A 144,179-nucleotide genomic window follows, 5' to 3' on the forward strand; every position below is an offset into this window, starting at 1 on the left:
ATCCCGAGGAGAACAATAGAAGAAGCGAGGCTGCACCTCAATAAACAAAAACCACCACCAAAAACCACGACCACTACCACGATGTGAACTTCTCACCTCAGATCTCAGTTGAATGGCGAGCAGCTTTTCGGGATTTCCTGACGTCACGCGGCGGGGGAGATGACATTACGTCACTAGCGAGTTTACCCCCTCCCACTGAATAAATTATGTTCATGATTTAGGCCCTGACATTGAGTCTTTGGGCGTGGCTGCTGAAGTGAACACAATGAACTCGCGACAGATTTAATGGTTAATGACATTTATGAAGCAGGCCCTTATTAATGGGAGTGATTGCGCGTGGCTTTGCCTAAATTATGATTTTACTGGTTACATGACGTCACTAGCGGGGTACACACCCCCTAGCGTCTCGCCACGATGACGTAACGTGGAGTGGTAAAGTGAGAGGGCGAGCAGGGTGAGGACTGGGATTCGATTTTGACTGCAGGAATTCACACAGGGTTATTATTAATATTATTATACAGGGTGGCCAAAAAGTGCGGACCCATAGGGTTTTTAGACAGGGTGGCCCAAATGTCAGGACACACAGGATTATTATGTAGGGTGGCACAACAGAAAACACACAGGATTATTATACAGGGTGGCCCAAAAGTCATTATGATACAGTTTGATCAAATCGTCATTGCACATAAGGTTATTATAAAGGACTAGCGGGATGTACCCGGCATTGCCCGGGCGAAAAAGACACACACATCGACTTAGACACACACAGACATCGACCCACACACACAAACACATCAACTTACACACACACATATGGAGTCAAACACACACGTCGACTCACACACACACATCGACTTACACACATGGATTCAAACACACGTCGACTCACACAGACACATCGACTTAGAGACACACACAGCCATCGACCTACACACACAAACACATCAATGCAACTCAATTTGTAGACTCCAGGATATTGAGTTGCATTTACAGTTGCATACAAATTGAGTTGCATTTGTGGTGATTGCTACATTGGAGAAACGAAACGTCATGTTGCTGATCGTGTCCGCGAGCACAAGTCAGATCTGAAACACGGCAGAACTGATTCTTCGGCCGTTGCCGATCATTGCTACAACTCGGTGGGCTCTCAATAAATTGTCTTTTCCGAGACCAAGGTTCTCTGCAAACCTCCTGGCTACCATCAAAGGTTTGTACACGAAGCCATACAAATATACAAACACAGACATCATTTCAACCGTGATGATGGGTACAAACTTAGTAATCATTGGAAAGATGTTATTAACCACGCAAAAAAGACTTAATTACACTTTTTTGGACCATCTTATCTGACAGGCACTATTTTACTTTACTTTACCGAGTGTTAACATCCCCAGTGTTTAACAGTAATCCCTTCATTGTTCAGCCAGCATTGGTATAAACATGCGCATTTTCTTTTCTTTTCTATCATGTGTATCAGGCCTCCCCCTCCCCCCTCTCTGTCCAATGCGTTGGCGTGTGCAGCAGTTTGTCGCTTGCGCACAATCGCTTCCACGCCGTCGCCCACCCTTTTGGCCCCGCCCCCCTCCCTCCCGATACGTTCCATTCATTGGCTACCACATTCTGATGAGCCCCCCCTCTCCTCCCCCCTCAACTCGCTTTTAAGGGATTACATCTTGAATCATTGCCTCACTTGATGCAGCTAATCTGGCTGTGACGGTCCCACCTGATGACGGAGACTTGTGTTGCCTCCGAAACGTCGTGATCTTTATTTTATTTTATTTTTATTAATTTTGATGTTTTACCTACGTGACTTTACCGAAAAAAACCTAAGAATATGAATCCTTGCAGTCAGGAAAGCTTCAAATCTAGAATTAACACGCTATTGAAGGTGACCGGCAGAATAGCCACTCCAAATCTAAAGCAGCCTGATTACAGCACAGTTAAAATGTCATGCTCTTGGCCTATCTTGTGCTAGCCTGGCGCATGCCTCTCCATTCAAACTTTTATGCCTACTTCTGCATTGGAGTTTTCCATCTCATAACACGATTTATAGGCATCATATCCAAGGAACACGATTCAACAATACGACTGTTTGACGGAATATTCTGAAGCCTCTGTTGGTATCCAGAAGCACCACAGCGGCCGTAGCTCACCCTCTTAAACTGGCTGCTGACCTATTCCCTCAAGGGCATGTGCAGTTGTTTTTGGTGTTGCGCTTGTAAAAAAAAAGAAATCCCAAACACGAGGATACGTGGCTTCACGTCCACGGAGGGCCTCAACTGCAGTTCAAGTGAAGCCCCTTGCGTGCACTCTGTCCTCAGTATCTGCAGGCGCCGCCTCTGATGTGCTTGGGAGAGGATGACCACTTTTACCTGACGGGGCTCGCAAGCTGGAACTCGCATTGTGAGACCCTGCCCACGGTGAGAGTCTTCTCCAGACTGGACGAGTTCCTTCACTTTATTGAAGAAACGATCTACTGAGCCAAACCTTGCTCGCGGACGTCTGCTGCGTTGATACTTCTCTCGCATCTCTGTCCATGAGTGCAATATTTGCAATGTGTATGCTTATAAATCTAAGATAGTGAATGTGATTCATGCGTAGTTTCTTTAGAGCCAATTTAATCAAGTTACCATATGTCTAAATTTACCAATGAATTCAGTTTTTCAGCAAACTGGAATGGTTGACAATTTTATACATTTGTAGTGGTGGTTATTCACGCGGACAACTTCTTTTTATCCTGTGTCACTTTATTCGAAGCCTTTTACACGGATGCTCCTCACATTCCACCACACGTATTCTTCTCGCAAACTCTCCCTCTCTTGCTCCCGTAGCCTGCTACTCAGCACTCTACTAGCCTGCAGAGGTCGCAATTGGGTACCCGATACCCGTACCCTACCCGATACCCGGCTACCCGTACCCGGCCGGGTATCGAGTAGAGTACGGGTACGGGTACCCGTACCCGGCCGGGTATCGGGTAGAGACCTTTGCTAGCCTGTCATGGACGCTGTCTCTCTGGCTTTGCTAGCCTGTCCTCCGCCAGCCTCTTACTGTACACTCTGCTGGCTTTTCACTCCACTAACCTCTTACTGAATCTCCTGCTAGCCTATTCTCCGCTAGCCTAACACACTCACTCTAAGGATTCCGCTAACCTTTCACTCCGCTAGCCTCTTACGACACCCACACCTCCAACCTCGCCCGTGCCCCCAGCGGGGGTTCAGCCAACACCGCTGTGGAGGACGAGGTGTGGAGGGCGAGGTCCCGGACTTCTCTTGTGTCGATTCTTCACTTCTTCATCTCCAAACAACTCCCCTCGTTGATTCACACATCCCCTTATATCCCCCTCCTCATTCAGTGCCCTCATGTGGCCCTCGCTAAGCCGGCGTTCTCCGGCGTCAGTTGCACATGCTCCCCCCCCCTTATCGCCTCTATCTCTCGCCTCCATGGCGCCTACCCATGTTTGCATTTGCAGCCAGCCAATCACTGCCTCTTTCCCTAATTGCTGGCGTCTCTCTGTCTGCTGTCTCCCAGGCCCCACGCTCGCACCCGCCCATCCTGACCTGACCTCACTGTTTGCAACCCCGTACATGAATGCAACTGGTGTTTGCAAACCCTGTGCGCGTTACACCACTGAACATCCATAATAATAAATAAATAAATTGTTGGGTTATATCGCATAAGTATAAGTGTGTCATTACCCCATCATCACCCGACAGCCAACTAGTAAGGTTTGTCACGTAAACAAAACGTGCAAATAAGTTACTATATCAACACACCAGAATGTTGGAGAGTAAACCCACTACAACATTTACAATTTGAGTACTGTGACGTTTCGCTAGTGATTACAACAAACAGCTTCATCAGGCAATTTGCCAGAATTGGCAAATAGTTTTTAGTTTCGCAATGACTAGGCCTAGTTGGGGCCTAGTCTTACATCTCTGGCCCGCCGGTAGGGTTACGACCACGCACAGTCCACTGATGGTCTCCCAGGGGAAGTTGCAGCCTCTTCCGGGGTGCCTCTGAGCCATAGGGAAAGCGTGCTGGAGCAAAACGCTCAAACCTCAAACAGCAACTCTATCGGCAAGATGGCCATAGCCCTGGCCAGGAGCCAGCATGATGAGAAGAAGGAGCCCTTCCTGTAAGCATTGACAAGTCTTCTTTACGAATCTGTAGGTTTCGGCGAACGCGCAAGAGGCTCCTCTATACCCCGGATTTGAAACCTGCAAGAGTTACCTGGCAGTAAAGTCACGTAGGTAAAAAAAAAAACATCGATCACGATGTTTCGATCGAAACACAAGCAATCGTCATCAGGTGCGATAACCACGGCAAGAAAAAACTGCTGCAGTAGGCGAGACAACTGCCGTGGCATGAGGTTATATATGCCTCAGTAGTAGGGGGGAGAGAGGAGGTAGGAGGAGAGAGGGGGCAGGGCGATTGCAAGCCGCGCCATCGCATTCGCAGCACCACGTCTGTTGACCACTCATTGATATGCTAATTTTTTCTCTAACCCTCCTCCCTCTCTCTGCCTCCGCCCCCCCCCTGTCTATTTAAGGCCACCACACAGAGACGATCACCCCTCTCTGTTACCTGTGTTGCTCTCGCTATGTATCTTGGTGATATCTGTCTGCTAATATGTCTGTCTATAGTTTTCTGGTTAGATTTTATGTCGCTATTTCATTATACCTGATGATGATTGCTTGTGTTGCAATCGAAACGTCGTATTCTATTATTTAATTTAATTTATTATTTTATCTTTAGACGTGACTTAACCGAAAGAAACAAATAATAATTCCTGCAGTCACGAAAGTTCTAAAATTAAGATTGAACCACTTCTACGGAGAAGTTTTAAGCTTATCTTTTTTCTCTCTCTCTGGCGACTTGTTTTCTCTGCCTGTGTCCTCTCTTTAGATTGTTCACACTTAAATTCTAACTTAGCAATCTTTGAAATACGTAATCAACCAGGCTATGCGTTAATTGTGTGTTGACCGACCCTCTGTGTTGTATTACATTACATTTCGATATTTTACTACGTTATTTAATTTTAGTGTGTCCTTCTCCTGATTTTCAGGCTTGCTTGCCGTGCCATCGCATTCGCAGCACCACGTCTGTTGACCACTCATTGATATGCTAATTTTTTCTCTAACCCTCCTCCCTCTCTCTGCCTCCGCCCCCCCCTCTGTCTATTTAAGGCCACCACACAGAGACGATCACCCCTCTCTGTTACCTGTGTTGCTCTCGCTATGTATCTTGGTGATATATGTCTGCTAATATGTCTGTCTATAGTTTTCTGGTTAGATTTTATGTCGCTATTTCATTATACCTGATGATGATTGCTTGTGTTGCAATCGAAACGTCGTATTCTATTATTTAATTTAATTTATTATTTTATCTTTAGACGTGACTTAACCGAAAGAAACAAATAATAATTCCTGCAGTCACGAAAGTTCTAAAATTAAGATTGAACCACTTCTACGGGGAAGTTTAAAGCTTATCTTTTTTCTCTCTCTCTGGCGACTTGTTTTCTCTGCCTGTGTCCTCTCTTTAGATTGTTCACACTTAAATTCTAACTTAGCAATCTTTGAAATACGTAATCAACCAGGCTATGCGTTAATTGTGTGTTGACCGACCCTCTGTGTTGTATTACATTACATTTCGATATTTTACTACGTTATTTAATTTTAGTGTGTCCTTCTCCTGATTTTCAGGCTTGCTTGCCGTGCCATCGCATTCGCAGCACCACGTCTGTTGACCACTCATTGATATGCTAATTTTTTCTCTAACCCTCCTCCCTCTCTCTGCCTCCGCCCCCCCCTCTGTCTATTTAAGGCCACCACACAGAGACGATCACCCCTCTCTGTTACCTGTGTTGCTCTCGCTATGTATCTTGGTGATATCTGTCTGCTAATATGTCTGTCTATAGTTTTCTGGTTAGATTTTATGTCGCTATTTCATTATACCTGATGATGATTGCTTGTGTTGCAATCGAAACGTCGTATTCTATTATTTAATTTAATTTATTATTTTATCTTTAGACGTGACTTAACCGAAAGAAACAAATAATAATTCCTGCAGTCACGAAAGTTCTAAAATTAAGATTGAACCACTTCTACGGGGAAGTTTTAAGCTTATCTTTTTTCTCTCTCTCTGGCGACTTGTTTTCTCTGCCTGTGTCCTCTCTTTAGATTGTTCACACTTAAATTCTAACTTAGCAATCTTTGAAATACGTAATCAACCAGGCTATGCGTTAATTGTGTGTTGACCGACCCTCTGTGTTGTATTACATTACATTTCGATATTTTACTACGTTATTTAATTTTAGTGTGTCCTTCTCCTGATTTTCAGGCTTGCTTGCCGTGCCATCGCATTCGCAGCACCACGTCTGTTGACCACTCATTGATATGCTAATTTTTTCTCTAACCCTCCTCCCTCTCTCTGCCTCCGCCCCCCCCTCTGTCTATTTAAGGCCACCACACAGAGACGATCACCCCTCTCTGTTACCTGTGTTGCTCTCGCTATGTATCTTGGTGATATCTGTCTGCTAATATGTCTGTCTATAGTTTTCTGGTTAGATTTTATGTCGCTATTTCATTATACCTGATGATGATTGCTTGTGTTGCAATCGAAACGTCGTATTCTATTATTTAATTTAATTTATTATTTTATCTTTCGACGTGACTTAACCGAAAGAAACAAATAATAAATATAAAGACACATAGAGAGTCGGAAATAACAGCTGACATAGGCAGGTAGGATTGAAACATCACAGTCAGTTAAAACTTTACTTCGTTAATAACGTCCTTCCAATGATTGCTCAGTTTGTACTCATCTTCTTGGTTGAAGTTGGGTCTGTGTTTATATATCTGGATGGCTTCAGGAACAAATCTTCGTCTTGGAAAAGTCAATTTTGCGTGAGCCCACAGCATTAAAACAATGATTATCAACGGCAGAGCTATTGATCCTACCGTATTTCAGATCTGCCTTGTGTTCACGAACGCGGTCCGAGACATGTCCTTTCATTTCCCCAATGTAACTACTGCCGCAGCCGCAACTCAGTTTGTAGACACCCGAGCATTGCATATCAGGAATCACATCCTTTACAGATGGGATCAAATCACGGATTTTGTTTGTGTTGAAACGAACCTGGATCTTGTGTTTGTTTAAGATTTTAGAAATATTTTTGGTAACCCCTGCTATGTATGGAAAAGTGATGGTATTGGTTGGATCCCTCAGATGGTTGTCTGCCCATGGTTGGGGAGACAGCTTTGCGGATTGTACGGTCAGAATATCCGTTCATCTTGAGGGCTTGGTGTACGTGCTCCAGCTCACTGGCTAGGTGATGTTGGTCAAAGATGCAACGGGTCCTATGGTGAGGTGTTTTGATGAGGGAATTCTCCTGGGCTGGATGGTGGTGGGAGTTAGACTTTAGATAGGCATCCGTGTGGGTGGCTTTCCTGTAGACAGTGTCCCAAATAGCCATCAGGTCTCTTCTCGAGCAAAACATCCAGGAATGGTAGCTTGCCATCTTTTTAAATCCTTTATAATAAGTTCGCTTGCTTGCTTGCGTGCTTGCTTGCTTGCTTGCGTGCTTGCTTGCTTGCTTACGACCGTGCAAACCTTTCGGTCGTTTTTTAACCCACTTCCCGTGATCCAATCGAGCTGACATTTTCCACACAGACTGGTTGTGCGAGACAATTAATGTTCGTGAAAAAAAATTCCCAAAATTTTACACTTTTAGGCAAACATTTTTTTATTTTACATATATTCAAACAGAACTCATTCATGGCTTTGGCTGAACGTCACAGTGTAAGAGCCCAGAGCGTAACCCCTCCACAGGCCGTGGCGGAGTAGCGCAGTTGGTAGCGCCCTCGCTTCCCATGCCAAAGGTCGCGGGATCGATCCCCGCGTCCTCCACAGGCGAATATATTTTTAAATCCTTTATATTAAGTTCGCTTGCTTGCTTAGGACCGTGCAAATCTTTCGCTCGTTTTTTAACCCACTTCCCGTGATCCAATCGAGCTGACATTTTCCACACAGACTCGTTGTGTGTGACATTTAATTTTCGTAAAAAAAATTCCAAAATTTTACACTGTTTAGGGAAAACAAATTAAATATTTAATTACCAATTGCTTAATGGTGGCAGACAATCATCTCACCCATAGGTGGCAGCCATCTCAAGCCAGAGGACGAGAGGACTCTAGCCGCCACGCATATAAAGGATTTTCGTGAAAAACTTTGTTTTTACGGGTTTACTTGTTCCACTTCCATGGGGAATTTGATCGATGGGTGTATGAAATTGGTGTGGTTGAGAAATTGGTTCAGTGCTGGCAGGCCATGTGACCAGATGACGAACGTGTCATCTACGTATCTCTTCCACAAGGAAGGACGTAGGGTGGATGTCTGGATGGCATCTGTCTCAAATTTCTCCATGACAAATTCGCTACCACTGGCGATAAGGGAGACCCCATTGTTTGTAGAATGTACCATTCCAGGTAAAGTAAGTGTTGGTAAGGCAGTGCCTTACCAAAGTTGGTACATCTGGATTCAGTCCCTGTTGGACCAAGTCTTTAATGATTGCAATGGTGTCAGGTACAGGTACCTTGGTGAACAGACAGACTACATAGAAACTGACAAGTAAATCATCTGGAGACAGTGAGATGTCCTTGATTAGAGAAACCAAGTGAGCTGAGTTAAGTACAGCTGAGGTGGTCTTGCCTTTGAAAGGAAGCAGGATCTGAGACATAAATTGGGCCAGTTTGTAGGTGGGTTAGTTAATGGTGGAGACGATAGGACAGAGCGGGGTACCTACTTTATGGATTTTTGGAAGGCCATATAATCTGGGTGGTCTAGCAGCCGAAGGTTTTAGAGAGCCCTGCTTGGTCGAATCGATTAGAGAAGTCGAATAAGTGATGATATTGTTGTTTTTATAGCTAGGCGGTTGGTGGGATTTCTGTTGATTTTGGTATAGCTGCCATCGTTAATACGGTCCTGAATTGTGTTGTTTTAAGTGGTTGTATCCATGATGACAGTGGCATTACCCCTTGTCGGCTGAGAGGAGGATGATGTCATCTCTGTTTTTTATTGAGAGAGTTCAAAACGCTCGTCCTTGCTGATGTTGTTAATGGGTTTCTTAGCGTTTTTGAGGATAGCAGCGATTTCAGATCTAGCAATGTCTGCTGGGATGTGTCCCAAGCATTTGAGGGCTACGTCGATCTGGGCAATGATATCATCCACTGGGATGTGTTTAGGGGCGACTGCGAAATCCAACCCTTTAGCTAGTACCGATTTTAGGCTGTCGGAAATTGGGATGGTACTATCATTGATGACAATCTTGTTAACATACTCTTTGGTTCTTTTGGTAAAGTCATATAACCTTGTTTTAACAGCTCTCTCGCTGGTTCAGCAGTTCCACTGCTGAATTATTTTTTCCGCCTGAGGACGACCGCTTGTGTTACGATTGAAACGTCGTGATTACTGCAGTCACAAAATCTTCAAATCAATCTTGTTAACATCTAACTTTTTAGCATGTGGCTCTGGCTTCTTTTTTGACAGGAGGTTGAATTTAGTAATAAAGTTAACTTTACATTTGGTTGACATTGAAGTAGCTGAAGAAACTGTCATGTTATCTACATGGTCCCAATCAGACCTGGACATTGTATCTGTTAATTTTAAGTGTGATTGTAAGACAATATTGTCTAAATTATCAAGTTTAAATCGGAGCAATCTTATTCTCTTTGAGAATAGAGCTAGGCTGGCCCTAAACAACATCCGTTTAGAGTTAGGAGAAGTGACAGCAGCATGTTAGGTACCAAGTAACGTCTCAACTCATTAGCACTCCCAACACACATACACATCTTCGGTCACAGCATCAAGTTCACCAACCACTTCAGCTACCTCGGTGTCATCCTAGATTCAACTTTATCCTTCGACCGTCAAACCAACCATATCATCAGCTCATGTAACTTTCACCTTGAAGGCTCTCAGACACATACGTCCACTCATCACTACTGAAATTGCCAACACATTTGCATGTTGTATACTCGGGTCTCGCCTTGACTATTGCAATTCCGTCCTAGTCCGGACCTCCGCTGGCAACCTAAAGAAACTTCAAAGACTACAAAACAACCTCGCACGCGTCGTCATTGCCCACACTCATCCCCGTCTCGACTCACTAGCTTGTCTCCGTGCTCTCAACTGGCTACCAATCGCCAGTAGGGTCACATACAGGACCGCCTGCCACTGCCACAATGCCTTCATATCCGCCTGCTCGCCGTACCTTTCTTCATTATTGACAACTTGCAGCTCAGCACACGGCAGATGCCTGTGCAGCGCGACTCATGACCTCCTCTTGATACCAAGATCCAGGATGGTCATGTCTGTGCGCCGCTTCTCGGTGGCAGCCCCAACAGTCTGGGACGATATCCCTCTGCACATTCACATGCATCACTTCAATCGCCTCCTTCAAGAGAGACTTAAAAACTCACATCTACAATCATGCTTTCGAGCGACTCTGAGCTTGGCTCCGTGCTTCTGAGTTGTGGCCACTACGTCTGCAAATTTGCGCGCGTTACAAATTGAACTATTATCATTATTATGTGAGTGTAAAGGCAATCGGTATTACCTTGGTGTCACGGCATCTCTTCAAAAATGCGAGAGACTCGATCAGGTGAGCCTCCTTGTATCGCAGTCTATTAAAATATCTAATATTTGTGTGGAAACCCTACCCATAGAGGCGGTTCAATCTTGATTTGAAGCTTTCGGTAAAGTCTGCTAGACCACCCAGATCTTATGGCCTTCCAAAGATCCACAAAGAAGGTACCCCACCCCGTCCTATCGTCTCCACCATTAACTCACCCACCTACAAACTGGCCAGATTTCTGTCTGAGACCCTGCTTCCTTTCACGGGCAAGACCATCTCAGCTGTACTTAACTCAGCTCACTTGGTTTCTCTAATCGAGGACATCTCACTTTCTCCAGATGATTTACTTGTCAGTTTCGATGTAGTCTCCCTGTTCACCAAGGTAACTGTACCTGACACCATTGCAATAATTGAAGACTTGGTCCAACAGGGACTGAATCCAGATGTACCAACGTTGGTAAGGCACTGCCTTACCAACACTTACTTCACTTGGACTGGTACATTCTACAAACAAAATGAGGGTACCCCAATGGGTTCTCCCTTATCGCCAAACATCCACCCTATGTCATTCCTTGTGGGAAAGATACGTAGATGACACGTTCGTCATCTGGCCACATGGCCTGCCATCACTGATCTAATTTCTCAACCACATCAATTCTATACACCCATCTATCAAATTCATCATAGAAGTGGAAAGGATGGCAAGCTACCATTCATGGATGTTTTGTTCGAGAAGCGACCTGATGGCTCATTGGGACACTCTGTCTACCGGAAAGCCACCGACACGGATGCCTATCTAATGCCTGAATCTCAACACCATTCAGCCCAGAAGAATTCTCTCATCAAAACACTACACCATAGAACCCGTTGCATCTCCGACCAGCGTCACCTAGCCAGTGAGCTGAAGCACTACACCAAACCCTCAGGATGAACGGATATTCTGACCGTACAATCCGCAAAGCTGTCTCCCCAGCCATGGGGAGACAACCATCTGAGGGATCCAATCAATACCATGACTTTGCCATACATAGCAGGGGTTACCAAAAATATTTCCAAAATCTTAAACAAACACAAGATCCAGGTTCATTTCAACACAGTACACAAAATCCGTGATTTGATCACATTTGTAAAGGATGTGATTCCTGATATGCAATGCCCGGGTGTCTACAAACTGAGTTGCGGCTGCGGCAGCAGTTACATTGGGGAAAGGAAACGTCATGTCTTGGACCGCGTTCGTGAACACAACGCATATCAGAAATATGGTAGGACCAATACCTCTGCCGTTGCTAATCATTGTTTTAACGCTGTGGGCTCACAAGAAATTGACTTTTCCAAGACGAAGATTTGTTCCTGAAGCCATTCAGATATATAAACACCGACACAACTTCAACCAAGAAGATGGGTACAAACTGAGAAATCATTGGAAGGACGTTATTAACCAGGTAAAGTCTTAACTGACTGTGATGTTTCCATCCTACCAGCCTATGTCAGCTGTTATTTCCAACTCTCTATGTGTCTTTCTCTCTCTCTGTGCATCTCTCTCCGATCTCTACTCCAATACTCCAGTGACCCAGGTGCTGCCGCGGGTTCCACTTCCCCCCCTCCTTCTCTCTCCCCCCACCTGCAGCCGATCTCTCAGATCTCCCCAAGTGCTGCCGCGGGGTCCACTTTCTGCCCCTCCCCCTCTCTCCCCCACCTCCTCTCTTCCCCCCTACTACCGAGGCCTATATAACCTCTTGCCACGGCAGATCTCTCGCCTACTTCAGCAGTTTTTTCTTGATGTGGTTGTCCCACCTGACCACGATTGCTTGTCTGTGATCTAAACGTCGTGATCTATTTTTTTTATACCGACGTGTCTTTACCGAAAGAACCAGAGAGTTTGGATTCCTGCAGTCACGAAAGCTTCAAATCAAGATTTTACTGGCAGTGTTCACCTTGGTCACTTCTGAGTCACTGCTTCTTCTGCAGAATGCCACCTCCTGCCATAACTGAAGGGGAGGTTATCACTGGCATCTTGGAAGTGGAACTTGGTCAATACATGCCCCACATTGACCTTTGGATCCTATACAGAAACAAAAGCCATATTCCATCTCAATTCCGTACGAGTATAGTTAAAGCCTGCATCCTGTCCATTTTTGAATATTGTGACCCCATCTACCGCATAGCTTCTGATTCAACCTTAAAACATCTTGTATGTATGTTGAACTCGCATTGTACGTAGCCACCCAGGCTAATCGGAGGTGCGGAGGAAGGACAATAAACTAAACAGAAAAATCAATTATCGCTCTATTATACCGTTCCACTCTCGGTTTTGCCCCTGATGCCCCCTCTACAACTCATTATTACTGCAACCTGCACATTTACTCACATCTGTGCCCCTGGATACCTGGGAGAGACCATAATTGGGCTGTCTTCATCCTAAAGTCTAAAGGACCAATAAGTCCCTGGAACGCCATCCTATAGTCTTGGAAGTGCCTCCTTATTACTACAACTAAAATTCCATTTTCTAAAATCTTGTTTTGGAAAACAAAGTACAGTTCACTCGATTATCCAATTTACGTATAATCAACAACACGCTTCCGTTTCCCTGCCATAGCACAGTTCAATCAATTAAAACTCACAAAGCAAATACTCGGTTACATTATTCAAAGTAAAGCACAACTGACGATTTTGATTGTTACTGCTTCGATTTAAAACGAATACGAACGACCGATCGACCGATCGGTGATGCGCGTGCTCAGTGATACCACTTTCCTACTCCCGCACACGAGACTGGGCGCACTAAGTGGATGACAACAGAGCCACGCCAATTAAAATCAATCAAATTCTGCCTACTTGTAAAGATATGCAACTATTATACCATACATAGAGGCGATCACGTGGATTTCGAATTAACCAGAGGCACATATTTGTTGGTTTTAAGCATGTGACTTGTATTATAAAAGCCTGGTGTTCCGTTTGTCCTTCAACTAAATTATAAGAGCCTTTCAGAAGGCCTGAATCAAAAAGTTATAGAAAATGGAACCTCCCCCCCAGATGTGGGGGTAAAAAGGTCGATCCAACAGGTTTCCAAAAATTGTCGACCCCCCCCCCCCCAAAAAGTCACTTCCCCCAAGCCCCCCGAAAATATTAATATTTTGGAGACATATATGCCTACAAACCCTACATACAATAGGTGCAATAGTATCTGCACATTTGGGGGGGGGGGGTGTAAGAAGAAGACATCAGTATATGTGTAGTGGGTTCAATTGAGTCGCACACTTCGACTTGGAGGCAGCGAATTTCTTCAGTTAAAACACACTAACAACCTCGGGTGGTGACCACCTGGGTAACTACACTAATTACATGTAACTGTTAACTACGGACCCGGGACCAACAGCATACTGCCCGAGTCCACGTGCTGGAAGACTCGTTGAACGGAGATTGTAGACGAAGGGTTTCTTTCCAGGGATGAACAACCACGATCCCTCTCGGGACTCCGCTTATATTCTCCCTCGGCGTGGCCGGCTCCGCCCTTGCCACGTCCCCCCTTTCCGAACCATCAGGAAGAACCTTGCTCCCAATCACGTGATCCTCCTAGCCCCCTCTTATGGGCCCCCCTGTCATCTCAACCGGTCACGTGTCCTCCCGGGTCAACCAGAGTGCCATGGCCTCACACGATTTTCCCCTTTGCTCGGCACACACACACCATGCCCTCTCGGGCCGGCACTGCACCTACAGCATGGCGATATCCAGCGATGTCACTACATACATGTAGTGGATCAAACTGAGTCACAGCCGTACTCTTTGGAGGCAACACATTTATTCACACCAACACAAAGGGGTGACTGCCCCTTTACCCGATCACAACCTGTGGTGGGAGTAGCTACAACGGACGGGACCCCGGCTTGGGTCCCGGTCCACGTTTTCGTGACTCTTCTTGGACGTAGAACATAGAACGTAGATCTTCAGATGACAACAGCAACGCTGAACCCCGGTCCCTCTGGGGACCCGGTTTATGTCCCCACTGGTCGTGGCTGGCTCCGCCCTTGGCCACGACCACCTTCTCGAACCCTCTAGCAGGATCTCACCCCAACACGTGACCACCCCTAGCCCCCACTTGGGGCCCCTGTGTAGATCTTACCTGTCACGTGTCAACCAGAGTACCATGGCCTGGAGTAACCCAATTCCATGGCTGACACTCTCACACCCCGTCCTGTAGGGGTCCGGCACTGGCACGCCACGCGTGGTGCCACTCAGCGCCACGACTCAGCGCTCACCGAGCCCCTCTAGGGCCGGTACTACACAGTGACATCCGCGATGTCACCACATCTGTATAACTGTTATTATACTCTTGGGGTTTTCGGTAAAGTCACGTAGGGAAAATAATAAAAATAAATAATAAAAATAATAGAAGAAATAATAGAAATAAAATAATAAATCACGACGTTTCGGAGGCAACACAAGCTTCCGCCTTCAGGTGGAACCGTCACAGCACAATTTCTGTATCAAGTAAAGAGAAATCCCAAGAGAAATTGGGATTTTAACCAAAACGTCGTGATTTAATATTGTATTTCTATTATTTCTGCTATTATTTTTATTATTTCTATTATTTATATATATATTTTTTCCCTACGTGACTTTACCGAAAAAACCTAAGAGTATAAATCCTTGCAGTCACGAAAGCTTCAAATCTAGAATTAACTGTTATTAATTTGGGCTTCGGGGAAAATCCATGAGTTATTAATTCACGTAAATCATCTCAAGACAAATATCCCCCATATAGCCTTGGGTAGGAGGCTTAGGGGAGGGAGAGTGGGGGAGGGGCGGGAGAGTGGGGGAGAGTGAAGTCGCGGTGTAAAGGGAGCGCGGGAGGAGAGTGGGGAGGGGAGTGGGGGGAGTGGGGGAGGGAGAACCACGGGGTTTCGCGAGGACCGCCTCGCCCGACGAAATCGCGATTCGTAAATGCTGGTGGCCCCGGCCACGTGACCCCCGGGCCCTGCCGCGATCACGTGGTGCGGCTCCAACTGCTTCTCTCGGGGTGAGAGCGGCGCCGATAGAACCTCTCTCCTGCTGCTGCTGCTGCTGCCGCGCCTGGAGATCGAACCTCCCCCCCCCCCTCCGTCACCGCCACCGTTGTCTCTGCACTCTACACACGCGCACAAAGACAAAGCCCACACGGGGCTGCTGGGGCAAAGTGCTGTTAGCGAGCGCCTATTAAGGCAACACGAGGGTTTGGGTGGCCAGCACCGCCACCCCCCTGCCCGGCCGCCTGTCTCTCTGTGTATTTGTTTTACACTGCCACCAGGGTTACACATTCAAGGCGTCAGTCGGCCCAGCGGGATGTCCAGGACCGGCTTGAATAATCGCTGAGCGGGGATCGAACTGGGGTCGCCAGGTTCGTGACTTTTACAACACATCATACATTCACATAACACCCATTCACTCATCACCCATCACACATTCACCCATCACGCATTCACACATCACACATTCACCCATCACATTCACACATCACGCATTCACGTAACACATTCACTCATTACGCATTCACTCAGCACATTCACACGTAACATGGTTTTCCCCATGGTCGTGTGGACTTTTTTACTCCACATTTGGAAACATGCGTCCAGATTATTTTGCTGCTAGAAATTTTCACGTGATGATAAGCAACTATGTTGCGCTATCATTAGTAATGGCCAGATCGCCTCTGACAACCAAGCTAATAGCTCAGTGGACCTTACCTGGTAATAAGATACCTACGTGACTTTACCGAAAGAACCAAAGCATATGGATCCCTGCAGTCACGAAAACTTCAAATCTAAGATAAACATAGTTTAGTTTTATTTGTTTATATTTTTTAAAATTACTTCGTTTATCTTTCCTATACTTTGCACGCCAATCGTGTTTTTGTAACGTTCTGACCCCGTGCCCCCACCGGACATATGTGAAAAATAGCTTTATAGCTCATTTAATTCCTCCTGTAGTATAAATACAGATTCTAATTCTGGTTACCAGCCCCTCGCACATACTCGCATACATATACAAACTCACACAACAACCGCCATTCACCATTAAATGGTGGTGACGTCACCACGGCTCTTGTGCCAGGTTATGTGCACGTTAAGGCCACGGGAAGTGTCGAACGCCTGTTGGCAGGAGGTCACGTCACGGGACAGACCCAGGTGGCATGGGTTAACTGACTGAGATGACTGGCCGACGCACCACCTGTGACCACCACTGTTCCAACTCGCTGTGTTTTGCCGCCCGGCGCTCCGCTCGTTGTTGTCAGCGTCGCTGCTCTGCCCTCCATTGTTGCTGGAGGGCGACTGCCTTCAACTGCCCAGTAGCGTCCTTCACGAACCTCCTCCACAGAGACCAATCTTGACACCGCGAGTAACAGTCATCGGCAAATCCACTCAGGTTCAAGTCCTCTTGTACCACATCATTCCATCTCTTCTCCAGCCTGTGCCATGTATTTAGCCCCCTCTATGTGGCTGAACAAAAGCTGTTTAGGCATGCAGTGGCTGGCATGCAGGCTACATGACCCAGCCAATGCAGCCTTGCCTGCCGGGGTAGCTCACCGATGGGACTTTGTCCAGAGCTTTCAAAGATTTCTGAGCTCACACAATCCAGCCTGGTTAACCCGAGGATGGATCGCAGGCAGGCCAGCCTGAATGTTTCAAACTGGCGGAAGATGTTTCATTACAGGGGGTTCACGTTATACAAGCAGAAAGAAAAGAGGGCATGACCGTGGCCGAGAAGACCCGGAGCTTCGTTTGGAGCGACCGACCAGGTAGCTTCCACACAGCGTTACGCAGCGGATGAAAAGATAATGCTGCTCGATTGATTCGGAGTGAGACCTCTGCTGTCATAAGCACACAGCCCAGGTATGGAAAAATTTCCACTCCACAACTGCCCCATCACCAATGGGGAGTTGAGGGGGTGGAGTGTTTGATGGCACAATACCCAGGCAGGTGCTTAGTTTTGGTGGGCCTGATGGTAAGGCCCCACCTTTTAGTAGCATGCTGCAGGTCTAGCAGCAGCGCCTCCAACTCCTATGATTGAGCAGCAATCACCAGCATACATAACATGGTTGACCAATAGGGAGCCATCCTTCGACCGCACCCGAGCATCGATAAGCCTCTCATTGTATCTGTACCAGATGGAGATTCCTTCGGTACAGCTATGGAAGGCTTGTCAAACTACATGGTCGAATTTTTTTTTTTATAATATGGGAGCCAGAGAATATTCCTGGCGCATCCCAAAGTGAACATGGAATGGTTCCGACTCCCGGCGACGTAGTTTTACCCGGGCCTGCCCACCATCATGAAGGTTCTTAAGGATTGTGAGCAGCGAGTCAGGGACTCCGAAGCACGAAGAACAACCCAGAGCTCAGGCCTACACACATATACACACTCGCACAAATACACATGCACACGTACACACATACAACTACACTCACAAAGATGTACACTCTCACACGTACACACAAAGATCCCCCGTATAGTCTTAACAGACTGTTTGGGAAAGTGCTGTTAGAGAGTTGCACCTACGAAGGCCGGCACAGCACACGAGGGGGTGGGTGGTCAACACCACGCCCTGCCGCCTTTGTCTCCTCAGTGATGATGTTTACACACCACACCAGGTCCTCATTTGAGGCTGAGTCGATCTAAAGGAGGGCCAGAACCGGTTCAGATAATCGTAACTGGTGTTGGTGGCCATAAGCGATAATCGAACTCGGGTCGCCGGGTTCGTAGCGCAGTGCGCTAACCGCTACGCCACCACTCCCCCTTATACATATACTCGTACACGTACACATACTCGCATACTTATACACTCGCATACTTACACACTCGCATACTTACACACTCGCATACTTACATACTCGCACACGTACACACACACATACCCACACGCACGTAGACAAACTAAAAAAATGTCCCTCTTGTTTTAGCCCACTAAGACTTGTGAAGGTCGTAGTCACCAAGGCTAGGCACTTACACCGTTCTTTCCCCTGTTTGCTGATGTTCTCTGCGAAAGGTGCTCGGTTAAGGCTGATAGGGCCTAGGGGAGAGACGTCATGCTGCGCGTGCCCCGTAGGGCTCCGGGTCTCTGCATCAAGGAGGAGGAGGAAGGGGCGGGGGGGAAGGAAGATTCGTTCCACTTGCAGTGGGGTGGGTCTGTCGAGAGAAGAGGGGGACACGGGTGAGAGCCCGAGAGCATGTGGCTTCGCGTCTCCCTGGGGGCCGCAGTGGCTCGGAGATGTTAACTACATCGCCTGCTATAGAGGAAGTTGTGGGTTCGATCTCAACCCTGACGCCTGCTGTATATTAGGAGCTTGAGAGTCTCTCTCCCCATGGTCATGTGGATTTTTCTCCGGGTCCTCCGGTTTTTCCCTCCACATTTAGAAACATGTATTTGGCTGCTATACATTTCCACATGATAAGTGACTTTGTTGAGCTATCATTTGGCCTGGTCATTTCTGAAAAAGAGCTACACAGCTCAGTAGGTATTGCCTGGTTAAATACAAATAGTATAGTTTTAGTATCCCAGTTTCTCCCTATGGTTTCTCTATTTTCCTGCTTCTCCATGTATTTGCCGTTTATCCGTGTATCCCCATGTCTCCCATGGGATCTCAGTCTCCCAGTCATGTCTTCCGGTGTCTCCACATATTTATTCGTTCCTCTCAGTGTCTTCCTGTATCTATGTATATTACTTTCTTCTTCTTGTCTCCTATCCAACCTGTATAGTCTCTCCCCAATATGCTGCACAGGCCACCGCTTCTGGTGATGGCAATGTCAAATCTTGAGTGCATTGTGGAGCTACAGGCCATTTCAGGAGATGATCCATGGTTTGTTTCTCCTGACGAGCACCATTGTTCAGTTGTGCGGAAGTCCAATGATTGCATGAGTTGCATCTGCCAAAAACCACTCAAAGTCCGTTTAGGCTCCACTATGCGAGCCATTTGGAATTCAAGCCAGATGCGAGCTCCTCACTGGGGATGATTCCTCACCGGCTCCCTTCAGCAGTTTTGTCACTTGATTTTTCACTTTTTTTTTGCCAGAGGGAAGTTTTAGCAGATTCCGGTGATGTGGTCAGTGATACAGTGGAGCACAAGAAGCTGTTTCTCAATGTCAGACGATGGTGTGCTGGCTGATGGCCACGTAGCGGACGACGGACGTCCCACTCTCTGATTTGCCGGTCGTGGTCATTTGCAACCGTCCTCCTGATTGTTAGGGGGTGCTATGCCAGATAGTGCATATAGGCAGGGAACGGGTGGCACTGAGGCACCCTGATATAATTCTGCACATGTCATTTAGGGCAGTGTCGACATGTTTACTGTGGGTTGAGTGTCCCCAGGTAGGGCATGTCTCCCCTTGTCTACTAGTGCCCCCCTGTGCCTTCCTTTACCTCCCAGTCTCTTCCTGTGTCACAGTATCTCACTATCTCATCATATTCGACAGTGCTTCTCCATGTGTCTCCCCAGTATCTCTCTGTATTTCCCTTCTCTCCCTCTCCCCATATCTCCCAGTCTCGTCCCATGTGTTGCAGCATCTCCCTTTACGTCTTGTTCGACAGTGTCTCTCTGCGCCTCCACGTATCTTGCCTTATCTCCTAATGCCTCTCGGTGTCTCCTCCATATCTCCCTTCATATCCCAGTGTGTCCGTTTATCGCACCAGTGTCTCCCCATGTCTCCCCAATGTCTCCAAAGTGCCTATATAGACCTCAGTGTCTCCATTGACCTCCCCGTGTCCTCGTGTGTCTGTTAGAGTTGGTGTCTCTGTGTCCGCGTGTCTCTCTGGAGCCAAGTGGTGCCGGGGCCCTGGCTGAGGTGGAGGTGGAGCCGGAGGCGGGTGGAGACGGTGACAACAACAATAACACCACAACAACAACCACACAACAACAACCACACCAATACAACCAACAAACAACACAACAACATAACAACACAACAACCACAACAACACAACAACCACACAACAACAACCACAACAAAACAACCATGCAACCTCAAAAACAACTACAGCCACACACAACACCACCACAACACAACAAACACAACACCACCACAGCAAAAAAAACCACACACCTTAACCCCACAACAAAAACACTACAACATAAATATCACAATAACTACCTCAACCACACCAACACAACACAACCACCACAACCAACCACCAAAACAACATAACAGTAATATTACTCACCCTTCAAACCCCTCACACGCAGTGATTTTTTTTTTCCGGGTCCTCTGGTCTCTTCCCTCACATGTGCAGTCACTCACTACCTGAACCAGTAACGCCTTCACACGTAAATAACTGCAGAGCTTGGTGTAGCGAGGGGGGGGGGTGGAATTTGGCGTTAGCTCCTCACCACCTGGCTGCTGTCTTGTCCGTGGTGTCCCCTCGCGCCTTTGAGTCATCCTCTGTCATTCGGGCCATTCAGAGGAGAGGATTATGAACAGTGATCTCCCTCAAGGCTCGGTACTAGCAATGTATGTATGTTGAACTTCTTTTGCACCGTACGAGGCCAATCGTGCTAATCGGAGGTGCGGGTAATGTCACAGTCATACTCTTATATAAGCGCACAACCTTATCTATCTGTGATGAACGTTGCACTTTCTGTCATTTTCATGCAGGGGGGGCTGCAAACCTACGCGCCCCCTGCATGAACGACGGAGGCGTAGGGACAGACTTTCGATTACGTTGGAATCGATCTGCAGACGGCGGTCTTCTCGCACGGCCAGCTCTATGTCGCCTTATCTCGATCCCGCAATCCCAAACAGGTGAAAGTCCGCATTGAACCGAACCCCCAGAAAGGCCATCTACTTAACGATGAGAGAAAATGCACATGAAATGTCGTTTTCAATTAAGTCTTCCAGATGTAAAATGATATAAGCTTTTAATGAAGAAATAAAATTATCTATTTCAAAACATAATACAATTCAAAGTTGTTTCATTGTAAAACTTAAAAACGGAGCATCGGGTGCTTGCGTGAATGCGTCGTTCGTGTGCAATTTTTTTCGTGACTTTCCTGGCCAAAGGCCATAAATGGTTGTGAGGGGCGCCGCGGCAACATTGACCCTGAAATTTGCTATATAATTTCAGCTGATTCCCCCCGTAATCCTCGGCACACTGCATCACCACCGCCTGCAGATTAATACAATTATAATGTCATTCGAATTTTATAATTTTTCTATCGGCTTTAATATATCTTGACTTAAAGCTTTCGTGACTGCAGGAATTAATATTATTTGGGTCTTTCGGTAAAGTCACGTAGATAGAACAATAAAATAATACAATTTCAACCGAGAAGATGGTACAAACTGAGCAATCATTGGAAGGACGTTATTAATCAGTTTAAGTCATAACTGGCTGTGATGTTTCCATCTTACCTTCCTATGTTAGCAGTTATTTTCGACTCTCTGATTTTACATTAACAGGTTCACACTAACAAAGCCGCCGTTTACATTGACATGCTAATCTCTCTCACTTTAACATCACTAGCACCGCCCACTTCGTTTATGACCCTTGGGCTACACCCATTTCAAACCTTTAAAACAGCCTGCCTCAGCATCTTTGCCCCTTTTTTTCACCTGATAACGATTGCTTGCATTGCGATCGAAATGTCGTGATAGTTTTATTATTTTTTATTCACTTTTTATTATTTTATTGTTCTTTGTACGTGACTTTACCTAAAGACCCAAAGAATAAGCTTTAATATAATTTAATAACAATATCAGTTTTATTTTCTTGAAAGCACCCCACATAGCAGAGAAGTTGCTGGCTGCCTTGCAATGTACACTGTGTGAAGTTTTTTTTATTACGGAGTTCCAGAGAGTATTACTGAGCGGAGAGAATCGTGGAGCTGCAGAGAGAGAATCGTGGAGCTGTAGAGAAAGAATCATGACACAGCAGAGCGAGAAAGAATCACGGTGCTGCAGATTATGGGACTCGCTTCCACAGGGTGATGGAGAAGGGAAGTAATAAAATAATAAAAATAAAACATAAAATAATTCTCACGACGTTCGGCCACAATGCAAGCAGGCGTCCTCAGGTGAAGAAACAGGTCTGTCGAGAAGGCAGCGTCTGAATGACACGCCCCAGGCTTGGAGAGTCTATTTAAGCTAGGTTGGAGCGGGAATGTGCGCCTTAACAGAATAATTTGCATATCAATAGGAATTTAGCATATTTATGGTAAATGCAGATATGGGATTAGTACTACTTGTGAAGTGCGTAGGAGGTGGGAAGGGGGTTTAAAGTCATTATGCCCGTGCATTATGTAGGATTAGCAGAATCAAAGGGAGGGGGTAGGAGTAGCATTAATAAAGTGAAGGAATGTTAATAGTATGTAGCTGCAGTAACTCAACCACCACGTAAACAACTAAAGTATAAACTACATAGTATCATCAGTATACTAAATATACTCTCCAATAAGCTGATCTACTAACAGTAAGTAATACATTATAATTCTATGTCGCAAAATTATAATATGCTTCCAGCTAAACTTTATTCTCTTACATCACACGGGTCTACCCCCTACTATATACTGCCATAGACAAACCCAACATTAAATTATATACTGTATTACTATACACCATTACACTATGTATTATTCTACCCACCCTACTGTATGTCACACTGCTGTATATTCACTATACAATTACGATACTATATATTACTTTATACATTGTATTAAACATTACAATTTTATACTATTCATTATTTAACAATCCGCTATACACTATACCATTGACCGTCGCGTGAATGATACTAAGAAGAAGCAACGAAATATGTCAATGGGAGAGTGGTGGTAGGAGGCTTGCAGCGGAGCAAAGAATCCATTCCCTGCGGAGAATACAAGATATGTAGTCAATGCCAGTGAGTGGACTGCGGTATGAAGGTCACCGTAAACGTGAACACAATCAGTTAAGATCCGAAATGGTTTATTACGTCCTTCCAATGATTGCTGAGCCAGAATCCATCTTCTTGGTTGAAATTGTCTCTGTGTTTGTATATGTGGATCGCCTCATGAACGAATCTCTCATGGTAGCCAGATGGCTTGCAGAGAACCTCTGTCTTGGAAAAGTCAATGTGAGCCCACTGAATTGTAACAGTGATCTGCCACGGCTGAGGTGTTTGTCCTACCGTGTTTCAAGTCTGCTTTATGTTCACGGATGCGGTCAGAGACATGTCGTTTGGTTTCTCCAATGTAACTGCTACCACAGAGGCAACTTAGTTTGTAGACGCCAGGGTACTGTGTGTCTGGAACCACATCTTTTACAGACGGGACCAGATCACGGATTTTATGTACTGTGTTGAATCGGACCTGGATCTTGTGTTTTATCAGGATTTTGGAGATCTTTTTTGTGACCCCAGCAATGTAGGGTAAGGTGATGGTTTTGAAAGGCTCCTCAACAGGATCCTTCTTGATGGTAGGAGTGATGGCTTTGTGGATTGTGTAGTCGGAGTAACCATTAGCCTTAAGAGCTTGGCGTACGTGTTTGAGTTCACTGGCAATGTGTTCCTGGTCGGATATGCATTGGGCTCTATGGTATAGAGTCTTAATGAGGGAATTCTTCTGGGATGGATGGTGGTGGAAATCCGGTTTTAGGTAAGCATCCGTATGGGTGGCTTTCCTGTAGACAGAGTGGCTCATTGAACCATCAGGTCTCCTTTTAATTAGGACATCCAAAAAGGGTAGATTGCCATCTTTTTCGACTTCCATGGTGAATCTGATGAAGGTTTAAATCGAAATTTAAGGGTGATGTAGATTACAGAATGCTTGGTCTCACCAGATCACCACGGATTATTGAAGTCGTGTATTGCTGCTGATGATTCTGCTGCCACTGACGATGTTGTTGCTGCACTGAATCACCAGCACTGATGCCACTGCCCCACTCTCTCCTCTCTCTGCTCCCGTTGGTCAGAGCTGAAGTTGCGACCATGCATTGAGTGCGGGAGAAGAAGTGGCAGGAGAGGGCTAGCGCGCAAACAGCATCAACGGCAGACGTCTCCCGCAGCGGCGTGTGGGACGTGTGGGGTGAATGTTAGGAAACATGCAATGAAGGCAGTGGTGCAAGGAAGTGGTGGTGATGGTGAAAAGGTAATCGGGCAACCACGAAAGGCTTTGCTGGTGAACCGGCAAAGGAAAGGTGAGTGTCATGATACCACTGCTACTACAAATACATAGCCACCAGTCAACATCACCCTCACTACCACTCACTCATAATAAAGGTTTTTGGATTAGATCGAGTTATTATAAATGTGTCGCAACCCTCCACCACCCGACACGGCAAATCAGTAAAAAATGTGTCACGTTAACAAAACGCCCACCAGTGTGTTTGAAGAGTGAATCCACAACATTTAGAATTTGAGTATGATGTTTTGCTGGTAATTACATCCAGCATCTTCGGGTGATTTGCCAGAATAGTAAAGCCATCCACCTGCTTCCGGTCTTAAATAGTGCAGGATGACGTCATCATTGTTGAACCCCGTCAGGTTTCGAGATCAGAGGCGGAGGTGGGGCGGTATTGCAATTATATCATAGATCAGTAATCGGCCAATTAGCATGTGACTCCTCTATAAGGAATTGCAATATGTATTGTGTATTACTTAATAATACGCTTCCAGACTCTTTGGTTCTTTCAACACTGCAGGGTTGGCCTCACCGGATGACGGTGTTGCGATCGAAATGTCGTGATCTTTTATTTCTACCTACGTGACTTTACCGAAAGAACCAAAGAGTATTGATTCCTGCAGTCACGAAAGCTTCAAATCAAGATTAATACGCTTCCAGGCTGCGCTAAGTCTGCAGCTGTCAGAGAGGTTAAAATTATTTCGATGGATTCTCTCATTAGTCTTGGCCAGTAATAATTAGTTATGCATAACACTTCAACGTTTTCAAAATAAATTGAGTGTCCTTGTTGGCAAGCATGTTCTGCCACTGCTGACAGTTGTATTTGAGATAATTTAATGTTCCTTTGGTGTTCTTTTAGTCTTACGCTAATGTTACGTCCCGTCTGTCCAATGTAGCATTTACCACAGCCACCACAGCGTTACTTAGTGGCAACCACTGAGGTGGGGGTATTATCCAACACCACCAACATCACACCCACCACAATCATCAACACCACAATCTCTATTACCACCATCACTATCACCAGGATCACAAACACGATCACTACGGCTGTCTATGTCTCCCTAGTGGCGATGTTTATACCATCGCCACTCGTCGACTAGGGGGGGGGCCCAGGACCGATTTAGATAATGGTCACTGATGTTGACCATGAGCAGGAATCGAACTCGGTTCGCCGAGTTCGTATCGTAGCATGCTCACCATTACACTACTCCCTACCCTCACTACCACCATCAATACCACCAACACCATCACCACCTTCATCACCAAAACCCCCCGTATCCCCTTAACAGGCTGTTAAGGCAAGTTAGCAAGCACCTATGAAGGTCGGCATGGCACACAAGGGGGTGGGTGGCCAGCACCATGCCTGGCTGCCTTTGGCCCCAAGTGCCGATGTTTATACACTGCACCAGATACTCATTTGAGGCTGAGTTGATCTAGGGGAGGCCCGGGACTGGTTCAGATTTTCGTCATCAATGTTGGCCATGAGGGGGAATCGAACTTGGGTCACCAGGTTTGTAGCGAAGCGCGTTAACCGCTACTCTACCTCTTATCACCACGATCACCAACACCATCACCACCGTCACTATCACCGCCATCTTTGAATGTAATGCATAATTTTCCACACAGGTGGCATCGCCAGCACCACCATCACTGCCACCACTGCACCTGTTGCAGATGATGTTTCTGAGAAGACTGGTGAAGAGCGGGGCGAGGGTGGTGAAGATGGTGAGGGTGGGGAGGATGGAGAGGGTGGTGAAGATGGTGAGGGTGGGGAGGATGGAGAGGGTGGTGAGGATGTTGGGGGTGGAGAGGGTGGGGAGGGTGATGAGGGTCAGCATCGGTGCTTGGAGTGTGGTGTCAACTTCACTGCCAGCGCAGATCTCAGTAGACACTTGAGAGTGGAGCATAGAGGTGAGTGAATAAAAACACAATCTTGAAAGTATGTTTTACCATTGTAACTGAGGAGGTGCAGCGGTCAAAGACACTTAGCCAGCCCCACTGAGATCTTGTGATTCTGCGGGTCTCTGTGTAAGTCTGTGACAGAGCTCCACAGGCTTGCAGATAGACCCAAATGCACACATTCTTGCTAATGCCAGTTTGTTGAGCAGCAAAATGTGAATGTTGAGGACTGATAGCTATGAGATGGCTTCAGGAGAGATTTTGTGCAGTTTTACTATTCCTCCAATGAATGAGTGTAGACTATGGTTTACTATATGGTCCGTAGTTTGGATTGCATGGTCACAATCGCACTGTGGTTGGTCATTCATTTTCTATTTATGAAGACGATGTGTGCATATGCCTGTTGATATTCTGTTGCAGCTGATAGTTACACCGGTACTTTCTGGTTCTTTCGGTAAAGTCACGTAGAGAGAAAAAATAAAAGAAAACACGACGTTTCGGTCGCAACACAAGCGTCCGTCTTCAGGTGTGAAAAAATTATCTGCTGTTGTGGCTTTATATAGGCACGGGAGGGGAGAGAGAAGGGGGTGGAAGGAGTTTGGGTGTGGGAGTTCACAGGGGAGAGGGGGGAGGGTTTGTGGCGTGCAGGGACGGGAGGGGGCTAGCACCGGGGGTAGAGGGGGGGGTTGTGGCATGCATGGACGGGTGGGGCTAGAGAAATTTGCAAGTAAATGGACTTGTAGTCAAGTCATAATCGGAAGACGACAACCGGGTGGGTGAGTGAAAATCATAGAAGTTAAAATTTCACGTGGTTTATCACATCCTTCCAATGATTGCTCAATCTGAATCTATCTTCTCAAAGTTTTTTTCTGTGTTTGTATATATGGATGGCTTGGTGAACAAATCTTTGAAGGTGGCCCGAGGGTTTGCAGAGCACCTTGGTCTCGGAGAAAACAATGTCATGTGTGCCCAGAGCGTTGAAACAATGATCCGCCACTGCCGAGGAGTTGGTTCTGCCAACTCCTCCAATGATCGCGAACCCGGTCTGAGACACGTCGCTTCATTTCACCAATGTAACTGCTGCCGCAGACACAACTCAGCTTATAGACACCAGGACATTGCATGTCCGGAATCACATCCTTCACCGATGGGATCAAATCACGGATTTTGTGTACTGTATTGAACCGAACTTGGATCTTGAGTTTGTTTAAGATTTTGGCAATCCTTTTGGTGACCCCTGCTATGTATGGTAAGGTGATGGGTTTGATTGGGTCCTCAGATGGTTCTCTACCCATGGTTGGGGATGCAGCTTTGCGGATTTTGCGGTCAGAATATCCATTCCTCCTGAGAGCCTGGCATATGTGTTCAAGCTCACTGACTAGGTGGTGCTGGTCGGAGATGCAACGGGCCCTATCGTGTAGTGTTTTGATGAGGGAATTCTTCTGGGCTGGATGGTGGTGGGAGTGATGGTTTTAAATAGGAATCTGGGTGAGTGGCTTTCCTATAGACAGTGTTCCAATGAGTCATCAGGTCTGTTCTCGATCAAAAAATCCAGGAATGGTAGCTTGTCATCATTTTCCACTTCCATGGTGAATTTGATGGATGGGTGTATGGAATTGATGTGGTTGAAAAATTGGTTCAGTACTGGCTGGCCATGTGGCCAGATGACGAACGTGTCATCTACGTATCTCTTCCACAAGGAAGGACGTCGGGTGGATGTCTGGATGGCCGCTGTCTCAAATTTCTCCATGAATATGTTTGCTACCACTGGTGATAGGGGAGAGCCCGTTAGGGTACATTCATTCTGTTTGTAGAAAGTTCCATTCCAGGTGAAATAAGTGTTGGTAAGGCCGTGCCTTACCATCAGGATCCAATCGCTGTTGGACTAGGTCTTCAATGATTGCAATAGTATCAGGTACGGGTACCTTGGTGAAGAGGGATACTACATCGAAACTGACAAGTAAATCATCTGGGGACAGTGATATGTCCTTGATTAGTGAAACCAAGTGGGCTGAATTAAGTACAGCTGAGGTGGTCTTGCCCGGGAAGGGAAGCAGAGTCTCAGGCAGAAATCGTGCGAGTCTGTAAGTGGGTGAGTTAATGGTGAATATGATAGGACGGAGTGGAATACCCTCTTTATGGATTTTTGGGAGGCCGTAAAATCTGGGTGGTCTAGCAGCTGCGGGCTTTAGAGAGAGTTGTTTGGTGCGTTCGATTAGGGAAGTCGAATTGGTGATGATTTTGTTGGTTTTAGTAGCCAAGCTATTGGTAGGGTCTCTGTTAATTTTGGTATAGCAGCCATCATTGAGAAGGTCCTGAATTTTGTTGTATGTGGTTTTATCCATGATGACAGTGGCATTGCCCTTGTCGGCTGAGAGGATGACAATATCATCTTTATTTTTTAATTGAGCGAGTGCAAACATTTCGTTCTTGCTAATATTGCTCATGGGTTTCTTAGCATTCTTGAGGATAGCGATTTCAGATTTTGCAACGTCTGCCGGGATGTGTCCCAGACCTTTGAGGGCTACGTCGACCTCGGCAATGATGTCATTCACTGGGATGTGTTTGGGGGTGACTGCGAAATTTAATCCCTTAGCGAGTACCGATTTTAGGCTGTCAGAAATTGGGCTGTTACTGTGATTGATAACAATCTTTGTTAACATCTAACTTTTCCAAGTGTGGTTCGGGTTTCATTTTTGACAGGAGGTTGAATTTGGCAATCAAGTTGGCTTTGCTTTAGGTTGACATTGAAGCAGCTGAAGAAACAGTCATGTTATCCACATGGTCCCAATCAGATGTTGACATTTTGTCTGTTAATGCTAAATGTGATTGTAAGAGAGTCTTGTCTAAATTATCAAGTTCAAATCGGAGCAGCCTTATTCTTTCTAAGATTAGGGCTCGGCTGGCCTTAGACAGGATCCGTTTAGCTTTAGGGGAAGCAACAGCAGCAGATGTGAGTGTTACCGATGTGATAAACCACGTCAAGTTTTAACTGCTATGATTTTCACTCACCCACCCGGTTGTCGTCGTCGTCCTCACCCACCCGGTTGTCGTCATCCGATTACGACTTGTACTACAAGTGCATTTACTTGCTAATTTCTCTAGCCCCACTCGTCCCTGCATACCACAAACCCTCCCCCTCTCCTCTGTGAACTCCCACAGCCAAACTCCTTCCCCCCCTTCCCTCTCCCCTCTCGTGCCTATATAAAGCCACAACAGCAGATCATTTTTTTCACACCTGAAGACGGACACTTGTGTTGAGACCGAAACGTCGTCTTTTATTTTATTATTTTTTCTCTCTACGTGACTTTATCTACAGTAGAACCTCTGGTCACGACCATAATTCGTTCCATAACTTTGGTCACAACCCGATTTGGTCGTGACTCGAACCTAATTTCCCCATTGGATTGTATGTAAATACGATTAATCCGTTCCAGACTCCTACGAACTGTATATAAATATTGTTTTTTAAAGATTTTTAAGCACAAAAATAGTTAATTATGCCATAGAATTCACAGTGTAATAGTAAACTAAATGTAAAAACATTGAATAACACTGAGAAAACCTTGAACTACAGAGAAAACTGACATTGTCGCGTCAAGGTTTAGAATCGTTCAACAAGATGATTGTTTCGTCTGCTACATCAGTCGGTCGATTCTGAGAGAGAGAGAATATTCGTATGAGCAATTCATGTTTCTATTGAAAGTAAGTTAACAGTAATATTTGGGTACAGTATTGTTTTTGGAAGCATTTACCGTAATATCGTATGAACGTTTACTTCACCGCATCATCGTATGAATGATGCGAGAAGAGATTAACGGGTTCTTATGTTAGCGATTTTGACTACACTCACAAAATTAATATCTTGCTAGGAATTTTATATAACAAAAGTTATATACATAACTGTTACGCTTTGTGTAATTCAACAAATAAGCAAACTGACTGAGCAAGCGGCCACACGTGGGTCGCTGTTGTTTGTAAACAAACAACAGGAAATTTGGCGCTTACAAAAAAAAATGGCGCGGAAGGGGAAATCGGCCGCGGCCGTGTTTGATCGCTACCCGAGTGTGTGTTCGTGACAAGATTAAAAAATGTTGTGAATTTTTTCGTCGTAACCCGATTTGGTCGTGGTCATAAGCGTTCGTGACCAGAGGTTCTACTGTACGTGACTTTACCGAAAGAACCAGAGAGTATGGATTCCTGCAGTCACGAAAGTTTCAAATCAACTTAAACCGGTGTTTTTGACCAGTGTTAAGGAAGTACGATGTTTGACTCCTTTAAAAAGGCTATTTTTTCAGCATATAGTTCTGCTGATCATATTTTGATTCAAATTAACGATGACAATTTCGCCCAGATGACAGTGTTAGTTCTGTTTAAGGTAAAATAATAATGGCATACAAGGTAGGCCATGTGAAGGCTGTCGTTTCCCACGCAAATACCTATAGACTGACAGAGCCCCACAGACTAACTTAGAGATCCATAGACTCGCACAGAGACCCATAGACTGGCACAGAAAACCACAGTCTCACGAAGAGACCATAGATTATTTTAACTCCATATTCTCACTTTGATACTCAGACTCGCATAGAGATTACAAATTCACTCCCCAAACCCATTCACCAAGGCACTCCCACATCAACCACATCACCCTGTCCTTCACGTCACCCACACCGCTTCCCCCTCACCGGCTCTCGACATCTTACCAAACCACTCACAACCTCACTCACTCCCCATACACACCTACATATTCTACCTATCCTCTGCTTTTTTTCTATCATGAAAAACTAACAAATCCTCGGTTATTCGGCACTTTGTTTTGTTCATCATGTGTTTTTTGGTTTTTAGTTTGTTATTATTTATTGCCTTTTTTTACAAAAAATATATTACATTTACATCATTTCTTGTTTAACAGAAACCCCATTGTGTACTGTGTTCACAGACATAACAAAACAAATACCTTAAACATTACTTAATCCTATTCTTAGGTTTTTTCGGTAAAGTCACGTAGGTAAAACATTAAAATTAATAAAAGTAAAATAAAATAAAAATCACGACGTTTCGGAGGCAACACAAGCTTCCGTCTTCAGGTGGAACCGTCACAGCCATGACAGCTGTATCAAGTAAATGAGAGATTGCAAGAGCTACCACTCCATATATATAATGGTTGGAGAGGGGGGAAGGGCCAAGTACGGCACACTTTTTATTCATATGGTAAGGTGAGGCTTAAGAGGGTGAGCCTTTGTTATGGAGAGGTACGGTTTGTGACTAAGCCTGGCCTACATAACAATAGTGTGAAAAACGAGAAACAACTAAACATGGTAAAACAAGCCTGGCTGTCTATAAATAACCTGTAATAGTTGTCTGTCAAATAAGATTGGCCAAATAAGTGTAGTTAAATCTTTTTTGCATGGTTAATCACATCTTTTCAATGATTACTCAGTTTATAACCATCATCACGGTTGAAATTATGTCTGTATTTGTATATTTGTATGGCTTCGTGTACAAACCTTTGATGGTAGCCAGGAGGTTTGCAGAGAACCTTGGTCTCGGAAAAGACAATTTCATGAGAGCCCACCGAGTTGTAGCAATGATCGGCAACGGCCGAAGAATCAGTTCTGCCGTGTTTCAGATCTGACTTGTGCTCGCGGACACGATCAGAAACATGACGTTTCGTTTCTCCAATGTAGCAATCACCACAAATGCAACTCAATTTGTAGACTCCAGGATACTGTAAGTCAGGAACGACATCCTTCACAGATGGAATCAGATCACGGATTTTATGCACTATACTGAATCGGACTTGGATCTTATGTTTGTTTAGAATTTTGGAGATCTTTTTGGTCACGCCTGCTATGTATGGTAACGTGATAGTTTTGGTCGGAGTTTCATGTGGCTGTTTCTGTGTGGTGGGAGAAACAGCTTGGCGGATAGTGCAGTCAGAGTATCCGTTCATCCTGAGGGCCCAATGTACATGTCTTAATTCCACCACCTGGCCGGTGAATTAAGACATGTAAGACATTAAGACATGTACATCGGGCCCTGACCGCATGTTTCTGATCGTGTCCGCGAGCACAAGTCAGATCTGAAACACGGCAGAACTGATTCTTCGGCCGTTGCCGATCATTGCTACAACTCGGTGGGCTCTCATGAAATTGTCTTTTCCGAGACCAAGGTTCTCTGCAAACCTCCTGGCTACCATCAAAGGTTTGTACACGAAGCCATACAAATATACAAACACAGACATAATTTAAACCGTGATGATGGTTATAAACTGAGTAATCATTGGAAAGATGTGATTAACCATGCAAAAAAGATTTAACTACACTTATTTGGCCAATCTTATTTGACAGACAACTATTACAGGTTATTGATAGACAGCCAGGCTTGTTTTACCATGTTTAGTTGTTTCTCGTTTTTCACACTTGTTATGTAGGCCAGGCTTAGTCACAAACCGTACCTCTCCATAACAAAGGCTCACCCTCTTAAGCCTCACCTTACCATATGAATAAAAAGTGTGCCGTACTTGGCCCTTCCCCCCTCTCCAACTATTTTATATACGGAGTGGTAGCTCTTGCAATCTCTCATTTACTTGATACAGCTGTCGTGGCTGTGACGGTTCCACCTGAAGACGGAAGCTTGTGTTGCCTCCGAAACGTCGTGATTTTTATTTTATTTTACTTTTAATAATTTTAATGTTTTACCTACGTGACTTTACCGAAAAAACCTAAGAATATGAATCCTTGCAGTCACGAAAGCTTCAAATCTAGAATTACTTAATCCCCTTCATCAGTCATATCACACAGAGCACTCTCTGTAGCCCAATGCGTCAAAAAGGATGGAACAGCCACCGTCAACTAAGCGCAGCGAAATTCCAGCCAAATTCTGGCAGAAACCAGGGCCTTGAAGATGCAACAGTGGCTGGATAAGCCATTTCCTTCATTTGCACATTTTCTGGTCCTATAGATTTCCAGTTTCGAAATTGTTCATGAAAAAGTTCACTAAACCCTCTATGTATTTGGTGTCTTCATTCCCCTTATGTCCAAAAATAAGAATCGCAATGGAGAAAGGAAGTTAAAATCTTAGTAAGTTATTTCGTAGGAGCTTAAATAGTGAGCCGAGGCTTTGCCAGTGTATACACTGATGGGCAACTGTTTCATTTCCACCACAAAATATAAATTCTGGCTTCGTATCTGCGAAATGTGTCATAGAAGTATCTGTGGTCACTGTACCATAGGCATTGCTCCAGCTCAGATCATCCTGGGGGTTAGATTGGAGTAAAACAGCTCTCAATGAGGAGTACACAATCAATGCAGGGAATTGTGTCCCTCCAGACATGGTCTTTGTGCAACATTAGTATTTTTTATGATGGAAGTGAACCTTAGGACAATACAGTTTCTTTCGCTCTACATTTGGGAAGTTCTCTTCCCGTTATGTACACAGTGCTGCGAAAAAAGGAATGGGTACTTCCTTACTGACTCGATAGTCAGCTCTGGTGACACTGGACTACCATGAGCTGACATATCACCAACATTCACATCAGGTGTGCTTCCTACTGCTTTTGAGCAAACCTTCCGCACCTCATACACAATTTTCGTGGAAAGTCTTATTGAGTGCAGTCCTGTCATTGCAGCCATCTCAGTAGAGAGAAGCCACTGACCATGCATGCCTCATTTCACCAGATCGCCTACCCTGGTGAGACATGCATCGACCATACCCTTCTCTATGGCTAAGCTCACAAGAGAGGGTAGTCCCATGTCAGGATTCTGCAAAAGTGGTTTGAGAACAAGATCTGATGCTGACTGGGATGTATTAAGGGTAATGACAAGGAAACCCCAGGTCTTTAGGACACTCCTGTAGAAATTGGGAATCTGCGATTGTGGGATACCAAAAATGTTCGTATAGAAAAGTAGCTTTTTGCACTGTAGGGCCCCTAGGTTACTTAGAAAGATGATGTGGAACACCACATGGGTGATGGGGCTGTGTACAGAAGCCATTGTATGGCTTGCAAGCGAAAGGTGGAAATTTTACTCTATGCACATGAGACCTTGCCTGCCTCACTGCAGTGGCAAAGCTACAACTCCAGGAGCAACCCAGTGCTTCCTGTATGACTAAAATAAGTTAGCTATCATCCTCTGAAGTTTGGAAATCAAATAAGCAGGTGGAGTAAGGGAAAAAAAGCGGTGCCACAATGTGTATGCAACCAACTGGTTCACTACCAGGGTTTTCCCTCTGAACAGGTGGGTTTTACACAGGTGCCTCCAAGGTTGGTTCCTTACCCTTCCAAAATATCCCATTTACTCTGGAGCAGTGTGTCTCCAGGCCCCAGGAGTTTGCCAAGATTTTGAAGGCATCTTTTGCTCCAAATGATGGCTTTGACCACCTCAGGGAACTGGGCTTTGTCTCACTTCCCCACGAGTAGCCCACTGCATTTCTCCCAATTCAACTTAGAGGAGGACGCACTGGAGTATACCTCTTGGCACTCATGTAGCCATTTAATATCGTCAAAGGTTTGTAAAGTGGAGGAGACTGTCATCAGCATAAGTTGTAAGAGTAACTTTCAAACTGGGTTGTGTCAGAGTTAAGCAGGTGGGTCTTCATCGAAGTAGACATAAAAGGTTCTACGACAAGGATATAGAGCTTTCCTGACAGGACATCTTTGTATGATACCTCTTCTGAAATCTACAGAAGCAGTCTGTGCACCATTAACTTTTTTTGTATTTTTCCCACAGGGAGTGCCAATAATACTGATAAAATTATCCTGTTAGTCCATCAATCCCTGGTGATTTGTCTAATTCACCCTGTTCAATAAGCTCACTCTCTTCTTCGCCCAAAGTAGACAAATCCTTCCAGATGTCCTCTTGGGCCTGTGTAGATATACGATCTAGGGAAAATAGATTATTATAAAATGTAGCTACTATTGAGGCTATTTGACCATTGTGTGAAACAAGGACCCCATTATCATCAAACACCCCCTCAATTGCCTTATGCCTACCATTATGCTTCGATAATGAGAAGAAAAGTGGTGAACCAGAATCCATATCAAGGATGTATTTAAACCTAGAGTGTATAAATGCCCCTTTTGCCTTCTCTTTCTGCAGTCCTTTTAGACATTCCATGGTCTCCGTACATTCCTGTAGTGGGCCTGGATTGTCCCCAATCTTGTGCTGTTGCTCTATGTTATGGACCCTGCTCTCAACCTGAGAAATGTCCTGGTCAATTCGTTGTGTACTTCCTCAGGCATATGATTGACACCGTTGTTTTAACGTGTACCTTCCCTCTATCCCACCATTGTGCTAGGTTATTATAGAGACGTTATTTTCCTTTGCTACTCCCAATATATCTCAAAGAGATGAGTGAAGATGGCATCTTCCAAACAGGCATTATTAAAATACCAGTATGCTGATCCACATGGGACTCCTTGTATCTTCATATGAAGTAGTATGAGTTGATGGTCTGTCAGTGGTGCAGCTAAAATGCTGGATAAAACTGCACTATTTTCAAGGTGTTTTGAGATATAAAAACGGTCAATCCTTGATTGCAACACTGTCCTGTCAGCTCTGAATCTCATGAAGTTAAACTTTGTTGCCAAGGATGTTGTATCCACCATACATCGATCAGAGCGTATATGTGAAGCAGACTTTGCAAGGCATTCAAGACATTGATTTTGCATTGTTCAGTGTCAGTGTGGTCAAGGACATCCAGTGTGCAATTATAGTCGCCTCCCAAAATCACACACTCATCATTTGGAATGTTTGCGAGGTGCCTCTACAATGTGCAGAAAAACGGAAGTTTGTCTGCATTATTGATTGGTGCATATACATGAATGAGGTAGACAGTAATGTCCTTTAGTCTTATTTTTACATTAAGGGCCCTTCCATGTACCACTTCAGTTGGTCAACAACGGTGGGTGTAAACCCTGGTGCAAACAACGTTGCCACCCCAGAAGAAGTATGAGAAAGGCGACGCATCCCCTTTCCAGTCAGTTCACCAATCATCATCTTCATTTGCTATCAGGTGTGTCTCCTGCATAAACAGCTCTGAGGCCTTGTGCTCACTTTTAAGGGACAACACAAAGTGGCTATTCAGTACACCTCTACATCAATTTGCATTGAGCGAGGCAATCCTTACCATTATGCATTAATGGATTTGTCAGTATGTTTTCACTCCATGTCGTTATTTGGCTCAGGAAGTACCTGAACCTTTTCCTTTGCAAATGACAATTTCCTTTGCCTCTTGAAACCCTTGTCAATATGGAGTAGGGATAATAAAATGGCCTCTACATCATGCCTCCTTGATACAGCTCCATTAATTCTCTCTTCTGAGCCCTGTACTCCATCTAGGAATTCCCACAGCTGCACCTGAGATAATATTGGTGTCATCCTGGTCAGATCAGCATACGTCCGGTTCACCCCACTGTCTGTACTTAGGGTTTCTTCCAATTCCTCCTCTGGGTTCCTTTCCTCAGCCTCGCGGCATTGAGGACTCTCTGCCTTCTTTAGTATCCTCTGCTGATGCTGTGATGGTCGATGTTGCTTGCACCTCCAAGGACGGGCTTCCATTGTCACCGTCTCGGTTACCCACTGCACGGAGGCATGTTGGGCCCTATTTGGGCTCCTCCATACACTTCACTGCTTGTGTTGGCTGGGAACTCAGTTGCCTCACTAATTTTTTCATTGAGGTCTAAATTGTGACTGCCTTCCTCCCTTCTGAGTCGCACCCTTTTGACTTGTCTCACTCGCCCCTTTATCCATCCCTCGAGTAGAGGGGGTGACATCACCATTATTCCCAGACCTCAGCGTATCGTCTACTGGATCTTCAAGGGAAGGTGCGGGTGTTGTTCTGAGGCTTAGGTATTGCTCTGCATCTATTTGAAGTTGTCGATTTTCCTAAGGTGTCCTGCACTTGGTCTCAATCCTGGCATGGGCTTTCTTCTCCATGTGGGCCCCACCTCTGGGACATCTGGAACAGTGAAGACCCCATCTTTGTCACCATTATTATCTTTATCTCTCCCAGGCATGGGTGTACCGTCCGATTCTAAATCTGGGAGATCTGAGTTGGAATCTACTCTCTTGAGCCATTCCTTGGGGTTTTCACTTTGTGACTCTTCCCCTCCACAGTCCCATCCCTGCTGGGTTAGGCCTTTGCCATTCCAGGGTATTTTGTCTAAATATGCCCATCTGCTTTACACAGGTTGCATTTTAAAATAGCTTATGGGGCCCTACCTTGATTCATCACTACAAAGGAGCCATCCTCCAGCTGTCTGTTAGGCACCAGCATGTAGACTTGCCTCTTAAAAGACAGGACATGCCTCAATGCAGGATTTTTGCAGCCCAGAGGCACAGGCTATACATTGTACATGAGAGTGCCCAACTTCACTTGATGATCCCATATTTCTTTATCTGGAATGTAGGGGGGCATGTTGGTCACAATCACACATTTAAGGTGATGACTGGCTCCAAGGCGAGGTGCCAATCATTGATCGTCAGCCCCTTTTTCACAGTAGCATTTGCCATTTCCTCAGATTCCACAAAGAAAAATGCTTTCCCACTCATCTTAGGCACATTTTATCGAGGTTGCAGGAATGATGGTGGCCATCGCTTCCACGTAGACCTCTATGGGGGGGATACTTTTCTTCAAACAAAAAATTGGAGAAACTCCCAATTAAGCGGATGAAGCTGTTGTCTTTGCTGCCGTTCCTCAAATGATGCAACCCTCTATTTAAGGAACGAAACAGGAGGATCTCTCAACAAATCTGGTTGTCGCCTAATGAAGCTCGTTGTAATTATTGCCTAATCGTCGTACTCAGATTGCAAATGTTTTGTATTTGTTCTCCAGCACACCGGTGTGCTGTACTAGTGTAGTGAGTTCAAGGAGACGTAGACGACGTAGTTGGAGGCACACTTATTTTTTATAACTTTACACTCAACACAGGCCAATGTATACAACACTTGAAGGGGTAATGGCCCCTTCACCCGTCTAACAGGGAGACCCCACTAACACTAGCCCGGCTAGCCTGCTCCCAGGTCCTCCACTCGAGAGCTAGGGGAGGCTAGCTGATCCAGCTCTGGCCAAGCTAGGATCTCGGCACCCTTAGCCAACCAGACCGGCTCTTACAAGAGCATCGGCTCTGGGCTCTCGGGGCCACGCCACTGGCTTGCCCTGGTCGGTCCTTAGAAGGACAGCGAGCCAGGGGAGTCCCAGGGCCTATCTAGTCGGTCTTCACTCTTCACTGGTTAAGCTGAATACTGAACCCCGAGCCCACCGGCTCTCCGCCTTATATAGCAACTCCCCCCCGAGGGGTGGGGCCGTGGGGGACCACAGCGCCGTTACAGCCCCCCAGGGCTAACCGATGCGGACGTGGATGTAGGCACCCTTACGCGTGCGGGCGTAACCACCCCTTGTGTGTTTGTTTGTCCTCCCTTAACACCCCTACACTAGTAACACATTGCATGTTCTGTTTACGTGACAAACCTTACTATATGGCTGTTTCGGGTGATGGCGGGTTTAAAGACACATTTATATTTACTCGATCTAACCCCAAAAAAACCTATATAATGGATAAATTTGGACTTCACTACAGACATAGCATAAGATTCCCCACTCATGTCAAGGCACCTGCTGCTGTTGTGGCTGTGGTCACCTTACAGACCCTGAAGATAGTCCTTGGGTATCTGCTGCAGCTTGTGCTTAGGTTGCCATGGGTCTGATGGACATGTTACGTGTACTTAATATACTCTACAGCGACTAGCCAAATCATATGTATTCTCAAAAGCATAAAAAATGGGAAAAAATATATTTATTGTTTTAAATAAAGGTGGTATATCACGTTATACGTGTTTACCAACTTTTCTGAATACTCTCACACAAAGTTCCCTGGGAGAGAAGGGAACAAATATAATTTGTAATCTCCTGCAGTATAAGACAACAAAAAAGTATTTAATATGTTAGACCTTGCACACAAATTGAATGGCTAGACAGTGTGTGTGCAGGTGAGACTTTGAGGAAGAGGAGTATAGAAAATAATTCACAAAAGGAGCACACCGACGAAATTATTGTAACAGACAGACCTCGTGTACACACACAAACTTAAATAAGAGGATAGAATAGATACCCTGCAACAGTACACCTGTGTAGCGCCCGGCTCCCCTGTGCTCTCAGCAGCTCGTGAGGTACAGTACCAACAAAGGTCTAATCACATGGAGTATAAAAGTATTTTTACAAACGGAAAGGGAAAATACAAACGGAAGAACAATATCTTCTTTAGGTCTTTCGGTAAAGTCGCGTAGATAGAAAAATAATAACAATAAAATTATAATAATGCAAATCAAGTGAATACAAATAAGATAAAAACTATCACGACGTTTCGATCGCAACACAAAAAATCGTCATCAGGAGAAAAAAAGGAAAGCGGGGGAAAGCTGCTGAGGCAGGCTGTTTTAATGGTTTGAAATGGGTGTAGCCCAAGGGTCATGAACGAAGTGGGCGGGGCTAGTGATGTTAAAGTGAGAAATTTGCATGTAAATGTAAGATCGGAGAGCTACCTCCACGACGAGGGCGCGGAGGTGGCCATTGTATTGTGAGAGATTAGCAATGTAAGATCGCAGAGCCACCGCCACATCGAGGACACGAGCAACGGCGGCTGTGTTAGTGTGAACCTGTTAATGTTAAATCAGAGAGTCGAAAATAACTGCTAACATAGGAAGGTAGGATGGAAACATCACAGCCAGTTATGACGTAAACTGGTTAATAACGTTCTTTCAATGATTGTTCAGTTTGTACCCATCTCGGTTGAAATTGTGTCTGTCTATATATCTGGATGGCTTCATGAACGAATCTTTTTTGATAGCCAGTGGGTTTGCAGAGTACCTTAATCTTGGAGAAATCATTTAGTGTGAGTCCACTGCATTTAAACATTGATCAGCCACGGCTGAGGTATTGGTCCTACCGTGTTTCAGATCTGCCTTATGTTCACGAACACGGTCCGAGACATGTCGCTTAGTTTTCCAAATGTAACTACTGCCGCAGACAGCTTAGTTTGTAGACACCGGGGTATTGCATGTCAAATCCGCGATTTGATCCCATGTGCGAAGGATGTGATTACATCCTTCGCACATGGGATCAAATCGCGGATTTTGTGTACTGTGTTGAATCGAACCTGGATCTTGTGTTTGTTCAAAGTTTTTGAATATTTTTGGTGACCCCTGCTATGTATGGCAAGGTGATAGTTTTGGTTGGGTCCTCAGATGGTTCTTTCCCAACGGTTGTGGTGATAGCTTTACGGATTGTGCGGTCTGAATATCCATTCATCTTGAGGGCTTGGTGTACGTGCTCAAGCTCACTGGCTAGGTGGTGCTGGTCGGAGATGCTATGGGCCCTATGGTGTAGTGTTTTGATGAGGGAGTTCTTCTGGGCTGGATGGTGGTGGTAATCAGGCTTTCTATAGGAATTCGTGTGGGTGGCTTTCCTGTAGACATAGTGTCCCAACAAGCCGTTAGGTCTCTTCTCAAACAAAACATCCAGGAATGGTAGCTTACCATCCTTCTCCATTTCCATGGTGAATTTGATGGATGGGTGTATGGAATTGATGTGGTTGAAAAATTGGTTCAGTACTGGCTGACCATTGTGGCCAGATGACGGACGTGTCATCTACGTGTTTCTTCCACAAGGAAGGACGTAGGGTGGATGTCAGGATTGCATCTGTTTCAAATTTCTCCATGAAAACATTCGCTACCACTGGCGATAAGGGAGAACCCATTTGGGTACCTTCATTTTGTTTGTAGAATGTACCATTCCAGGTGAAGTAAGTGTTGGTAAGACAGTGCCTCACCAAACTTGGTACATTAGGATTCAGTCTCTGTTGGACCAAGTATTCAATGATTGCAATGGTGTCAGGCACAGGTACCTTGGTGAACAGACAGACTACATCGAAACTGACAAGCAAATCATCTGGAGATAGTGAGATGTCCTGGATTAGAGAAACCAAGTGAGCTGAATTAAGTACAGCTGAGGTGGTCTTATCCGTGAATGGAAGCAGGGTCTCAGACAGAAATCGGGCCAGTTTGTAGGTGGGAGAGTTCATGGTGGATACGATAGGACGGAGTGGAGTACCTTCTTTATGGATTTTTGGAAGGCCATAAAATCTGGGTGGTCTAGCAGCCGTAGGATTTAGAGAGAGCTGCTTGGTCGGTTCGATTAGAGAAGTCGAATTAGTGATAATATTGTCGCCTGGCCACTCCAGTGCTATGCACAACTATCTATATATCTATTTATATCTATTTTCATAATTTATCTTTCTGATTTTATTTTGGCATCGTATGATTGTTTGAATTTTTTTATTTATCCTATTTCCTTGTGTAGTGACGCAGATTGGAGACAGTAATACTTGTAGGCACTTCTTTATTTCACAAGCACCATCGGTATATATACACACACCCTACGTGGGTGTAAACTTTTATAATTAAGACCGTCTATTGTCGGCGGTACTACTTAGAACAGTTGGTAGGCTGTCTGACTAACAGCACCCCGGGATGGTGAAGATTGACCCCTTCTATGACCTTTCGTATATACTGCAGCGAGTACAGCCGTACACCGCAGTTACCCTTTTCCGCCAGCAGCCAGCGCTATACCCCTACATAAGTACGCCAAGTGCAAGGCTCTGTTCCTGGGGTGATCAGGCTTTTTCCAGTGCAGCTCACAAGCTTCGGAACATCACTTTGCCTTTGCTAATAAGACAGAATTGTGAGATATATTTAAGTCTGTATTTAAAACTCACCTCTGTAAATTCCCCTTTACTCTCTAGTTCTGGCCTTTTATCCTGGTTCTGAGTGAGTGAGAGAGTGAGTGAGTGGGTGTGTGAGGAGGTGAGTGAGTAGATGAGCGAATGAGTAGGTGAGTTGGTGAGTAAGTGAGTGGGTGAGTGAGTGGGTACATTCACCTTTAACGCCCACTAGTTTTGGCCATTTACCCTGCAGGTTCTGTTCCTGATTTTTATACATGGTGGCGCATTTGTGAGATTTATGGATAAAATAAGCCATTTTACAAAATTTTTACTATTGTTATTGTAATTGCCACACAAACTCCTCCCTACATTCCCTCTCCCGTCTCCTTGCCACTGCAGCTCGTGCCAAGGAGAAGCGCCACGCGTGCCCGCAGTGCGGCCGTTGCTTCGCCGAGTCGCGCGACCTGCGGCGCCACTCGCGCACCCACACAGGGGAGCGGCCCTACGCCTGCACTGCATGCGGCAAGGCCTTCGCGCTGCGCTCCAGCCTCACCAAGCACGCGCGCACCCACACGGGCGAGCGTCCCTATGCATGCGCCGCGTGCGGGCGCTCCTTCTCCGTGGCGTCGTCGCTCGTCAAGCACAGGCGGGTACACACGGGCGAGCGGCCCTACGTGTGCGCCGCATGCGGCCGCGCCTTCTCACAGCTTACGTCGCTCCAGAAGCATCAAGGGCGGCACTCGGCCGAGAAGCCGCATGCCTGTGCCACGTGCGGGAAGGCGTTTTCGCACCGCGCCTTCCTGCGAAAACACGAGAAGACGCACGCGGGTGAGGGCATGGACAGCGCAAACGGGCACGGTGCGAGGTTGTATTTGCTCACCAGGGTTGTGGGATCCTGGGTAACTTGTCCATTATGAGTGACAGGAGGCCAATGGTATCCACAAGGTTTGCGCGGTCCACTTATGCATAAAGCTGGCTGTGAAATGTCTGGGAGGCCCTGGCTCAATTTCAAGATGATTTTATTTGTGACTGCATGAAAAACCATGACAACTTGTTGAAATTCCAGCTCTGAGAATTAGTAATATTGGTTTGACTGCAATGCGACAAACCTCACTCATTTGCAGAGTGAGTGGGAGAGTACTGCGTATGTGGACATGAGGTCACTGAATGGGATCTCAGAGGTGGCTCTTTGATATCCATTTTTGTGGGTTCTTTAACACACGGTGACATACTACTCTGCGAGAGATCCAAATTGGTTATTTCCGTTTGGACGTGACACCAATGTTACAATGGAGATAAACATTTGTTAAAATGACAATACAAAGCACGGTATTCGATAATCAAAGACAATGTGATGCCCTGCTCAAATGAGCAGTCAGGCAGTTATCATCTCTCTACAGTCCTGGGCCAGTGGTGAAACATCTATATTTTTTATAAGAGTGGGGGCAAATCTCTCCATACGACAATCACTGTTGACTTTCCCACGAAATGGTACCAACTTTATTGAACTGACAGGGATCTTGTGCCGAGTCAATTACAAAACTAGTATTTTAACTCGCAAATGTCTTTGATTGTGAGCTGATGACAACTATTGAGGCACCCATCTGGTCGATGGGGTTATTAATCTTGTTATATTTATAGGGTGACTTAGATGAAGGCGCTTTACATAGTTCAAAATCGGTAAGAAAGAGTTATTTAGATGGCAAGGACAGTGCAAGGGCCGAGGAATGAGTGACCGTTACAGAGGGCACATGGGGTCACCAAAATGCAGGGGAGGGATGGGAAGGAGTAGAGGGGTTGATGATAGGGAAGGGAAAGAGATGAGTCAGGTTGGCATGCTTTGGGGGGCGAGGTTTCAGGATGGAAAGATGGCTGTTACACTGAAAAAAGATACAGAACGAACAATGCCATTATACGGTGTTAGGTGAGAGAGGGCAGTGGGTGTCCCCTATCTCGTAGCTTCCCCTGCTGTGTTTGCGTCTGCCATGTTCGTCTCGTCTCGCACCCATCTCGCGTGTCACATGCAACCTATAGCTGTGTGACCTATACCCGTGTTTCGATAGTTACGTTTTTACGTGCCATTTTATTGAAGGACTGTGTGTTGTCTGGGAATTATTTTATTGTTGTTTTGCTGCCTTGTCCAAGCTTGCATTTTGTATAAAAAAAAAAATCGGCAGGAATTATGTACTTATTCAATTTGTAATTATGTAGTTAATCTAGTTGTATATATACATTTTTTGTGACTTGCTTACCTTTTCGCTACTTTACACTCCTATAGCTTTTTTTATTCTTGTCGTAACTTGTTGACCCCTCCATACGATTCCTCCTCCTCCTGCAGTCTAATTGATCGAAATTTCTGATTCTGACCTCAGAGCGAGTGGCGGGGCTCGTGAAGGAGCGCCGATTTGCATGCGAGCGCTGCTGCGCTACCTTCTTCGACAACCAGAGCCGGCAGCGGCACCAGACGACGCATACCGGCGAGCGGCCCTTCGTGTGTGAGCTGTGCGGCAAGGCCTTCTCACACCACTCCACGCTGCGCAAGCACCAGAGCACTCACTCGGGTGACCGCCCACACGTCTGCGAGTTGTGCGGCAAGGCGTTCCCGCATGCCGCAAACCTGAAGCAGCATCTTAAGCGGCACACCGGTGAGCGCTCTGCTGCTGCCGCTTGCTGCTTGTTTTCCGCTTGCTTCCTGTTTTCTGATTGGTTGCTACTGCTGCTGTTGGCTGCGACTTCGGGTTCCTAGGTGCGTGGCGGTTTTGTGTTTGACTGCCGTGACATTGGCGATATCCAGATTGGTCAACAACGACGACGGCTTATATAATTTATTGGTAATGTCACAAAACATCTAAGAGTGCAGATACGCAAGTCCTCGCTTGACGCATTATGTTTACATGGCGCGTTTTCGCTATAACGCGGTTCTTCCATTCGGGAATTTTTTTCACACAACGCAGAACGTGCAAAATTATGACGTGGGCAATGGAGAAGAGGTGAGACTTAAATAAAGGAAAGAAAGAAAGTTACTGCTTCATGTACAGGGGAAATGTTGAGTCTATGTGCAGGGTTGGGTCTATGGACAATGTTGGGTCTATGGGCAGTGTTGGGTCTATGGGCAGTGTTGGGTCTTTATGTGGAGTGGAGCAAGGAGGGAGAAATATCGAATACAATATTGTCTTCAAAGATGTCCCTCAATCAGAATTTATAATAGTTTTTTCCTCCGTCTTTCGCTGTCATCTTCCTCTCTGCCAACCTCTTTGTCCCTACCTGATCATCCTATCACCACCCCCCTCATCGCACTAACCCCCCCCGTGCACGGCCCTACCTCTCCCCTCTCGTCTCGCTCCGCTCCCCCCGTCTGTGACAGAGGACAAAGACAAGCCCCACGCATGCTCCGAGTGCGGCCGACGCTTCCTGAGCGTCCGCGAGCTGGCCCAGCATGCGCGCACCCACACGGGCGAGCGGCCGCACGTCTGCACCGAGTGCGGCCGCGCATTCGCGGCGGTGTCCACACTACGCAAGCACGCGCGCACGCACACAGGCGAGCGGCCGCACGTGTGCGCGCAGTGCGGCCGCGCGTTCACCAGCAGCTCCAACCTGCGGGCGCACGCGCGCGCCCACGCCGGGCAACGCCGGCCCCAGTACGCGTGCGCCCAGTGCGGCTGCAGGTTCGCACGCGCCGGCGCCCTCCGGGAGCACCAGAGCTCGCACGTTCACACGTAGAGAGAGGGAGAGATGGGAGATGTGGATGAGGAGGTATAGAGAGAGACGGAGATGCCTAGATTAATTTGCAACTCGATTAGAAAATTACATCACTGCTGTTTTTGATAAACTAGTGCCCCTCCGAACAAGCACAAAGAGAACGGGGAAAGCGTGCAGTAACCAGCTGTCACCGGAGGCGATCGCCTCCGAAAGCAGATGCAGATGAGATTGGAGTGAAATTTTATTTCAAGACTGTCTGACTCATTGAGTCTCACAGATCGCCCTATGCTCTGCACGTCAATGAGTCGGCTCACGACTCCTTTGCTCTGGCGCGTCGTGAAGGGTATGCTGCACTGCAATCACCCATCAATTAGTAAACCCGGTTTGTGCACAGTAGTTGTGATGTTCTTCGACAATAAAATAGTGATGATCAATACGGCATTCTCCAACTTGCATTCTCCTGTCTGCCATCTGAGTTTGAGCAACCTGGAACCGATTCAAAACTTGAGACCTTGACACCAACGTCGGTGACAAAGGTGTCGATGTTCAACCCACAGCTGCAAAATGAGACATCACCGCTTGACTACATCGACACGTAGATAAAAAAAAATAATGCTCAGATGTGCTTGCACCGCTGATTGTGCGCCTCGCAAATATTTCGTTCAGTGAGGGCTGTTTCCCACACAGATTCAAAATGACACGGGTAACACTGCTCCTGAGAAATTTGGCTTGAGCCATAGTGACCCGCTAATTATTGCCAGATCTTAAATCTGAGTACGATGTCAAAGGTCATTGAGCGCCTGTGTTTGAAGCGGTTACTTCCCCATATTACTGCGATGGGCAGATTACACCCACTGCAGTCAGGATTCCGGAAGCTCCAAAGCACTGAGACAGCTTTACTAAAGATCACTGATGACCTCTAGAAGATCATGGATGACTAGTGTGCCGCAGCATTGGTTGGCATCGATCTCTCAGCCACCTTCGATACCATTGACCATGAGACACTCATTTGGTGCCTAAGGTCAAGGTTCGGTGTATCGAGTACAGCACTAGAGTCGATTGAAGCATACCAACATGGTCGATCAGTTCACCAAGCTGGGAAGCAATCATTCATCGCCTATGCCGTGCCTAGTTGGCATACCACAGGGGTCCGTCCTCGGGCCCCTCCCTATTTTCAAAATATATCTCTCCGATCGCCGATGTATCTCATCACATAACATCAAGTTCCATCAATATACTGATGATACACAATTGTACACTGCAGTGGCCGTATGGAACGCTCATCCTTCTGATATTAGGAAGCCACTGGAGTTGTGGACTTTTAAACCTAGATTGAAAATTTCTTTAGTACTGCTATTTTTGTTTTGTTTCTTCTTCCCCTGCCCTTAAATCAGCACGGTTGGCTATTTACAATACTAAATAAGTTCAACATACTTACATACTATGTGCCCTGACTTTCTTTTTGGTCACTATATTTGTATTTAATGGCAAGTTAATGAGTTACATACATAGATAGGGATGGGGGATGTGGACGAGGACATACAGAGAGATAGACGGAGACCGATAGAGAGGGATGGGAGGCTGGAAGGGGGAGCATTATGAATTAAGAGATGAGGAGAGGTTGAGAGAGAGAGAGATTTATGGGGAAATAAATATAGAAACAGTCATGTTATAAAGTTCTTTAACGTATCTTATTGGTTCTTTCGGTAAAGTCACGTAGAATGGAAATAATAAAATAATAAAGATAAAACATAATAAAATAATTCTCACGACATTTCGGCCACAACGCAAGCAGCCGTCCTCAGGTGGAGAGCAGGTCTGTCGAGTAGAGAGAGTCTGAATGACACACTCCAGGCTTGGAGCGACTATTTAAGCTGGGAAGGAGGGGGGAAGGAGGCCTTGACAAAAGAATTTGCATATCAAGAGGAATTTAGCATATTCATGGCAAATGCAGATATGCGATTAGTACTTCTTGTGAAATGCGTAGGAGGTTTGGCGGGGGGTTTAAAGTCATTATGCCCGTGCATTATGCAGGATTAGCAGCAACAAAGGGAGGAGATAGGAGTAACATTAATAAAGGGAAGGAATGTTAATAGTATGTAGCTGCAGTAACTAAACCACCACGTAAACAACTAAAGTATAAACTATATATTTTTAGATTTAAAGCTTTCTACTATGTAGTTTATATAAAGTATAAACTACATAGTATCATCAGTATACTAAATATACTCTCCAATAAGCTCAGCTACTAACAGTAAGTAATACATTACAATTCTATGTCGCAAAAAATATAATATGCTTCCAGCTAAACTTTATTCTCTTACATCACACGAGTCTACACCGTACTATATACTGCCATAGACAAACCCAACATTATTACTATACATTGTAATATTACACTATGTATTATTCTACTCACCCTAATGTATATCACACTGCTGTATATTCACTATACAATTACGATACTATATATTACTTTGTACATTGTATTAAACATTACAATTTTATGCTATTATTATACAATCCGCTATACACTGTACCATTGACCGTCGCGTGAAAGATACTAAGAGGAAGCAACGAAATATGTCATTGGGAGAGTAGGATAGGAGACTTGCAGCGGAGCAAAGAATCCATTCCCTGCGGAGAATACAAGATATATAGTCGCTCCAAGCCTGGAGTGTGTCATTCAGACTGTCTACTCTAGGAAAAAACAGCAAAGTCTTCCAGAAAAAACACAAATATTGCAGAAAAAACACCGTACACCAACGCTGTGTGCAAAAATCCCAGTGGGATGCAAGTCAAACAACCATAAGACAATTTAGATTAAAGTTATCAGGCTAACTCTGTACTACAACAAATAAACATGGCTAAACCAAAACGTTTTCAAAATCAAAAGAAAGCTATAAAAACAATGTAACAGCGATCATAGGAACTGTGTATCAAATTTAACAAAAAACGATATCCATAACATGTATGACTAAACTTTGCAGCCATAGCTGGCTGCATGAGTCACTCCATAACAGCAGGAGTATCAGGAGCAGTATCAAAACTTTTCAATACACCTTTAAAGATCAGCACACTATAATCAAAACTCAAGATCATACTTTGCAGTGGACATCCGGAACGATACATTTGATTTCAGGCCATTCTGATTAGCAGTGGCAGCTAGGGGTGTACAACTCCTCTAGAGCAGTTTTGAGCGAAGATCTCACAGGTAATGATCCAAGTTGCAGTTTATTGGCGATAGCATTCCAGACCCTGGGGGCATCAATAGAAAAGGTCCTTCCTCCAGTATTTGTACGGCAATAAGGAATGTGAAGCTGGAAAATGAGCGAAGACCTTAGGTGACATTTGTTCTTCGAAACAGTAAGGAGATCCAGCAGGTAGGCTGCTGTTTTTTTGTAAGTACATCGTGAATAAATAAGATCTGATGCACAAGCTGCCGATCATTAAGAGAAGTTAAGTTTGACCCAATGTGGTGGGTCCTATATGGGCAGTTCAGTGCAAATCTTAAGGCCGAGTGATAAATTGAGTCAAGCTTCTTCAGTATAGTACTGGGGGCTGATTTATATATGATGTCACAGTAATCAAGTAGAGGCAGTACAGTAGCTTTTATCAATTCCAAGCGGAACATACGGGGGAAGCAGTGCTTGTGTCGACAGAAAACCAATTTTTTATTATGCCTTTTTACCAATATAATTAATGTGATCTTGAAAATTAAGTTTTGAATCAAATATGACCCCAATATACTTATAGATCTTGACTTGCTCTATTTGATAATTATTTAAGGAATGTAATTGGGGGGAAATAACTTCCTGCTTTAGTCCTGGTGAGACTCATAGCACCTTGGTTTTGGAGGTATTCAAGACTATTTTAAGAGCAACTAGCTGATGTTGTAGTTTGTTGAAATCACCCTGGAGCTTAGCAATCACGTCATCTGAAGAGCGGCCAGCAGTAATCAGTATCGTGTCATCTGCAAACAGATTTACCCTGGAATGATCCAGGTCAGTGCCCAAGTCATTGACATAAAGAGAGAACAAGAGGGGGCCGAGGATGGAACCCTGTGGAACCCATTTTGTTATCTTAACACTGTTTGACCTCCAACCATCTATGAATACAGTTTGGGTGCAAGAAGAGAGGTAATTGTTTAACCATTCTACTGCGTGTTTGGAGAAACGGAGGCAACTTAGTTTACTAAGCAGGGTGTTGTGGTCGACTGTATCAAAGGCTTTGGACAAGTCAAGAAAAAGAATAGGGCAGTGCTGCTTATTATCAAGGCTACTGTAAATGTGATTCAGAGAGTATAATGCAGCAGATGTGGTGTTGTATTTTTTTCGGAACCCAGATTGGTTTCGATGTAATACATTGTTGTTGGACAGGAAACTTATAATTTGGTAGTAAAAATTTTTTCCAAAAATGTTCATCAATGGGGACAAAATTGAGATAGGTCGGTAGTTATTTGGATCATCTTGAGGGCCCCCTTTGTGAAGTGAACGAACATATTAATGTTTCCATTCTAGAGGTACTGATGCTTCTTTGATGGACAGATTGAAAATATGGGCTATAGGTTTGTTTCTTAGATTACCAATAGTTTGCAGAGCAAAGACGGAAATACTCTCCGCTCCGGTAGAGGAGGACCCTTTGAGGTAGAACAGTTGTTTCAGAACATTACTTTCGTGGATAGGCTGGAAACTAAATTCGTTTAATGTTTGGACAGGGGTGTAGGAAATTGCATGAGCAGGGGTGACTCCCAGCTTCAGAAAAATTAAGGTTAAAATTGTCGACATAAAAAGTGGCATGAGACCACCCAAATAAAAAAAAACTAACTCGTTCAAGAGTTTGGAGGTAAATGGCACAAAGTGTGCAGGGAAAAGTGAACATTCAAGCTCACGACATGAGCAAAAGTGCAGAGAACAATAACGACAATACAGCAAGTCATCGTTTAACACGGTAGGAGTAGATGCGTTCCGGAAAGTTCTGCATTACGCGAAAAACACGTTCAGCGAAAACAATTTTTCCATAAATAATGTAATAACGATAAAGTTTGGTAAGTTATGATGTACTTCGCACACCGCACATTAAGAAGGCAGGACAAATAACTGAGTGCCACCGCGTTGCTGAATAATTCTGTGTGCTGTATCACTGTACCACTCAGCTGCGCAGCTCAAGAAAGTATTCTGTCGTCGACCACTCAGAAACTGCGTTATAATGGTGCACATTCTGTGTTAATATGGGCTCGTTCCACATTGTGCTAAACGTGTTGCCGTGTTCCCTAATGAAAGAACTGCATTTTTGTGAAAATGCGTGTGACCACTTAAGCGAGGACTTGCCGTACACGCAGATCATGTGCTGTGACGAGATTCAGTGTTATGGAGTGAAGACATCTTCTTGGTTCTTTCGGTAAAGTCACGTAGAAGGGAAGTAATAAAATAATAAAAATAAAACATAATAAAACAATTCTCACGACGTTTCGGCCACAACGCAAGCAGCCGTCCTCAGGCGAAGAATGAGAACATTATCAAGCTAGGAGCTTATATAGGTGTAGCGAGGAGGAGCGCCTTAACAAAAGAATGTGCATATGAAGAGGAATTTAGCATACCAATGGACAATGCGTAGGGGGTGGGCGGAGGGGTTTTAAAGTCCCATTATGCCCATGCATTATGCAGGATCAACAGCACCACGGGGGGGCGCAAGAACAGCGTTAATAAAGGACAGGAATGTTAGTGATATGTAGCTGCATTTACCAAACAACCACGTAGAAAACCGAAGTGAAAACTACATAAAAAAAAAACTAAAATATAAACTGATACTTACTATACTCTACAATAAGCTGAGTTACTAACAACAAATAATAAAATTACAATTCTACGTCGTAAGAAGTATATAATATACTTCCATCTAAACTTTATTCTCTTAGCATATACAGTACTATATACTGCCATAGATAAACCCAACATTAAATTATATACTGTATTGCTGTAAACTTTATACATTTTAATATAACACTATGTATTATTCAACTCACCCTAATGTGTATCGAAATGGTTTATTACGTCCTTCCAATGATTGCTAAGCCTGAATCCATCTTCTCGGTTAAAATTGTCTCTGTGTTTGTATATGTGGATCGCCTCATGAACGAATCTCTCATGATAGCCAGATGGCTTGCAGAGAACCTCCGTCTTGGAGAAGTCAATGTCATGTGAGCCCACTGAGTTGTAACAGTGGTCTGCCACGGCTGAGGTGTTTGTCCTACCGTGTTTTAGATCAGCTTTATGTTCACGAATGCGGTCTGAGACGTGTCGTTTGGTTTCCCCAATGTAACTGCTACCACAGAGGCAACTTAGTTTGTAGACGCCAGGGTACTGTATGTCTGGAATCACATCTTTTACAGATGGTACCAGATCACGGATTTTATGTACTGTGTTGAATCGGACCTGGATCTTGTGTTTAATCAGGATTTTGGAGATCTTTTTTGTGACCCCAGCAATGTAGGGTAAGGTGATGGTCTTGAAAGGCTCCTCAACAGGATCTTTCTTGATGGTTGGAGTGATGGCTTTGCGGATTGTGTAGTCGGAGTAACCATTAGCCTTAAGAGCTTGGCGTACGTGTTTGAGTTCACTGGAAATGTGTTCATGGTCGGAGATGCATTGGGCTCTATGATATAGAGTCTTGATGAGGGAATTCTTCTGGGATGGATGGTGGTGGGAATCCGGTTTTAGATAAGCATCCGTGTGGGTGGCTTTCCTGTAGACAGAGTGGCTCATTGAACCATCAGGTCTCCTTTTGATTAGGACATCCAAAAAGGGTAGCTTGCCATCATTTTCGACTTCCATGGTGAATCTGATGGCTGGGTGTATGGACTACACAATCCGCAAAGCCATCACTCCAACCATCAAGAAAGATCCTGTTGAGGAGCCTTTCAAGACCATCACCTTACCCTACATTGCTGGGGTCACAAAAAAGATCTCCAAAATCCTGATTAAACACAAGATCCAGGTCCGATTCAACACAGTACATAAAATCCGTGATCTGGTACCATCTGTAAAAGATGTGATTCCAGACATACAGTACCCTGGCGTCTACAAACTAAGTTGCCTCTGTGGTAGCAGTTACATTGGGGAAACCAAACGACATGTCTCAGACCGCATTCGTGAACATAAAGCTGATCTAAAACACGGTAGGACAAACACCTCAGCCGTGGCAGACCACTGTTACAACTCAGTGGGCTCACATGACATTGACTTCTCCAAGACGGAGGTTCTCTGCAAGCCATCTGGCTATCATGAGAGATTCGTTCATGAGGCGATCCACATATACAAACACAGAGACAATTTTAACCGAGAAGATGGATTCAGGCTTAGCAATCATTGGAAGGACGTAATAAACCATTTCGATACACATTAGGGTGAGTTGAATAATACATAGTGTTATATTAAAATGTATAAAGTTTACAGCAATACAGTATATAATTTAATGTTGGGTTTATCTATGGCAGTATATAGTACTGTATATGCTAAGAGAATAAAGTTTAGATGGAAGTATATTATATACTTCTTACGACGTAGAATTGTAATTTTATTATTTGTTGTTAGTAACTCAGCTTATTGTAGAGTATAGTAAGTATCAGTTTATATTTTAGTTTTTTTTATGTAGTTTTCACTTCGGTTTTCTACGTGGTTGTTTGGTAAATGCAGCTACATATCACTAACATTCCTGTCCTTTATTAACGCTGTTCTTGCGCCCCCCCGTGGTGCTGTTGATCCTGCATAATGCATGGGCATAATGGGACTTTTAAACCCCTCCGCCCACCCCCTACGCATTGTCCATTGGTATGCTAAATTCCTCTTCATATGCACATTCTTTTGTTAAGGCGCTCCTCCTCGCTACACCTATATAAGCTCCTAGCTTGATAATGTTCTCATTCTTCGCCTGAGGACGGCTGCTTGCGTTGTGGCCGAAACGTCGTGAGAATTGTTTTATTATGTTTTATTTTTATTATTTTATTACTTCCCTTCTACGTGACTTTACCGAAAGAACCAAGAAGATGAATCCCTGCAGTCACGAAAGCTTTAAATCGGAGTGAAGACAATTTAAATAAGCGACATTTAACAATAAAATAATTAAAACAATTCAGCCCGGGATTGCAACATTTATTGTAATCCCCGGGTTGAATTACAGGCCTCGCGGTTAAAGACATTGCTATGGCTGTATCGTTTCCATGTGTATGCACAGGCATCAATATCAGTAATCCAGATGAGTGGCACAGTGGTCAGCACGTGTGAATCGATCGAGGCTCACAAATTCAAATCCTGGAGTCCACTCAGCCCATTATCAGCAAGGGCAGCAAGGGCAGCAAAACCACCACCATCATGATCGTATCACCATCATAACCATCTTGTCCAACATACACCCTCATTATCTTTAGCAGAAGCTGTACCAGCATCACGAGCATCGTCAACATCTACAATTACCATTTTGGCTACAAGAACATTATCAGCCCGGTCGAAATCACATTCGTCACCATCGAAATAAATATCAGCATCATGACGACCATCATCATCATCACTGCCATATTTATCATGGCCACAATCGCCATCACCGGCACCATCATCACCATGGTCACACTCGCCTGCTGGGTTAAGAGAACGAGTAGCAGCAAAGCCTTCACACATTTTCAGTGGTTGCACTCTGGACACCCGCATCCTCGCTGTAGTAATGGGGAATTTGCACCAACGATGAAGTTGGGAAAACTCGCTCATGATGATGGCATTTATAATGCACCAGATTTTTCAAACAAGTCAGCAACTCAATGGCTCGGAGCCAAGCCCAAGGCTGCTCGAAAGTCTGACCAAACAGGCCTTTAGATGTTTCTTGAAAATCAGAGTGCATTTGATGTTGCGGATATGCAAAGAGTGCGTTCCACACCGAGGGGGCGACAGCAGAGGACCGAAGTGAGGCTGTAACAGTTTGAGACTTTGGTCTCCGAAGCAGATTTTGAGTGATGCTGCATAGGGTTCTACCATGAGCTTCAATGCAAGGTGAGAGTAGTGAGGCGAGGTATGGTGGGGAACCGGCGGTGAAGGCGCGATGACAAAGGCAGGCGATTTCATCATTTGTCCTGCTGGCGAAAGGTAGCTCATGAAGAGTATGGAGAGTGGTGGCTGAGTCGATTTGTAGATGGGCACCAAGAATTACATGAGCAAGGTTCTGTAACCTTTGCAATTTGAGGATGTTGTTTGATGATGACTTGGAGAGAATGGCATACCAGTAGTCGAGGTGAAACCCGACTATACTGCATGCGAGGGTGTTGGCAATGTCGATGGTAATGAATAGGTGACAAAGAGCCTTGCGATCATAGTTGCAAGTTTTGATTATGTAGTTGAAGTGAATATCCAGAGACAAGGTGGATTCCAGAGTAACACGAAGGAATCTGATGCGGTCTGTAAAGGGAATGATGGTGCTGGCAATTGTGATGTTGCGGGAAGAGAGGGTGACAAGCCATTGTCAGGTGCCAATGAGTGGCTTCAGATTTGGCTGCAATTAAAAAATGAGCATGTGACCAGAACCAGTGCTGCAAGGCTGTTGTGCCCTCCTTGAGCATTAGTGGGGTTTATTGATGTGTATACAAGAATGGTATCAGCATAGGAGTGGTATTTAATGTCTAAGCTATAAATAAGTTGGCTGATAGGGAATGTGTAGACGGAAACAATTGTAGTCCAGGGGACCCCGCACGAGTGCTTTGGGATAGTGGATGTGGATTCCCCTAATTTAACAGAGGAGGTCCTCCCGACCAAATAGGATGAGACCTATTTTCGCATTAATCCTCTGATTCCAAAGTCGGACTCCAAGAAGAATCGTAATCTCTACGTAATTAACAGCATCAAAAGCTGATGAAATGTCCAGACCAATTAGAGCCGTGATTGCACCGGAGTCAACGATTAAAATAATGTCGTCGAAGACTCTGGTAATTGCAGTCTCTGGAGTAAGTTGCACAGTAGGTTTAATGATAGGGACAAAAGTTTGGGGAAAAGGTAATGTGAATATTAAGTTGAGCAAGAGCAAGACGCTCAATGGGTTTAGAAATGGTGGAGAGGTCAGTAATTGGCCGGTAACTGGCAGGGTTGTCAGTATCTAATCCGGATGTCTTAAGACGTGGTGGAGCTTGTCCTATTTTAGAAGATGGTGGGAAGCACCCAGCTGAAAATGAAGCATTGAGGATGTGCGCAATCGTAGGAGCGATTTCGGTGGAGCCTTTTTTAAAGAGTGGCCCAGAAACGATGTCAATAAGAGAAGGCAAGGAACCCAGTGTCTGCCTGGATGGAGGAGGTCAGTAAGAGTTTTTCAGAGGTGTTTAGGATTGTTAGAAGCGGCTATTATTCGTGATTTGATATGGGCGAACCATGAGGCATGCAAGGATCCATTTCTTTCCAGGCAACTAATGGATCCACCCCCAACGTCTCGTGTATCGCTTAGCATGAATGGCTTCTGTAAAGTGATTTAATTAAAGCAAGAACATAATTCCGTGATACAGGGGAAAATATAAATAAGAAAGTAAGGGGAGCATGAGAAATAGGAGCTGGGAAACCAAGGGAATTAGAAGAGTAGGAATTCAAAGAAGCAGTGATGGCGCTAGTAATCAGTGCTAGTTTTAAAAATAAGTGCTGAACGAAGTGGCGAGTGTTGATGCAGCAAGTGAGTCACTCAAAGCAGGAACCCAGTGTCTGCCTGGGTGGAGGAGGTCAGTAAGAGTTTTTCAGAGGTGTTTATGATTGTTAAAAGCGGCTATTATTCGTGATTTGATATGGGCGGACCATGAGGCAAGCATCCATTTATTTCCAGGCAACTAATGGATCCACTCCCAACGTCTCGTGTATCGCTTAGCATGAATGGCTTCTATGGTTTGTCAACAGTTATCATGGGAAGATGTGCGTTTGATATTCGATTCTGACGGAGCGAGTTTACCTAGCATCGTGGTGAGATTTACTTCCAGCTGGCAGGCACATGTGGCAGGATCAGAGGATGGGGAAAGAATAGAAGTATTGAGAGTAAGTGCCGTAAAGTGGAGAAATGTATGCCTTGGAAGTAATGTGAAAAGAAAGTAATTTAGATAGCGCATGGTCTGAGAGTTTTTAATGATGTGAGAATGAGATAGTGATCTGAGAACTAATTTGTACCGACCCAGATAAGGATGTGTGATTGTCGGTGTCAGGCTCAATGATCAGATGAAGTGTACTCAGACTCCCTGATGAGGATACTCGAGTTGGACCAATATTTACAGTTATAAGGCTGTGGCTCGCTAACATAGCTTCAAGGTGATTGTCGACGGTTCCTGCGGTCTGGCCGAGGTAAGTTAGGTTCGTCACCTAGAATCAGTCGATACGAAACAAGAGGAAGTAGGTACAGAACATTTGAGAGGTCGTTCGAGAAATTTGTCATACTGTCGTCAGGAGGGTGGGAAATGAGATAGTGAAAAGCCAAAAGAGTAAGCGGTGGAGACAGAGTGACTGAAACTCAAATGTCGAGGGAGAATACAGAATTTGAAGTGTCTTCATCGTGAGGTTTGAATAATAAACTACGGCGAGACCACCACCATGGTGAGTTGACCCACCTGGAGTATGAAGAACACTCAAGCCAATAGACGTGACCTCAAAGATGATTGCGGGTGGAAGATCATCCCTTGACCAGGTTTCGGACAGGAGGAGTAGATCAATGTTATGATCATGTATGATATGAATCAGAGCTGATTTGTTAGTAAAAGAATGGGAGTTTAAAATAGAAAGGGAGGTATTAGGTGAAGATATGGAGAGCTTGGAGAGAGATTGAGAGGAGAATTGAGAACTTTTCACGAGTCAGGGATCAGTGCGCGTAGTGCAGCCTTTGCCTCCTCGACAGCCACGAGGGCGAACGCACCAGCGGACACATTTTTGATGTCCACGAAGGAGGGTGGTAAGAAGTGGTCGGGATACATTCGTGGAATAGAATGAAGCAGGACGGCGAAGGTCCAACAAAAGGGCACTGGGAACGATGGAAGCACCTAAGTTGTGCATTCTCATGGTACGTGAAGGTTTATGAGTCCTTATTGGAAACTCGCAGGGTGAGGATGGATGCTGGACGAGCTCTTAAGACAGCAGTTTCATAATGGCCTTGTCGGGGGACATTCACCCAGAAAAGTCGAATCGCTATTCCATGTACCCAGCGCTAAACTTGAGAAGTACTATTCCTCGGCCAGTTTTAAACACATCCACACTACCTACAGGATGCATCTGTGCTATAACAATCAGGAGTTTAACCGTGAGCTAGTTTATATAATGTGTGTATGTCCACCGTGTATATTTTAAAAAATGCATTATATTTGTAAACATGTTTTTAAGTGCCAGCCATTGTGTGTGTGGATGTGGGGAGCGGTAGTGCAACGGTTAGCGTACTGTGCTATGGACCCGAGTTCGATTCCCGCTCACGGCCAACACCAGTGACGATTATCTGAACCGGTCCTGGGCCTCATCCCCTAGGTCGACTCAACCACAAATTAGTACCCAGTGCAGTGTGTAAACATCGCCACTGGGGAGACAAAGGCAATCGAGGCTGGTGCTGGCCACCGACCCCCTCGTATGCCGCCCCAGCCTTCATAAATGCTCACTAACAGCACTTGCCCTGAGTCTGTTAAGCCGAAACGGGAGATCTTTGTCTTTTGTACGTGGTCATTTGTCTAAGGCTATACTATACACATACATCATACACAAACAAAAGACAAAGTTCCCCTGTATACCCTTAGCAAGTGCTATTAGCAAGTAGCACCGATAAAGGCTGACACGACACGATGGGGTAGGTGGCCAGTTCCACGCCGGGCTGCCTTTATCTCCCTAATGGCGATATTTAAACACTGTACCAGGTACTCATTTGAGGCTGGGTTGACCTAGGAGAGGCATAGACACGGTTGAAATCCGTGAGCAGGAAGCAAACCTGGATCTCTGCTGGGTTCATAGCGCATCGTGTTAACCGCTGCACCTCCGCTCCCAACACAAACACACCCATTACATGTGGTTGGTTGAATGAGCCAGATTAGTCTCCACCTGAATGAATCCACGGGGGGTCCTCGTCTCCTCAATGTTGCGGATTCTGCTCAGTGCTTCTGTCAGTCAGGCCGCCCACAGTCGCCCTAATCTTCTCAGTCTCTTGCCGGATCCCCTCAGGGCCAACTCCTTGTCCTGGGAGATCAGGAGGCGCCAAAGGAATTTGCCGTAGCTGTCGCTCAGCCTGTACTTTGTCTGTTCTGCTACTGCCTATGGTGGCGGCGAGGAGCATTGCAGTTGCTCTCAAACTCATTGAGTCATTACACATCTAGTGGAGTGTCCTTGATATTAGTTATCCAGCTGCCCGATATGCATCGTCGCCCATGGGTTCCACTTTGTTTCCCGCCTATTTTCATTCAAACCCTTTTCTCAAACCACTTCAAAAGCCTGCCTCATGACCAATCCATGTGGAGGCCTCTTTCCACCAATCAGAGACCTTGGTTTATCTTAGAATAGCTGTGAGGCTGCACATTGCCTTGGGGTTATTTTTTGGTCATTACAGTACATCCCCCCTCCCCCACTTTGAAAAAGCAGTCCATTGTCAGCACCATTGTGTGCATTTTTCATGGGTTATTGTCGCCTCACCCGAATCCGCTGCAGGGTCTCCCTCTGAAAGCGTCCTGGGTCACACTCGGCTCTGTGGGCGGCACAGGGTCATGCACTTGTGATCCAGGTGCCTTTGGCGGCCGTAGCGGCTCGTCAGACACCCCAAACTCCGGCGAAACAGGGCATGGGGATGAGATGCTCAGGTGATGATGGGAATATGGTTTCAGGCACGACGGGTGAATGCACCAACGGCGACGTCCCGATTGTACATGTACACATTGTGGCCGCTCTACTTCAATTATCTCAACAAGGCTCAGCTAAGGTCGATGCAATATAGGCGAGGTATGTAGCTGGACATCTGGAAAATGCAGCCACACCTTATCGCCAACTGACCATGGAAGATTGAGATTCCGTAGCGTTTTGTGTCGTTCAATTGCGGCCTGGGCATTCGAGGTGTTTGCCATTTCCGCTGTCCGTGCCTCATGTAGTCAGTCCAGCATGACCTGCAAGGACACCGGCTGACCAGACACACCCTTGGGAGTGTTTCGCAGCTGTGTCTTAATGGGAGATTCATGCTCCCTGCCATACATGAGGTAAAAGGGGGAAAACTCTGTGGAAGCATGTGGCGCCAATCTATATGCTGCCAAGACCCCTGGAATGTGAAGATCCCAGTCGGTTTGCGTCTCATTAACGACTTGGCAGAGCATTGCTATCAGGGTCCTGTTCAACCGTTCGACCATACCATCCACTTAGGGGTGGTATGGGGGAAGTACGCACTTTCTTTGTACCCAGTGCATCGCATACTTCTTTTAGGAGTTTATATGAAAAATGTTGTCCCTGATCAGTGACGAGCTGTTCAGGAAGGCATTTGTCCATTCCTTATCCATGACAATGTGTCGGCATTTCCATGTTCTAGGCCTATTCAATGTACAATTGTGTACACGTATTCCTGCAATTTCTCTAGCCAGCACGTCCGTGTCCAAGATGAAGGCCAGGGAGAAATCTGGGTATGCTAAGGGCGGAGCATCCGTGAGCTGATTGCGCAGCTTGACAAAGGCCGTTTCTTTGTCTATCCCCCAATGATATATTTTTTTGGCTGTTAACGCGTGCAGGGGCTTCAGGATTGTGGCAAAATTCTGGATGAAACGTTGACAAAACTGCACATCACCCACAGACTTGGGGATTGGCCAATTCCGCAGACATGTAGTTTTCTCGGGATCCTGCACCCCCGCGCAATGTAGCCAGGCCGGCCATAGCAATGGCAAGTGATGGCTGTGTCTCCCCTCATGGCCCGCAACCTCGGGGATGCTGCCCCATCCACCCGCGGACCGACGCCACCACCTCATCTCGTGGGTCTCTACAGCCCTCTATTGTTGCTATGACGAGTGGGCCCCCGCCGGCAGTGCTCCTCGCTCTGCAACCCCAGCAAGAGGTGCAGCCGACCCATGCTACAATACTGTTCTACAGTGCTGACAAAAAGTTGCTGAACCCCAATGATAATTATGGAAAATCCATAGTTTTACCATGATAGCCTTCTTGAATCAAAACGGGTCTTTTCTTAAATATCCAATATGGAATATATTCACCAATTCCATGTCTTTTGGAACAAAATTATGTACGAATTAAATAAACAATGAGTAATTAAGGTTCAGTGTACGTGAAAAAGTAAGTGAATCCCTTGTTTCATTAGCTCAGTTAAGGGCATAATTAGAATCAGGTGTTTAAATCATTAATAACTATACTTAGCTAATGCAGTAACCCCACTGTCAAACCCAGGAAACATACGACCTCCATCTTATTGCCTTTTAACTGTCCCAGTAACAATGTGGTGCCACAGCGACGGGGCCGCTCTGCCGAGCCAGGGAGCCGCCCGGCTTCCCCCACCGCACTGCCCCCCATCACCCCCCCCACATAAGCACACACCCGCACGCATTCCCCCCCCCCCCCCCCATAGAGCTGGAAGGGAAGGTCACCTGATCGACCGGTTTTTATCCGAGAAACCCTTATCGGGATTAACTCTCACGGTTTCCGGCGATCAGGGAATTGGATGACCTCCCCCATGCTACGTGGCACCGCGGCGCTGCGGCCGGCCTTAATATGGTGTGGTCGCGGCGTGGGGCATTCGGCCACCGCGGTTGAGGCGCATTTCCCCCCACACACGCGAGTATCGACGGGGCAGGCAGAGGGAATAAGCATTGTGATGGAGGAGCATCATTAGAAAACACGCAGTGCATCTGAACTGCATAATCAGGCACCCCCGCACAGGCAGCGGAGGGACGGCATAATTACGCTCGGGCACGCAGGCACCATTATTAGGGGAGTTAAAGGATAAGGCTATTAGTATGAATAACCTGGAGAGCGGGGTCACGCAGGCAGCCGTGCACCAATTCCCACGGCGCACCTTTGTAATGGACGCCGCCGCATGAACCTCGATGATGGGGGCCTGCGTGAGAAAGGGATTAATTAGGATTTACGCCGCTCACTGATTAGCAGATCAAAAGCGCCCGGAACCGCCGTGCGCGGGCTCGAGGTGCACGAGCCCATTGTTCAGCGCAGCATCCCTTTGAGGTAGGGAGAATAAATAGGGGGGGCGCAAGGGGGAAGGGGCTCTCTTCTCTCCAGGCCAGCGGACCAGCAGCAGCTCCAGCCAGCGACCCGGACGTCCGTGCGACGTATCGAGGTACCTCCGCGGGCGCCAAACAGTGAGTGGGGAGGTGAAGTAGGATAATAGCCGATAAATAGGGAATAGGTACCGGTTTAGTGGAATAGGCCAGCCTCGTCGACTCACTGATTCAACATTAGTTACCAGGTAATAAATCATTAATAGCGAAGCGTGGTCTCGCGTGATCTTGTCGTGCAGTGTGAGCGCGTGGGGAAGCGTGTGTACGCAGTGGTTCTGTAGTGCTGCGGCTCGCCTCGGGGGAGCGCTGCGCAGAGCGGTGCGCGTGTGGGTGCGCGTGTGTTCACTACGTATATGATACGGGGGTGCGATCACAACGTGAGTGCTCCGTGTTGAGTGAGTGCCGCGCAGAGCTGTGTGTGGGTGTGCGCGTACGTAATTAGCCATGCCGACTACGCGGACCCGCGGTGGAGGGGAATCCTCGGGCGATGGCTCCCACACCACGGGTGAGGAACCTAGCAGCGGGGGGGCGATTGATGATGCTAGCCCGGCCGTTAGCATTATCGAGGGAGGGATCTCGGGGGCTAGCGACCCCTACAAATTAATGTCGGAAGCGGTACGGACCCCCGCGTTACCTCACGCTAAAATAAGACTAATATTTACCGGCCGGGGGGCCCCTTCGTGGAAGGCATTCGCCCGCAATCTCTTAGCGGCCAAGGAAATTAATGGATGGACGGACGCGCAGGCAGTACGTCAACTTAATATGAATCTTGATGGGCGGGCAGCCGATTTTGTAGAAGCGTTACCCGCGAGCGCACAGACACAGCTAGAGGAGCTGATGCGCCGACTCGATCAGCGTTTTGGCACGCGTGACGAGGAGGAAGCAAAATCGGCCTTAGAGGCGCGCCGTCGCCAACCTGGCGAAGATCTACGTGATTACGCCGAGGATGTGCGCGAGTTAACAAAGATCGCACGCCCGGGGTACGCAACTGATGTTATTGAGGAACTGGCCGCCGAGAAAATCCAGCGGTACCTGTCTCGCACGGCGTGGTGGCAGCCAGACGTGAGCTGCCCACGTCTTCCCTTTAACGCCCTTGTCGAGCGCGCACGTAAGTGTGAAAGAATTCACAGCGAACGCGCGCAGCTCCGGGGGCTGGGAAGAGAGCGCGCCATTGCGAGCCTGCTCTCGGAAGACGAGGAGGAGGAACAGGAGCTCGCGAGGATGGTAAGGGGCCGGGAAAGAGAGCCTCCAGTGTCCCGCGAGACAACCCCGGGATGGGTTGCCGGTATACAAACGGGTATAAAGGATGTCTCCGGCCAGGTAACCCAGATAGACAACAAGGTAAACCAAGTAGGTGAGAGGGTAACCCAGGTACGCGAGGAAGCAAATAAAAATATGAAGACCCTCCAGTCTGAGATGGGTGAACTACGCTCGACAGTAGGGGGACTAGCCGGGAGGGTGTCCCAATTAGAGTCCGATTTGGGACAACTGCATACTGGGGGAGGGAGAGGGAGTGGACAGAGAGCCCACTACGGAGCCGCCACCCCTCCCCGGGCGTGTTATGTGTGCGATCGGCGAGGGCATCTCAGGAGGGACTGTCCTCAGGTCGCCCGAGCTAGACAAGAGCTAAAGTCAAACACTAAGGCCCCCCTAGAGAGGGGACCACCTGGGGGTGGACTCGACGTAGCCCCGACACAAACAAGCTGTAATGATAATGGCGAGCGAGTGATCGCCACACAGGTTCCAGCAACAATGCCCACGGAAACGGTGACTCCTGGCGACTGGCTGTGGGAGCTGGTGGCGGGCATCACGGGGGCCACGTGGCTGGTGGAAGGGGAGGTAAACGGAGTGCGTACCCGAATCCTGCTGGACACGGGGGCGGTGGCCTCGCTCGTGAGCGCAGCGCACTGCAGCGCGATCGGGGTCGACGTGCGTCACCTGCAGGCACCGGACCGCGCGCTGCACACGGCGAGCGGAGCCGGAATGGGGCTGCTGGGGAGAGCCACCCTAGAGGTCCGCATAGGCAGTCAGGTGTGCACCCAGGAGTTCTACGTGTCGAGTGCGTTGTGTCACGAGTGTATCGCAGGTACCGACCTCTTAGAACGGCTGGGACTCAACGTGCAACCCCGCCAGCGATGCGCCACCATGGAGAGCAACGGCGAGCGGATACCGTTCTTGGGACGAGAACCGACGCGCCCCCGCTTCGCACCTGTGGCCGCTATCCTGGCGACGGCAGTCACCATCGGCCCGCTCACCGAGATGCTGGTGCCGGTGGCAACATCCCCCACCGACCCCGCGCTCCGACCATCAGGAGAGGTAATGCTAACTCCTCACCCGGAGTTGGCAAAACGGTATGGGATAGTGGGATCCGCCACGTTGGTAAACGCAGATGGGAACCGATTGTTTATGCGGATGTTTAACCCCCACAATACCCCAGCGATACTGTGACGGCGCACCCCGATAGCCACCGTACACCCCCTGCACGCACGCCACTCTAACGACTCGGTGTTCGCACTCTGGGCTGAGGACCCCGGGCGTCCTGAGGGTGACCAGGACCTGGCCTGGCGAGTCGGCCCGACTCCCCGAGCCGAGGTCGTTCCCCTGCTCGACGCGTTACATGTACCATGGGCGGATTTACCTAAGGGAGAGGCCGATCGGCTGCGCGGGTTACTGCGGGAGTATGCCGACGTATTCAGTGAACACGACTCGGACGTGGGTCGGATCGATCTTGTTAAGCACCAAATTGACACCGGTGCAGCCCGACCCATCAAACTCCCTGCGTACCGAGTGGGCGCATCCGAACGCGCCCAAATCAAAGAGGCAGTTGGGGACATGCTTCGCGATAACATAATTCAGCCCTCGGCGAGCCCCTGGTCAGCCCCAGTGGTACTAGTAACGAAAAAGGATGGGTCAACCCGGTTCTGCGTCGATTACCGTAAACTAAATGCAGTCACGCTCGGCGATGCCTTCCCCATACCCCGCATCGACGACACCTTCGACAGTCTCGCAGGAGCGCGGTATTTTTCCACCCTCGATCTGGCGTCCGGTTACTGGCAGGTGGAGATGACGGAGGAGGATCGGCCAAAAACAGCATTCACCACCCCGATGGGCCTGTTTGAATTTCGAGTGTTGCCGTTCGGACTCACTAACGCGCCCGCGACGTTCCAGCGGTTGATGGAGTTGGTGATGCGGGGCTTGCAGTGGGAACAGTGCCTGATTTACTTGGACGATGTGATAGTGTTCAGTAGATCTTTGTCTGAGCATTGGTCCAGGCTTCGAGAGGTGTTCCAGCGACTGCGAGCGGCTCATCTCAAGCTCAAGCCGCGTAAGTGTTACATTGCGCAGCGCGAGGTGGGGTACCTCGGACACCGAGTCAGCGAGGCAGGGGTGAGCACCGATCCCGAGAAGGTGCGTGCCGTAGTGGATTGGCCGCGGCCGAGGAACCTGACGGAGATCAGGTCATTCTTGGGACTCGCCACTTATTACCGTCGATTTGTAAAGGGATTCAGTGAGATTGCACGCCCCCTCACCCAACTCACCTCCCCTAAGAACCCCTATCAGTGGTCGGAGGCCTGTCAGACGGCTTTCACCACACTCAAAGACCACCTCACCCACACCCCCACCTTGGCTTTCCCAGATTTCACCACCGATTTTATTTTGGACACTGACGCCTGCAGCAGTGGGCTGGGCGCGGTGCTGTCGCAAGTGCAGGGTGGGACGGAGCGGGTCATCGCGTACGCCAGTCGGACCCTGAGCGGGGCCGAGCTGAACTATTGCGTAACCCGTCAGGAACTGTATGCCGTGATTTTCGCGTGTAAACAGTTCCGACCGTACTTGTACGGCAGGAGATGTCGTGTGCGCACCGATCATTATGCACTGCAGTTCCTCCTTACATTCAAGGAACCGCGGGGGCAGATGGCTCGATGGCTGGCGCAGCTGCAGGAGTACAACCTGCAGATCGAGTACCGAGCGGGGCGGACACACGCGAACGCGGACGCCTTGTCAAGACGGCCCGCGGTGCGCGCTGAGACGAGGGAGGGAGACGCCTGCCCGTGCTTCATGGGGGGATGCTGCCGCCAGGCAGCAGAACCCAAGGAGCGCGCGGAAACTAAACTCCCCCCCCCCGAGAGAGAGTGCGGTGTGCGCTGCAGGAACCCCTGCAGAAGGAGCCCGGGGACAGACGGATCATCCCACCCCAACCGGGCGGATCCAAGAGGATGTCGGCTGCGCCTTCCCGGGCTTGGACGACGAGCAGCTGCGACAAACCCAGCAGCGGGATCCGGATCTGGCGGCGGTGGAGGCGGCACTGCGAGAGAAGAAGGATGCACTACCAGGGCCCTGGAGCGGTTTGTATGCCCGGTTGTGTGTAGAAAACGGGGTGGTGAGGGAACTGGCCGACGCTGGGCAGCCGGGGTGCATCTGCGTTCCCGCCCATGTGCGACCCCAACTACTACGACTGGTACACGACCACCCACTCGGGGGCCATGATGGGGAACGGCGCACCCGGGAGACTCTGCGTCGCCAGTATCTCTGGCCTAAATTGGCGCAAGATGTGGCCGCCTGGGTGCAGGGCTGCCGGGCCTGTCAGCAGTGTGGGCAAAAGCCGGCGAGGTACCAGGTACCCCTGAGGCCGTTCCGAGTCAGTCGGACGAATCAGTTGGTCGGAATCGACCTGCAGGGGCCCTTTCCACGATCCCACCGGGGCAACCGATATATTCTCGTAGCGGTGGAGTACTTCACCCGCTACCCCGTGGCGGTGGCTATCCCGGATAAAACAGCCCTCGTAGTGGCCCGGGCCTTCGTGGAAAACTACGTACTTAAGTGCGGGATCCCCGAACGAGTCATTACCGACCAGGGTAGTGAATTCGAGGCCGAACTATTCCAGGCGCTGTGCCGAGAGTTCGGGATCCAGAAGGACCGAACCACGGCGTATCACCCCCAGGCGAACGGGATGGTAGAGAGGATGAACCAGACTCTGGCCGGGAAGCTTAAACGCATGGCGGCCGCGAATCAACAGGACTGGGACGAACACCTCCCCTATGCCCTGTTCGCCTACACTACCGCCGTTCACACATCCACAGGACAGACCCCGTTCCTAATGATGTTTGGTCGCGAGTCTCGCCTGCCCGCAGATCTGCTGTTCGGTGTCCCTCCGCCGCAACGGGAGGAAGGGAGCCACCCCGTGGAGCACTTGCTGGAGACCCTGCGAGGGGCCAGGGGCCGAGCCTACCCGCACGGAGAGGCCGCGCACCAGCGGCAAGAGCAGGGCGCCCGACCCCGTATGGAGCCCCCCTTCTACACTGCGGGCTCCGAGGTGTGGCTGTACACTCCCCGCGTCGGTGCCGGACAGGTGGGGAAGCTGACCACCTACTGGCGAGGACCCTGGATTGTGAGACGGCAGATCTCACCATGGACGGTGCTGATTCAGGGAGGAGAGAGGGGCCGGGAGATGGTGGTCAACATCCGCCGACTGAAGCCGTGGCGAGCAGCCCCCGAGGGGGGGAGCCCCGCCGTCCAAGTACCCCGAAACCCCGGGGTCCCCCCACCCCCCGTGCCCGGGGGCCTCGCGCAGTATATGGGCCCCACGGAGCCCCGGGCTCCGAGGGGCCCCGGGCGGGGCCGGGGGCGACGAGGACGGCGACCCTTAAACCCCACCGCCTCTGAGTTTGTTCCCCAGCCCGCAGGTGCCAGGGGCCGAGGGGAGCCGTTGGAATGGAGGAGGAGACCACCGCCGGAGCCCCAGGAGACGGAGCCGCCACCCCCGAGGCCAGCCACAAGGGCCGGGCGAATCCCGCGGACACCCCGCGGCGATACCTCGTGGGGGCAACCCAGGCGAGGTGCTCCAGTCAACCCGGGACGGGGACTGTCCCAGTAACAATGTGGTGCCACAGCGACGGGGCCGCTCTGCCGAGCCAGGGAGCCGCCCGGCTTCCCCCACCGCACTGCCCCCCATCACCCCCCCCACATAAGCACACACCCGCACGCATTCCCCCCCCCCCCATAGAGCTGGAAGGGAAGGTCACCTGATCGACCGGTTTTTATCCGAGAAACCCTTATCGGGATTAACTCTCACGGTTTCCGGCGATCAGGGAATTGGATGACCTCCCCCATGCTACGTGGCACCGCGGCGCTGCGGCCGGCCTTAATATGGTGTGGTCGCGGCGTGGGGCATTCGGCCACCGCGGTTGAGGCGCATTTCCCCCCACACACGCGAGTATCGACGGGGCAGGCAGAGGGAATAAGCATTGTGATGGAGGAGCATCATTAGAAAACACGCAGCGCATCTGAACTGCATAATCAGGCACCCCCGCACAGGCAGCGGAGGGACGGCATAATTACGCTCGGGCACGCAGGCACCATTATTAGGGGAGTTAAAGGATAAGGCTATTAGTATGAATAACCTGGAGAGCGGGGTCACGCAGGCAGCCGTGCACCAATTCCCACGGCGCACCTTTGTAATGGACGCCGCCGCATGAACCTCGATGATGGGGGCCTGCGTGAGAAAGGGATTAATTAGGATTTACGCCGCTCACTGATTAGCAGATCAAAAGCGCCTGGAACCGCCGTGCGCGGGCTCGAGGTGCACGAGCCCATTGTTCAGCGCAGCATCCCTTTGAGGTAGGGAGAATAAATAGGGGGGGCGCAAGGGGGAAGGGGCTCTCTTCTCTCCAGGCCAGCGGACCAGCAGCAGCTCCAGCCAGCGACCCGGACGTCCGTACGACGTATCGAGGTACCTCCGCGGGCGCCAAACAGTGAGTGGGGAGGTGAAGTAGGATAATAGCCGATAAATAGGGAATAGGTACCGGTTTAGTGGAATAGGCCAGCCTCGTCGACTCACTGATTCAACATTAGTTACCAGGTAATAAATCATTAATAGCGAAGCGTGGTCTCGCGTGATCTTGTCGTGCAGTGTGAGCGCGTGGGGAAGCGTGTGTACGCAGTGGTTCTGTAGTGCTGCGGCTCGCCTCGGGGGAGCGCTGCGCAGAGCGGTGCGCGTGTGGGTGCGCGTGTGTTCACTACGTATATGATACGGGGGTGCGATCACAACGTGAGTGCTCCGTGTTGAGTGAGTGCCGCGCAGAGCTGTGTGAGGGTGTGCGCGTACGTAATCAGCCATGCCGGCTACGCGGACCCGCGGTGGAGGGGAATCCTCGGGCGATGGCTCCCACACCACGGGTGAGGAACCTAGCAGCGGGGGGGCGATTGATGATGCTAGCCCGGCCGTTAGCATTATCGAGGGAGGGATCTCGGGGGCTAGCGACCCCTACAACAAACACTGGAATAGCTGGCAAAGCCTTTTCCGTTGCAGTACCAACGTTTTGGAACAACCTTGTTCCCTCTCTTAACATCGTAAATATTAATTCAATTTTTTTTATTATATACTCTTTGGTTCTTTCGGTAAAGTCACGTAGGTCGAAATAAAATAAAATATAACAAAAATATTTCTACCTACGTGACTTTACCGAAAGAACCAAATAGTATGGACTCCTGCAGTCACGAAAGCTTAAAATCAAGATTTTACTTATATACTTTGTGTAATTTTTGTATGTATCTAGTTACAGTGATTTACTCACCTTTCCTATATTTTGTACTCCTATCGGTGTTTGTATTGTTTGTTGTACCTTGCTGACCCGCGCCTACTAGATATCTGTGAAAAAAATTCTTAATAGATCATGAGATTCCTCCAGTATAAATAAAGATGCTTATTTTGATTCTCTGTGTGGTTCGTCTACGTGTCTCTGTGTGGTGAACAGACGCGATGTTTGGACCCAACCCTATCCTGGTTCAAAGCTCTGCAAGGGACACAGACGGCTAATTTACATAAAGGATGATCTCCTTTAGGCTATGGATAATGGGTGTATATCTGCCCTTGTAACACAATACCTGTCTGCTGCATTTGATACATCTTAAGTCCCTCGCTGGAATGGGAAGCTCAGCCTGAACCTCTCATCTTCCTTCAGTACATAACCCAACAGGTCATTATGGGGCCTTGTGCCTCTCCTGTTGGTCCTGCCCCATTCGGGGTACCTCAAGGCTATCCTCCCTACTGTTCAATGTGTATGTTAGCCCATTAGGTGATCTCATCTGGAGTCATGGCCTTCGGTGCCATCAATATGCTGATGAAACTCACATCTCATTCATGTCAGACCCAGACTGGCTCCACAACCTTTGCCCCATCACTATGCTTGTCTGAAGTAGCTGTTTGGATGGAGTAAAATTTGCTGAAACTAAACCCAGGAAAGACAGAGTACACGATTTTCAGCTGAGATCAGTGTCTGAGAGCGTGGTAAGGCCAGATCGATCCTCCACTTATTATTGGAGCTTGAATGAGCGAGATGGTGGTGAGTGAGTGGATGTAAGCATTGGTTGTGAGAAGGTGAGTGAATGAGTAAGTGAGATGGTGGGTGACTGAATTAATGAGTACGTGCAATGGTTGGTGGGTGAATGAGTGAGTGATTGAATGAGTCAGTGGGTGAATAAGTGGGATCGGGTGAGGTGAGTTTAGGGTGAGGTTTGTGAGCATGAGATGAGTTCAGATCAGGTGTGTTAAATCCCTGCGCTGGTTAGGCACTGCCTCACCAACACGTACTTCACCTGGAATGGTACCTTCTACAAACAAAATTAGGGTACCCCCATGGGTTCTCCCTTGTCACCAGTGATAGCCAATGTTTTCATGGAAAATTTTGAAACAGACGCCATCCAGACATCCACCCTGCGTCCTTCCCTGTGGAAGAGATATGTGGATGACACTTTCGTCATTTGGCCACATGGCCTCCCAGCATTGAACCAATTTCTAGACCACATCAACTCCATACACCCATCCATCAAATTCACCATGGAAGTGGAGAAGGATGGCAAGCTACCATTCTTGGATGTTCTGTTTGAGAGGAGGCCCAATGGCTCTTTGGGACATTCTGTTTACAGGAAGGCTACCCACACAGATACCTACCTGAAGCCTGATTCTCACCACCATCCGGCACAAAAGAATTCCCTCATCAAAACACTATACCATAGGACCCACTGCATCTCTGACCAACACCACCTGGCCAGTGAATTAGAACATGTACATCTGGCTCTCAAGATGAACGGACACTCGGACTGTGCTATCCACCAAGCTGTTTCTCCTACCGTGGAGAAACAACCCCCTAAGACTCCGATAAAAATCATTACGTTGCCATACATAGCAGGCGTTACCAAAAAGATTTCCAAAATTCTAAGCAAACACAAGATCTAGGTCCGATTCAGTACAGTACACAAAATCCGTGATCTGATCCCATCCGTAAAGGATGTCATTCCTGACTTAGAGTACCATGGTGTCTACAAACTGAGTTGCACCTGTGGTGATTGTTATATCGGGGAAACGAAGCGACATTTATGACTGCATTCGCGAGCACAAGTCAGATTTGAAACACAGTAGAACAAATTCTTCGGCCGTGGCTGACCACTGTTATAACTACTGCGGGCTCTCATGATATTGTGTTCTCCAATACCAAAGTACTCTGCAAGCCTCCTGGATACTACCAGAGAATTGTCCATGAAACCATCCAGATACACAAACATAGACATAACCTCAACCGAGATGGATTCAAATTGAGCAATCATTGGAAGGATGTAATTAACCAAGTTAAACTTTAGCTGCCGTGTAGTTTACTGCAAGGCAGCCAGTTTATATTTATTTTCATATTCATATCAATATTCCCAGTCTTTTACTCCCAGCTTTACACACTACCATCACTAAGACATTTGACACCAAGTCCTGCTTACTCCCATCACTTGGACATTTACCGCGCGTTGTTTCGAGCTGGCGGAGCTTAGTACTTCCCCCAGCAGCCCTAGCCCACTCCCTTGCAGCATAACAAAGGTCATTAATCGGCTTAACTTACTCTTTGGTTGTAGTGTATAGTAGTGTATTGTATAGTAATGTATATTGTAGTGGATAGTGTAGTGTATAGTAGTGTTTTGTATAGTAGTGTATAGTATAGTGTATTCTGTGGTATATAGTAGTTTAGTGTATGGTAGTATATTGTGTAGTGTATAGTAGTATATTGTATATTAGTGTATTGTGTAGTGTATTCTATAGTATATAGTGTATTGTATTGTGGAGTGTATACCAGTGCATAGTGTAGTGTATTAAAGTAGTGGATAGGAGTCTATAGTAGTGTTTCGGGTATAGTTGTGTATTGTATAGTGTTTAGTATTGTGTAGCAAAGTTTATAAGTGTATTGCGTAGGTTATAGCAGTGTATAGTGTAGTGTATAATAGTATAGTGTAGTGTACAGTAGTGTATAGCAGTGTATGGTGTACTGTTTAATAGTGTAGTGTATAGTAGTCTATAGTATCGTAGTATATAGTGTAGTGTAGAGTATAGTAGTGTATTGTGGAGTGTATAATAGTGTAATGTATAGCAGTCTATAGTAGTGTAGTTTATTGTACAGTGTAGTGTATAGTAGTGTATTGTATATTAGTGTATTGTATTGGTGATTTAATTTAGCTTTCATTTCTTAATAACTTTCCTATTAACCAGCTCAACCGCCGCCTGCATCACAAAGCTTTCGTTTGAACTCCATACCCACCTCCCAGCCCACACCCCGCCCTCACACTCACCCTGGCTCCCCCCCTACTATATAATCCCTCGTCACAGCCATCTCTTAGGCATACTCAAGCGATTGTTCTTTCGCTGTGTTTTGTCCACACCTGAAGACGGATGCTTGTGTTGCGATCGAAATGTCGTGATCTAATATTTTTCTACCTACGTGACTTTACCGAAAAAAACAAAAAATATGGATTCCTGCAGTCACGAAAGCTTCAAATCACGAATATTAATAATTTTACATGTATTTTGTAATAAAGTGTTATCCTAAACAGCGTTTTATGTGTATGTAGTGATACATGTGTATGAGTATTTTTTTAACTATGGGTGACTGGTGGAGACCTTATTAAACAAACCATGACTTAAACTTAAAGCTTTCGTGGCTGCAGGAATTCATATTCTTTGGGTCTTTCGGTAAAGTCACCTATCTACGTGACTTTACCGAAAGACCCAAAGAATATAAACAAACGATATTATGACATGATAGAATATTGTATATTACAGGAAACGAATGAACAGAATATGGGATTTGCCATTGTTTGAGAAAGTATAGGAGTGTGTTGTCTGTGATGAATGAAGTGACAATGACATTGCGTTTGATGGGTTGAGTGACAATGTGCTCAAAACACAGGAGGATAAGTGGGTGGAAGACGAGCAGCAGTCCACTCCACCGGCTCCAGACAACCCAGTAGCAGCAGCACAAACACCAGCCAGGGGAGGACCTCTCTCGAGCAGGAGCACATCTTGAATGTTTTGGCCACTGCACCGGTCTTCATAGAACTCAACAAACCTTAGAAACATAATGCGATGCAGACCAGTTGGCCAACAACACAGTTAGACACTAACCTGGTTGACCACGTATTTCAAAAGAATGTAAAATGTTGTGGTCATCTTCTGGGCTGAACATACCAACGTAAACAGAGGACAAGGACTCGTGAACAGACACGAGGTACAAGGTAGCAGAGATACATACGTAGAGAAGACACACAGCGAAATATGTTAAGATGTTTTGGGCAGCACAGAGGGACAACCAGAGGAACACCACACCAAGAGACATACACACATGAAGAGGCACACAAAATGTAATTCTTTTGAAATACGTGGTCAACCAAGTTAGTGTCTGTGTTGTTGGCCAGCTGGTTTGCATCGTATATTTCTAAGGTTTGTTGAGTTCGCGTTTCCTGTCTTCTTGCTGTATTTGCCTCCATGCAGTTTGCCGTTCTGTGTGCTGTGTGATGTCCCACTGTGTATTCCCTCGCTGTTTTGCCCAATTTTCACCTGATGAGGAGCGCTTGTGTTGCGTTCGAAACGTCGTGATTTATTTTATTTGTGATTTATTTAAATTTTATTTTATTTCTACATACGTGACTTTACCGAAAGAACCAATGAGTATAGTAATTCCTGCATACACGAAAGCTTCAATTCTATGTAAAATACCATTAAGTGTTATTCTAAGCATAATAAGTAAAAAACAAACACATTTACACAAACTCATGCATACATTAACACTTTATAACAAATGCTGTAGAAAGAACTGCTGGTACCCGTTCGGCAAGTTCGCTCAGCTGTGTTGTTGTTTTGAAGGCCCCGCCGCAGTCTTTGTAAAGGCACACCACAGGATTACTCCCGGTTACACAGTGGACAATGTGGTGCCACGGCAATGGAGCAACTCTGCCGGCGCTGCCATCCCCTAGCACCCCTCCACACGAACGCATGCACACCCCCACTAAACACACACACGCACCCACGTGTGGGGGGGGTCCCTGGTACCATGGGTTTTTACCCGAGGGGCCCCTAGCGGGGATGTCCCACGGTTTCCCAGTGCCAGGAGATTGGCTGACCCCCCCCCCAGGCCAAATTGCATTGCGGCCCCCGTGAATTGGCTTAAAATTGTATGGGCACGACGAAGCTCACCGGGCTAACCGCAATGATACACTCACAGCACAGGGAGATAGGGCCTCGTGGGCAAACACTCCGCAAGCAGCACATAAGAGGAGGTGGGAGGAAAATTCCTGGACCGACTGCAGCTGTGTATTCCGCGCGACGGCCACCCCGATCAAATTCTATTCCTAGGTTTTTTTCGGTAAAGTCACGTAGGTAAAACATCAAAATTAATGAAAATAAAATAAAAAAACAAAAATCACGACGTTTCGGAGGCAACACAAGTCTCCGATCAAACCGGTTGAGTCCGGGTGGGGAGGACGGGGGCGTAGACAATGGATCAAGAAGTAATGGGACGCAACGCTCCAGGTTGGGGCGGGGCATCGGTTTAAAATCAAAAGGTAGGCGCCCAATTGGCCGCACAGGATAACACCACGTGACCCTGGATCTTTGGATTCAGACTCCCAGCCGCTCGCAGCGTCCGAGACATGCTGGCGAGTGCTGCTACTACTCGACCCCAGGTAGAGACCTCTCATACCCTCATCCCTCCGACTCCCACCGCGTCCATGCGACACCGTGAGTGCGTCTGCGAGGTGAGACGTAAAGTGAGGGTACACCCAGGGATTGAATAGGGATAGGCTAGGTACTGCTCACTGAATATTTACTGAACTGAAGTTCATTAATGAATGAACTTCAGTTCAGAAGATCGGTGTAGTGTGATTTCTGTGTGTGTGGGTGAACTTCAGCATGGTGTCTGTGATTTTTGAGTGGAGTGACTGCGTGTGGGGCAGTGTGCTTGAGTGGCTAACTTGGCCACCTGAAAGTTAAATTGTTGTTGTTGCTTTGCATCTATATCAGCCATACGGAAAAAATGTATGTACAAGTGTGTCTGGGGACACAAAGGTTGCAATGCGTGGTCATGGCCATCCATCTGCTCGTGTGCTGGTGCCGGCTTCAATCATTGCTATTCGCTAACAGCACTTGTCCTAAAATCTGTTAGAGGCTATATGGGAGTCATTTGTCTTCGTGTTGTGTGTCATGGGTACCACATAAAGAGTGTGTAAGTGGTTACCCATATACAAAAAAAATATGTAAAGGAGGTTGTTGCGTGTCTTGACATTTCCTGACGTTTTCTTTAAGATGATCCAGAAATGTCAGTGTTCAGTATAGCTTCACGCAGAGGCAGGACACCACTGCAACGGTATACTGCTCCCATGTTATTATAGCCCATCAATTAACGCATATCCCTGCCTATGAACATAAATCATGTTTAATTGGGATCATCAGTACTGTCCGGTTGGGAGACATTATCCCCACCATTGTGCAAAAGGACCTGGCTCGCACGGAGGTTTAACGATGCTGAACACAGATCCCTGCCACATATCAATGCAGGCACCAGAGCAGATGTGTGGCGAATGAGAGGCTTCATCCAATACTGGGCTCCACACACTAACAAAACACACTTGCTGCAAGCATTCTAATAACATTATCAGTCAATTGGCAATTAGAATATTATAGAACTAAGTAGAAAACCATTTATTTTGTATCACTACAAGATGTCAACTCCAAAACTAAAAATATATCACAATCATACTCTTAGGTTTTTTTCGGTAAAGCACCTTAGTCATGATATTGGTCATGATATTGTCTTTTCCGAGACCAAGGTGCTCTGCAAACTTTCTGGCTACCATCAAAAGTTTGTACACGAAGCCATCCAGATATACAAACACAGACTTAACTTCAACCTTGATGATCGGTACATACTGAGTAATAATTGGAAAGATGTTATTAACCATGTAAAAAATATTTAACTACACATATTTGTACCATCTTATTTGACAGGTACTATTCTACTTTACCGAGTGTTGACATCCCCAGCGTTTAACAGTACTGCCCTTTTTGTATTTGGATTGTCAGCCAACACCGGTTACAACCCCAAGTCGAGGTACACCGATTGTTCTCTTTTAGCCCCGCCCACCCCCCCAACATGTTCCATGCACTGGCTACCACATTCAGATAAGCCCTTCCCCTCCCTCCCCCTTAACTTGTATTTAAGAGCTTGTCTCTTGGAATTTTGCCTCACTTGATACAGTAAATGTAGCTGTGACGGTCCCACCTGATGACGGAGACTTGTGTTGCCTCCGAAACGTCGTGATCTATTATTTTATCTGTATTATTTTATTATTTACTTATTTTTACCTACGTGACTTTACCTAAAAAACCTAAGAGTATGAATCCTTGCAGTCACGAAAGCTTCAAATCTAGAATAAATATCACAATCATATTAAAATTCTAAACGATCAAAAAAGGCACCCCTACTATCTTGCAATGAGACAATATTTCACTACTGCACTGAATTACACATTTACTGAGAGCCTATCTCTGACTGAATGATGCCTATAGCTGCATGCATTCTTGTAATGAGAGAAGTGAATACAGTGATTGGTTAGGAGTGTCTTAGTCTCAAGCTCCTGGTTGAACTACACAGAATCAAAGTCTACAAGTGTTTCTGGTTTCTTCGCATCACTCAAGTAGTCCACCCATACCTCTACATCGACAAACTGCTGGGGGTCACCTCGCTCTCTCTCGGCGTCTGAGTTCTCCTCCTGCTTCACACTGCCTCCATTGACCTGGATGTCCAGCACTGGAATCAAATCTTCATCTTCACATTTGACCTTCACTTCTGGCCAAGTTGTGAAACTGGGATTTTCTTCTGCTTCTTGTTTCACGAGAGAGGATCTCTTTGCAACACTTTGATTTGCACAAGTCGATTTCACCTTCCTCTTCTTGTGGATCTTCTCATGTTTGGTTCGGACTTCTGACCGTGCAAATGCCTTCCCACACACAGTGCACTTGAAAGGCTTTTCACCCGTGTGTATGCGCTGATGTTTGACAAGATCTCCCGATTGTGCAAATGCCGTCCCACATACAGTGCACTTGAATGGTTTCTCGCCTGTGTGCGTTCTTCGGTGGTTGGTAAGATGTATTGACTGTGGAAATGCCTTCCCACACACAGTGCATTTAAATGGCTTCTCGCCCGTGTGTATTCTCTGGTGCCTTTGAAGAGATTCAAAACGTTTAAATGACTTCCCACACTCGGTGCAATTGAAGGGCTTCTCATCCATGTGTGTTGTCTGGTGTCTGTAAAGATGTGATGACTTTGCATACGTTTTCCCACACAGAGCGCACTTTATGGGTGTTTCACCCCTGTGTGTTTGCTGATGTTTGAGTATTTGGTCTAATTCTGCAAATGCCTTCTCACACACAGTGCACTTGAAGGGCTTCTCCCCCATGTGTGTTCTCTGGTGATCACGAAGATGCGATGACTGTGCAAATGCCTTCCCACACACAGTGCACTGGCATGGGTTCTCTCCCGTGTGTGCCCTCTGGTGCTTCTTCATGCAAACATTGTGATCCGTGCTGTATGAACATTGGTGCCAATTAATGCCAGGCTGGCGAGTTATATCCACTCCATGTGCTCGCTTCTGCAGCGCGACAGAGGAACTGGAAGATGCAGATAGAAATCAGGTTACACAAATTACATATCAGCAGTGGCACAGACTTGCAGTGGTATGCACACACACAGCACATACACAAAAATCACCCATATAGGCTGAACAGACTGTTGAGGCAACTGCTATTAGCGAGCACCTATGAAAGCTGACATTGAACTTGAGAGGGTGGTGTGGATAGCACCACGCTTGGCTGCCGTTGTCTCCCCAGTGTGTTACGGACACAATTAAGGTTGAGTAGATGTAGGGGAGGCCCATGATCAGTTCAGATATTCACAACAGAAGTTGGTCATGAGGGAATCGACGCCGGTCCCTGAATTTGTAGCATAGTACACAACTCCACGACCGCTCCTCGTATTACACATAAAAGCTAAAGATCCCGTGTAGCCTTCACAGACTCGAGGAGAAAGAGCTGTTAGTGAGGACCTATGAAGGCTGGCTCAGCACACGTGATGGTAGCACCACGCCCGGCCGCCTTTGTCTCCCAAGTGACGATGTTTACACACCGCACCAGGTACGAATTTGAGACAATCGAACTAGGTGAGGCCCAGAACCGATTCAGATCATCGTCACTGGTGTTGACCGTGAGCGGGAATGTAACCCGGGCTGCCGGGGTCATAGCGTAGTGTGCCAATGCGCCATCCCTCCCATACAGAAACGTGTACACAATCTACACGTGCACAAAAGAAAAGATCCCTGAATAAGTCACATGGACTTTTCTGATAAATGTAGCTATTGGCAACAGCAATGAGAACTGACACGAAAAACAACGTGATTGTTTGTGGTATGCACGATGCTAACACACACAGCACACTACTCACAGTACACACACACACATACAACCACTGTTCACCACGGTGCTAACACACACAGCACACTACTCACAGTACACACACACACATACTGTATATAACAGACCCAGGTGCCACGGGTTGACGGTGTGGGATGACTGGCAGATGCACCACCTGTGCTCCCTACTGTGCAAAGTTTCTGCGTTTTATCCACCTGACGCTTTCCTCGTTGTTGTCAGCGTCGCTCCTCTTCCCTCCGGCAATTCCAATCAACTCCACATCCTTCAGTGCAGCGCCCGTTCACCCCACTTTTATCCGGCCAGCAAAAGCTCCTTTGGACAAGCGGAGGCTGGGCACAGACACAATCATTCAAAAAGCAGATGCTCACCCTCCCACTCATTCAATTTACCCAACACACACCATGAATCAACTCACCCACTCCACGATATCACTCAAATTATCCACTTACGATTTCACTCACTCACCCAAACACTCACTCATCCACTTACGATCTCACTCACCCAAGCACTCACTCATCCACTTACCATCTCACTCACTCACCCAAGCACTCACTCATCCACTTACCATCTCACTCACTCACCCAAGCACTCACTCATCCACTTACCATCTCACTCACTCACCCAAGCACTCACTCACCCAAGCACTCACGCATCCACTTACTCACTCACCCAAGCACTCACTCATCCACTTACGATCTCATTCACTCACTCAAGCACTCACTCATCCACTTACTCACTCACCAAAGCACTCGCTCACCTACTCACTTTGCCCACACTCACTCAGCAGTGGATAGACCATGGCACATTTTAATCGCAATTATTTAGCTACAATACTCATTCAAACCAACGATGCCTATGCACATTATACATTATAGTCACCGACACTAACCTCTGCTGTGCTTTCTAATCGCGTTCCCAACCGGGCTCGGGCACCACGGTCCCGAGCAGGGAATCTAGGAAACACCGTGGCTTGGGCCTAGTACCTCGGTCTCCGTGATCTCTGAGGCAGGAAACCCACGGCGAGCCGCCACGACCCGCGCGCAGGAGATGCGAGGTCGAAGGCGGGAAACCTCGCGGCTTTATTTAAAAAAGCGGGGCTGAACGTCAGAATATTTCAGACGAAAAAAGACAATCGCAGAGCCCAGACACAACCCGGATACAGTGACAGATTAATCAATGTTAGCGACTCCAGGGTCGAATCATCTTTCTAGATTTGAAGTTTTCGTGACTGCAGGGATCCATACTCTTTGGTTTTTTCGGTAAAGTCACGTAGGTATAAAATAAAATATATTATTACTTTACCGAAAGAACCAACGAGTTAGAATCATCTTTTTTATTTAATGTCTGCAGCTACCTTGAATCGATTCCGTTGCTTCAGTCCATTCAGTTGTTTCAATCGATTCAGTTGCTACAATCGACTCAGTTGCTTGAATCGAGTCAGTTGCTTCAAGTTTTCAAGTTTCTAGTTTCATTTATTTGGTATAGCCCTGTGAGCCATTCGGCTCTTGAATCGGGTGCAACCGCAACAAACAAAAAACATGAACAAGAAAAATCTTAAAGTGACTATGTGACTATTTGCAAACAGAACGTCCAAGAAAAGACAGCAAAATATTGCAGAAAAAAGCACCGTACACCAACGCTGTGTGCAAGAATCCCAGTGGGATGCAAGTCAAACACAAACAACTACAAGACAACTTAGATTTAGGCCATCAGTCTAACTCTGTACTACAACAAACAAATATGGCCAAACCAAAAAACTTTTCGAAATCACCAAAAATAAAGCCATAAAAGCAATGAAACAGTGATCATAGGAACTGTGACCGAATTTTTCACAATAAACGACGTAAACAACATGTACTACCAAACCCTGCAGCCATAGCTGGCTGTATGAGTCACTCCACCACAGCAGGAGCATCAGTCGGAGTATCAACATTTTCAATGCACCTTTAAGATCAGCACACTAAATCAAAACACAGATCATACTTTGCAGCGATCATCCGGAGCGAAACATTTTATTTTAGGCCACTGAATAGCAGTGACAGCTAGGGGTGTACAACTCCTCTATAGTAGTTGAGTGAAGATCTCACAGGTAGTGATTCAACTTGCAGTTTATTGGCAATAGCATTCCAGACCCTAGGGGCATCAATAGCAAAGGCTCTTAGGTTCTTTCGGTAAAATAAAATAATAATAAATGAAATAACTAAATTAAATCACGACTTGGTTCTTTCGGTAAAACCAAGAAGAGGAATCCCTGCAGTCACGAAAGCTTTAAATCGAAATTTAAATCACGACGTTTCGGAAGCAACACAAGCCTCCGTCATCAGGTGGTACTGCTCCAGTAAAATTACTGTAGCGTGTGAAGAAAGCTATTCAAGACACGTGTTTTTATATAGAGTGCTGGGCAGGGAGGAGCCAATGAGTGGGGGTGGGGGAGATAACCATTTCGGTGCTTGTACACTGCATGTACGGTGCTTGTACACTGCATGTACGGTGCTTGTACACTGCATGTACGGTGCTTGTACAAAGCATGTACGGTGCTTGTACAATGCATGTGCGGTGCCTGGATGCTGAATGGCGAATGGGAATGAAACACTGTTGTAAATCAGACTTTTTCCTTAGTGATGGTGGTGTATCAGGCTGGATATGACTGTAAATTTATAAGAATCAATATGGATATGATTATGAGAGAAAATATAAACTGGCTGTTTAGCAGTAAAATGCACGACAGCTAAAGTTTAAACTTGATTTATAGACATAACTTCAACCGTGATGATGGTTACAAATTGAGCAATCATTGGAAAGATGTTATTAACCATGTAAAAAAAGAAGATTGAACTCCTCGTCAAACCCACCTCTTAGACACACTTAAGCTGTTGTGCTTACGCTTCGCAGTCCCCACCTGAAGAAGGATGTAATTAACCAAGTTTAAACTTTAGCTGCCGTGCATTTTAGTTATTTTCATTTATTATTATTTTTACCTACGTGACTTTACCGAAAGAACCTAAGAGTATGAATCCTTGCAGTCACGAAAGCTTCAAATCTAGAATTAATAGCAAAGGCCCTTCCTCCAGTATTTGTACGGCAATAGGGAATGTGAAGCTGGTAAATGAGTGAAGACCTTAGGTCAAATTTGTTCTTTGAAACAGAGAGGAGATCCAACAGGTAATCTGCGGATTTTTTTCTAAGTACATCATGAATAAATAAGATCTGGTGCACAAGCCGTCGAACATTGACCCATTGTAGAGATTCGATTCTGTTGCTTCAATCGACTCAGTTGCTTCAATCGATTCAGTTGCTTCAATCGATTTCCGCGCCAGAAGGGTCTGGGTGTGATGACCACGCCCGGCCGCCTTTGTCTCCCTACCAGTGTTGAGATTTACACACCATTCCACATACTAATTGGGGATGAGTAAAGCTAGGGGGAGGCTTATGACCGGTTCAGATATTCGCTGATGGTGGCCGTGGTCGGGAATCGAGCTCGGGTACAGTACTTCGGTGGTGAGATGTCTCCATGGGCTGGTATACAAGAGGTCGTGGGTTCGATCCTGAACCTGACGCCTGCTGCTGTATATTTGAAGTTTGCGTATCTCCGACTCTCCCTGTGGTCGCGTGGATTTTTCTCCAGGTACTCCTGTTTTCCCTGCACATTTACTACTATAATGAGCCAATAATGTCTGTGTCCCGCGCGTGACGTCACTCCACGTTAGCCAGCCCCCCTCATTAATAATCATGAACAGGTGACGTCCTCCACATGAACCCCCCCCTCCTTAATAATGATAAGGTGACATCACTCCACATGTAGCACCCCCCTCCATTAATAATCATGAGCAGGTGACGTCACTCCACATCGAACTGCCCCCCTCAATAATCATGAAGAGGTTACGTCTTCAAAATGAACACCCCCCCCCATGAATAATTCGCGGGTGACGTCACTCCACATGGGGGGGGGGGGCGAGGCGCCTCCTCCCCCCTCCTCAGCGTCAATTTCAAACCCTCACTACAAAGGCAGAACCCTCACGTCACGCGATCTCCGTCATAGAAGTAAAAAGGACGTCATGATGAACAAGGGATTATAACCTTTAAATGAAATAAGTCTGTGACCGCTGCCTTACAAATTGCACACCAATTGATGCAATGAATATCACGTCGCAGTCTGCTTTTCGCTTGCTAGTTTCAGATTTACTGAAATACACCCGTCCTTGGACGGGCAAAGGCTAGTTACTAACATAATAAGCCAAGAATGTGTGCGTGTGTGTCCCATGTGTGACGTCACTCCACATGAGGCCCTTCCCTCAATAGTAATCATGAGCAGGTGACGTCACTCTACATGCCAAACCCCTCCCCAATAACCATTAGCGGGTGACGTCACTCCACATGGGGCAACCCCCCCCCCCCCTCATTAATAATCATGAGCTGAACAATTTATTGAATATTTCTGATTTACTTCAATAAATGTCCACATCATGATAAGTGCTGTCACTCTCCTCTCGCGAATCCTAACGAGGGGGACAGGTTAGCTAAATCTAAACTACAAAAGGCATTTTTTGTCTGTCTGTGTGGTCGACAATTGCGAGGGATTTGACTCACGAACCGTGGGATTTAGTTTTAAAAAAAGCACCCAGGTAGCACGCCAAAAGCCCCGTGGTGATCCAGCACTATTCCGATTTCACGTCCATCGCCTTTAAAGTAGTTTAATTATCAATGTAGTGCTATTTCTGGTTATTTATTTATTTATTACGTCGCACCTCCGTGCACCCTAAAGCACCTGTGGTGCCACAGCAACAGAGCAACTCCGCCGGCGCTGCTATCCCCTCGCACCCCGCCACACGAATGCACGCACACCCCCACTAAACACATACACGCACCCACGTAGGGTCTCGTGGGGGGTCACCTGGTACCATGGGTTTTTACCCGAGGGGCCCCTAGCAGGGATGTCCCACGGTTTCCCAGTGGCAGGAGATTGGCCGACCCCCCCCCCCCCCCCCAGTCCGAATTGCTTTGCGGCCCCCGTGAATTAGCTTAGAATTGTATGGGCACGACGAGGCTCACCGAGCAAACCGCAATGAGAACACTCACAGCACCGGGGGATAGGGCCTCGGGGCAAACACCCAGCGAACAGCGCATGAGAGGAGGTGGGAGGGAAATTCCTGGACCGACTGAAATTGTGTATTCTGCGGGATGGCCACCCTGACCAAACCGGTCGGGGGGGAGGTAGGGGAGGGCGGGTGCGTAAACAATGACTGAAGGCACACGGGAGGATATTGTTCCAGGTAAGGGCGGGGCATCAGTTGAAAATCGAAAGGTAGGTGCCCGATTGGCCGCGCAGGGTAACACCATGTGACCCTGGGTGCCCGTCACGCCAATGCTAATGCATTGTCGCGGTTGTTGCATGCGACTCCCTGTGCTTGCAGCTCCGGTACGAACCGGTGTACTCCTCATGACGTGTCTCGTCGATCGGTCGTGTCCTCAGTTGAGACACTTCTGGACGAGACAGGGGTTCCTTCTGCCGACTGCGTATTGCGCCTTCCACGCTCGGTATGATTGCGCGAGCAATTATTGGACGACTCCTTCATTTCTTTGCGGCAAGCGCCCATGCCGACCGCGGGTGATTTGAATTCGGTCAAGGAGTGTCGATTCCTGGTTCACGAGAGCCTGTTGATGTGGCAGAACGAGATGTCTGGCCGACTTCGACTGATTGCTCCGGAGTCTCTCAATGCAGGGTTGATTTATACATTACATAGTGAGCACCTTTTCCATCTGGGTGTCCAGAAGACGTTGCTCACCCTGCAGAAGGATTATTTTTGGCCTGGTATGATGTCGGATGTCACTTGTGCGCTCCGAACATGCCCCGATCGTGGCAGGAGAAAATTGCCCCGACAACGTTACATTCTGCCCTTACAATCAATTTCTGTCACACGCATCAATGAGTTGGTTGCCCTCGAAGTGTTTGGTCTGTTTCCTGTTACACCTCGCAAGAACAAATTTCTCCTCGTGGGCGTCGAATATTTTTCTCTTTGGCCTGTGGCTTGGCCCCTGCCAGATCAATCGGCTCTGTCTATTGTGGACACTTTCGTAAACGGATACGTGATAGGGCATGGCTCTCAACTGACTACCCATCGCCAGTAGGGTCACATACAAGACCGCCTGCCTCTGCCACAATGCCTTCATATCCGCTTGCCCGCCGTACCTTTCTTCATTATTGACAACTTGCAGCTCAGCACACGGCAGATGCGTTTCCCATAAATATGCTAAATTCCACTTGATATGCAAATTCCTTTGTCAAGGCGCCCAGCTTATATATGTAATGCGGGCGTAAGCAACCTTCCGGATGTGACGTCACGGGGAGGCGGAGCCAGGTGACGTGGGTGAAAGGTTGGGGTCCTTAAGTGGGTAAACCGGAAAGAGAAGTGAGTCGGGGTGTGAATGGAAAAGAGTGGAGCCACGCGGGCGAACGAGAGGAGGGGGGCACGGACAGCCAGGAAGGCTGTGTCAGAGGCAGCGGTGTGGCTGCAGAGAGTCGCAGGAGCGACGAAGAGAGAGACAGCACGAGGCTGTCAGAGCTGCGGAGAGAGCAAGAGAGAGAGAGGAGCTGCAGCGGTGTGTGTGTGGAGACAGCACGAGGCTGTCAGAGCTGCGGAGAGAGCAAGAGAGAGAGAGGAGCTGCAGCGGTGAGAGCCAGGGGGGGCTGGGAGAGAGTAACAGCAGCGGAGCTGCTGTGGGGGCTACAAGAGCGACAGAGGCCAACAGAGGGGCTGCTGGTGGAGACTGGAGAGACATCGGAGTCAGCACTGTGGGGACTGAGCAAAGAGGAGACAGCCGTGTGGGTAATACAGTACGGACCAAATAAAGGACACTGAGCCAGAGATCGTGGTCAAGTCTTTTATTACACTGGTGCCAGAAGTGAAACGGCATGTCGAAGCAAGTGAGGAAGAAAATTACTCCGCCGCCAGCATCAGCTTCATCGTCCGACGACGACGATTTCCCTCCAACCATGGATCCTGCTGGGGTGGTGGAGGAGAGCTCTGCTGAAGCGAGCATGGGGACGGGAGTGGAAGATGTCGGCGCGATGGCGGGGCCGTCAACATCATCGGACGCTGATCAGAGATGGCAACAGATGGCGGTGCAACTGGAGGCACTCAAGGACGTCCTGGCGCAACTATGTCAACTCGTCACGCCAAGGACGACAGAGGAAGCTGAAGGTGCTCCACGGGCCGCCACGTTGCCTGCCCTGCCGCCGCCATTAGCCACGCGGCAAGAAGCCGCCATCTTGCGCGCCCCGCGGCGCCAAACCGCCATCTTGGCCACGCCGCGGGCCGACGCCATTTTGAATCTGCCACCAGAACAACCGACATTGGAAGAAGGCGTGAAGAGGAGTCGGAGTCGCCACCTCACCACAGTTAAGGAATTCTCCATCGGGGGCGATTGGTTCGCTTTCGCCTGCCGATTCTTGGCGGCGGTACGTTCAGCAAGATGGACCGATGCTGAGGCCTTGGAAGTGTTGCCGACTCTACTGGACGATGAATCTGTTCGATTTTTCCGTTCCATAACGGCCGATAAGAAGAAGACTTTATGCGGAGTTTTTGAAGAAATGGCCGACGCTTATGAGCCACCTGACGATGCGCATCGGCGATTCGCTCAACGACAACGAGCACCCGAGGAATCGCCCGTGGCGTTCAGAGGTGCGGTGCTGGAGCTGGCCATGGCAGCTTATCCTGAGACGCCACAGGACCTGCTCGAGCCTCTCATATTAGGTAAAATGCTGGAGCTGTCTCGGGATCTGGGGATCCCCATGCCTGTGTGTGGCCATGAGAAGCTCACTTCCCGGGCGGCAGCAAAGTGTCTGGATGCGCAATTTAATCTCCGTCGCTGGAAGCAAGTGGCGGCGTGGACGGGGGGGGCCCGTCAAAGAGGGAGGCGCGCTGGGGTGGGACCCTACGGAGACGGTCTACGTGCCGGATGAGCGAGGGCCTCAGGAGCTGACGGCCGCCTCCGCTCCATGGTCGGGACGCGGCGGGCCGGGGCCGCGCGCTACGCTACCGGAACGGGGCCGTCGGGATGCAAGGCCTGCGCTTCGGCGCAACGATGTCGACTGCTTCCGCTGCGGGCGTAGGGGCCACTACGCCAAGGACTGCTGGGCCCGCTTCCCGGGTCCGCCGCAGCAGGAGGCCTCAGTACCGGACAAGCCGACCAAAGAACCTCCGAAACAGGCATGTCGGCACGCACCAGACACCCGGCAAGGCTTTGCACCTCACCCATCACCTTCGTTGCGCGATCCTAATGTTGTTGTTAAAGAAAGGCCATCGACGGGGCCTTGTCACTCGGTCACGCAGTGGCGCAAATTGGCGCGGAGAGTCGTCGCGGCCGCTACGGGTTCGTCCACTGTACCGGGGTCTATACAAGGGGTGGACGTGCGCATTTTGGTCGACTCCGGAGCGTCTGCGACTATTATATCGGATGTCATTTTCCATCTGTTGGGCATCCCGCCGGGGGCTGTGCGCCCGGTTTATGGGTCGTGCGTCGCTGCGAACGGGGGTAGCATGGGTATCGTGGGCCAGGTGGATGCTAAGATATCTATTGGGGATGTGTCAGCTTCGGGTGTTGTGTTAATATCAAGATTTTTGGCGGTTCCTTGCTTATTAGGCACCGATTTTTTGGCTAAAATGCCCATTTTGATCAAAATCAATGAGAATTGTATTGAATTGCCGGGTGGCCGTCAAATCTCGTTTCTGCCGTCGCCCTGGGGGCGACCTGCTTCGGCCGTACAGGTGCAGGCGCTGTCCGTCGCATCTGTGGACATCCCACCTGGTTCACAGATGCTTATACCCTTGCGGTATCGGAAGCCCCTGCCTAATCGTCTGGGAGCAGTAGGGGTCTTGTTGTCGCCATCCGCCACGATAACAACAGGATTGGCGTTAGTTGGGGCACAGACCATTGTCCGGCCGGATCAATTACCGTTTTTACAGGTGCTTAACGCGGGGGTGGAAAACATCCGTGTTCCGGCCGGTACGGTTGTGACACATGCCACTACGGCGTTTGCGACGCACGATTGTCCGCATAGCCGGGGAGTGGTCGCTGGTGTTTCCGAGCCGAGGGGTTCGGATAATCGTTGGATTGCTAACTTATGTGACGAAAATTCTTCCCTGTCCGTGGAGCAACGTGATGCGCTGCGTAAATTGTTGTTGACGTATTCGGATGTGTTCAGCTCCGATGATTTGGATCTGGGCCGCACATCGTTGCTTTCCCATCACATTGAGACGGGCGACGCTGCCCCTATTCGATTAAATTCGCATCGGATGAGTCCTGCGGAGCGAGAACACATTCGGGGGGCAGTAGAAGGCATGTTGGCTGCGGACATCATATCGCCATCTAACAGCCCATGGGGCGCTCCTGTGGTCTTGGTTAAGAAAAAGGATGGCAATTTGCGATTTTGTGTTGATTTCCAGAAATTGAATAAGATATCGGTGGCAGATGCGTACCCCCTGCCGCGTATGGACGACTCCCTTGACGCATTGTCGGGGGCTAAGTTCTTTTCCACACTGGACCTCTCTTCGGGATTTTGGCAGCTCCCCCTTGACGAGTCCTCACGGGAGAAAACCGCTTTCCGTACGCCGCAGGGGTTATTTCAATTTAACTGCCTCCCGATGGGATTGAATGCGGCCCCTGCCACATTTCAAAGATTGATGGAGCTCGTTTTGACGGGGTTGCAGTGGGAGACGTGTCTTATATATTTGGACGATATCATTGTCTTCAGCCGCACATTTGAGGAACATTTAACACGGCTGGAGACAGTGTTCACGAGGATGCGCTCTGCGAATTTAAAATTTAAACCAAAGAAATGCCACCTACTGCAACGGTCCGTCCGTTATCTGGGGCACATTGTGAGTGCTGAGGGGGTGTCCACGGATCCGGAAAAGACGGCGTGCATCCGGGATTGGCCGACTCCGGCCACCGTGGGGGATGTTCGGCGGTTTTTGGGATTTGCCTCGTATTATCGAAGATTTGTGCCGGGGTTTGCGACGATTGCGAGGCCCTTGCATCTCCTTACGGGTAAAGGACGGAAGTTTGTTTGGGGACAGCCGGAAGAGGCGGCCTTTCGGAGTCTGCGTGATCTATTGGCAACGGCCCCAACATTGGATTATCCCGATTTTGATCGCCCATTCATTCTTGATACGGACGCGAGTGACACAGGTATTGGGGCGGTGTTATCACAGTCTAAAGGGGGTGTAGAGCGCGTCGTGGCGTATGGTAGCCGAGTCTTGTCTCCTGCGGAAACTCGCTACTGTGTCACTCGTAGAGAACTTTTGGCGGTTGTTTTTTTCCTACGGCAATTTCGACCGTACCTTTACGGTCGTTCCTTTGTTGTGCGAACGGATCATGCGGCCTTGCAATATGCACTTAAAATGGACCAGCCATCCGGACAGTGGGCACGTTGGTTGGACATGCTACAGGAATTTTCCTTCCAAATTCAACATCGGAAGGGGGTGCGCCATGCGAACGCTGACGCACTTTCCAGATTACCGCGGCGAGCCCCTTGCAAATGTGAGTCGGGGACGCATAAGTGTTCGCCGATTCTGAACCCCCCTCAGCCGCTTACGTTGGCCGTCGAGAAGTCGGATACTCCGATGGAACCGGGACCGACTGACGGGGTTTTGAATCTGCCGCGGTCTGTCTGGATTCGGGAACAGATGATGGATGAGTCGTTGTTGTCCATGCGGAAGCGGTCTACGAGGGACAATGGGAGTCCGAGTTCGGCTGTGGGGCCGCGAACCGCTCTCCGAGATGGTCTGCTTATGTGGCGAGAAGGGGTCCAGGAAAGCTGGCGTGTGGTGGTACCGACGTCCTTGCGATTCGAGTTGATTAGGACTCTCCATTGTGAGACACTCTTACATTTAGGGGTGCAGAAGACTTTGTTGACGTTGCAACGTCATTATTTTTGGCACGGCATGGCGACAGATGTCGTAGGGCACGTGCGCGCGTGCCCTGAGTGCGCCCGACGTAAGCCGCCTAAACATCCTTACGTGCCGCCTCTCCAGTCGATTCAGGTGTCTCGAGTCAATGAATTGGTGGCACTGGACATATTGGGACCCTTCCCACCATCGGCGAGGGGAAATAAATATTTGCTGGTAGGGGTTGAGTATCTCTCCCGTTGGCCGATGGCCTGGCCGTTGCCCGATCAGTCGGCCGCAGCCATCACCGACGCCTTTTTCTTTGGGTACATTATGGATAAGGGGGCGCCTGAGAGACTCCTCACGGACCAGGGCCGAAATTTCTCTTCTAAATTATTGGCGGAAGTGTGCGCGGGCCTTGGGACTAAGAAAATACGGACATCCCCATACCATCCGCAGACGGATGGTATGGTCGAGCGGCTGAACAGGACATTGTCTGCCATGCTTTGCCATACTGTGAGTGAACAGCAATCAGATTGGGATCTGCACATCCCCGGAGTGCTTTCGGCGTACAGGATGACGCCTCATGCGGCTACAGGGTATTCGCCGTTTTACCTTATGTATGGTCGGGAAAACGTGCCTCCGGTGGATGTGCAATTGGGTACTGGGGTGAAGGGACCTCGTAAACCACTTCCTGAATACATTCAGGACACGGTTCGCCGGGTCACGGAGGCGCGGGAAAATGCCCGCGTAGCTACGGCCAAAGCCCAGGCCCGGAACGAGCGGTATGCTCGGCGGTCCGAGGGGGAGTGCCCCTGGAAGGTTGGAGACCTGGCCTGGCTCCATTGCCCGCAGGTGCGGCCGGGGACCTCTCCTAAATTGCACAAACCTTGGCATGGTCCTGTGCGCCTCATTGAGGTTCCCAATCCACAGTCGGCGCGCGTTCAGATTGGTTCTCGCTGATGGTTTGTTCATACGTCGCGGTTGAAACCATATGTTGCTCCCCTACGTGATGCGTCATCTCCCAATGTTGCCTTGCCGGGGTCTGTTGCCGCCGACTCTCCCCTGCCTGCGTCCACTGATCTTGCTAGAGCGCCTGTCGTACCTGTTCCAGACAGGTCGGCCGTGACACCGAGGGGGACGAGGTTCCCTGCTCGGAGGGCGCCTGCCAGCTCTGCGAGACCTTCGAGCCCTGCAGCCCTTCTGACCCCGCCGCAGGCACATTCGAAGGACACGGCCAAGACTGATTCTTCAGGAACACGGGACGTTGGTGGACTTCCAACCGCAACAGGAGAATTACCCCCTGTCATTCATCGAGTTCCATCGCGTTCCCGTTCTGCGAGCGGGCCGCCGACCGTCCGGGACGGTCCGGCGACCCGCACACGCTCTAAATCACTTACGTTTCGTTGATTGTATGTTGTGTTGTTGTTCTTGTTCTTACCCTTGTATTTATTGCATGCTTTCTGTACGTCCGTTGATGTTACTTGTTGTTATTGTTCTGTTGTTATATTGCATGCTTGGTGTCCTTTAGCGCGGAAGGTCGGTTCACCGCATTACGCTTTGGTATTTTTCAGCCGAGGTCGGCTGGGTTTTTTCTACGAGGGAGGGTGGTGTAATGCGGGCGTAAGCGACCTTCCGGATGTGACGTCACGGGGAGGCGGAGCCAGGTGACGTGGGTGAAAGGTTGGGGTCCTTAAGTGGGTAAACCGGAAAGAGAAGTGAGTCGGGGTGTGAATGGAAAAGAGTGGGGCCACGCGGGCGAACGAGAGGAGGGGGGCACGGACAGCCAGGAAGGCTGTGTGTCAGAGGCAGCGGTGTGGCTGCAGAGAGTCGCAGGAGCGACGAAGAGAGAGACAGCACGAGGCTGTCAGAGCTGCGGAGAGAGCAAGAGAGAGAGAGGAGCTGCAGCGGTGTGTGTGTGGAGACAGCACGAGGCTGTCAGAGCGCTGCGGAGTAAGCAAGAGCGAGAAGAGCAGCAGCGATTACAGCCAAGGGGGCTGAGAGTGAGTAACAGCAGCGGAACTGCTGTGGGGGCTACAGGAGCGACAGAGGCCAACAGAGGGGCTGCTGGTGGAGTCTGGAGAGACATCGGAGTCAGCACTGTGGGGACTGAGCAAAGAGGAGACAGCCGTGTGGGTAATACAGTACGGACCAAATAAAGGACACTGAGCCAGAGATCCGTGGTCAAGTCTTTTATTACACTGGTGTCAGAAGTGAAACGGCTTGTCAAGACGGCTCGGAAGAAAGAATATTCCTGTGCCATCATCTGCTACATCATCCGACTTACGATTGAGACAGATGGCGCAGCTGGAGACCTGGAAAATCGTGCTGGCGAAACCGTGTGAGCTCACCACGCCGACGACGGCAGTGGGGAGAGCCGATGGTGGTCTGCAGGCCGACGCCTTGCCTGCGCTGCCAGCGCCATCTGCCACGCGGCACGAAGACGCCATCTTGGGCGTGGCAGGGGAGAAACGGCGGGAAGCCGCCATCTTGTCTTCACCGCGGCGGGGAGACGCCGCCATCTTCAACATCGCGGCGGAGAGGCAGCCTTGCGCTGCCATCTGGAGGTGCCGTGGGGAGAGCAGCCTGCTGTGAGCTGCTGTTTTGCGAGGGGGAGCTGCGAGGAGAGGACGACGACGCTACAGCTGCTGGGGCGGGAGCTCTCCCGTCCTGGCTCGGGTGCGTGACAACGGAGCAGTCAAGTCGCCGAACGAGTTCTGCGAGACGACTCAAGTTGCCGCCCTGCCGTCCTCTTCTTGCTGCAGCCCCGGGCGGGTCGTAACGATACGCACCCGGCCTTTACACACACCTCACCCATCTTTCGAGGGCCGGGGGGGGGCGATTTTGTTTTCTCTCATGACTCGATTGTGCGGAGCGCGGTTCGGACTGTGGGTATGTGTGTGTAATAACGATGAACGCGCTATCTGCTTGTTGCTCGGTGTCAATTAAAGTGTGTACGTGTGTTGAGAATGGACGGAGAGTATGCTGTGCTTGCTGAGTGTTAAATTGTGTGTGTGCGCTGCGGTGTGGAGTTGTTATATTGATGGCGAAGTTAATTATTAACTCGGGAGCGTCGGGTATCTTGCGCTGTATCATCTCGTGGGTTACCTTGTGCGATGGGCTTAATTGAAAAATATATATATATTTTTTGGTGTATTGTGCTGCGAGGTGCTATGTGCGATGTGGTTGTTGCAAGAGAGAGAATATTTGTGTTGTTGCTGCAATGTTACGACTGGATTAATGGTGTGTTGGTTACCTGCAGATCGGCTTGCTATTGTGCTTAAATGTGCGCGTGTGATCGCGATATGCTGACTGTATGTGCTGTTACACCGTTCTGTACGGTTATGGGGTGCGATGCATTGATTGACTATTGGGGTTGGGATGTTATTAATTGTGCGTACCTGTTTGGAAATTGGTAACAAATTCGAGGGGGACCCTATTATTTGGTCGTATGGATGTTATGTACACGCGATTTTGTGTATATTATGGGTAACGGCGCTTTGTGAGAGAGAGAGCGCGCTTTGAGGGTGCGTGATGACGCCGCTGTGGGTGTCTCAAAGGTTAATGCTAATGGGACCGTGAATTGGCGCCAAGTTGCGTCGCGTATTCGGTTGGTCGCATGCAGCCACGAGTTGCTTTGCGAGTTGGGTTGTGTAACCAATGTGGTTGGTAAAATATTGGTTAAAAATTCCCCGATATGACTGCTGCGCGCAGCAAGCTGGGGCTGTGCGTCTATCGTTGTTGGGATTGTTACAATAAGACGGGGGATGCAATTTGTGACCCCCAGCAAAGGGAAGCTGGGGTGCACGAATGGAGAAAACTGGCCACGTGTTCGCACGTTGGGCCGCCATTTTGCGCACACGCAGGGTATGGCGTCGATGCGCTTTGCGGAAAGGGCCGCCATTTTGAGTGCGCGCGAGATATTGCGCGAACGCGCTGGGCGAAGGGGGCCGCCATTTTGAGCGCGCGGGAAAAACCTCGGTGGGGCAAATATTCCATCTGTTATGCCTGCCATTGTTGATTGGGTGATGCACGAGTGGTGGTCACGTCGGCCTATGGCTGATGGCTGACCTGACAGCCCGGAGGCGAAACCTCCGTGGTATGTCTTAAACTAATGGGCCGTGTGCTCATATGGCTCGGGGAGTCATGGTTCAGTTGTGCGGTGGCAGACTGAACCTGGTGTGCCGGGGGCTCACGGGTTTTGGGTTAGGGCGTTATTGTCTCTATAAGAGAACATTACCCCGTGGGGGGGGTCGTTGATATCTGGCCTTGCCGAGGGATTGATCTTCCCTTGGCTATGAAGCGCATTTCAAAGATTGATGGAGCTCGTTTGACGGGGTTGCAGTGGCAGACGTGTCTTATATATTTGGACGATATCATTGTCTTCAGCCGCACATTTGAGGAACATTTAACACGGCTGGAGACAGTGTTCACGAGGATGCGCTCTGCGAATTTAAAATTTAAACCAAAGAAATGCCACCTACTGCAACGGTCCGTCCGTTATCTGGGGCACATTGTGAGTGCTGAGGGGGTGTCCACGGATCCGGAAAAGACGGCGTGCGTCCGGGATTGGCCGACTCCGGCCACCGTGGGGGATGTTCGGCGGTTTTTGGGATTTGCCTCGTATTACCGAAGATTTGTGCCGGGTTTTGCGACGATTGCGAGGCCCTTGCATCTCCTTACGGGTAAAGGACGGAAATTTGTTTGGGGACAGCCGGAAGAGGCGGCCTTTCGGAGTCTGCGTGATCTATTGGCTACGGCTCCGACATTGGATTATCCCGATTTTGATCGCCCTTTCATTCTTGATACGGACGCGAGTGACACAGGTAATGGGGCGGTATTATCACAGTCTAAAGGGGGCGTAGAGCGCGTCGTGGCGTATGGTAGCCGAGTCTTGTCGCCTGCGGAAACACGCTACTGTGTCACTCGTAGAGAACTTTTGGCGGTTGGTTTTTCCTACGGCAATTTCGACCGTACCTTTACGGTCGTTCTTTTATTGTGCGTACGGATCATGCGGCCTTGCAATATGCACTTAAAATGGACCAGCCATCGGGACAGTGGGCACGTTGGTTGGACACGCTACAGGCATTTTCCTTCCAAATTCAACATCGGAAGGGAGTGCGCCATGCGAACGCTGACGCACTTTCCAGATTACCAGGGCGCGCCCCTTGTAAAGGTGCGTCGGGGACGCATAGGTGTTCGCCGATTCTAAACCCCCCTCAGCCGCTTACGTTGGCCGTCGAGAAGTCGGATACTCCGATGGAACCGGGACCGACTGACGGGGTTTTGAATCTGCCGCGGTCTGTCTGGATTCGGGAACAAATGATGGATGAGTTGTTGTTGTCCATGCGGAAGCGGTCTATGAGGGACAATGGGAGTCCGAGTACGGCTGTGGGGCCGCGAACCGCTCTCCGAGATGGTCTGCTTATGTGGCGAGAAGGGTTCCAGGAAAGCTGGCGTGTGGTGCTACCAACGTCCTTGCGATTCGAGTTGATTAGAACTCTCCATTGTGACACACTATTGCATTTAGGGGTGCAGAAGACTTTGTTGACGTTGCAACGTCATTATTTTTGGCAAGGCTGGTGTGTGTCCATCGCTGATGGGATAGTAAGGGAGGAGCATGGCCGAGTGCTGCTCATCCCCGAAATGGCACTAGCTGAGAGTATGGTAAATGGATGTTGCCGTGGGTTGACGACCACGGTGAGGGTTACGGCGAATTAAACGTTACTGCTGGGGAGCGTGGCTCTCTCCACGCGAGGGTGTGCGATTAGGGGTTTTGTTGGTTTGTTGAGAGTGACTGTGGGTACATGCTGTGTACGTCTGAGGTCTGTGCTGGTCCTCAAGGGAGGACTGCTGGTGGGTAAGAGCAGAAATTTTTTTGCTGTTGTTGTTTTCACGTGTAAATAATATTGTTGTTAAAATGTAAATACTGGGGCGTCCATCGCGGTTATTTGGGTAATTATTGGGGTTTTCTTAAGCGGGCCGGAATTACATCATCTCCACTACCCTGGGGCCGGGTGGCTGTCGTGTACGACATGCGGATGTGCGTTGTTGTGCTTTGTGCTGTTGTTGTTCTTGTTGTTATATTACATGCTTAGTGTCCTTTAAGGGGGAAGGTCGGTTCACCGCATTACGCTTTGGTATTGTTCAGCCGAGGTCGGCTGGGTTTTTTCTATGGGGGAGGGTGGTGTAATGCGGGCGAAAGCGACCTTCCGGATGTGACGTCACGAGGAGGCGGAGCCAGGTGACGTGGGTGAAAGGTTGGGGTCCTTAAGTGGGTAAACCGGAAAGAGAAGTCAGTCGGGTTGTGAATGGAAAAGGGTGAGGCCACGAGGGCGAACGAGAGGAGGGAGGCACCGCCGGCCAGCGGGGGCCAACCCCAGAGTACAGCCAGGAAGGCTGTGTGTTAGAGGCAGCGGTGTGGCTGCAGAGAGTCGCAGGAGCGACGAAGAGAGAGAGACAGCACGAGGCTGTCAGAGCGCTGCGGAGTAAGCAAGAGCGAGAAGAGCAGCAGCGATTACAGCCAAGGGGGCTGAGAGTGAGTAACAGCAGCGGAACTGCTGTGGGGGCTACAGGAGCGACAGAGGCCAACAGAGGGGCTGCTGGTGGAGTCTGGAGAGACATCGGAGTCAGCACTGTGGGGACTGAGCAAAGAGGAGACAGCCGTGTGGGTAATACAGTACGGACCAAATAAAGGACACTGAGCCAGAGATCCGTGGTCAAGTCTTTTATTACAAATGTATCCTGCAATTCACATTACTTCTCGAAGCTGCCTGCATTCTTCATCGACGCACGAGCTGAGTGATCCACCGCCAAGAGTCGTCCGTGCCTCGCTCATTTTCCTCCATTTTTCGCCCGAACACACCATGCTGCATGGAGGAACTGGTGCCAGGCAGGCCGCCCATGCTGACAAGGCCTTAGACACAGACTGCAGGCAATCGGCGGTGTTCACTTCAGGGTTTGGACAATCTCACTCGCCAGATGAATGCATTCCCTCCCTTGCCCCTCTGCCTGGCCGCATGGAGACTGAAGGCACTCATAGCAACGGAAGGGCATGGACTTAATCAACGCAAGCTCATGCCTGGTGCTTACTGGGAATTTTGTGTTCACGGGGAACGGTTCCAATTCTCAATCCCTATTGCAAATTAGTTTCAATGGGAACCCAATACCCGCCGCCGAAGGGTGGACATGTCGTGATCAATTTAGTGTAGTGCGTGTGCGACCCCGTACATCTAAGTGTATCACAGACCTGTTATTGCTCAATCTCGTTTGGCTGAGAGCCACTCATCCCTCTAAGAAGCCTAACGCTGACCACACAGGGGCCACATAGCGAGATAGCACGTTGGAGTCTCGTTTAATTTCGGAATAAAACAGACAAACCGCTGGCCTGGACGTTTTTTAATTATTAATTTTTTTACCAAACCCCTCTCGAGGCCCTCACCTATGCATCCATCCCCACTCCATAGACATCCGAGAAGTACACCGGACACTCTGCGCCACCACAGCTGTGTCCCTAGAAACCCGAGGAATTTACTTACCGTGTTTCTAAACACGCAACCCCTACCGATTCGACTACCCTCATCACTCCAGCAGAAATGGCCCTCGTTTCAATTTCCGTTTCAAATTCTAAATACGAATTGCATGGGAAAATACATGTTTTTTTTACTTGTGATATCAGTCCAAGAAAAGTGGAGGAATTCGTATTTCTTTGTGGAGGTTAATTGAAAGCCAACATGCTTTATCGGCGCACACCAAATAAAGCTAGTAACAGCCCAGTTATTTGTTCCGAACATCGATGCAGTGGTCTAAACAAAGAGGTGTCAGGCACCAGGAAGCAAGCGGCCGCAGCACTGAGTAGCTGTATATATCATTGTATTCATTCATGTGTTGTGAGATTGCGTGGGTTTTAGACGTGCTTTTTGCACCCGTTTTTATGTAGCTGATGTTTGGCAAAATAGTACCGCATTACCATGATTTTCAACCACGTGCCCCGCGGGAGGGCCATTTGAATCAAAACTGGCCTGCTCTCCGATTGAGTTTCGAACCCTATGAAAGCTGGCAGTGCACACGAAGGCGTGGGTTGCAAGCACCACCCCCGGTCGCCTTTGCATTTCCAGTGGCGATGTTTACACACCACACCAGGTACTCATTTGGATCTGAGTTGACGTAGGGGAGGTTCAGGACTTTTTCAGTGTCACTGGTGTTGACCGAGATGTTATCTCCGTCGCCCAGAATGCAGGAGGCGGTGGGTACGATCCAGACCCTGACTCCAGTTGGTGTTGGCCATGAGTGGGAATCGAATGCCGGTCACCAGGTTCGTAGCTCAGCACAATAACCGCTACACTATCACTACCCACATAAACACGGACAGCTCATACCAAGCAGTGGGACTGGCCAGGGCTGCTGTGAAAAGTTACAAAGATAGCTTGAGGCATCAACAACAGTCAGTAACATGAGAAGCCACTGAGCTCTATAGCTGCTGAATGTTGATACAGCGTGCACACGGAATAAGAACCCATTGAAGTAGTTTATGTGCATAGAATGTATTGTTTACACATAGCTAATTCAATTTTGCTACCAAGATATCAAATATCTCTGACAAGAGTGGGTTACTATGAATTTTTTTTGTCACTATTACACACTCAGGCAACTTGTTTGGGTCGCTGCAGTGACAAGATGTTAACTCCCTCGCCTGGTATGCAGAAATGTGACCCTGACGTCTGTACATTTGGCAGCAAATTTCTCCGGGTCCTCCGTTTTTTTCCTTTACATTCATCACTAACATTTCAACTTGATAAGCAACTTCGTTGAGGAATCATTTGCAGCCAGGTCGCTTCTGAAAGAGAGCTATATATAGTGAGGGAAAAAAAGTATGTGATACCCTGCTGATTTTGTACGTTTGCCCACTGACAAAGAAATGATCAGTCTATAATTTTAACGGTCGGTTTATTTGAACAGTGAGAGACAGAATAACAACAAAAAAATCCAGAAAAACGTATGTCAAAAATGTTATAAATTGATTTGCATTTTAATGAGGGAAATAAGTATTTGACCTCCTCTCAATCAGAAAGATTTCTGGCTCCCAGGTGTATTTTATACAGGTAAAGAGCTGAGATTAGGAGCACACTCTTAAAGGGAGTGCTCCTAATCTCAGCTTGTTACCTGTATAAAAGACACCTGTTCACAGAAGCAAGCAATCAATCATATTCCAAACTCTCCACCATGGCCAAGACCAAAGAGCTCTCCAAGGATGTCAGGGACAATATTGTAGACCTGCACAAGGCTGGAATGGGCTACAAGACCATCGCCAAGCAGCTTGGTGAGAAGGTGACAACAGTTGGTGCGATTATTCGCAAATGGAAGAAACACAAAAGAACTGTCAATCTCCTTCGGCCTGGGGCTCCATGCAAGATCTCACCTCGTGGAGTTGCAAAGATCATGAGAACTGTGAGGAATCAGCCCAGAACTACACGGGAAGATCTTGTCAATGATCTCAAGGCAGCTGGGACCATAGTCGCCAAGAAAACAGTTGGTAACACACTACGCCGTGAAGGTCTGAAATCCTGCAGCGCCCGCAAGGTCCCCCTGCTCAAGAAAGCACATATACATGCCCGTCTGAAGTTTGCCAATGAACATATGAATGATTCAGAGGACAAATGGGTGAAAGTGTTGTGGTCAGATGAGAACAAAATGGAGCTCTTTGGCATCAACTCAACTCGCCGTGTTTGGAGGAGGAGGAATGCTGCCTATGACCCCAAGAACACCATACCCACCATCAAATATGGAGGTAGAAACATTATGCTTTGGGGGTGTTTTTCTTCTAAGGGGACAGGACAACTTTACCGCATCAAATGGATGATGGACGGGGCCATGTATCGTCAAATCTGGGGTGAGAACCTCCTTCCCTCAGCCAGGGCATTGAAAATGGGTCGTGGATTGGTATTCCAGCATGACAATGACCCAAAACACACGGCCAAGGCAACAAAGGAGTGGCTCAAGAAGAAGCACATTAAGGTTCTGGAGTGGCCTAGCCAGTCTCCAGACCTTAATCCCATAAAAAATCTGTGGAGGGAGCAGAAGGTTCGAGTTGCCAAACGTCAGCCTCGAAACCTTAATGACTTGGAGAAGATCTGCAAAAAGGAGTGGGATAAAATCCCTCCTGAGATGTGTGCAAACCTGGTGGCCAACTACAAGAAACGTCTGACCTCTGTGATTGCCAAAAAGGGTTTTGCCACCAAGTACTAAGTCATGTTTTGCAGAGGGGTAAAATACGTATTTCCCTCATTAAAATGCAAATCAATTTATTACATTTTTGACATGCGTTTTTCTGGATTTTGTTGTTGTTATTCTGTCTCTCCCTGTTCAAATAAACCTACCATTAAAATGATAGGCTGATCATTTCTTTGTCAGTGGGCAAACGTACAAAATCAGCAGGGAATCAAATACTTTTTTCCCTCACTGTAGCTCAGTGGGCCTCAACTGCTAAAATAAAAATAGTTTATTAGTTTATAGTTTGTTACAAATATGTTTTCTTGAAGGGACTGTCAGTAACGATTTGTCCACGGTGGATAGTTCACACCTACATTACCATTTTCAATAGTTTGCACACGTACAGCTAGAGCCATCCATCCCTCCTGAATGGAAAACTTCTTTCGTGTGCCCTTGTCATGAAGGTGGCACGAGAGATGACCCTAACAATTGTCGCTTTATCTATATCTAGATCTTTGGGAAGATCTTAAAATCAGACATTTCAGATCATTCCATCAAAAGCAATGTGGCTTTCGAGTAAAATACAGCACAGCCTCTGCAGTCTTCGATACTCTTCACTTTATCTCCAAAAGTTTTGAATCTCGTCCTCATTGCGCCATCCTACTCCTCGACCTGTCTAAAGAATTTCACACTGTGGATCATGCTATGATGTTGCAAAGGCTAGAATGCCTAAATTTTTCGAATTATGCAATGTACTTATCTCAACATTTTCAAATTTTCTCCTTCAATAATATATCATCTTTCAAAACCCCATTATGAAAGGAGCTCCTCAGGATTATGTCCTTGGCCCGATCGTGTTTTCTCTGCAGGTCAACAATCTAGGCATCTCCAACCTGCACTCTGACAATAACCTTGTTGCCTAATGACAGCACAGATGACCTCTGAAAATTCCTTGCAAGAGTTACAACAGCATCTACAAGAGGACTTTGACCATCTTCAACTTAAGGCCCTAAAACTATTTCGATTTAAAGCTTTCGTGACTGTAGGGATTCATCTTCTTGGTTCTTTCGGTAAAGTCACGTAGAATGGAAATAATAAAATAATAAAAATAAAACATAATAACGTCGGGAGAATTATTTTATTATGTTTTATTTTCATTATTTTATTATTTCTGCCCTAAAACTAGTCCTTAACAACTAAAAATACTAAAGTTTTGATATATCACCTGTGCATATTTTGCTTTTGCACTCACATCTTGTTGAGCAGTTTGACAACTTTACATATCTAGGCATTATCCTGGACTCGAAGAGGTCTTTCAAGACCCACATTGACCACATGACCACCAATATATATATGTGTGTATACACATTGCATTCCTAGAGAGAAACAAATGCTGTGTTCCACCTCGACTCTGTCTGAATATAGTTTAAGCGAACATCCTGCCCATATTTGGCTATTGTGACACCATCTTCAAGCAAGCTTCTGAATCTACCTTAAGTCGTATCATTCAATTATATCACTCCGTTGTTTGTTTTGCCCTTGACCCCCCTATAGAACTCATCATTGAAACCTGTACATTAACTCACATCTTTTACCCCTGGATATCTAGAAAAAAAACACATCTGGATCGTCTTCATTCAAAAGGTGCTCTTAGACAAATCCGCCAACTACCTAAGATACTACTTAGTTCTTTTTAAGTTTTGGTGAAAACTACCTCCACATTTCTGCTCCACGTTTCTGGAAAACGCATGACGCTCATCTGCACCTTGGTTCCCTTACTGTACTACTCTTTTTGATTTCTATATGAGGCCAAACCACAGAGCTTACTTTAACATGTAACTCGCTTTTTCTGGAAACTTTTACTCTCGTATATGTGTATTGTTTTTGTTTATTATTGTGTGTTTCGATTATGAATGGTATATTAGTCGTCTGTTAGTTTGCATATTTCTTAAGGACTCGTTCTCTGCAAAATTGATGTTTTTGTATTTCGTTTTTTTTTTTGCTGCTGTGCTTGCACACTACGGATCTCCCTTGTAACATAACCAGCCAACTAGCTCAATCGGATGATCCGTATAATTATAATAAAAGTTAACGTAAACTTAATCTGTGTCTTTTAATCCCCTGTGCACAATGACGTGTATAGACGGCACCGGTGTGGATATGTTTATTATATATTTGTGTGTATGTTGCATGTCGTGTAAGGAATGTGTGGGGGTGCCACACACAAAGAGACAGAATGACCCCCGGGCAGCGAAACAAAAGGCCCATCCCTAGGCATCACGCTTCTTAGTGCGTAATAATAATAATTAGTTAATAATATATAGCGTCATTAATGCAATTGCATCCCACAATGCTGCACATTAATTCCCAAGTCCCTGACACAGAAATACAAAAACAAAACTCCACCACTTTAGCAAATAAAAAAAAGAATAAATAAATAGCAAGAAACTTATTTACCCTAAGAATTTGACTATGGCGCAATGATGTCTGCCGCTAAAAGGTGTTTGTACTTGTTCTGATGCACTGCTTCTCTTCTGGGCTAACCTGATAGGGTTGTTGACGTTAGGACCATACATCATCCTCTGTTTCCAAGTGGTGCTGAATAAGTAGTACGCAGCCCACATCAAGGATGAATGACTAAACATGTGTACGTAATAGGATAAGGTTTGCGTAAATGCTACGATCTGCTTTGAAAATGCTTACTCCTACACGACCATGTTCGTCACTTGTTGCAATGCCTCACACATGATTGTGCTGCAAATATGTTCAGTTATTCTCCTGCCCTACATCCACAAGATTATGGAAAAGCGCCTTCATCTCCATGCTGCTGCTGATACCGTGTATAGAGAAAAACCCTGGACCAGGATTCCTCAACTTTTGATTGGTCAATGCATGCTCGATAGTCAATAATATCCACGATTTGATCAACGATTGCGGACTGTACAAATTGGCTGTTTCTGAAACCTGGGTATATGACGATTCAGGGGAAATACTTAAGCATGAGGCTACACCTAATGGATACAGTATTGCACATCAGCACCGTCGCAGGAAGCCTTACACTGGCACCCCACATGGTGTTGGGATCGCACTGATTCACCCTAAAGACATCTGCGTGAAAGTCCTGAGAGACTCAATAACAATGATGTAATTTGAGATCCTGCTTGTGAAAATAACAATCAGCTAATGCTTACAATTGCTGTCATATATCAACTGCCGTCTTCACCACTGTCAGAATCATTGTCTGAGCGTTCTGGCCTGCGAGACTTGGGTAACTTGGCTCTTGCTATCTTATCCGTGGTGACCTGAACTGGACTGGACCTACTGGTTCTTGTGTTAAAATCAACAGTGATCTCACAGAGATTATCGACAGTCACAGTTTGACCCAGTGTGTCAATGGGGTGACATTTGGCTCAGGAATACGCTGGATCATATATTCACATGCGCCGATGCTGTAATTGTCACCAACGTTGTTATCAAAGACGTGGGTAATTCAGATCGCAGCCTCCTGACGTGCAAAGTTGAATTACTGATTGTTCATGCACTCATCACATTGACATACAGAAACTGGAAACGACTGGATCACGATGATTTTTGTCAAAGATCAGGTCATCATCGGCATGTATAAATCCTACATTGGTGGTCGATTAATTTGCAGCTAGATTAGAAATTGCATCACTGCTGTTCTTGGTGAACTCGTGTCCATCCGACCAAGCAGAACAATATTGGGGAAAGTGTAGAGGTGTAATTGTGAAGGTGTATGGGCACGGATGGGTAACAAACACAAGGGGCGTGGTTATGGCCGTACACGGAGAAGGTGCTCACACCGACGTCCGCACCTGCATCCCCCACGCCCCGCGCCCCCCCCCCGGGGGCCGATTGCTATAAAAGGTGGTGAGCCGGAGGGCTCGGGGTCGAGTGTTAGCTTAAACCAGCGAAGAGTGAAGACCAGCTAGAGTAGGCCCCGGAACTCCCCTGGCTCGCTGTCCTTGTCAGGGCCGACCAGGGAAAGCCGGTGGCGTGGCCCCGAGAGCCCAGACTGACGTTCTTATAAGAGCCGGTCTGGAGACTCAGGGTGCCGGGATCCCAGCTTGACCAGGGCTGGGATAGATAGCCTCCCCTAGCTCCGTAGTGGAGGACCTGGGCGTAGGCTAGCCGGGTTAGACATTGGGTCTCCCTGTTAGACGGGTGAAGGGGCCGATACCCCTTCAAGTGTTGTGTATCCCCGTCTCTGTACATAAGTTGGTGTTAATAAATAAGTGTGCCTCTAACTACGTCGTCCGAGCCTCCTGCATCTTACTACAAAAGTACTCCATGACTCTATAACACGTAGGCTGTCGCGACCAATATCATCCATAATAGAGTTTATTTTTTATTTTTTTAGATCGCGTAAATATCTTAATTTATAACCCGCCAAATACAACTGTCAGCAGTAGCAGAACACGCCTGCCAACAAATATACTCAATTGATTTTGATAATGTTGAAGTTCTGTGCAAAACTAGCTACTACTGTCATGGGACCTCCTTTGCCAGTACCAAAATATGAGAATAGGTTTTCCCATTTTTTCTGGCAACAAAACAGCTGTTAAGATGTTGAAACACCAAACTGAAACCTTTTACAAGGAATCATGTCTGCATTAACCACAATACTTGTGGTCAGAATGAAAAAAGGAAACGTACTCCGATAATATATGCATTGTCTTTGAAACTCATTGGTCCACACCAGACAGATTTCCCAATGAGCCAAGTCTCAAAACGGTTCATAATCAACGTTTTTGGGTTTGATCACGTTACTTATAAATGCGTCGTAACCCTCTACCACCCGACACGGCCAATCAGCAAAAAAAGTGTCACGTTGACAAAAGACAAATAGTTCACTGCTTTAGCCCATCGGTGTGTTGAAGCGGTGGGCTAAAGCAGTGAACTATTTTTCTTTTGTCAACGTGACACTTTTTTTGCTGATTGGCCGTGTCGGGTGGTGGAGGGTTACGACGCATATATAAGTAACGCGATCTAACCCAAAAACGTTGATTATGAATAATATTGGTCGCGAAAGCCTACGTGTTAAACTCTCAAAACGGTGTTATACATACTCTTTAACCCTTGCATCCATACTCACAAAGAATGAATGGAAAGCCGGGCTGGATGTCAGTTCATACTAAGCAGTGGGACTGGCCAGGGCTGCTGTGAAAAGTTACAAAGATAGCTTGAGGCATCAACAACAGTCAGTAACATGAGATGCCACTGAGCTCTATTGCTTCTCAATGTTGATACAGCGTGCACACGGAATAAGAACCCATTAAAGTAGTTTATGTGCACAGAATGTATTGTTTACACATAGCTGATTCAATATTGATACCCAGATATCAAATATCTCTGACAAGAAGGGGTTACTATGACTTTTTTTGGTCACTTACACACTCAGGCAACTTGTTTGGGGCGTTGCAGTGACAAGATGTTAACTACCTCGCCTGGTATACAGAAAGGTGACACTGACGTCTGTATATTTGCGTGCAATTTTCTCCGGGTCCTCTGTTTTTATTCTTTACATTCATCACTAACATTTCAACTTGATAAGCAACTTCGTTGAGGAATCATTTGCAGCCAGGTCGCTTCTGATAGAGAGCTAAATACTGTAGCTCAGTGGGCCTTAACTGGTAAAATAAAAAAAGTTTATAGTTTATTACAAATATGTATTCTTGAAGGGGCTGTCAGTGACGATTTGTCTGCGGTGAATAATTCACACCTACATGACCATTTTTAATAGTTTGCATACGTACAGCTAGAGCCATCCATCCCTCCTGAATAGAAAACGTCTTTCGTGTGCCCTTGTCATGAAGGTGGCACGAGAGATGACCCTAACAATTGTCGCTTTAACTGAATCTAGATCTTTGGGAAGATCTTAAACTCAGACATTTCAGATCATTCCATCAAAAGCAATGTGGCTTTCGAGTAAAATACAGCACAGCCTCTGCAGTCTTCGATACTCTTCACTTTATCTCCAAAAGTTTTGAATCTCGTCCTCATCGCGCCATCCTACTCCTCGACCTGTCTAAAGAATTTCACACTGTGGATCATGCTGTGATGTTGCAAAGGCTAGAATGCCTACATTTTTCGAATTATGCAATGTACTTATCTCAACATTTTCAAATTTTCTCCTTCAATAATATATCATCTTTCAGAACCCCATTATGAAGGGAGCTCTTCAGGATTATGTCCTTGGCCCGATGGTGTTTTCTCTGCAGGTCAACAATCTAGGCATCTCCAACCTGCACTTTGACAATAACCTTGTTGCCTAATGACAGCACAGATGACCTCTGAAAATTCCTTGCAAGAGTTACAACAGCATCTACAAGAGGAATTTGACCATCTTCAACTTAAGGCCCTAAAACTAGTCCTTAACACTAAAAATACTAAAGTTATGATATATCACCTGTGCATATTTTGCTTTTGCACTCACATCTTGTTGAGCAGTTTGACAACTTTACATATCTAGGCATTATCCTGGACTCGAAGAGGTCTTTACACATTGCATTCCTAGAGAAAAACAAATGCTGTGTTCCACCTCGACTCTGTCTGAATATAGTTAAAGCGAACATCCTGCCCATATTTGGCTATTGTGACACCATCTTCAAGCAAGCTTCTGAATCTACCTTAAAACGTATCATTCAATTATATCACTCCGTTGTTTGTTTTGCCCTTGACCCCCCTATAGAACTCATCATTGAAACCTGTACATTAACTCACATCTTTTACCCCTGGATATCTAGAAAAAAAAACACATCTGGATCGTCTTCATTCAAAAGGTGCTCTTAGACAAATCCGCCAACTACCTAAGATACTACTTAGTTCTTTTTAAGTTTTGGTGAAAACTACCTCCACATTTCTGCTCCACGTTTCTGGAAAACGCATGACGCTCATCTGCACCTTGGTTCCCTCACTGTACTACTCTTTTTGATTTCCATATGAGGCCAAACCACAGAGCTTACTTTAACATGTAACTCGCTTTTTCTGGAAACTTTTACTCTCGTATATGTGTATTGTTTTTGTTTATTATCGTGTGTTTCGATTATGAATGGTATATTATTCGTCTGTTAGTTTGCATATTTCTTAAGGACTCGTTCTCTGCAAAATTGATGTTTTTGTATTTCGTTTTTTTGCTGCTGTGCTTGCACACTACGGATCTCCCTTGTAACATAACCAAACAACTAGCTCAACCGGATGATCAGTATACTTATAATAAAAGTTAACGTAAACTTAATCTGTGTCTTTTAATCCCCTGTGTACAATGACGTGTATAGACAGCACCGGTGTGGATATGTTTATTATATATTCGTGTGTATGTTGCATGTCGTGTAAGGAATGTGTGGGGGTGCCAAGGAGCATGCAAATTATTTTTTAAAAGAGACAGAATGACCCCCGGGCAGCGAAACAAAAAGCCCATCCCTAGGCATCACGCTTCTTAGTACGTAATAATAATAATTAGTTAATTATATATAGCGTCATTAATGCAATTGCATCCCACAATGCTGCACATTAATTCCCAAGTTCCTGACACAGAAATACAAAAACAAAACTCCACCACTTTAGCAAATAAAAATAAGAATAAATAAATAGCGAGAAACTTATTTACCCTAAGAATTTGACAATGGCGCAATTATGTCTGCCGCTAAAAGGTGTTTGTACTTGTTCTGCTATGCAGTGCTTCTCTTCTGGGCTAACCTGATAGGGTTGTTGACGCTAGGACCATACAGTGAGGGAAAAAAGTATTTGATCCCCTGCTGACTTTGTACGTTTGCCCACTGACAAAGAAATGATCAGTCTATAATTTTAATGGTAGGTTTATTTGAACAGTGAGAGACAGAATAACAACAAAATCCAGAAAAACGCATGTCAAAAATGTTATAAATTGATTTGCATTTTAATGAGGGAAATAAGTATTTGACCCCTCTGCAAAACATGACTTAGTACTTGGTGGCAAAACCCTTGTTGGCAATCACAGAGGTCAGACGTTTCTTGTAGTTGGCCACCAGGTTTGTACATATCTCAGGAGGGATTTTGTCCCACTCCTCTTTGCAGATCTTTTCCAAGTCATTAAGGTTTCGAGGCTGACGTTTGGCAACTCGAACCTTCAGCTCCCTCCACAGATTTTCTATGGGATTAATGTCTGGAGACTGGCTAGGCCACTCCAGGACCTTAATGTGCTTCTTCTTGAGCCACTCCTTTGTTGCCTTGGCCGTGTGTTTTGGGTCATTGTCATGCTGGAATACCCATCCACGACCCATTTTCAATGCCCTGGCTGAGGGAAGGAGGTTCTCACCCCAGATATGACGATACATGGCCCCATCCATCGTCACTTTGATGCGGTGAAGTTGTCCTGTCCCCTTAGCAGAAAAACACCCCCAAAGCATAATGTTTCCACCTCCATGTTTGACGGTGGGGATGGTGTTCTTGGGGTCATAGGCAGCATTTCTCCTCCTCCAGACACGGCGAGTTGAGTTGATGTCAAAGAGATCCATGTTGGTCTCATCTGACCACAACACTTTCACCCAGTTGTCCTCTGAATCATTCAGATGTTCATTGGCAAACTTCAGACGGGCATGTATATGTGCTTTCTTGAGCAGGGGGACCTTGCGGGCGCTGCAGGATTTCAGACCTTCACGGCGTAGTGTGTTACCAACTGTTTTCTTGGTGACTATGGTCCCAGCTGCCTTGAGATCATTGACAAGATCCTCCCGTCTAGTTCTGGGCAGATTCCTTACCGTTCTCATGATCATTGCAACTCCACGAGGTGAGATCTTGGATGGAGCCCCAGGCCGAGGGAGATTGACAGTTATTTTGTGTTTTTTCCATTTGCGAATAATCGCACCAACTGTTGTAACCTTCTCACCAAGCTGCTTGGCGATGGTCTTGTAGCCCATTCCAGCCTTGTGTAGGTCTACAATCTTGTCCCTGACATCCTTGGAGAGCTCTTTGGTCTTGGCCATGGTAGAGAGTTTGGAATCTGATTGATTGTTGCTTCTGTGAACAGGTGTCTTTTATACAGGTAACAAGCTGAGATTGGGAGCACTCCCTTTAAGAGTGTGCTCCTAATCTCAGCTCGTTACCTGTATAAAAGACACCTGGGAGCCAGAAATCTTTCTGATTGAAAGGGGGTCAAATACTTATTTCCCTCATTAAAATGAAAATCAATTTATAACATTTTTGACATGCGTTTTTCTGGATTTTGTTGTTATTCTGTCTCTCACTGTTCAAATAAACCTACCAGTGGGCAAACGTACAAAATCGGCAGGGGATCAAATACTTTTTTCCCTCACTGTACATCATCCTCTGTTTCCAAGTGGTGCTGAAGAAGTATTACCCGGCCCACATCAAGGATGAATGACTAAACATGTGTACGTAATAGGATAAGGTTTGCGTAAATGCTACGATCTGCTTTGAAAATGGTTACTCCTACACGACCATGTTCGTCACTTGTTGCAATGCCTCACACATGGTTGTGCTGCAAATATGTTCAGTTATTCTCCTGCCCTACATCCACAAGATTATGGAAAAGCGGCTTCATCTCCTTGCTGCTGTTGATACCGTGTATAGAGAAAAACCCTGGACCAGGATTCCTCAACTTTTGATTGGTCAATGCACGCTCCATAGTCAATAATATCCACGATTTGATCAACGATTGCGGACTGTACAAATTGGCTGTTTCTGAAACCTGGGTATATGACGATTCAGGGGAAATACTTAAGCATGAGGCTGCACCTAATGGGTACAGTATTGCACATCCGCACCGTCGCAGGATGCCTTACACCGGCACCCCACATGGTGTTGGGATCGCACTGATTCACCCTAAAGACATCTGCGTGAAAGTCCTGAGAGACTCAATAACAATGATGTAATTTGAGATCCTGCTTGTGAAAATAACAATCAGCTAATGCTTACAATTGCTGTCATATATCAACTGCCGTCTTCACCACTGTCAGAATCATTGTCTGAGCTTTCCGGCCTGCGAGACTTGGGTCACTTGGCTCTTGCTATCTTATCCGTGGTGACCTGAACTGGACTGGACCTACTGGTTCTTGTATTAAAATCAACAGTGATCTCACAGAGATCATCGACAGTCACAGTTTGACCCAGTGTGTCAATGGGGTGACATTTGGCTCAGAAATACGCTGGATCATATATTCACATGCGCCGATGCTGTAATTGCGACCAACGTTGTTATCAAAGACGTGGGTAATTCAGATCGCAGCCTCCTGACGTGCAAAGTTGAATTACCGATTGTTCATGCACTCATCACATTGACATTATACAGAAACTGGAAACGACTGGATCACGATGCTTTCTGTCAGAAGATCCGGTCATCATCGGCATGTATAAATCCTACAACGGTGGCCCATTAATTTGCAGCTAGATTAGAAATGGCATCACTGCTGTTCTTGGTGAACTCGTGTCCATCTGACCAAGCAGAAAAATATGGGGGAAAGTACTCCGTAACTCTATAACACGTAGGCTTTCGCGACCAATATCATCCATAATAGAGTTTATTTTTATTTTTTTTAGATCGCGTAAATATATCAATTAAAATCCGCCAAATACAACTGTCAGCAGTAGCAGAACACGCCTGCCAACAAATACACCCAATTGATTTTGATAATGTTGAAGTTCTGTGCAAAACTAGCTACTACTGTCATGGGACCTCCTTTGCCAGTTCCAAAATATGAAAATAGGTTTTCCCCTTTTTCTGGCAACAAAACAGGCGTTAACATCTTCTTGGTTCTTTCGGTAAAGTCACGTAGAAGGGAAATAATAAAATCATAAAAATAAAACATAATAAAATAATTGTCACGACGTTTCGGCCACAACGCAAGCAGCCGTCCTCAGGTGAAGAACAGGTCTGTCGGAAAGACAGCGTCTGAATGAACACCACCAGGCTTGGAAGCGTATATTTAAGCTGGGTTGGAGGGGGAAGAGCGCCTTGACAAAGGAATTTGCATATTAAGAGGAATTTAGCATATTTATGGGACATGCAGATATGGGATTAGTCACTACTTGTGAAATGCGTAGGAGGTGGGCGGGGGGTTTCAAAGTCATATTATGCCCGTGAATTATGCAGGATTATCAGCATCAAAGGGAGGGAGTAGAGTTAGCATTAATAAAGGGAAGGAATGTTAATAGTATGGAGCTGAAGCAACTAAACCACCACGTAAAAAACTAAAATATAAACTACATCAGTATCATCAATATACTAAATATACTCTCCAATAAGCTGAGCTACTAACAGTAAGTCATACATTACAATTCTATGTCGCAAAAAATATAATATACCTCCAGCTAAACTTTTTTTTTCTCTTACATCACACGGGTCTACCCCGTACTATATACTGCCATAGACAACCCCAACATTAAATTATATACTGTATTACTATACACCACCCTATACCTTAGACTATACATTGTAATATTACACTATGTATTATTCTACCCACCCTACTGTATACCACACTGCTGTATATTCACTATACAATTACGATACTATATATTACCTTATACATTATATTAAACATTACACTTTTATACTATTTATTATTATACATTCTGCTATACAATACCATTGACCGTCGCGTGAAAGGTACTAAGAGGAAGGTATGAGACTTGCAGCGGAGCAAAGAATCCATTCCCTGCAGAGAATAAAATATATATAGTCAATGCCAGTGAGTGGACTGCGTTCTGAAAGTCACCATAAACGTGAACACAATCAGTTAAGATCCGAATTGGTTTATTACGTCCTTCCAATGATTGCAGAGCCAGAATTCATCTTCTTGGTTGAAATTGTCTCTGTGTTTGTATATGTGGATCGCCTCATGAACGAATCTCTCATGGTAGCCAGATGGCTTGCAGAGAACCTCTGTCTTGGAGAAGTCAATGTCATGTGAGCCCACTGAATTGTAACAGTGATCTGCCACGGCTGAGAATGCGGTACCTTTCACGCGACGGTCAATGGTATTGTATAGCAGACTGTATAATAATAAATAGTATAAAAGTGTATTGTTTAATATAATGTATAAGGTAATATATAGTGTCGTAATTGTATATTGAATATACAGCAGTGTGGTATACAGTAGGGTGGGTAGAATAATACATAGTGTAATATTACAATGTATAGTCTATGGCAGGGGTCGGCAACCAAAATAACAAGAAGAGCCATTTCTTTCCAATTCGGTACAAAATTCAGTATTTCAAGAGCCGCAATGCATCTGAGTACATATTGTACATACGTACATATCGTCAAGAAGCAGCCCGTAAAGAGCCGCATGCGGCTCCGGAGCCGTAGGTTGCCGACCCCTGGTCTATGGTATAAGGTGGTGTATAGTAATACAGTATATAATTTAATGTTGGGTTTATCTATGGCAGTATATAGTACGGGGTAGAACCGTGTGATGTAATAAAAAAAAGTTTAGCTGGAGGCATATTATATTTTTTGCGACATAGAATTGTAATGTATGACTTACTGTTAGTAGCTCAGCTTATTGGAGAGTATATTTAGTATATTGATGATACTGATGTAATTTATATTTTAGTTTTTTACGTGGTGGTTTAATTGCTTCAGCTCCATACTATTAACATTCCTTCCCTTTATTAATGCTAACTCTACTCACTCCCTTTGTTGCTGCTAATCCTGCATAATGCACGGGCATAATATGATTTTGAAACCCCCCGCCCACCTCCTACGCATTTCACAAGTAGTGACTAATCCCATATCTGCATGTCCCATAAATATGCTAAATTCATATTGATATGCAAATTCCTTTGTCAAGGCGCTATTCCCCCTCCAACCCAGCTTAAATATACGCTTCCAAGCCTGGTGATGTTCATTCAGACGCTGTCTTTCCGACAGACCTGTTCTTCACCTGAGGACGGCTGCTTGCGTTGTGGCCGAAACGTCGTGAGAATTATTTTATTATGTTTTATTTTTATTATTTTATCATGTTTTATTTTTATTATTTACCTTCTACGTGACTTTACCGAAAGAACCAAGAAGATGAATCCCTGCAGTCACGAAAGCTTTAAATCTAAATTTAGGTGTTAAGATGTTAAAACACCAAACTGAAATCTTTTACAAGGAATCATGTCTGTGTAATGTAGGAATTTCAGCGGGAGACGACTTGACGGGTAGCACACTTTTATTAACACCAACTTCACTAACACGTGTGGCCAACTGCAGCCTACGCTACGCGGTTCCGCCAGCTACACACACACAAGCTCTCCCGCCCCGTAGCTTCCAGGGAACCCACCCCGGCTGGGGTATGGGTTCCGACCACTGGGTCCCACAGCCTCGCCCTCACAAGGACGTCAGGCCGCGGGTCCCATGGTCTCGCCTCTGAGCCACACAGGGTCCCGGCCCTTACAAGGACAGCGGGACTAGGGGTCTCAGGGCCCTATCTCTTCTGACTCCGTCTTCGATCTTCACTGGTTACCAACTCCACGAGCGCCCGCGCGCATCGCCTTTTATAGTCCTCCGCTCCCGGGGAGACGGAGCCTATGCGGACCTCAATGTGAGCACCCACCCTAGTTGACCAATCACCACGCGCTGTCACACGATCCCTTTTCCCAGCTTGTGTCAGCGCACACAACCACTCACCACGCGCTGCCACACGATCCATCACTGTCAGCACGCGTCACCACTATACCACGCGATGTAGCCACACCCGACGCGCTCTCACACGATCCCCCCCTGTCAGCGCGTATCGTCACTACATCACCCCCCACCACATAGCTCGCAGCCGGCCCGGCTGCTAAGAAAAAAACTCCCTCCCCGTGTGTGCCCCGTAACACCAACAATAACCACAACAACACAACAACATAACACAACACAACACAACAAGAACTCCGCGAATCCCGTAAGAATCAGAACACGCCACCGTAACAACAAGAATAATATGTACAAACCGCTGAGTGACAACAATAAACTATATACAAGAATGACCCGTGCAGCGTCCCTCCATTACCGACCGCCCCTTGAACGGGACATTAGACCGGACCGAAGGGGAACGCCGCGACGAGATGCAACCCCGGGACCCCCTCTCCTCCCCTTTCAGGAAAAATGTCGCGTCTTAGCACGAGTCCGCCTGGCCGGTCCGTCATACGGCACCAGATGCGGTTGACCGTCAGGTGGCTCCGGCAGTCCAGGAAGGCACGGGGCAGGCATCGGAGATCCGCGCGTGCCTCAGGGTTCCGGTTTCCGATGGTCAGCAACCGTCAGGTCCGAGACACCTGGGAGTGGATCAGGCGGAGACACGTGAGGATCAGGCGGCGACATGTCCCTCTCCGAGTCGACGGCCACATCACATGCTCGGTCGTCACGACATAAAGGGAGGCCATGTGGCGCCGCGAAAGGTTTCAGATGGGAGGGGTGAACGTACCAACGGCGTTTTCCCCATTTAATCTGAACACACTGGGGTCGCGCAATACGCACGACTTCCACAGGTCCCCTCCATAGCCTCAGCAATTTTGGGGACGTAGCCAACGGTGCATGTGGGCAGTGCAGCCAGGCCTTATTGCCTGGTTTCCAATCGTGCGTATACACCTTCCGTGCATGCAATTTTTCGTTAGCGATCTGGCGAGACCTTGAATTCAACCTCGCAGCCTCCCGCGCTTCAGCCAGTTTAGCGATATTGAATTTGATGTGGCGGCCAATTTCGAATTTGCACGCGGCTTGGAAATCCCCAGTTGGGCATCCATGGGCGGATCGGCCTCTCGACCATACATGAGAAAAAATGGGGAAAAGCCCGTCGCCGCATGGGGGGCCATTCTATACGCCGCGAGGACCCCAGGTACCTGTAAGTCCCAGTCAACCTGATCGTCGCACACCTGTTGGCACAACATAGAAGTAATCGTCCTGTGGAGACGTTCAACCATTCCATCAGTCTGTGGGTGGTACGGGGAGGTACGCACTTTTTTCGTACCCAACAGGTCGCACACCTCGCGCAACAAAACGCTCAAAAATGTTTTTCCCTGGTCAGTCAGCAAGCGTTCGGGGGCACCTTTGTCCAAAACATAGCCCTGGACAAAGGCGTCCGCCACTGCCGCAGCCGACTGGTTGGCGAGAGGCCATGCCATGGGCCATCGGGTGAAGTATTCCACGCCACCTAGCAGGTACTTGTTACCTCTAGGTGTAACGGGAAAGGGCCCCAAGATGTCGAGCGCGACCAGTTCGTTCGTGCGCGAAACCTGGATGGACTGTAGCGGTGGATTAGCCACTACTGGCGGCGGTTTTCTTTGAGCGCACCCCACACACCCCTTGAGGATGTTCGCCACGTCGCTCCCCATACCCGGCCAATAATAGTCCCGTTGGAGTAGGGCGAGTGTTTTATGAAATCCCAAATGCAGGAGTCGTTTGTGAGCAGCTAGAACGACCCTACCCCACATAGCAGATGGCACAACGAGCGCATGACGCCGGGACATATTGTCCCACTTCATCAGGAGGCCCTGTCTGACCACCCAGGAGCCGACCCCCGTCTCCCCCCCCTCGGGACCCTCTGCCTTGCGACGCAACGTGAGTAGGGAGCTGTCAGCCATCTGGAGACGGCCCCACTAAATAAGAGGCAACGTGAGTAATGAGTCCCCGCACGCGGGAGCGGCAGGTACGTCGACCCGTGGTGCGTCGGTGGCGGCGAGCAGAACTCCCGCGGGGACGGCGACAGGGGGTTTACAACGCGCCAATCCCAGAAGACATGCGCATTCCGAGCGAGGTGACAATCGCGACAAGGCATCCGCATTCGAGTGCCGCAATCCCCTACGGTAAATAGTCGTGAATTGGTAGTCCTGGAGGACCTCCAACCATCGGGATAACTGACCGGAGGGTTGGGCAACCCGCATTGCGTACTGAAGCGCCACGTGGTCCGTACGAACAGTAAAATTACGGCCGTAGAGATACGGCCTGAATTGCTGGATAAAAAAAACGATCGACAGCAATTCACGACGTGTCACACAGTAGCGCTGTTCCGCTGGTGACAAAACCCTGCTACCGTAGGCGACCAGCCGTTCAACACCCCCGACCACCTGCGAGAGCACTCCCCCGATACCCGTGTTACTGGCATCCGTGTCAAGCAGAAACGGTTGCGTGAAATCGGGGTAACACAAGGGAGGAGCCCGCACTAAGGCGTCCCGAAGGGAGCAGAACGCAGCCTCCTCCTCCGGCCCCCAGTGAAACCTTACCCCTTTCGCCGTCAAAGCATGTAGGGGCCTGGCTATGGTGGCAACATTTTCGACAAAATGGCGATAGTAGGAGGCGAACCCTATGAAGCTGCGGACCTCAGTGACTGAGGTTGGCGTTGGCCACGAGCTGACGCAGTGCGTCTTAGCAGGGTCTGTAGAGATCCCTGAACGGCCAAGAATATGCCCCAAGTACCTCACCGATTCCCAAAGCAGGTGGCATTTCCCTGGTTTAAATTTCAACTTAGCGGAACGCATCCTGAGGAACACCCCCCTTAATCGTTGGAGGTGCTCCTCAAAGGTCCGGCTGAAAACGATGATGTCATCGAGATAAATCAAGCAGGTGTCCCATTGGAGACCTGACAAAACCAATTCCATGAGCCTCTGGAACGTCGCGGGAGTGGAATGAAGTCCCATGGGCAAACGATTAAATTGAAACAGGCCTCCCGGTGTCCGGAAAGCGGTCTTTGGTTTTGATTCCTCATCGAGCGGCAATTGCCAAAATCCCGAAAGCAGGTCAAGCGTCGAAAAAAAACGTGCCCCTGCCAAGGCATCTAGAGACTCATCCATTCTGGGGAGTGGATACGCGTCAGCCATCGAGATTTTATTAAGGCGGCGGAAGTCTACAAAAAAACGCAAGGACCCGTCCTGCTTTTTAACAAGGACGATGGGAGCACCCCATGGACTGGAAGAGGGCGAAATGATGTCGGCAGCCAGCATGTCATTAACAGCCGACTGCACATGCTCCTTCTCGGCTGGGCTCAGCCGGAAGGGATTCTGCCGAATTGGGGCCGCATCACCCGTCGCTATGTGGTGGTGCAACAGGTCTGTGCAGCCAATATCGTATTTGTGTCTGCTAAACATATCGGAAAATTCGAGTAGCAGGCCCCTCAGCGCTCCCAACTGCACACTAGGCAGGTTACTAGAACCCGCACACAATGAGTCCAACCATTGTGTGTCCTCCCCCGATGGAAGATGCGGATTCAGGGTAGAATCAACATGTTCAACGAGCTGCTCATCCACGGGCAACTGCGCCGCGTGAGCAAGCACGGTGCCCTGTGTAATAACAGCTGGCCGCGACCCCGCGTTCAGAACCATAACGAATGGATCCTTGTCCGCCCGCACCATGGTCTGAGCTACCGCCAAGTCGAGGCCCCCAACAGCTTTGTTTGACGGCCCCAATAGAACACCCTGTCCCGCCGCATCCACCCCGAAGGGGTTTCGTAACCGAAGGGGTACCAGCATCTGCGATCCCGGGGGCACGCGCACCGTCTGAGTTGCCAGCGCCTGGACCGTTGCACAAACCGTGCGTAGTTTGGTAGGACTTGCCAAAAATGCAATACGCCGACCCGATGGAAGCTCAATACAGGCCTGATCGACAAGAATTTTAATGGGCATTTTAGCCAAAAAGTCCGTACCCAGTAAACATGGAACTGCCAGGGACGATAAAACCAAAACAGGACCCGCCAATTTAATATCTCCGATACAAATGGTCGCCCGAATCTGGCCGACAATCCCCAAGGAGCCCCCGTTCGCCGCGTAACATGGTACGTCCACCGAGAGCAGGGGTCGACATTGGACGGGGAGGATGTTATAAATAAGGTCCGAAATGATAGTGGCCGACGCACCCGTGTCCACCAGTACCCGGACCTCAACCCCGTCAATAAATCCCGTTACCACGGACGACCCGGCCGACGCAGCCACTATTCTGTGGGCCAACTCGGACCATTTGACTGCTCCCAGGCCGTGTACGAACCCCCCTCGCCGAACCGAATCCCCGGCCCCCATGCGTGTTCCCTCCGCCGCGAAGCGGCGACCCAAGTGTGCCGTGTATGTGGACCGAGCATGTGTGGTGCCGCGACTTGCCGGGGGTAGCTGGGACGACTTGGGCCCTTGGTCGTCTTCCGGACGTGGTCCCGTGGCGCGCTGACGCGGAGCCCGGCACCCGGACGCGACGTGACCCCGAACGCCGCAGTTGTAGCACATGACGAGAGACGTCGCAGGTTTCGGTTGCTCCAGCTTGCGGGTCGATCGCAGGGGCGAACGACCTCCCGATCTCCACTCCGCCGGTCTTGCCACGGTGAAGGCCTCCTCCCGAGACGGAACACTCTGAGGCTCGGCGACCATTGAGGCAGGTGTTGCAACTCCCGCCGATGCACAGACGACCGTCCGCTTCCGCTTCAGGACCTCGTGTGCGTGGATACTCGTAGCAACCCCCAAAGAGCAAATGTCCATCTCGTCAGTCGTATTGATGGGGACCCCCAGGTCCTGGGCCAATGCCAGCAGCTGCTCCGTCACCATGGTGTCCTTCCCCTCCTCGTCCATGCGGGGAAAGGCGGCGTCCGCAAGGGCGAGCAGCGCCGTGCGGTAGGCGAGCGGAGTTTCCGTGTCCCCTTTACGCCGCTCGTAGAACTGGTGGCTACAGGCCGAGGGCGGTCCATACACTTTGGCCATGAGGTGTAGCGCGGCCTGGAGCGTGGAGCGGGACGATCTTGGGGCGGACCTGAAGGCCGCGAGTGCGTCGTCGTCCAGCGTCACCGGCAGCGCACGTAAGGCCGTGGCGTCGGACCACCCCGACATTTCTTGATGTGCGAGAAACCTTCGCTGGAAGGCTCCCCAGTCGTCCCCCTCAGCCTTGAACGCCGTCAGCGCGGGAAGTCTTTGTTTGAAGACTTGGTCGTCCTCCGACAGATGATTTTCCCGCGCGCCGCTTTGGTTGAGTAGAATGGCGGCTCCCTCGGCAGGTGTTTCCTGGGGACTTTTGGCACGCGCCGATGTCGCGGGCTGTGAAGAGTGGAGGTCCCCGACCACGTGGTGCCCACGATTCCCGCCAATCGACGGCTGATCAGCGAAATTGGCGCCAATTTCAAAATTCGAGGCGCGGAGCGCATTCTGGCGGGATTCTTCGGCCCGTGCTCCCTCCTCCAGCCTTGTCGTCGTCCTCCCTCTTCCAGAAGCGGTGATTTCCGCCAAAATAGAAGCGGCGGCGAGCAGCAACTCCGCCAGGCGGGAGTGCACATCCTGAAGGCCGGTGTCGGACCCCAGCGGAGCGTCGGGCATCGCCGCGAGGTGCTGTGGCGTCGGCATCTCCTTCTCCTCCCCTCCCGAGGCTTGCAGTCCTGGTACGTCGTGGTCGTCTTCCCGATCTCGCTCGTGGGTACGGGTAGTCTTCCTAGTATCCATTCTTTGAAGACAGGTTCACTTCTGACGCGAGTTGTAATGTAGGAATTTTGGCGGGAGACGACTTGACGGGTAGCACACTTTTATTAACACCAACTTCACTAACACGTGTGGCCAACTGCAGCCTACGCTACGTGGTTCCCCCGGCTACACACACACGGGCTTTCCCGCCCCGTAGCTTCCAGGGAACCCACCCCGGCTGGGGTATGGGTCCCGACCACTGGGTCCCACAGCCTCGCCCTCACAAGGACGTCAGGCCGCGGGTCCCACGGTCTAACCTCTGAGCCACACAGGGTCCCGGCCCTTACAAGGACAGCGGGACTAGGGGTCTCAGGGCCCTATCTCTTCCGACTCCATCTTCGATCTTCACTGGTTACCAACTCCACGAGCGCCCACGCGCATCGCCTTTTATAGTCCTCCGCTCCCGGGGAGACGGAGCCTATGCTGACCTCGATGTGAGCACCCACCCTAGTTGACCAATCACCACGCGCTGCCACACGATCCCTTTTCCCAGCTTGTGTCAGCGCACACAACCACTCACCATGCGCTGCCACACGATCCATCACTGTCAGCGCGCGTCACCACTATACCACGCGATGTAGCCACACCCGACGCACTCTCACACGATCCCCCCCTGTCAGCGTGTACCGTCACTACATCTGCATTAACCACAATACTTGTGGTAAGAATGAAAAAAAAAAGTACTCCGGTAATATATGCATTGTCTTTGAAACTGATTGGTCCACACCAGAGACAGCTTTCTAATGAGCAAAGTCTCAAAACGGTGTTATACATATTCTTTAACACTTGCATCCATACTCACAAAGAACTGTGATGCCGCCGCTATGAAGCCGTTCGGCAGGCGCCCCATCCCCGACCTCGCCACCACCAAGCAACGGAGCCAACCCCTCGTCCCCCTCACCTCACCTCACATGAACACACCCGCACGCATTCCCCCCCCCCCCCCCATAGAGCTGGAAGGGAAGGTCACCTGATCGACCGGTTTTTATCCGCGAAACCCTTATCGGGATTAACTCTCACGGTTTCCGGCGATCAGGGAATTGGACGGCCTCCCCCGACGCTACTTTGCACCGCGGCGCTGCGACCGGCCTTAAGATGGTATGGCCGCGGCGAAGGGCATTCGGCCACCACGGTTGAAACGCATCCCCCACACACACCGCCCACGTGTCGACGAGGCAAGCAGGGGAGGGACGAGACAGCATGAGTAGCGGGACCGCAGGGGCTCTTGCGCATAGTCACGGATGGTTAAGATAATTACGCTTGAGCGCGCAGGCACCATTGTTAGGGAGGGTAAAGGATTAAGCTGAAAGTATGAATAGATCGGGAGAAGGGAGGCACGCGGGGAGCCCGTACACAGATTCTCACGGCGAGCCTTTGTGATGGACGCCGCCGCATAATCTGCAATAATAAAGGCATGCGTGAGAAAGGGATTAATTCGAATTTACGCCGCGCAACGCCGCACAGTGATTAGCATATCACAGGCGCCCGGAACCGCCGTACACGTGCTAGAGGGCGCGAGCCCATTATTAAGGAAAAGCTGAGGGCCGCCATCCCGCTCGGAGCCGCATCCCTTTGATATAGGGAGGATAAAAAGGGGGGCAAAGGGGAGATCGGGCTCTCACTCCAGCGCCAGGCGACAGGACGCTCTCCAGTCCAGCGACCCGAATGTCCGTGAGACGCATCGAGGTACGCTGCGAGTACGGGATCAACGAACCGCCGTGGGCACCTAACAGTGAGTAAGAAGGTGAAGTAGGATCATAGCCGATAAATAGAGAATAGATTCAGGGGTGGTAGAATAGGCCAGCCTCGTCGACTCATACTGATTTAGCATCAATTCGCAGGTAGCAAATAATAAATCATTAATAGGAAAGCGTGGCCTCGTGTGATCTCGTGAGCGGTGTGACCGCGTGTAGTGCTGCGGCTCGCCTCGTGGGAGCGCTGCACAGAGCGGTGTCGAGCAGTGTGCTGCGTGTGGAGCGGCGTGTGTGTGCGTGCGTTCACTCCGTGTATAATACCGGTGCGCGATCATAACGCGAGTATTCAGTGGTGAGTGCGTTCCGCGGGGAGCTGTGTGCGTGAGTGTGCGTACGTTCGCCACGTGTCAGATACGGGTGCGCATTGGTAACGTGGTTATTCGACGTGGAGGCGAGTGCCGCACAGGGCTATAGACGGGCACACGCTCGCAGCATGCGAGAGCTGTACGTAGCGGTGTAAAGAGGGGGAGTATGGCGTTTGATTGATGATGCTGTGCGCACGTATGCTTGCAGCGTGGGAGCGCAGCGTGAAGCCGTATGGGTAGGGGAGTCGCGTCCGAAGGCCGGCGAAACCCTAGCGGGTATTAGGGAGGTGGGGTAACGTAAACGGAATAGGGGATGCAGGCGGGGGGGACCCCAGGGGCCAACGGCCCCCACAGAACGAATGGAAAGCCGCGCTGGATGTCAGCTCATACCAAACAGTGGGATTGGCCAGGGCTGCTGTTAAAAGTTACGAAGATAGCTTGAGGCATCAACAACAGTCAGTAACATGAGAAGCCACTGAGCTCTATAGCTGATCAATGTTGATACAGCGTGCGCACGGAATAAGAACCCATTAAAGTAGTTCATGTGCACATAGTGTATTGTTTACATATAGCTGATTCAATATTGCTACCCAGATATCAAATATCGCTGACAAGAGTGGGTCACTATGACATTTGTTTGTCACTATTACACACTCGGGCAACTGTTTGGGGCGCTGCAGTGACAAGATGTTAACTACCTCGCCTGGTATAGAGGAAGGTGACCCTGACGTCTGTATATTTGCATGCAATTTTCTCCGGGTTCTCCGTTTTTTTCCTTTACATTCTTCACGCACATTTCAACTGGATAAGCAACTTCGTTGAGCAATCATTTGCAGCCAGATTGCTTCTGAAAAAGAGCTATATAGCTCAGTGGGCCTTAACTGGTAAAATAAAAAATTGTTTGTGTTCATAGTTTGTTCCAAATATATATTCTTTAAGGGGCTGTCAGTGACGATTTGTCCACGGTGAATAGTTGACACCTACACAACCATTTTCAATAGTTTGCACACGTACAGCTAGAGCCATCCATCCCTCCCCTGAATGGAAAACTGCTTTCGTGTGCCCTTGTCATGAAGGTGGCACGAGAGATGACCTGAACAATTGTTGCTCTATCTGAATCTAGATCTTTAGGAAGATCTTCAAATCAGACATTTCAGATCATTCCATCAAAAGCAATGTGGCTTTCGAGAAAAATATAGCAAAGCCTCTGCAGTCTTTCATACTCTTCACTTTATCTACAAAAGTTTTGAATCTCGTCCTCATCGCGCCATCCTACTCCTCGACCTGTCTAAATAATTTCACACTGTGGATCATGCTATGATGTTGCAAAGGCTAGAATGCCTACATTTTTCGAATTATGCAATGTACTTATCTCAACATTTTCAATTTTTTTCCTTCAATAATATATCATCTTGCAGAACCCCATTGTGAAGGGGAGCTCCTCAGGATTAAGTACTTGGCCCGATCGTGTTTTCTCTGCAGGTCAACAATCTAGGCATCTCCAACCTGCACTCTGACAATAACTTGCTGCCTAATGACAGCACAGATGACCTCTGAAAATTCCTTGCAAGAGTTACAACAGCATCTACAAGAGGACTTTGACAATCGTCAACTTAAAGCCCTAAAACTAGTCCTCAACACTAAAAATACAAAAGTTATGATATTTTTCTGACTGCCTCAAGCCTGTCTCATCACCTGTGCATATTGTGCTTCTGCACTCACATCTTGTTGAGCATTTTCACAACTTTACATATCTAGGCTTTATCCTTGACTCGAAGAAGTCTTTCAAGACCCACATTGACCACATGGCCACCAAGATATATATATAGGTATATAAACATCGCATTCCTCGATTTTGTCTGAATATAGTTAAACCGAACATCAAGCCCATATTTGGCTATTGTGACACCATCTTCAAGCAAGCTTCTCAATTGAATTTGATAATGTTGAAGTTGTGTGCAAAACTAGCTACTACTGTCATGGGACCTGCTTTGCCAGTACCAAAATATGAGAATAGGTTTTCCCCTTTTTCTGGCAACAAAACTGAAAACTTTTTTCAAGGATTCATCACTGAAAGCTACACATTATCTCACTACCTAATAGACTACTTAGTTCCTTTTAAGTTTTGGTGGAAATTACGTCCACAATTCTGCTCCACGTTTCTGTAAAAATCTTGACGCTCATCTGCACCTTGGTTCCCTCACTGTACTACTCTTTTTGATTTCCATATGAGGCCAAAACACAGAACTTTTTTTGACATGCAACTCGCTTTTTCTGGCAACTTTGACCTCGTATATTTGTACTGTTTGTTTATTATCGTGTGTTTAGTTTATGAATGGTATATTATTCGTCTAATAGTTTTTAATATTTCTTAAGGACTCGTTCTCTGAAACATTGATGTTTTTGCATTTCGTTTTTTTCGCTGCTGTACTTGCGCACTACGGATCTCCCTTGTAAAATAACCAGCCAATTAGCTAAACGGGATGATCAGTATAATTATAATCAAAGTTAACGTCAACTTAAACTGTGACTTTTAATCCCCTGTATACAATGACGTGTATAGACAGCACCCCCTCCCCCATAAAAAAACTGCCGTCTCGGCTGACAACAATCACGTAATAAGAGGGGGGAATGCCTGCAAGAACGTGCGCTAACACAATTACTATAACAGGGAGGTTTAGACGGACATCAGCAACAAGAACCTGTAATTATTTTACTCGAACTGCGAGGGAAGCGCAACAATCCACGACGTCCGTGGACGCACCACAGGCATAAGCATCAGGAAGCACCCCAGATCAACTGGAAGCTGCAGCTCGGATCATGGCTGCGGCCATCCACCGGACGATGTTGGAACACAATTGTCATGACGGGAAGAAAGCTGTTCAACGGAAAGAATCGCTCTTGGAGCAAGGCCTCGACGTCAGTCCCCTACCATGAGCAGAAACTTGCACACTGGGAACCACCGGAACATCACAAAAACGGTCTAAAGGGCGCAGCCCTTCTCTGGGAGAAGAAGATGGCGACCGGGCTTCCGCACGGAGGCGCTGCCGGGGGATCCCCAGACTTCAGTGCTGGGATCCTGCGGGCAGCACAATGCAATCCTTCTGAAGCGCAGCCTCCAGGCTCAGTCGCCCTGGCTCGTCAGACACATCAGACACCCGCCGCTCTGGAGATGGAGATTAACTATCTACATAGGGTGGAACGTAGGGTTTTAACCGTGATGGGTGCACAAAGCAGCGATGGCGACCGACCTATATATGTACACACTGTGGCCTTTTGACCCTGCCATGGCCGGTGTAATTTTGGGGACGTACCCAGGGGCACCTGGGGATAATGCAGCGACGCCTTGTCCCCAGTTGTCTATGGGGCCCACAAGCTTCTCATATGTGGTCTGCCATTTGGCCAATATTCCCTGAGATGCCTTTGGCACCTCTGTCAATCGCCTAAGCATGACCTGCATGGGCATAGGCATGACAAACCTCTTTTTACCCAAGTCCATGCCCAACTGAGCTTCCACGGGGGAATCGCTCTCACTCCCGTACATGAGATAAAACGGGGAGAATCCTTTTTAGGCGTGAGGGGCCATCCTATATATGGCCAGGACACCGGGGATGTGCCAATCCCAGTCCGACTGCATTTCATTAACCCTTTGGCACAACATGGATGTAAGAGTCCTGTGCAAGCCTTCCACCATCCCGTCCGTCTGAGGATGGTAGGGCGACATCCTAATTTTTTGTACGCAGGGAGTCGCACACCTCTCGTAACAATTTAAAAGAAAAATTCCGCCCCTGATCTGTAAGAAGTTGTTCAGGAGCCCCCTTATCCATTACGTAGCCATGCAAAACGCATCCTCAATGGATGCGGCCGACTGGTTTGGCAGAGGCCATGCCATCGGCCACCGGGAAAGTTATTCCACCCTGACCAGGAGAAATGTATTTCCCCTCTGAGTAGCAGGGAACAGCCCGAGAATATCCAATGTGACTAGCTCGTTAATTCGAGACACCGTGATAGATTGTAATGGAAACTGGGCCTGCCTCGATATTGACATTGTTGCTCCATTGACATTGTTGCTGCATTGGCATAGTTGCTGCATTGGCATTGTTGTTCTATTGACATTGTTGCTACATTGGCATTGTTGCTACATTGACATTGTTGCTGAATTGGTATTGTTGCTCCATTGACATTGTTGCTGCATCGACATTGTTGCTGCATTTGCATTGTTGCTACATTGACATTGTTGCTGCATTGGTATTGTTGCTGCATTGACATTGTTGCTGCATTGGCATTGCTGCTACATTGGCATTGCTGCTACATTGGCATTGCTGCTACATTGGCATTGTTGCTGCATTGACATTGTTGCTGCATTGGCATTGTTGCTGCATTGGCACTGCTGCTACCATGGCATTGTTTCTCCATTGACATTGTTGCTGCATTGGCATTGTCGTTGCATTGGCATTGTTGCTGCATTGACATTATTGCTGCATTGGCATTGTTGCTGCATTGACATTGTTGCTGCATTGGCATTGTTGCTCCATTGGCATTGCTGCTACCTTAGCATTGTTGCTGCATTGGCATTGTTGCTGCATTGGCATTGCTGATACATTAGCATTGTTGCTGCATTGGCATTGTTGCTCCATTGGCATTGCTGCTACATTAGCATTGTTGCTGCATTGGCATTGTTGCTGCATTGGCATTGTTGTTGCATGGGCACTGCTGCTACATTGACATTGTTGCTCCATTAACATTTTTGCTCCATTGACATTGTTGCTGCATTGACATTGTTGCTGCATTGGTATTGTTGCTGCATTGACATTGTTGCTGCATTGGCACTGCTGCTGCATTGACATTGTTGCTCCATTGACATTGTTGCTCCATTGACATTGTTGCTGCATTGGCATTGCTGCTGCATTGACATTGTTGCTGCATTGGCATTGTTGCTGCATTGGCATTGTTGCTGCATTGACATTGTTGCTGTATTGGTATTGTTGCTGCATTGACATTGTGGCTACATTGGCATTGTTGCTCCATTGACATTGTTGCTGCATTGGCATTGTTGCTCCATTGGCATTGCTGCTACATTGGCATTGTTGCTGCATTGGCATTGTTGCTGCATTGGCATTGTTGCTGCATTGTCATTGTTGCTGCATTGGTATTGTTGCTGCATTGGTTTTGTTGCTGCATTGACATTGTTGCTCCATTGACATTGTTGCTCCATTGACATTGTTGCTGCATTGACATTGTTGCTGCATTGGCATTGCTGCTGCATTGACATTGTTGCTGTATTGGCATTGTTGCTGCATTGGTATTGTTGCTGCATTGGCATTGTTGCTGCATTGGCATTGTTGCTCCATTGACATTGTTGCTCCATTGACATTGTTGCTGCATTGACATTGTTGCTGCATTGGCATTGTTACTGCATTGGCATTGTTGCTGCATTGGCATTGTTGCTCCATTGGCATTGCTGCTACATTGGCATTGTTGCTGCATTGGCATTATTGCTGCATTGACATTGTTGCTGCATTGGCATTGTTGCTGCATTGACATTGTTGCTGTATTGGCATTGTTGCTGCATTGAAATTGTTGCTGCATTGGCATTGTTGCTGCATTGGCATTGTTGCTGCATTGGCATTGTTGCTGCATTGGCATTGTTGCTCCATTGGCATTGCTGCTACATTGGCATTGTTGCTGCATTGGCATTGTTGCTGCATTGACATTGTTGCTGCATTGGAATTGTTGCTTCATTGGTATTGTTGCTGCATTGGTATTGTTGCTGTCTTGGCATTGTTGCTGCCTTGGCATTGTTGCTTCATTGACATTGTTGCTACATTGGCATTGTTGCTGGATTGGCATTGTTGCTGCATTGGTATTGTTGCTGCATTGGCATTGTTGCTGCATTGGCATTGTTGCTACATTGGCATTGTTGCTACATTGGCATTGTTCCTTAATTGACATTGTTGCTGCATTGTCATTGTTGCTGCATTGACATTGTTGCTGCATTGGTATTGTTGCTGCATTGACATTGTTGCTGCATTGGCATTGTTGCTACATTTACATTGTTGCTGCATTGGCATTGTTGCTCCATTGGCATTGCTGCTACATTGGCATTGTTGCTACATTGGCATTGTTGCTCCATTGGCATTGCTGCTGCATTGGCATTGTTGCTGCATTGGCATTGTTGCTACATTGGCATTGTTGCTACATTGGCATTGTTGCTACATTGGCATTGTTCCTTAATTGACATTGTTGCTGCATTGTCATTGTTGCTGCATTGACATTGTTGCTGCATTGGTATTGTTGCTGCATTGACATTGTTGCTGCATTGGCATTGTTGCTACATTTACATTGTTGCTGCATTGGCATTGTTGCTCCATTGGCATTGCTGCTACATTGGCATTGTTGCTGCATTGGCATTGTTGCTGCATTGACATTGTTGCTGCATTGGCATTGTTGCTGCATTGGCATTGTTGCTGCATTGGCATTGTTGCTGCATTGGTATTGTTGCTGCATTGGTATTGTTGCTGCATTGACATTGTTGCTCCATTGACATTGTTGCTCCATTGACATTGTTGCTGCATTGGCATTGTTGCTGCCTTGGCATTGTTGCTTCATTAACATTGTTGCTACATTGGCATTGTTGCTGGATTGGCATTGTTGCTGCATTGGTATTGTTGCTGCATTGGCATTGTTGCTACATTGGCATCGTTGCTACATTGGCATTGTTGCTTAATTGACATTGTTGCTGCATTGACATTGCTGCTACATTGACATTGTTGCTGCATTGGCATTGTTGCTGCATTGACATTGTTGTGCATTGGCATTGGTGCTGCATTGGCACTCGTGCACCGCCCATGCTCCTGGTGCTGTTGATACATTTGGGCTACATCCATCCCCAAACCTTTTTAAACAGTTTACATTTAGAGGCTGGCTCCTTTGCCTGATGACGACTGCTTGTGTTGCGATCGAAACGTCGTGATTTGTTTAATTTTATTTCTAACTACGTGACTTTACTGAAAAAACCAAAGAGTATGAATTCCTGCAGTCACGAAAGCATCAAACCAAGATTGAACCACCTCTACAGGGAGGGTTTTCACACATATGTTAGAGCTTTTAGCAGACTACGAGACAAAAAGGCTCACATGATCGAGTCTTTCACCTTTCTGAAGAGATGCTGCGACAACAAGGTAATACCGACCACATTTACACTCACATCTGCTTCTGTTACTTCTCCTAATGCCAAACGGATCTTATTCAGAGCTACCCTCTCTCTAATCTCAAACAGGATAAGACTACTTCGTCTTGAACTTGATAATTTAGACAAATGTCTCCTGCAATCACACTTAATATTAATAGATGCAAATGTCTGCATTTGATTGGAACCTTGTAGATAACATGACTGCTTCTTCTGCCGGAACAATGTCCTCCAAATGTAAGGTTAACCTTATTGATGAATTCAATTACTTGTCAAAAAAGAAACCAGATCCACACATTAAAAAGCTAGATGTTAACAAGACTGTTATCAATCAGAGTAGCAGCACAATCTAAGATAGCCTAAAATCGGTACTAGCTAGAGAGCTGAATTTTGCTGTCACCCCCAAACATCCCAGTGGATGATATAATTGCCCAGGTAGATGTAGCCCTCAAAGGCTTGGGACACATCCCGACAAACGTGGCAAGATCTAAAATTGCCACCATGCTTAAAAATGCTAAGAAACCCATTAGTAACATCAGCAAAGACGAGCGCTCTGAACTCGCAAAATTGAAAAAGAGAGAGGACATAGTCATCCTCTCAGCCGACAAGGGCAATGCTACTGTCATCATGGATAAAAACCATATACAACAACAAAATCCAAGACATTTTTAATGATGGCAGCTACACCAATATCAACAAAGAACCTACTAACAGCCTGACTACAAAAAACAACAATATCATTACCAGTTCGACTTCTCTAATCGAACCATGCAAACGGCTCTCCCTAAAACCTTCTGTAACTTCACTTCGGCCCATCGTTTCCACTGTGTGAGAATGTGAGTGAGAATGAGCTGTGTGTGAGTGTGTGAGAGTGGGCCGTGTGTGAGAGTGGGCCGTGTGTGAGAGTGGGCCGTGTGTGTGAGTAGGCCATGTGTGAGAGTGTGTGAGTGTGTGAGTGAGACGTGTGTGAGAGTGGGCCGTGTGTGAGAGTGTGTGAGTGTGTGAGAGTGTGTGTGTGAGAGTGTGTGAGAGTGGGCCGTGTGTGAGAGTGTGTAAGTGTGTGTGAGAGTGTGTGTGTGAGAGTGGGCCGTGTGTGAGAGTGAGACGTGTGTGAGAGTGTGTAAGTGTGTGAGAGTGTGTGTGTGAGAGTGTGTAAGTGTGTGAGAGTGGGTGAGTGTGTGAGAGTGTGTAAGTGTGTGAGCCGTGTGTGAGAGTGTGTAAGTGTGTGTGAGAGTGCGTGGGAGTGTGTGAGTGTGTGTGAGTGGGCCGTGTGTGTGAGTGGGCCGTGTGTGAGAGTGGGCCGTGTGTGAGAGTGGGCCGTGTGTGAGAGTGGGCCGTGTGTGAGAGTGGGCCGTGTGTGAGAGTGGGCCGTGTGTGAGAGTGGGCCGTGTGTGAGAGTGGGCCGTGTGTGAGTGTGTGAGAGTGGGCCGTGTGTGAGAGTATGTGTGAGTGGGCCGTATGTGGGAGTGGGCCGTGTGTGAGAGTGTGTGAGAGTGGGCCGTGTGTGAGAGGGAGACGTGTGTGAGAGTGGGTAAGTGTGTGTGAGTGGGCCGTGTGTGAGAGTGAGACGTGTGTGAGAGTGGGCCGTGTGTGTGAGAGTGAGACGTGATTTTTTTTTTAGATCGCTGTTGTTGCGCAGAGGGTCCAGTGGCCCATCACGCCAGGCGGCCAGCAGCAAGCAGCAAGATTACAGCTGTACAACATATTTGGTGATACTGCATTATCAGTGATAGAACAGGCACGGCTCGTTAAAAACAGTGCGTGAGTGGCCTTAATGAAACCTATAGTAGGCAACGTTTCTTCATAAAACGTACCACCTCGCCCGGTTAAGGGGGCAGGGGGGGACACAAAAGGTCCCGGGCGCGCGTTTGTTGTCGTCCCAGCGGGTGACGAGAGAAGGGACACGAGAGGTGAGGAAGAGCCTGAGTGGGGCCTGGTTGGTCGTGCGCCTGGCGCAGCCTGAGTGAGTCCTGGTGGATCGTGCACGTGGCGCCCTGAGGGAGAGCCGTGCTCCGTCCGCTGCTGCCCTGGGGGAGAGCCGTGCTCTTTACACTCCTGCCCTGAGGCAAAGCCGTGCTCTGTACACTGCTGCCTTGAGGGAGTGTCGTGCTCCGTCCACTGCTGCCCTGGAGCAGGGCTGCGCTCTCTCCACTGCTGCCCTGAGGCAGAGCCGCGCTCTCTCCACTGCTGGCCTGAGGGAGAAGAGCGCTCTCTCCACTGCTGCCCTGAGGCAGAGCCGTGCTCCGTCCACTGCTGCCCTGAGGGAACCCCCGTGCTCTCCACTGCTGGCTCGAGGGAGAGCCGCCCTATCTCCACTGCTGCCGTGAGGGAGCCAGACGCACTCTCTCCACTGCTGCCCTGAGGCAAAGTTGTGCTCCGTCCACTGCTGCCGTAAGGGAGAGCCGTGCTCCATCCACTGCTGTCCTGAGAGAGAGCCGCGCTCTCTCCACTGCTGCTGCCCCGAGATGTCGCAGGTGCTACCCTGGAGCAAGGAGGCGCTGCTGCAGTCGTTCAAGGACTACATGCGGTCCATCCTGGACAACTTCACGGAGATCGTCAAGACGGTCAAGGGTCGTGAATGAAGAGTCCCCTGTGTGGTGTTCAGTGGGGCTGTCTGGTCGGGCAGCAGAGACACGAGAGGCCAAGCAACGACATTCCAGCAGTGGGCTGAGCTCAAGGAGGGCTAGCTTGAGCACCATCCTGCAGCAGGAAAGGTGGCGGTGCAAGCGGTACAGCCGAGCCCACAGCAGCCAAGAATCTGCTGTCCCTGTCTGGGGGTGGAGGGGGGGGGGGCTTTTCAACCCTAGCACATGGGCGAGAAGGCGTGCATGTGTGACGAGTGCGGCAAGAAGTTTTCTCGCGCTCAGCCTACAAGTATATATATATTTTTCTTTTCCGCTTGCATGCTAAACTGTGTGTACCCCGAATATTTTAAAGATGGCAACTATCCTGCTGTGTATCATACTACTGTCTCTCCTGGCCATATCTAGTGCCACACTCAACTCTACAAACAGCTTGTTGCTCAATTTGCCACTACACCTGCTAATGAAACAGCTTATAGACATCTTCTTGGTTCTTTCGGTAAAGTCACGTAGAAGGGAAGTAATAAAATAATAAAAATAAAACAATGAAATAAAATAATTCTCACGACATTTCGGCTACAACGCAAGCAGCCGTCTTCAGGTGAAGAATGAGACACTACCAAGCTAGGAGCTTATATATAAGCTGGGTTGGAGGTGGAAGAGCGCCTTAACAAAAAAAAGAATGTGCATATGAAGAGGAATTTAGCATATTCATGGAAAATGCGTAGGAGGTGGGCGGGGAGGTTTCAAAGTCATATTATGCCCATGCATTATGCAGGATCAGCAGCACCAAGGGGGGGTGCAGGGAGTAGCATTAACAAAGGAAAGGAATGTTAATGATATGTAGCTGCAGTTACTAAACAACTACGTAGAAAACTAAAGTATAAACTACATAAAAAACTAAAGTATAAACTGCATAGCACCATCAGTATACTTACTATACTCTACAATAAGCTGAGTTACTAACAGCAAGTAATACATTACAATTCTACGTCGTAAAAATTATATAATATGCTTCCATCTAAACTTTATTCTCTTACATCACACGAGCATATACCGTACTATATACTGCCATAGATAAACCCAACATTAAATTATATACTGTATTGCTATAAACCACCTTATACATTTTAATATAACACTATGTATTATTCTACCTACCCTAATGTGTATCGAAATGGTTTATTACGTCCTTCCAATGATTGCTAAGCCAGAATCCATCTTCTCGGTTAAAATTGTCTCTGTATATGTGGATCGCCTCATGAACGAATCTCTCATGATAGCCAGATGGCTTGCAGAGAACCTCTGTCTTGGAGAAGTCAATGTCATGTGAGCCCACTGAGTTGTAACAGTGATCTGCCACGGCTGAGGTGTTTGTCCTACCGTGTTTCAGGTTAGCTTTATGTTCACGGATGCGGTCCGAGACATGTCGTTTGGTTTCCCCAATGTAACTGCTATCACAGAGGCAACTTAGTTTGTAGACGCCAGGGTACTGTATGTCTGGAACCACATCTTTTACAGACGGTACCAGATCACGGATTTTATGTACTGTGTTGAATCGGACCTGAATCTTGTGTTTAATCAGGATTTTGGAGATCTTTTTTGTGACCCCAGCAATGTAGGGTAAGGTGATGGTCTTGAAAGGCTCCTCAACAGGATCCTTCTTGATGGTTGGAGTGATGGCTTTGCGGATTGTGTAGTCGGAGTAACCATTAGCCTTAAGAGCTTGGCGTACGTGTTTGAGTTCACTGGAAATGTGTTCATGGTCGGAGATGCATTGGGCTCTATGATATAGAGTCTTGATGAGGGAATTCTTCTGGGATGGATGGTGGTGGGAATCCGGTTTTAGGTAAGCATCCGTATGGGTGGCTTTCCTGTAGACAGAGTGGCTCATTGAACCATCAGGTCTCCTTTTGATTAGGACATCCAAAAAGGGTAGCTTGCCATCTTTTTCGACTTCCATGGTGAATCTGATGGCTGGGTGTATGGAATTGATGTGGTCGAGAAATTGGTCTAGAGCAGGCCGGCCATGTGGCCAGATGACAAAAGTGTCGTCTACGTACCTCTTCCATAAGGTCGGGCGTAGAGTGGCAGTCTGGATGGCGTCCATCTCAAATTTCTCCATGAAGATGTTGGCTACAACCGGAGATAGGGGGGAGCCCATTGGGGTGCCCTCAATTTGCTTGTAGAAAGTTTCATTCCAGGTGAAGTATGTATTGGTTAAGCAGTGTCTCACCAGGGGGGGGTACCCCAGCATTCAGTCCTTGATGAACCAAGTCTTCAATGATTGCGATGGTGTCAGGTACAGGAACCTTGGTGAATAAGGAAACCACATCAAAACTGACAAGCAGGTCGTCTGGAGATAGGGCAATACCCTTGATTGTCGATACCAGGTCAGTAGAGTTTAGTACCGCAGAGGTGGTTTTTCCAGTGAAAGGCCGTAGGATTTCAGACAAAAAACGAGCCAATTTATAGGTGGGGGAGTTGATAGTAGAGACAATGGGACGAAGAGGTGTATCTTTATGTATCTTTGGCAAGCCGTATAATCTTGGTGGTCTGGCTGCAGAAGGTTTCAACGAGAACTGTTTGGTCTGATCAAATAATGCGGTTGAATCAGAAATGATTTTGTTGGTTTTAGTGACGAGGCTGTTGGTGGGGTCTCTTTTTATTTTTGTATAGCTGCCATCGTTGAGTAGTTCTTGAATTTTGTTGTTGTATTCTATTTTGTCCATGATGACAGTGGCATTGCCTTTGTCGGCTGAGAGGATGACAATGTCATCCCTCTTTTTTAATTGAGCTAATTCAAAACGCTCATCTTTGCTGATGTTGCTAGCTGGCATCTTAGCGTTTTTGAGGGTTGCAGAGATTTCGGATCTTGCTACGTCTGCAGCGATGTGACTCAAGCCCTTGAGAGCTACATCTACTCGAGCAATTATATCATTAACTGGTATGTGTCTAGGTGTGACTGCCAACATCTTCATGGAGAAATTTGAGACGGATGCCATCCAGACTGCCACTCTACGCCCGACCTTATGGAAGAGGTACGTAGACGACACTTTTGTCATCTGGCCACATGGCCGGCCTGCTCTAGACCAATTTCTCGACCACATCAATTCCATACACCCAGCCATCAGATTCACCATGGAAGTCGAAAAAGATGGCAAGCTACCCTTTTTGGATGTCCTAATCAAAAGGAGACCTGATGGTTCAATGAGCCACTCTGTCTACAGGAAAGCCACCCATACGGATGCTTACCTAAAACCGGATTCCCACCACCATCCATCCCAGAAGAATTCCTTCATCAAGACTCTATATCATAGAGCCCAATGCATCTCCGACCATGAACACATTTCCAGTGAACTCAAACACGTACGCCAAGCTCTTAAGGCTAATGGTTACTCCGACTACACAATCCGCAAAGCCATCACCCCAACCATCAAGAAGGATCCTGTTGAGGAGCCTTTCAAGAACATCACCTTACCCTACATTGCTGGGGTCACAAAAAAAAAGATCTCCAAAATCCTGATTAAACACAAGATCCAGGTCCGATTCAACACAGTACATAAAATCCGTGATCTGGTACCGTCTGTAAAAGATGTGGTTCCAGACATACAGTACCCTGGCGTCTACAAACTAAGTTGCTTCTGTGGTAGCAGTTACATTGGGGAAACCAAACGACATGTCTCGGACCGCATCCGTGAACATAAAGCTGACCTGAAACACGGTAGGACAAACACCTCAGCCGTGGCAGATCACTGTTACAACTCAGTGGGTTCACATGACATTGACTTCTCCAAGACAGAGGTTCTCTGCAAGCCATCTGGCTATCATGAGAGATTCGTTCATGAGGCGATCCACATATACAAACACAGAGACAATTTTAACCGAGAAGATGGATTCTGGCTTAGCAATCATTGGAAGGACGTAATAAACCATTTTGATACACATTAGGGTAGGTAGAATAATACATAGTGTTATATTAAAATGTATAAGGTGGTTTATAGCAATACAGTATATAATTTAATGTTGGGTTTATCTATGGCAGTATATAGTACGGTATATGCTCGTGTGATGTAAGAGAATAAAGTTTAGATGGAAGCATATTATATAATTTTTACGACGTAGAATTGTAATGTATTACTTGCTGTTAGTAACTCAGCTTATTGTAGAGTATAGTAAGTATACTGATGGTGCTATGCAGTTTATACTTTAGTTTTTTATGTAGTTTATACTTTAGTTTTCTACGTAGTTGTTTAGTAACTGCAGCTACATATCATTAACATTCCTTTCCTTTGTTAATGCTACTCCCTGCACCCCCCTTGGTGCTGCTGATCCTGCATAATGCATGGGCATAATATGACTTTGAAACCTCCCCGCCCACCTCCTACGCATTTTCCATGAATATGCTAAATTCCTCTTCATATGCACATTCTTTTTTTGTTAAGGCGCTCTTCCACCTCCAACCCAGCTTATATATAAGCTCCTAGCTTGGTAGTGTCTCATTCTTCACCTGAAGACGGCTGCTTGCGTTGTAGCCGAAACGTCGTGAGAATTATTTTATTTTATTATGTTTTATTTTTATTATTTTATTGCTTTCCTTCTACGTGACTTTACCGAAAGAACCAAGAAGATGAATCCCTGCAGTCACGAAAGCTTTCAATCGAAGCTTATAGACACTTCTACACTCCATCATTGGATCCTTTTAAACCCTCTCTTTCTCCCATTACTTCACCAGCACTCCTTCCAAACTTCATTCTGCTCTTAAAAATAACACCATCTGCGAGCTGCTGCTATTCGTCCAAGGTTCGCCGCTCATCATACTTTCACAGAAAATATCTGTGCAAACTGTTAATTCAACTTTTCTTATTTCTGGGTGGTATTGAGCTTCATCCTGGCCCAAATGTAAAGAACTCGTATAATTACGTAGATTTTTCTGGCAGAAAAGGTATTGGTGTTCTACATGTCAACATCAGATGGCTTGTGATTAAATTAAGTCAACTAAAACTAGAAGTGGCAAATCTTGACCCGGACATTTTTTGCCTAACAGAAACATTTCTCACTCCTGCCGTCAATGACTTGCATATTACGATTTAGAACTACACCAGTTTTCGGCTTGACCTAGGATCTAAAGGAGGTGGAATTGCCATTTATGTTCGTAATTGCATGTTCACCAGCTCACTCCTTGTTTAAAAAAGTTGATTTGAAGGTCTGGATCTCAGAATAACTCTCCCAAATATTCAACAAATATTGGTAGTGTGCTGCTATGGACCGCCTAGTGGGAAGGATGTTGAAGCTACATCTGCACTGAGAGCGCTTCTTTGGGGCCTCCCTAAAGGTGAAATAGTTTTAGTGGGTGATGTAAATTGGAATTGGCTAAACCCGCCGGCCGTGGCCACAAATTTTGCAGATTAATTGAACCTGTTTCAATTAATAAATGTCCCAACCTAAAAAATCCGGGACAGTCATCTCTGCTTGACGTCCTATTGACAAATGCCCCTCACAATTTCGCACTGACTGCTGTTCTGGGTAATGACCTTAGTGATCACTCCTTATTTTTCGGGTGAGATCATCAGCCAGACCAAAAGCCCTCCCTATATTGGTTGAGAAGCACTCCATGAGACACTTCAGCACTCAGGCATTTACTAATGATGTGCTTCACTCGGATATTGACAAGGTCTGTGTTATCCCCAACCTGACTACGGCTTGGAAGACTTTCAGGTACACGTTTCTCCAAATTCTTAACAAACATGCTCCGTTGGTTATATATAAAACTAAAGGCAACCGCCCACCATGGTTTGATCCTTTGATTACAAAGCTCATGAAAACTAGGGACAAGGCTTGGGCATCTGCTCAGAAAAGTAATTTCGTCAATGACTGGCTAGAATACAGGATTTTAAGGAATAGATGCGTCAAAAAAATGTGTCATGCAAAAAATGACTACTTTTTTTCCACTCTCCTTGAATCACATGGAAATGCCAGGACTTTCTGGAAAACAATCAAATGTATCGAAAAGGCATCCAAAACAGATAATCTGCCCATTGAGCTTAACCGAAATGGGGAATATTTTTCAGATCCCAAAAACATTGTTGACAATTTTAACCTTCAATTTTATGAAGCTGGTAACCTTTTTGATAATGTATTGGGAGTCACCCCTGCTCATGCAAATTCCTACACCTCTGTCCAAACATTAAAGGAATTTAGTTTCCAGCCAATCCACGAAAGTAATGTTCTGAAACAACTGTCCTACCTCAAAGGGTCCTCCTCTACCAAAGCAGATGGTTTTCCCGTCTTTGCTCTACTATCTGTTGGTCACCGAATATACAAACCTATAGCCCATATTTCCAACCTGTCCATCAAAGAAGCATCAGTTCCTCTAGAATGGAAACATTCCTATGTTCGTCCACTTCACAAAGGGGGCCCTAAAGATTATCCAAATAACTACAGACCTATCTCAATTTTGTCCCCGTTGATGAAAACTTTTGAAAAATTATTGAACACCCAAATTATCATACTCTTTGGTTTTTTCGGTAAAGTCACGTAGGTTAAAAAAGAAAACAAATAAATAAATAAAATCATGACGTTTCTGAGGCAGCACAAGCTTCCGTCTTCAAGTGAAAACGTCACAGCGAAATTGCTATATCAAGTGAAGAGAAGTCCCAAGAGGCACGACCTTATATACTGATTAAGGGGGGAGGAGCCAGGATGGGTCGCGGGAGAGGAGGAGTTGTGAGATGGTCAGTACTGCTGCTGGAACTGAGCCTTTGTAATGTAGATGACAAAAGTAGATAAGCAAGCTAGGATTAAGCTGCCTTTTGTTATGCTGCTAGGTGGGTAAAATCCAAAGCAGGTAACTAAAGTAAGAAAGAAGCTATACATGATAAGCAACGTGTGGTGATGTTGATAGTGGTGCGTGGAGCTGGGGGTAATAGACTGGTAATATGGATATGTTTAAGAAGATAAATCTAAACTGGCTGTCTATCAGTGAACTACACGGTAAATAAAGTTTAACTTGGTTAATTACATCTGTCCAATGATTGCTCAATCTGAATCCATAATCTCGGTTGAAGTTATGTCTGTTTGTATATCTGGATGGCCTCTTGGGCAAATCTTTGGTAGTATCCAGGAGGTTTGCAAAATACCTTGGTATCTGAGAACACAATGTCATGCGAGCCAGCAGTATTATAACAGTGGTCAGCCACGGCCGACGAATTCGCCTTGCCATGTTTCAAATCCGACTTGTGCTCGCGAATGCGGTCAGCAATGTGTCGTTTTGTTTCCCCGATATAGCAGTCACCACAGGTACAACTTAATCTGTAAACACCAGGGTACTGTAATTCAGGAATGGCGTCCTTTACGGATAGGATCAGATCACGGATTTTGTGTACTGTATTGAATCGGACCTGGATCTTGTGTTTGTTTAGAATTTTGGAAATCTTTTTGGTAACGCCTGGTATGTATGGCAACGTGATGGATTTGATTGGAGTTTCAGGTGGTTGTTTCTGCATGGTGGGAGAAACAGCTTGGCGGATAGTGCGGTCAGAGTATCCGTTCATCTCGAGGGCCCAATGTACATGTTTTAATTCACTGGCCAGGTGGTGTTGGTCAGAGATGCAATGAGCCCTATGGTATAGTGTTTTGATGAGGGAATTATTTTGAGCCGGGTGGTGGTGGGAATCAGGCTTCAAGTAGGAATCTGTGTGGGTGGCCTTCCTGTAAACAGAATGACCCAAAGAGCCATCGGGCCTCCTCTCAAACAGAACATCCAAGAATGGTAGCTTGCCATATTTCTCCACTTCCATGGTAAATTTGATGGATGGGTGTCTGGAATTGATGTGGTCCAGGAATTGGTTCAATGCCATGAGGCCATGTGGCCAAATGACGAAAGTGTCATCCACATATCTCTTCCACAGGAAAGGACGAAGGGTGGATGTCTGGATGGTATCTGATTCAAATTTCTCCATGAAAATATTGGCTATCACTGGTGACAAAGGGGAACCCATTGGGGTACCCTCATTTTGTTTGTAGAAGGTACCATTCCAGGTAAAGTAAGTGTTGGTGAGGCAGTGCCTAACCAGAGCAGGTACATCAGGGTTCAGTCCATGTTGGACCAAGTCTTCAATTATTGTTATGGTGTCAGGCACTGGGACCTTGGTGAACAGGGAGGCCACATCAAAGCTGACTAGGACATCGTCAGGAGACAGTACAATATCCTTGACCATAGAAACCAATTGGGTTGAGTTAAGTACTGCTGAAGTGGTCTTGCCAGTGAAGAGTATCCGATAGAAAACGGGCTAGCTTGTAGGTAGGTGAGTTGATCGTGGACACGATAGGCCATAGTGGGGTGCCTTCTTTATGGATCTTGGGAAGACCATAGAATCTGGGAGGTCTTGGAGCCGAGGGTTTCAGGGAGGGACGTTTGGTTGGTTCGATTAGGGAAGTCGAGCTAGTGATGATCTTGTTGGTTTTTATCGTTAGGCTGTTAGTCGGATTAACTATTAATTTTGGAGTAACTGCCATCATTGAGTAGGTCCTGGATTTTGTTGTATGAGTTTTTGTCCATGATGACAGTAGCATTGCCCTTGTCGGCCGAGAGAATGACTATATCATCCCTCTTTTTCAATTTTGCGAGTTCAGAGCGTTCGTTTTTGCTAATGTTGTCATCATGGATAAAAACTCGTCGTGCCTCTTGGGACTTCTCTTCACTTGATACAGCAATTTTGCTGTGACGGTTTCACCTGAAGACGGAAGCTTGTGTTGACTCCGAAACGTTGTGATTTAATTTTTTGTTTTCTTTATTAACCTACGTGACTTTACCGGAAAAAACCAAAGAGTATGAATCCTTGCAGTCACGAAAGCTTCAAATCTAGGACCCAAATGATCAGTTTCCTGTCCGCCAACAATCTATTACATCTTAAACAATCTTGGTTCCGAAAAAACATACAGCACCAAATCTGCTGCATTAGACTCTCTGAATCACATTTACAGTAGCCTTGATAATAAGCAGTACTGCGCCTGTCTTTTTCTTGACTTGCCCAAAGCTTTTGATACAGTAGACCACAACAACCCTGCTTAGTAAACGAAGCTGCCTCGGTTTTTCCGAAAACACAGTGAAATGGTTAAAAAATTACCTCTTTTCTCGCACCCAAACAGTATTCACAAATGGTTGGAGTCACGTCTAAAGATAAAATAATAAATTAAATTAAATAATAGAATACGACGTTTCGATTGCAACACAAGCAATCATCATCAGGTATAATGAAATAGCGACATAAAATCTAACCAGAAAACTATAGACAGACATTTCGATTTAAAGCTTTCGTGACTGCAGGGATTCATCTTCTTGGTTCTTTCGGTAAAGTCACGTAGAAGGGAAGTAATAAAATAATAAAAATAAAACATAATAAAACAATTCTCACGACGTTTCGGCCACAACGCAAGCAGCCGTCCTCAGGCGAAGAATGAGACATTATCAAGCTAGGAGCTTATATAGGTGTAGCGAGGAGGAGCGCCTTAACAAAAGAATGTGCATATGAAGAGGAATTTTAGCATACCAATGGGCAATGCGTAGGAGGGGGGGCGGAGGGGTTTCAAAGTCCCATTATGCCCATGCATTATGCAGGATCAACAGCACCACGGGGGGGCGCAAGGAACAACGTTAATAAAGGAAAGGAATGTTAATGATATGTAGCTGCATTTACCAAACAACCACGAAGAAAACCAAAGTAAAAACTACATAAAAAAAAAACTAAAATATAAACTGATACTTACTATACTCTACAATAAGCTGAGTTACTAACAACAAATAATAAATTACAATTCTACGTCGTAAGAAGTATATAATATACTTCCATCTAAACTTTATTCTCTTAGCATATACAGTACTATATACTGCCATAGATAAACCCAACATTAAATTATATACTGTATTGCTGTAAACAACCCTATACTTTATACATTTTAATATAACACTATGTATTATTCAACTCACCCTAATGTGTATCGAAATGGTTTATTACGTCCTTCCAATGATTGCTAAGCCTGAATCCATCTTCTCGGTTAAAATTGTCTCTGTGTTTGTATATGTGGATCGCCTCATGAACGAATCTCTCATGATAGCCAGATGGCTTGCAGAGAACCTCCGTCTTGGAGAAGTCAATGTCATGTGAGCCCACTGAGTTGTAACAGTGGTCTGCCACGGCTGAGGTGTTTGTCCTACCGTGTTTTAGATCAGCTTTATGTTCACGAATGCGGTCTGAGACGTGTCGTTTGGTTTCCCCAATGTAACTGCTACCACAGAGGCAACTTAGTTTGTAGACGCCAGGGTACTGTATGTCTGGAATCACATCTTTTACAGACGGTACCAGATCACGGATTTTATGTACTGTGTTGAATCGGACCTGGATCTTGTGTTTAATCAGTATTTTGGAGATCTTTTTTGTGACCCCAGCAATGTAGGGTAAGGTGATGGTCTTGAAAGGCTCCTCAACAGGATCCTTCTTAATGGTTGGAGTGATGGCTTTGCGGATTGTGTAGTCGGAGTAACCATTAGCCTTAAGAGCTTGGCGTACGTGTTTGAGTTCACTGGAAATGTGTTCATGGTCGGAGATGCATTGGGCTCTATGATATAGAGTCTTGATGAGGGAATTCTTCTGGGATGGATGGTGGTGGGAATCCGGTTTTAGATAAGCATTCGTGTGGGTGGCTTTCCTGTAGACAGAGTGGCTCATTGAACCATCAGGTCTCCTTTTGATTAGGACATCCAAAAAGGGTAGCTTGCCATCATTTTCGACTTCCATGGTGAATCTGATGGCTGGGTGTATGGAATTGATGTGGTCGAGAAATTGGTCTAGAGCAGGCCGGCCATGTGGCCAGATGACAAAAGTGTCGTCTACGTACCTCTTCCATAAGGTCGGGCGTAGAGTGGCAGTCTGGATGGCGTCCGTCTCAAATTTCTCCATGAAGATGTTGGCTACAACCGGAGATAGGGGGGAGCCCATTGGGGTGCCCTCAATTTGCTTGTAGAAGGTTCCATTCCAGGTGAAGTATGTATTGGTTAAGCAGTGTCTCACCAGGGGGGGTACCCCAGCATTTAGTCCTTGATGAACCAAGTCTTCAATGATTGCGATGGTGTCGGGCACAGGCACCTTGGTGAACAAGGAAACCACATCAAAACTGACAAGCAGGTCGTCTGGGGACAGGGCAATCCCCTTGATTGTCGATACCAGGTCAGTAGAGTTTAGTACTGCAGAGGTGGTTTTTCCAGTGAAAGGCCGTAGGATTTCGGACAAAAAACGAGCCAGTTTGTAAGTGGCTCGTTTTTTGTCCGAAATTGGCTCGTTTTTTGTCCGAAATCCTACGGCCTTTCACTGGAAAAACCACCTCTGCAGTACTAAACTCTACTGACCTGGTATCGACAATCAAGGGGATTGCCCTGTCCCCAGACGACCTGCTTGTCAGTTTTGATGTGGTTTCCTTGTTCACCAAGGTGCCTGTGCCCGACACCATCGCAATCATTGAAGACTTGGTTCATCAAGGACTAAATGCTGGGGTACCCCCCCTGGTGAGACACTGCTTAACCAATACATACTTCACCTGGAATGAAACTTTCTACAAGCAAATTGAGGGCACCCCAATGGGCTCCCCCCTATCTCCGGTTGTAGCCAACATCTTCATGGAGAAATTTGAGACGGACGCCATCCAGACTGCCACTCTACGCCCGACCTTATGGAAGAGGTACGTAGACGACACTTTTGTCATCTGGCCACATGGCCGGCCTGCTCTAGACCAATTTCTCGACCACATCAATTCCATACACCCAGCCATCAGATTCACCATGGAAGTCGAAAATGATGGCAAGCTACCCTTTTTGGATGTCCTAATCAAAAGGAGACCTGATGGTTCAATGAGCCACTCTGTCTACAGGAAAGCCACCCACACGAATGCTTATCTAAAACCGGATTCCCACCACCATCCATCCCAGAAGAATTCCCTCATCAAGACTCTATATCATAGAGCCCAATGCATCTCCGACCATGAACACATTTCCAGTGAACTCAAACACGTACGCCAAGCTCTTAAGGCTAATGGTTACTCCGACTACACAATCCGCAAAGCCATCACTCCAACCATTAAGAAGGATCCTGTTGAGGAGCCTTTCAAGACCATCACCTTACCCTACATTGCTGGGGTCACAAAAAAGATCTCCAAAATACTGATTAAACACAAGATCCAGGTCCGATTCAACACAGTACATAAAATCCGTGATCTGGTACCGTCTGTAAAAGATGTGATTCCAGACATACAGTACCCTGGCGTCTACAAACTAAGTTGCCTCTGTGGTAGCAGTTACATTGGGGAAACCAAACGACACGTCTCAGACCGCATTCGTGAACATAAAGCTGATCTAAAACACGGTAGGACAAACACCTCAGCCGTGGCAGACCACTGTTACAACTCAGTGGGCTCACATGACATTGACTTCTCCAAGACGGAGGTTCTCTGCAAGCCATCTGGCTATCATGAGAGATTCGTTCATGAGGCGATCCACATATACAAACACAGAGACAATTTTAACCGAGAAGATGGATTCAGGCTTAGCAATCATTGGAAGGACGTAATAAACCATTTCGATACACATTAGGGTGAGTTGAATAATACATAGTGTTATATTAAAATGTATAAAGTATAGGGTTGTTTACAGCAATACAGTATATAATTTAATGTTGGGTTTATCTATGG

At 47.3% G+C, this 144,179-nt stretch overlaps 2 protein-coding genes and 1 pseudogene across 11 annotated transcripts; 1 reads left to right on the forward strand and 2 right to left on the reverse strand.

The window, feature by feature from the left end:
- The first annotated feature begins 15,532 nt into the window (after positions 1-15,532).
- LOC144737435 (uncharacterized) lies at positions 15,533-46,510 on the forward strand. Of its 5 annotated transcripts, none has more exons than XM_078620134.1 (7): positions 15,533-16,010; positions 20,387-20,479; positions 24,547-24,771; positions 26,433-26,669; positions 42,775-43,203; positions 44,748-45,020; positions 45,740-46,510. In XM_078620134.1, the coding sequence occupies exons 3-7, from the start codon at positions 24,681-24,683 to the stop codon at positions 46,093-46,095; spliced, it is 1,386 nt and encodes a 461-aa protein (XP_078476260.1). In that variant the 5' UTR covers positions 15,533-16,010; positions 20,387-20,479; positions 24,547-24,680; the 3' UTR covers positions 46,096-46,510. The 5 variants fall into 5 exon arrangements, with proteins under 5 accessions (XP_078476260.1, XP_078476259.1, XP_078476257.1 ...); XM_078620133.1 differs by having other exon boundaries at positions 15,535-16,010; positions 26,385-26,669; XM_078620131.1 differs by lacking the exons at positions 15,533-16,010; positions 20,387-20,479 and adding an exon at positions 20,489-21,402.
- LOC144737442 (uncharacterized) lies at positions 42,037-80,504 on the reverse strand. 6 transcript variants are annotated; one of them, XR_013588981.1, is made up of 4 exons: positions 80,090-80,451; positions 79,301-79,435; positions 59,730-59,781; positions 42,037-43,175 (listed from the first exon to the last, which is right to left on the reverse strand). XR_013588981.1 is itself a non-coding variant. In XM_078620147.1 (3 exons), the coding sequence occupies exon 3, from the start codon at positions 78,182-78,184 to the stop codon at positions 77,264-77,266; it is 921 nt and encodes a 306-aa protein (XP_078476273.1). In that variant the 5' UTR covers positions 78,185-78,287; positions 79,301-79,435; positions 80,461-80,504; the 3' UTR covers positions 76,299-77,263. The 6 variants fall into 6 exon arrangements, 3 of the variants coding, with proteins under 3 accessions (XP_078476273.1, XP_078476271.1, XP_078476272.1); XR_013588979.1 differs by lacking the exons at positions 42,037-43,175; positions 59,730-59,781 and adding an exon at positions 71,925-73,692 and having other exon boundaries at positions 80,090-80,499; XR_013588980.1 differs by lacking the exons at positions 42,037-43,175; positions 59,730-59,781 and adding an exon at positions 71,925-73,692 and having other exon boundaries at positions 79,996-80,451.
- Positions 80,505-96,687: 16,183 nt separating this feature from the next.
- On the reverse strand, positions 96,688-96,813 carry LOC144737481 (5.8S ribosomal RNA; annotated as a pseudogene).
- Positions 96,814-144,179: the final 47,366 nt, after the last annotated feature.

This window comes from Lampetra planeri, chromosome 69 (assembly GCF_965212315.1).
Source record: "Lampetra planeri chromosome 69, kcLamPlan1.2.h2, whole genome shotgun sequence".
NCBI classification, from domain to species: Eukaryota; Metazoa; Chordata; class Hyperoartia; order Petromyzontiformes; family Petromyzontidae; genus Lampetra; species Lampetra planeri.

What these genes read in the sequence shown, in the direction of transcription:
- LOC144737435 (XM_078620130.1), top strand. Translation starts at nt 21,114, where the DNA reads ATGTATGTTGAACTTCTTTTGCACCGTACGAGGCCAATCGTGCTAATC. An exon ending in GATCCCGCAATCCCAAACAG is followed by an intron (nt 21,403 to 24,546) that starts GTGAAAGTCCGC and finishes CCCGTTGGTCAG; the next exon opens with AGCTGAAGTTGCGACCATGC. An exon ending in ACACGAGAAGACGCACGCGG is followed by an intron (nt 43,204 to 44,747) that starts GTGAGGGCATGG and finishes TTCTGACCTCAG; the next exon opens with AGCGAGTGGCGGGGCTCGTG.
- LOC144737442 (XM_078620147.1), bottom strand. Translation starts at nt 78,184, where the DNA reads ATGAAGAAGCACCAGAGGGCACACACGGGAGAGAACCCATGCCAGTGC.